The sequence below is a fragment of the Cyprinodon tularosa genome, unplaced genomic scaffold (genome assembly GCF_016077235.1).
Source record: "Cyprinodon tularosa strain WSP-4 unplaced genomic scaffold, ASM1607723v1 ctg724, whole genome shotgun sequence".
NCBI lineage: Eukaryota > Metazoa > Chordata > Actinopteri > Cyprinodontiformes > Cyprinodontidae > Cyprinodon > Cyprinodon tularosa.
Window position 1 is genome coordinate 67,990 of NW_024039479.1, and position 133,704 is coordinate 201,693.

Genomic DNA, 133,704 nt, shown 5'->3' on the forward strand with positions numbered 1-133,704 from the left:
CTGCATGTCTCCTGAAACGCGGTGACATCAGCTCTCTTCACTCTTCCACATGCGAGTGGCTCGCCAGGTCGGTTTGCCTTAACCAACTGGCAGTCTTAGTTTCTAGTCTAGAGTGGAGAAGCAGCATTTCATCCATTTATCAACCAGAAGCCACCGCTGGCTGAAGACGAACGCTGGGGGGCCTTTCCAGCTGTGCCTCTGTGACAAAACTGTCCATTTCCTGCTCATTTTCAAAGAAACCATTTCACCATCGCTGGTCAGGATCCAGGTCAGTCATTCCAAAAAAGTTATATCAATCCACTGGACTTTGTTTCTGAGTCTGAAGACGTTTCTCTTCCATCCAGGAATATTTTTCAATTCCAAATGTCAGAAATAGCATTGAGTTTCAGGTTTTATCCAGCAGCCCAACAAAGCCTTGGTTTGTTTTAGAAAACATGCAAATAGAAACGGATGAACTGGTCCACCCCTTTGGAATGGGGGTGGTTTTGTTAGCCTGTAATAGCTCAGAAAACATGCAGATTGACACTGGAAAACCAGCTCCAGCCCTTAATAATGGGAGTAATGGAGGTCATTATTGGCCTGAAACACCAGATACTGGCCCATTGCTCGTTAAGGGTGATTGCTGGCCTGGCTGACCTGGCCAGATGTTTTGTTCCCCGTGCAATATCTCACCAGATGTTTTGTTCCCCGTGCAATATCTCGCCAGATGTTTTGTTCCCCGTGCAATATCTCACCAGATGTTTTGTTCCCCGTGCAATATCTCACAAAATGTTTTGTTCCCCTTCCAATATCTCGCCAGATGTTTTGTTCCCCGTGCAATATCTCACCAGATGTTTTGTTCCCCGTGCAATATCTCGCCAAATGTTTTGTTCCCTGTGCAATATCTCGCCAGATGTTTTGTTCCCGTGCAATATCTCGCCAGATGTTTTGTTCCCCGTGCAATATCTCACCAGATGTTTTGTTCCCCGTGCAATATCTCTCAAGATGTTTTGTTCCCCTTCCAATATCTCGCCAGATGTTTTGTTCCCCGTGCAATATCTCGCCAGATATTTTGTTCCCCGTGCAATATCTCTCAAGATGTTTTGTTCCCCTTCCAATATCTCGCCAGATGTTTTGTTCCCCATGCAATATCTCACCAGATGTTTTGTTTCCCGTGCAATATCTCGCCAGATGTTTTGTTCCCCGTGCAATATATCACCAGATGTTTTGTTCCCCGTGCAATATCTCTCAAGATGTTTTGTTCCCCTTCCAATATCTCGCCAGATGTTTTGTTCCCCTTCCAATATCTCGCCAGATGTTTTGTTCCCCTTCCAATATCTCGCCAGATGTTTTGTTCCCCGTCCAATATCTCGCCAGATGTTTTGTTCCCCGTGCAATATCTCGCCAGATGTTTTGTTCCCCGTGCAATATCTCACCAGATGTTTGCTTCCCCGTGCAATATCTCGCCAGATGTTTTGTTCCCCGTGCAATAAATCTCTCAAGATGTTTTGTTCCCCTTCCAATATCTCGCCAGATGTTTTGTTCCCCGTGCAATATCTCGCCAGATGTTTTGTTCCCCGTTCAATATCTCGCCAGGTCAGCCAGGGCAACAAGGGCTTTGTTGGACTACTCTATAAAAGCCTGGAACTCCACACTAAAGCAGACATTTAGAATTGAAAAGCTTCCTGGATGGAAGCAAAACACCTTAAAACTTGGAAAACAAAGTCCATTGGATTGTTTTTTAACTTTTTGGAATGTTTAGAAAGAAAGATTTAGGGTTTCTCTTGGCTCTCCTGATCAGACCGAGGGTCTCAGGCTCCTCGGGTTCAGCGGTTGCTTTAATGGCTCTGTGTTTGAATGAGGTTGGTGAAGAAAGCTCTGATAAAAGCTGAGGAGCTGCCAACACGTGTGGAGTGGCTCAATTCAAATCTTCACATTCACAGCTAACCAGAGGAACTTCCATTGATAATCTCCTCTCCTTTATGCTAATTCCTTGCTTTTTATTGGCTTCATTGGGTCAGAAATTCCTGTTTCCTCATCAGAAATCCTCTGGATCCGGTGTTGGATGCAGAGCAGCTCAGCTGAGCCTAAATGTTTAACGTCCACCATCGCTTCTCGCTCTGTCCAGGAAGATAAAGAAACTGATGCGGAAGAGGAAGTCAGCCATGACCTCCAAGCAAGAGGAGGACTTCAACAAAACCCTGAAGCGCTACGAGAAGGATAACATCCTGGGTCCGTTTGTTAGCATCAACCCGGAGTACATGGAGATGAGTGAGTACCGCTGCTCATGATGCTGATGCATGTTCTCACCTCAGGATATGAGAGTATTTTGTCTTGGTCATAACAAACCCTGGGCCAGCTGCAGGGATTGGCATAAACCTGCAGCTCCTCATTGCTGCTGAGTCTTCATGTTGCAGATGGACTCTCACCATGTTAACTCTAGTAAGCTCTAAACTCAGCCTGAGTTAACTCTAGTAAGCTCTAAACTCAGCCTGAGTTAACTCTAGTCAGCTCTAAACTCAGCCTGAGTTAAGTCTAGTCAGCTCTAAACTCAGCCTGAGTTAACTCTAGTCAGCTCTAAACTCAGCCTGAGTAAACTCTAGTCAGGTTTAAACTCAGCCTGAGTTAACTCTAGTCAGGTTTAAACTCAGCCTGAGTCAACTCTAGTCAGCTCTAAACTCAGCCTGAGTCAACTCTAGTCAGCTCTAAACTCAGCCTGAGTTAACTCTAGTCAGGTCTAAACTCATCCTGAGTTAACTCTAGTCAGGTTTAAACTCAGCCTGAGTTAACTCTAGTCAGGTCTAAACTCAGCCCGAGTTAACTCTAGTCAGGTCTAAACTCAGCCCGAGTTAACTCTAGTCAGGTCTAAACTCAGCCTGAGTTAACTCTAGTCAGGTCTAAACTCAGCCTTAGTTAACTCTAGTCAGGTCATAATAACGCTGATCCTAGTTCTTCACTGCAAAAATAATCTAGATACAAGTAAAGATGTCTTAAATTAAGTGCATCATTAGTCTGAGCAGTTAAATAAGATGATCTGCCAATAAATTGAGTGTTTTACTCTTAAAATAAGATAATTAGATAATATAAACTAGAAATAAGACAATGCAATTTTTTTTCTTATTTTAAATGTAAATTGTCATGTTCCATTGGCGAAGTTCTCACTACCTCCTCAATCCAAGAACAAATGCACTAATTTAAGAAAAAATGACGCGTTTATATTTTTGCAGCATTCTTCCTCTGTCGTCCTGTGTTAGGAGTCAGGATCGGTACGATCATTTAAAATCCATCCTCATTTTGACGTTTAAACAGTCTGTGTCGGGAGGAAGGAGGAGGAGCTTCTCGGAGTCACTTGTTCAACAGCCAATCAGCTTCAGACTATTTAAAATGACTCTTCTAGAAGCCTGAAGTCAACTTCTAAGTCTTTGTTGTTTCTTTTCCATTAAATCTCTTAAAGTTGGACCGTCTAAGTCAGTAAGATTATGTTGTCTGTCATGAAGAATAAAGTAGATAAATAAAAATAGATTTTATTCATGTGTCCACTGGAAATGATAACAGTCTGTATCTCCAGACCCTCTCAGGGTTCCTCCAGCATTTTTTGAGTTTTTACAACCAAAAAAAAAAAAAAGTCAGAACTGAACTTTTCCTCAAAGCCACATTTCATCCACAGGAAATCAGTGTTAGGGATTAAAGGAAACCACAGACTGAGGGATTAACAGCAGATAATCCAGACGATCCCAGGTGCTAATCCCTTTTATTAAAAATAATCCTCCTACTTCCTAATATTTCTACATTTGTTTATCTTCTAATAGCGTAAAAAAAAAAGAATTTGGAGACTAAAACCTGCTCAGAAACAATTTATACTTTGCTATTTTAGAACAGATTGAATTTGTCGGATTTTTGTGGAGTTTAAAATTTGACCTACATCTGAACAGCCTGTCTCCTGCAGTATACTTTCACTCTTTTACCTCCTTTTCACTCTCCTCTTTTCAGTATTTTATCTCCTTTTCAGTCTTTCTTTTCACTGTTTTTCACTCTCCTCTTTATTCCTTTTCTTTCTTTTTCCTCTTTTCTCTCCTTTTTGCTTTTTTCACTCGCCTCCTTTTCACTCTGATGCATTTCAGCTGCTGTCTCGTGTCTCCCCAGTTATCCAGTTCGGCATGGTGACTCTCTTCGTGGCGTCCTTCCCTCTGGCGCCGCTCTTCGCTCTTCTAAATAACATCATTGAAATCCGTCTGGATGCTAAGAAGTTCGTGATGGAGCTGCGCAGACCGATTGCAGCCAAAGCCAAGGACATCGGTGTGTGTTTGTTGTTTTTAAAGTCTGGGCTGATAAAGTGGAAGACATGTTTGGATCCAAACAGCTTCCTGCCACAGTTTCTGCTTTGCTGTCTCTGTTTAGGAACAGGTTGAGTCTGAGCTGCTCAGGAGGAAGAAAATTCAGAAATCAAAAATACGCTGTCAGAGGATTACAAAGTAAATTTGGGGATTTTTTAGAGGATAGCAGGTTTCCACCTCATGTATATCCGTTCCCACGGTAACCTCCCCCAGATGAAGACTTTTCAGACCCTGCCTTCTCATTTGAGGACGTGATGAGCTCCATCTGGTGGTACCAGGACATCATAACACTCAGTTCACTGAAAACAGGATGGTGGGGATACAAAAAAGCAACCAAACTTCAGTTTGATATGAGCTGTATCCTTTCTGTCCGTCAGAAAGACAGGAGGACAGGATTTATTTAGGACGAGCACATGCACTGGGACAAAGTCAACTTATTAAAATGATAAGTTCTACTTTTTAAACAAACGCTGGAGGCCAGGAGCTCAGACCTACCTGCAGAGAACAGCAGCAGCTTGTTTTGCTTTTCTCTCCTGTGTTTCTCTGAAATGGCTTTCATATGTGGCTGAGTGGCCTCCATTTCTGCTCAGAATTCTGTTTTAATCTCAACAGCATCTACTGACGCTCAGCCTGTAATGCCATGAGAGCCAAACACTCAGTTTTAGGATGAGCTGGGCTGGATGAAAGGAAATGCACTCTAACCAAATCCCTGCTCTGCTGTGTTTTAATACCAGCAGACCAAAGTACCCATAGTCAATACCCGTTTATCCGTTTATGAAAAACAGACCTGACTGACCTTAAATTGTTTTATTTTTTGTACATGACTAAAGGGATACGCGCCCTTAGAGGTAGTTTAAACACTATTTTTCGGACAAAACTAAAGGGATAAATGTAAATCTGATGCCTTGGGCATGTATATTGACTATAGGTATGCTGGTTATACTGAACTCCAGCTTACTATTAGGGCTGGGCCAGTAAATGTATTTGCAATGTAATCTTTGATAGATTTTTGATGTTACGTCACTGGCTGTGCAGAATGGGATGAAATGCTTAACTGATGCTACAATTTACACTGGCCAGTGGGCCATGGCCGCATTGTGCAATACCCTGGCCAGCCCCTGGTGGCACCACTGAGTCAGAGGGTTAGGTTGTGTCACTACTGTCCACTAACATGTCTGGGAGTCTTCATCGACAGCTCTCTGTTTTCACAGGTATCTGGTATAACCTCCTGAGGGGCCTCAGCAAGGTAGCGGTCATCGTTAACGTAAGTCTTCTTCACCTTTATTTGGGAAGCTTATGCAGGAATAAAGCTGTAAGACAAGGAGCTGTGGGACAGAAAGGAAGCTTGTAAAGCCAGGCGATTTGTTTGGGCCCATTCTCTACACTGGAAAAAATCGAAATCTAGTTAAGAACAGAACAAATGCACTTATTTTAAGAAAAACTACTTTTTTTGCCTTTTTTTCATTATTGCCTTCTTCACTGATACATACAGTCACCTTAGTTCAAGTTAAATAGACAAGCTCAAGTGACCAACATTGTAATTAAACTGAGAAACAATGCAAACCAAGACTTGACCACACATTTAAAGTAATGAAAAATAAAAGAATACAGTAATAACTGAACTCATTTGCTTAGTCTTTTTGCTTATTTCACCAATTATCCACCTTACTACCTCCACAGAATAACCTTTACCTCCCATCAGCTCACAGGCCCTAACATAACCCTGACCCAGACATCGTTACATTTCTCTATGTCCAATCTTATTGATGCAGTTAGTTTCTCCATAACATAGAGGCTTTATATTACATCCATCCTTACTTCAACTGTAGGTGAAAGGGTACTATGCCATCCTATGGGTATTGGTAGAATTAGTTTTTGCAGTTTGTTTGCATCAACCTCTGCCGTTTATAAAGAGCGTTTTTCCCTTCCAGGCTTTTGTCATTGCCTTCACTTCCGACTTCATCCCTCGGCTCGTCTACCAGTACCAGTACAGTCGTGACGGGACGATGCACGGCTTCGTCAACCACACCTTGTCCTATTTCAACGTCAATGACTTTGAGCCGGGTACGGCGCCACAGGAACCAGACCACCTGGGTTACGAGGTGAAAATCTGCAGGTAAGGTTTCATTCAGCTGATTCACTACAGCAAAGTGTTTCCCTTTGGATTTGGAAAGACATTAAAGTCTTAGGGGGAGAGATGAGATGAGTGAGATTCTGCAACAGCTTCTTCCCCACCGCCATCAGACAGCTGAACTGTTAAAAATCTCTTAAAGTCGTAGGGAAGCGGCTGTTTCAAACGTTTCTGATTTCTCCTGAGTGGTGCCCGACTTTTCAAGAGTGAATAAAGTGAATGTGATTGGTCGATTATCAAGGGGGCGGGATTGTTGTGGTGGAAGGTTCACAAGCAACTTTGGTTGTGGCCGGTTTGTCGGAAGTATCTTGCTAACCAGTTAGCATCTTAGTGCTAGTAGGTTCCCAATGGGAAATTCCATTGGGACCAAGTAGCACTAAATTGGTGACTTAGAAACGACACTGTCAAGGAACGCTATGGACAGCGGAAACATGCAAGAGGAGGAGAGTTTAGTGTCGGAGGTCGTGGATGAGTCTCCTCCGTCTCCTTTCAATGGAGCCCTCACAGAGCTCAGAGTATTAAGTCAAAAGTTCTCTTTTCTGTTGCTGTTGTTCTATAAAAATATGTTTTCAGATCATTTGAGGCGAGAACATTATACTTCAAGCTTGACTATATGGCCCATTTACTGATTTAATGCGTAATTTAAAAAAAATGTTCTGAAGTTAAGAGGACCGCGGCAACCAGCGAAGCTCTTAGGCTAACGTTAGCTCGTCTGCAGCAGCCCTTACTCTGCATAGCTGTGTGTAAAGTACCGCTGGCTCTGATGGGGGTATGATCGTTTTATTTGGCAAAATGATCATCCAGATGAGCTTTGAATGTGGTGATGTCATCAGTACGCTTCTGTTCCAATTGATCCAGATTTATTCTATGTGCTCCTGTTCTCCCAGAGTCCAGACTGTCCTGGGTTCTTCTCAGGAACGGACTAGGACACGGACATTCGCTCTACAACCTGTAACAGTCACCACTACTCTGCAATGATTCTGATTTCAACCGTTGCATATATTAGCTGGGACATGTGAATCAAGATGCTGACCGAAAAAACTGCGTATTTTGGTGTTATCAGTGTGATGCTCTGAACTTCCATATCAAAACATTTTTTCCACCATGTTTTTTTCTCCCACATTGTTTACATTTGATCACTACTGCATTGAAATCTCATGAAAGCTTTACCAAAGGAATTTTTTTTTAATACAGTCTGTGTATTCAAAATGAGAATAAAAGTTGTCTAAGTCATGAATGTGAATGTTTTCCTCCATGCAGGTATAAGGACTATAGAGATCCTCCCTGGTCTGACACTGCATATTCCCTCTCCAAGGAGTTCTGGTGCATTCTAGCTATCCGCCTCGCCTTCGTCATCATCTTCCAGGTAAACACCAACAACACATTTATCATTCCATGACCTAATCATCAAAAATTCCTTTATAGACTTTATGCTACGTTCACACCAAAAGCAGCAAAGGCAGCAGGAGCAGCTAGTTTACATACAAAGTCAATGTTTGACGCGCGTCCAGGCGCAGCAAACCGTCCTGCAGGGCGTTTTGAGCAGCAAGTGTAGCGCGTTCCAGCAGCTGAAGCAGCGCGTCGGGAGCACTTGAGCATCTGATGCGCGCAGCGGACCGCAAACGCAGCTGCTGCTCGGGATGGAAAAATTTAACTTAAGCTGCTGGACGCGCCGCATCAACCAATCAGAGAAGCTGGCAGGGAGTCAGACACAGCACTGCTGATGCAGAGCGCTATGATCACTCCTCTGAAACAGTTTATTAACGCCTAAATTAACTTCAAATCTAGAAACCTGCCGGCAGAATATGTTGGCTTTTATTATCCTGCTGCCTGCAATTTGGATTACGTTCATGAAAACCGCTTTCCAGCCGCTGCAGCAAACCACGAGGAGGCGACCCGGCCAGAGGCTGCTGTTGAATGGGATTCCTACTGACAGCGCAGCGCCGGTATGTGGGGGTCTGAGCGGCTCCGACAGCAAAATAATCTTTGAAGGCAGGATGGTAATCTGGATGAACTGACTGCACAGACCATGTTTTCAGGAGGACTTTCTCACCTAAAAACATTAAAACTACTTTATTCCCACTGATCACAGTATATTTAACTGCCAAAGACCTACCCAGTCCTTTGCAGGATTGGGTAGGTCTGCCCAACGCGCATCAGAACCACTTTTTCCACCGCACAGCTGAAGCAGCTTTGCTGCTCTAGCTGCGTGTCAGAACTAAACTTGTACATCATCAAAAATGAAGCAGCACGCGCGTTTTTGCTGCTCTTGCTGCTTTTGGTGTGAACGTAGCATTAGACATTAGACGCTGCAGATACTTCTTTAAAGACTGACTCACCTTTTCTATTCTTTTTCCTAAAAAAGACAAGAAAGTTAATGTCACACTTCCAAAATGGCCGACCACATTATTGTTTATTTAAGAATTTGTGATTACTAAAGAATAATTGGTGCATTTATGATGGTTGGAAAAAAATGATAGATTTATCCGCAGAGAGACTTGACGATGTGGACCTTTCTTTTTTTTTTTTTTATCTAACATATATTAAAACATTGTTCTTCTAAATAAAAGCTGAATGCATTGTATACTGTGGGTAGTTGTTTCAGACTTTATGTTGAATGTGATGGAAACAGAAATCCTTGTTTTTACCACAAACTCACTGACTGAACAGCAACTACTCTGCATCTAACCGCACCGTTCCTCTGGAACCTTCTGCACCATTTCAGCTCGGTTCAGGCAACCATGTTCATTCATGGGATATGAAGTTCCTTCAACTTCATATCCCCCCTCTCCCCCTCTATTTGGAACGAGGCTGGCGCTCGTGGTTTTAGTTCGGGGTAAGGGAAGGCATGACTGCTTAATTTTTGGCGCGCTCTGTTTTCACTGCGATGAGACGGGTATAAGCCAAGCATAAGGGAGAGCCCCGCCTCCCTGGATCCAGGATCTGGTTCTTTGGGTTTTGATCCAGAATAATAACCGTAGGTGAGGGTAGAAACGTAGACCGCGCAGCAGTGATCCGTCTATGAATCATCTGATAAAAAAAAAAAAAAGAGAAGTCAGCTGGGCCCCTTCAGCTGCTCCGTAAAGGCCATGATGATCGTCCATCTTTGACCACCGACCCACGGTGTCCTGGCGCCATCCTCATGCTTCAACACGGGGATCATTACTGACTAGCACAAAGATCCAATCATAGAATGCCACTAAGGTTCAGAGCAGAGCATCCACGCCTCCTAATCGCGCCCCTCCAGTGCGGGGAGTTGAAGTCGCCCAGTTGGATCATGGAAACCTAAAAAGGACATTTCATGGTCCAGCCCTGCTGGCAGAGATGGTAAGAAGGCTGGTCTGTGCTGCTGATCAGCCAGCAGTTTGTTGCGTCATCACCAATGTGGGCGGAGGTGTTCCGCTGTTAAATGTCTATCAGAATCTCTGAGCTCATTTTCTCAACCACATTTTTTTTTGTTCTTAAATTGAGGAGATAAGAGACATTTTTGCGTTGGAACAAGAAAATTTACATTTAAAATAAGAAAAAACACAAATGCATTGTCTTATTTCAATTGCATTTTATCTAATTATCTTATTTTAAGAGTAAAATACTCATTCGATTGGCAGATCATCTCATTTACCTACTGAAATTAAGGATAAATACACTTAATTTAAGACATTTTTTACATCATCTGCCATGTAAGAGCTGTTATGTAGGTTTTGTATTTTTTCTGTTTTGTCTAATACCATTGACACTGTTTGCTGAAACACTACAAATAAACATATTATTTTAAAGTATCAGACTGTAGTCACTTGTCTGCCTTGATTGGCCGCCGATAAACCAACTGATTTCCTCTGTGAGAACTTCTCTACACTGCAAAAAATTGAAATCTGAATAAGTAACTTTTTCTCGCAATAAGTGCATTTTCTCTTGAATTGAGGAGGTAAGTGAGACACGTTGCCAATGGAACAAACAATTTCCTCTTATAATAAGAAAAAACAACTGCATTGTCTTATTTCAAGTGCATATTATCGAATTATCTTACTTTAAGAGTAAAAATCCTCATTCCATTGGCAACTATATCATTTACCTTCTCAAATTAAGGGGAAATACTGTTAATTTAAGACATTTTGACTTATTTTTAGATCATTTTTGCAGTGTAAGGGTTTGCTTCACTTGAAAAATGATGTAGATATAAGTAAAAATGTCTTAAATTAAGTGTATTTAACCTTAATTTGAGGAGGTAAATGAGATATTTTGCCAACTGAATGAGTATTTTGACTTTTAAAATAAGATAATTAGATAATATGTACTTGAAAGAAGACATTTCAATTGTCTTTTCTTATTTTAAGGGTAAATTGTCTTGTTCCATTGGCAAAATGGCTCCTTTGCCTCCTAAATCCAAGAACAAATGCACTTATTTTAAGAAAAAAATACTTATCTAGATTTAGATTTTTTCCTGTGTGTGGCTGGCTCTGCAGCCAGAGACGTTCTCCGCTCTGACCCAGGCTCTCTCTGTCCCTGCAGAACGTGGTGATGCTCATGAGTGATTTCGTAGACTGGCTTATCCCAGACATCCCCAAAGACATCAGCCTTCAGATCCACAAGGAAAAGCTCCTCATGTTGGAGCATTTCATGAAGGAAGAGAAGGGTAAAAGGCTCACGGTGCGAGGCAACGGCAATCACGACAACTGCACCAGTCCCTCGTCGGATAACCCCAGCCCGCCGCAGCCACGCTCCCGACCCGTCTTCCACGCCAGAGCCGGATGGTAGTGTCAGAGAGGAGTCGTTGACGCATGGCTTCCCTTTTCATTCGTTCATCAGTAAAGCTTCTGCTGCTTTTCCATTCATTGGGGTTTTAGAGTATAAATGAGGTGTTCCTGTCAGAGTCTGTCGTAGGTTTCCATCTTAGATGTTGTGCACGCTACGCCGTCCTCTTCCTGCCAGAGATGCATCGGTCTCAAACTTTATTTGAAGTGGATGAAGCCATACGGCTCCCTGAGGGACCCGCTTCAGGTTTACCTTTAAGGAAACGGTGCCAAACTACTAAGAGCCAAAGGAGACGACCATCCCAGCTGCCGGCTCTCTGATCCACCAACGAGCAGAACGTCCGTCCAAATCATTGTCCTGAGAGGAGCCTCTTTTCTTTTCCTCCTGTATTTGGGGTACATGTCTCATTTCATTGCTGTTGGACATATTTATACATTTTTAATATGCAGACCAACTTGAACTGGTTTCACGTTTAGACGCTGGTTAGTAACTGGTGTTTCCGAGCAACAAGCAGCCCTGAAAGCACAAGACTGGCCGAATATTTACTGCACAAACGGAAAGAAAGCCATGAATTCAGATTAGATGTTAGATTACTGGTGCAGAACCAGTTTACAGAAACCTGCAGCCATATGACTCAGCTCAGACCATGAACGTCCTGCGACGCACAAACGTCAGGAAGGCAACATTCACCGTGTAGATTCCAATCCTATCGGTGCTTAGGATGGAGTTTTAGCAAACGAGAGGAAAGATTTTCTAGAAAAAAAAGCAAATCCTCCTCAGATCGTTCATCACTTCTGGCTCAGCGGATGATTTTTTTATACAGTCTTTATTTCTAGTGTCTTACTTTTAAAATGCTCTACTTTTCTAAAAATGTTTTCCATTTGTTCATCTAAGCATAAAGCTGCCACTTAAACAGGAACTAAAAGGCCATAAAATGTCAATTTCCAGCTGAGAAGGATGAGCGGGATCAAAGAGTTGCTGATATTTGGTCGCTGTGGCAACGGGAGGAGAAGTGATGCTTTGGTTGTTTGGTGTGAAACGAACCTGAAGGTTTATTTTTCTGCAGACCTTCTCAGCTTTCCACCTCATAGCAACAAACTCTCTGCCTTAATACCTACAAAAGTCGTTTTGAAGATGTCCTCCCATTCAACGTGCTGCCGGTCTGATCACACGCGTCTTTTTTTCACCTCGGCCTTATTTTAACTTGGTAAAAGATTTTCTTTCTTTTTTTTTTTTTTTTTTTTTTTTTTTTTTTTTACTATTCTCGCATCTTTTTAGCAATTCTCTCTGAAAGACTGAATTTTTTTAGTTGTTTGGTTTTCTGTCTGTTCAAGCGAAATATGGGAGCGACTGGATGTTTCACAGGTGAGAGCGGGTGAACAGGTTACCATGGAAACTCCCAGCTCAGACTGATGGAATGTATTTGTTTTTATATCTTAACTTATGTAAAAGGACTCTGATTAAAATGTCTCTTTTGGATGATAATGATGACATGGCATTTCTCTTTCTAAAGGACTCAATGACTCAGCAACAGCCTGCTACTCCTATACAGCTTGTCTCTTTAATAGTTAGTGCTGAAACCATAACCTGGATGAGAAAAGCAGAATCGTGAGTCAGTAAAGCTGTTTGTTTTTATTGTTTTTGTGTCTGAAGCATTCAAAGCGGGGCTGATGATCACAGCCTCGTTAAGCACACCTGCTTTTACCGAGACCTGCCTCCATCTTTGTCTGATGTGACGCTGTCCTCTACCCTCGTTGTTTCTAACAGCTGCTGGGATATTTTAGTGTGCAGCCGTGAGTGTATCTGCATGTGTAATCATTTGTCTGTGGTATTTTGTTCATGTGTAGAATCTGCTAATAAATTATGGCTGAGTTGCTCTTTGTTAGGAGTCTGTTTTTGCTTTTTTTTGTATATTCGAGGGGCATTCAATAAGTAACGTCTGTGACCCACTGTTTGCTCCAGCTGAAATTTTGCATGTGGAAATATTTATATCTCTATATATTAAGTGGCAACTTAGAGATCTAAAGAAATGTTTCTGATTTATAGGTGTTTGAAATGATGCACGTCTGAAACCTGAGCCTGTTGAGTGTCGAGCAGGGATCTGATTTTCGTATTTTGTATATGATGAGAAAAGCAGAGAGAGCAGAACGTTAGAGATTGAACTAACAGATTCTGCAGAGTGGGAGAATGGAGATAGAATAAAGCAGAATGATGAAATGGGGGTCCCTATGTCCTCCAGCAGTCTAAGCCTATAGCAGCATAACTATAGAGATAGCTCAGGATAACCTGAGCCACTCTAACTAGAAGCTTTATCAAAAAGGAAAGTTTTAAGCCTAGCCTTAAAAGTTGACAGGGTGTCTGCCTCACAGACTAAAACTGGTAGTTGGTTCCACAGGAGAGGAGCCTGATAACTAAAAGATCTGCCTCCTATTCTACTTTTAGAAATTCTAGGAACCACTAGTGAACCTGCAGATTGAGAGCGAAGTGCTCTGTTAGGAACATAAGGAACAATCAGATCTCTGATATCAGATGGAGCTTGGCCATTTAAGGCTTTATATGTGAGAAGGAGGATTTTAAATTCTATTCTGGATTTAACAGGAAGCCAATGAAGAGAAGCCAGGATAGGCGAGATGTGATCTCTCTTTTTCATTTTCATCAGAACTCTGGCTGCAGCATTTTGAGTCAAAGTATAAAAAATTGGTAAGAGTCTAAATGCATTAATGGAACTAAAATATTTAGAAAGATTTTCAGAATTTATGGGATGAAAGTTGAATTTTTTTGAATGAGTTTTTGGGTAATGTAGTTTTAAAACAACTGATTGATGACTTCAATGCCAGCAGTCAACTTATCCATTTGGGCTTGTTAAAGGCTGTCATTGTTCTCAAAAGTTTAAATGATTCTCATTTAGAATTATTGAATCATAAATTAATCTAATTGATGTATAAATAATAATAGATATTTAATGCAATGTTAAATGTGCGACCCATGGACAGTAGGAAGAATCAGAATTACCATAAGTACAATAGAGCAAAAAAAATATAATAAAACAGAATAAAATGAGTAAAATGACACCCTCCCCATATAAACTGTGTAAAATAAGATAAAGGAATAAAATAAGCATCTCAGTATTAACAATCAACAGTATTTACAAATTACAATTATTGCACATAACCGTGTTATTGGGTATAGTGGAGTAAATAAGAAATGAAATGATAATCAGAGAGCAGAATTCTACAGTTTGATGGCGACAGGCAGAAATGACTTCCTGTCTGTGGTGCAGCGTGCTGAAATGAGTCTCTGACTGAAGCTGCTTCTATGGGCGAGCAGAACATCATGAAGAGGATGAGCAGAACTGTCCAGCATTGATTTGATCCCGGCCGACATTCTGCTGTCAGAGTCCAGCTGCTCTCCAGCTGTGATGATCCCAATTCTCCTATTGCAACTGAAAGCCGGCATTTTGTATATATAACAAATGTGGATATTAGGGCAAAGCAAAACAACTGCACCATTAAGCCCCAATGTGGCCGCAGATACTGGAAATCCAGCGTGATGAGAGATTAGTACTTCAGGGCTGCCACCTTTCATCGAACCATGGAGTGAGATTTAGAAATAGTTTGAACAAGCAGCCCCTGACAGGGTCAGATGAGGACAGGTGCAGCGATAGGTTGGAGGTTTTCAGAGGATTTTACTGATTCAAAGTGGTAAAATGTAGATTTTTTTTTTATAGCACAGTAAATTTTACTGAATAACAATAAGTGATCTGCAGTTATATGGAGAATTGTTTACACACTATACACTACTTTCTATATTTTGGTGATTTTCATAGAATTGAACGTAGTCAGAAGTATGGGTCCTACTAAAATACTTTCTCTTAAATATACTGTAAACTAAGAATTTCACAACGTTGTTTATTAATTATTCTTTGCAGTTTAAGTGAAATAAACAATTGGAAACTAAGAACTTATTACTGGTTTACTGGTAGTAATACAGGAACCAGTTCAATGCAAACTACACTGTGTATAAATATTTGGTAATAAGCTAATGATTAAACTAATTTTTTTTTTTTTTTTGTTTATCTGTTCTTTATAATTGACAAAACAGCGAAAGAATGCAGACCTTCAACGAGGCTTTATATTCAATAAAAACTCTCCATGACACAAGACAGCCCTTCCCTAGATGTTTCATTTTGGTAGATATGAAGGAAATTTCTGGCTGCAGCAAGAAGGTTCCAGGTTTGATTCCCAGGGTCTTTCTGCATGGAGTCTCCATGTTCTCCCTGAGCATGCGTGGGTTCTCTCCGGGTACTCCGGCTTCCTCCCACAGTCCCAAAACCAGTGTTGTATAAAGTAGTGAAATGTCGGAGTCAAGTAAAAGTATAAGCACTTCTCCAAAATATGACTTTGGTAAAAGTCCAAGTCACTGACTGAAATGTTACTGGAGTAAAAGTCTTAAAGTATCTGAAATGGCTTGTACTTCAGTATAAGAATTACTGTGAAAAAAGATATACTCAAGTAATGTAGTGAAAAATATAAGTAAAAAGTAGCAGTTTGAATGACATTGTTTTACATTTTGGTAAACTTTGAAGGTTAAATTCACTTAAAATAATATAAACAACCAAGTTTAGGATAAATTTAGACTGGCTTTGTGAAACAGGCGTATCCTATTGGTGTTGATGAACAAGACCCGACTGTGTAGTCAGTAGGCGGGGTCAAAACACTTGCGTTTCTCTCGCTCATTTTTTCCATTTTTTTTTTTACTTAGTAACTAAACCAAACATTGAAAATGTAGTGAAGTAAAAGTGAAAGTTCTCAAAAAAATGTATACTCTTGGAAAGTATAAAGTACTCCAAAATATACTGAAGTACAGTAGTGAATATTTTTTACTTTGTTACTGTACAACACTGCCAAAAACATGACTGTTAAATAATTGGCTTCTCTAAATTGTCCTTAGGTGTGAGTGTGCAGCAGCATATATATATATATATATATATATATATATATATATATATATATATATATATATATATATATATATATATATATATATATATATATATTAGTTTCTTGCCTTTGTCAGAAAAGTTCAGGCTGAGGATTTTTATTTTGTGTCCCCACAAGGTAACAAAAATGAGTCCACACACATAAAAAATGGTGTTTCTTCCATATAAGGACTTTAAATTGACAAACCTTCATTTAATTTGCTGCATTTTGACATTTAAACTCTAAGTTTAACCTCTAAACTGATTCCCGCCACATTAGGACCAGCCTTTGCCTTGTTGGTCCTGAGAAGTGTAGTAAATATACCAAAAACTGTCTATAATAAACATGCAGCCCACACACGTGCGCGCGCGCCACCGTCTCCCTTTCCCGTAGTGACGCAGGCGGAAGTGAAAGGAGTGTTTTGTCGGAGCTGCGGTGACATGAGCGCCTCCAGCTTGAACTCCGTCCTGCTGGACATTTCCAACCAGCTTCATGAGGACAACCTGGAGAAGCTGAAGTTCCTGCTCAGAGATGTGATCAAGAAGCAGAAGATGGAGAAGATCCACAGCGGACACCAGCTGTTCGAGGCTATGGCGGAAAGAGGCCAGCTGGGCAGCGACAGGACGGACTTCCTGTCCAACCTTCTGAAGGAGATTCACCGAGAAGATCTGTCCGAGCAGCTGGACAGGCTGAAGGTCCGGACTGAGGTTCCCAGCGGCGGCCTCACTGACTCAGACAGAGGTAAACTGGCCCTTCATCACTGCTGCTTTAAGGTGGACCAGCAGATGGCGCTGTTAGCCAGGCAGAGCAGCGGCCTGACCTCTGTTATTCCCTGGATTACTGACTGCTGATCTGTTGCTAGTTTTTTTTTTTTATGCTTTATTGGCAATTCCGTGTAACATTACGGAATAAATCAAACATCAAACACAGATATACAACATTTGGTGACATTATAACTTTAAGAAAAACGAGACATAGAAGGTAATAAATAAATAAAAATAAAACAAGGGAAACAAACAAATAAATAAGATAAACATCAAATAATAATAGCTAGGGGTTTACATTGAGTTTATGGTCATTTACAAAAGTGTATAATTTTATACCATTTTTCTTCATATATTTAAGTGATTGAAAATACAAAGTTCTTTAAGAAAAACGTTGAAGTTTGGCTTGGTCCTCATGTATTTGTTTTTGTGAATGTAAAATGTCCCCATCATTAGTAAAGCATTAAAGGCTAGGTCCTGCAGGTTATCTGGCATTTCTATTCCAAACAAAACATTCTCTTTGTCCAGATGAGAAGGAGAATAAAATTTAGATGAACAACAATCTGTTGCTAGTACAGGCTGGAGTGAAGCCACCGGCCGCCATATTGGTACTCCCTAGTCAGAATGTAAACAATCTGTGCGCTACAGCATCGAACAACCATGATGTTGTGATTTTCAGGGAGACTGAAGACTTTTAAAATAAATTCATCACTTTGATCCAGACTGGCTGTTTAACAGCATCAGTAGATTAACTATAAATTAGAATAATAAATAGGCCCATCACATTGCAGAGTCATTATGAAATCAATGAAGTCTATAAATCATGTAATATAACATATTATGCAAATAAATCACAATATTTGCAGGTTGTGCATGATGCCATATACTGCTACGCTGTCTCTGTGCATTAGCCTTTAAAAATGTTTGAGTTCCTTTCTTTCCGTCAGTATAACATATTTCAGCACAAGATTAATTTAAAATGAGAAATACAATATACTTTCTATTTATTTAACTTTCTATTTCCTCTACTTTCTATTTTCTAACGTTAGACCAATGTCAGTGTCTAACTCAGTCAATGTCTTCCAGTCAGTCTGAGATAGCCAGACTAATGTTAGTCTACAGACTATACTATAGGATCCATAGATGGATTTATTGCTTAGTTCATCCACTGACTGGGAAATGACCTGAGGAACTTCTTTACTGCAGCCAGAAAACTGCTGGATTTAGCAGCTAAATGCTGCACAGGGAGGAGTTTTACTGCGCGTCTCTGTGGGAGTGGGGAGTACCAAGATGGCGGCCAATGGCTTCACTTTTTCGGGGCAGTCAGTGATCCAGTGCATCAATAGAGATCGGTGGATTAGACAGCCTGGAAACTCCAGGAGCTCCACAGAGTTTGAAGGTTTTCTCTCTGACAGTCAGCCTGGTCCTTCTGCTTAAAGCTCCACCTTTGGTTTCTATGGCAACAGTTATTATCAACAATGAGCTGGCCTTTCTGATTGGCCATTTAATAGCTGGTTATAATTGGCTGCTTTTCCTGATAATCAAAGTTAAAATAGAAAATGTCAGAATTTGTGATTCGAGAAGAGCAGCAGTGATGTGCGACGCTGGCATTTACGCTAGCCTTTAGCAACCGTGGCGAGAACGGTCCGAGCACAGTAACCAAGGTAACCGTTGAGTGTAAAGAAACTGGACCATGCCAGAATCAACCAAACCGTTCATCAGTAGTGCTCGGCGCCTTCACCTGTGGATCGGTCCTCTGATATCACAGCAGACTGCATCATCTCCTATTTACAGTCAGCTGACTCATTTCGCCGGTTTTCCGGCGTGTTCGGCTTTGTGGTTCACAGATCTCTGCACCTGTTCACAACACGAACCTCATCGCAGCTTATTAACAATAAATGGCATCAGAGGAGCGAGCGAGTGAGGAGGCAGCAGAGGTCAGAGGACTCTAAGAAAACAAATTCAATCATTTTAGGATATTTTCTGAAATACCTTTAAAGCTACCGTCCAATAAAGGACCTTTGATGTTTTGATTGGATTAATAATCTTATTAATTAAGCAGAAATCTGGCCTTCATCTGGTATTTTCAGTAGCTGAAATTATCAGCATTACTTAAATACTTTAATTAATAGACTGTTATTAAGAATTTTTTCACCAAACTAAAGCATTTGAATCCCAAAAATTAGATGTTAATGAAAGGAGTTATATTTATTTCATGATGTCTGGAGGGTCTGATCCACGAGCTTCACTCTCACCATTTATTGCAGGGATGTTAAAAACACTGAGGGCCGGACTGGTTAAAGGTTTATTAAAACATATTGAAATGAACCTATTGAACCAAGACCTAACATATTGTTTTAAAACAAAACATTAATGTCAATATTATTTGTAAACTTTTATTATATTAATCAACTTATTAAGATAAACATATAAATGAAAGTGCATGCTTTATAACCTGAAGCTGCATCACTGCTCTATGGTTCTACCATCACTGCTTTAAATAGAACAAAAATCTAATCAGTTTTATTCTCTCTCGGCTCTTTTTTTATTCAGTCCATTCAACTAGAAAATATGAATAAATAAAATACGAAAATCTATGGCACACAGACAAAACAATACTTCCTTCAAAGAAGAATCACATCTTGTAAAAAGAAATGTAAAAATGTTGATAAATTACAGCAGCGGATCCAGAATTCAGCCACAGGTTCTTTAAAAAAGGAATTTATTAAGCAAAATCCTAAAAGGGCGGAAGAATGAAAAAGACTAAAGACTACAGGTGTCAGCAGAGGCTGATTGAAGCCAAAATAAAAGCAGCCTGGATGGAGGGAGGGGTGATGGAGACGGACAGCTTGCTGAGCGAGGGGCAGCAGGGATCCACAGCCACAGGATACTGGGAGGTGAACAGACGGCAGAGGTCCGCGCCTGGAGGTAGCGCTCCGTCTCCATCAGAGTATCGCTCGGATCCCACCTGCCCCTCGCTCAGCAACGCCTCCATCACCTGCAGGATCAGCTCCGCCCCTCCCTCCCTCCTTCCATCCAGGCTCCTTTTATTTTGGCTTCAATCAGCCTCTGCTGACTCCTGCAGCAGCAGTTAGGGAACGCAGTGAGTCCGTTCCGCTTCCAGCCCAGCTTGGATTGTTAAAGAAGGGACAGCAAAAACCAAAACAATCCAAACATGCAAAGTACAATAAAAAAAATTAAAATAAAAGAAAAACACAACCATGTTTTCCCCTTGGAATGTAGTTTAGGTGCTGCAACACACTAACACTACATTCCCCACAATGCAACAGTAGCCTGCAGAGTCACAGCAGCTCACACAAGCGGCGGTGGCCTGTGGGTGGGTTCTAATGGTCATCCAGGGGGCCGATTGGTGGGCTGGATCCGTCCTGCAGGCCTCCACTGAGATTTATTATATAACCTGTTCTATGACCAGCTGGGAAGCTGCCAGCTAGAAGCTTCCTTCCTTTCTTCCTAACGATTCGTTGATCTGATGTCAATGTTGTCCCACAGCTAAACTGGACGCCGCCACGCAGGTGATCAGCCAGAATCTGGGCAAGAACTGGCGCAAACTTGGACGCAAACTTGGACTGAGTGAGGCGAAGCTGGAGTCCATCGCACTGCGGCATCCCACCGACCTGGAGGAGACGGCCATGGAGCTGCTGAAGGAGTGGAGGAAGAGCGGAGTAGCCGGGGCGCCCACGGACGAGCTGCTGGCGGCTCTGAGGGGCGTTCAGCTCAACCTGACGGCCGACAAGATACAAGATAAACTGAGACAGGAGGGGCTGATGGCAGCCGACTAGAGGCGGAGGACGGGGCCGACCCGGCCGCTTTTTAAAAACATCTTATCAGATGATGAGCAACTTTTGATTTACAGAAAGGATCCTGGAACCATGATGCAGATGATTGGGACTGATTCAGAGGCAGAGAGGTTAGCATGATGGCGGTCCGCCTCCCTCTGAGGTCACATGCTGTCGCTTTCAAATCCAATCAGAAAAAGTTATTTTCATGATTCATGCTGATAATAAAGATTTGCTGGACCTCCTCTGAACCCAACAGGCTACATAAGGAAAATCTTTATGAGAAAATAATTATCTTTATGATCATTTATTAAGTGTATGTAAAACCTGTAAGAACCTGTAAAATCTAGATGAATGAAAAACTAGTGCTCACATTATGAATCAGGGAATTTAATATTTAATGCAGAAGAGATCATTTACTAATAGCCTTTTTATATGGTAGGAAAAGGCTCTGTTCTATACTCAGGTTCAACCAACTGGTTTTCTTTTTCTTTTCTTCTGCTGTTTATGCCCCCAAACCCCCGGATTTAGGAAACTTGGGGCCCAGGGCAAAGGCAGGCAGGAGGGGCCCCTCTGAATTCAGAAGTTAACACATAAAACAGACTTATTCTCCAGATAGAGAAATGTTAATAGAATAGACATCCATTATCTTTTTTTGCATCATTTGTTTTCAAATGGTTTGCTGCTGTCTGTTTGGACCACACAATGGCTGCTATCAATTAGTTCATTTCATTTTAACTAGGTCCACTCAGAGTTGAACGCGTGAGCAACTAGTATAAAGAGCCATTGTCAGTGGAGCAATGATTTGACGAGTCACCATGACAACAAACAACAGGAAGCGCCTTTTTCATGCCAATGGAATTAGAGGTTTTAATGCAAATATAAAAAAAGGAGAATGTGTTTAAAGGACAAAGCAACAGCTGCAAAGATTGCTGCTCCAGTTAATGAGTAGGTTTATATGATGTGGGCTATGGCAGGGCGTTTTTACATTTATTAAAAGCATTCCTCTCTGTTGTTCCATTTGTAGATCACTAAAACAAGATTCTTTCTGATCAGAATCACACTCCTAGACTGAACTGCTATCATTTTCTAAATTACATTTTTGTAGCAGAAACCAAGTTTTAGAAAGTATAAAACAAAAAAAAATTATACTAGTAAGAATTAAGTTTTAAATATTTATTCATTTCATTTATTCATTTTAAGTGGCCATTCTGATATTTATCAGCTTGACTGAAAATTTATTTATATCTGAAATACACGTCTTCATTGTTAGAATAATACAAGTGCTGACTAGTAACAATAGGAATATGGAGATCTGAAATGAATTTCTAGACATCCAGAATGTTTATTCTAGATGTGCAGAATGACATTTTGTTTGAAATGGTCATTTAGAAAAGATATCAGGTAGAGTATTCAGTAAAACCAGTGCACATCAAAACAGCTTGCCATAGTTTTGTTACCGTAAAAATATCAGGGGATTATTTCCTGAATGGTCGTGGATCAATATTTCTATTTAGGTGAAATATTCTGGCAGCAGAGGAGGATGAATAATAAAAAGGTTCTAATCTATAGAACCTGTTCATCATCTCATGGGTTCCTCCTCATGTTGATTCTGTCGTGGGAAAAAAGTATTCAACTATTCATCCTAGTTAAATAAACGGAGATCGATGGATTTCACTCAGTCGGCACATTTATTAATCATCTTTGCAAAGAGAGAACAGTTCATCATACGGCCCTTATGGCACAACATTCTGCTCTGTTCTGATCTGGACAGCGTTCGTTCCTCCTTACTTACAACAATGGTAAGCAGTCAGAGTCAAAACAATTACAGACACTTTGGTTAAACAGTAACATGTGATGAATAAACCTGGAGAAAGAATCTGATTTGTTATGGGAAGAAGCTACAGGTGCTGGTCATAAAATTAGAATATCATGAAAAAGTAGATTGATTTCAGTAATTCCATTTAAAAAGTGAAACTTGTATATTATATTCATACATTACATACAAACTCATATATTTCAGATGTTTATTTTGTTTAATTTTGATGATTACAAATGACAACAAATGAAAATCTCAAATTCATCATATCAGAAAATTAGAATATTGTGAAAAGGTTCAAAATTGATGGCCCCTGGTGCCACACTCTAATCAGCTAATTAACTCAAACCACCTGCAAAAGCCTTTAAATGGTCTTTCAGTCTAGTTCTATAGGCTACACAATCATGGGGAAGACTGCTGACTTGACAGTTGTCCAAAAGACGACCATCGACACCTTGCACAAGGAGGGCAAGACACAAAAGGTCATCGCTAAAGAGGCTGGCTGTTCACAGAGCTCAGTGTCCAAGCACATTAATAGAGAGGCGAAGGGAAGGAAAAGATGTGGTCGAAAAAAGTGTACAAGCAAGAGAGATAACCGCACCCTGGAGAGGATTGTGAAACAAAACCCCTTAAAAAATGTGGGGGAGATTCACAAAGAGTGGACTGCAGCTGGAGTGAGTGCTTCAAGAACCACCACACACAGACGTATGAAAGACATGGGTTTCTGCTGTCGCATTCCTTGTGTCAAGCCACTCTTGAACCACAGACAGCGTCAGAAGCGTCTTGCCTGGGCTAAAGAGAAACAGGACTGGACTGCTGGTGAGTGGTCCAAAGTCATGTTCTCTGATGAAAGTAAATTTTGCATTTCCTTTGGAAATCAAGGTCCCAGAGTCTGGAGGAAAAGAAGAGAGGCACTTCATCCACGTTGCTTGAAGTCCAGTGTAAAGTTTCCACAGTCAGTGATGGTTTGGGGTGCCATGTCATCTGCTGGTGTTGGTCCATTGTGTTTTCTGAGGTCCAGGGTCAACGCAGCCACATACCAGGAAGTTTTAGAGCACTTCATGCTTCCTGCAGCTGACCAACTTTTTGGAGATGCAGATTTCATTTTCCAACAGGACTTGGCACCTGCACACAGTGCCAAAGCTACCAGTACCTGGTTGAAGGACCATGGTATCCCTGTTCTTAATTGGCCAGCAAACTCTCCTGACCTTAACCCCATAGAAAATCTATGGGGTATTGTGAAGAAGAAGATGCAATACACCAGACCCAACAATTCAGAAGAGCTAAAAGCCACTATTAGAGCAACCTGGGCTATCATAACACCTGAGCAGTGCCACAGACTGATCGACTCCATGCCACGCCGCATTGCTGCAGTAATACAGGCCAAAGGAGGCCCAACTAAATACTGAGTGCTGTACATGCTCATACTTTTCATGTTCATACTTTTCAGTTGGCCAACATTTCTATAAATCCTTTGTTTTTATTGGTCTTCAGTAATATTCTAATTTTCTGATATGATGAATTTGAGATTTTCATTTGTTGTCATTTGTAATCATCAAAATTAAACAAAATAAACATCTGAAATATATGAGTTTGTATGTAATGTATGAATATAATATACAAGTTTCACTTTTTAAATGGAATTACTGAAATCAATCTACTTTTTCATGATATTCTAATTTTATGACCAGCACCTGTATGTCTGGTCTACAAACACCAGCCTGGAGAGAAATGTGTGGCCTTGAAGGTAAAGCAGACTAAGTGAAAACTTTTATAGTGAGTAAATATGATAAATTAATATATAATAGAAGAAAGATAAAAATTTTCCGACTACAGTCCACCCTTTCGATTTTAAAAGGATATTATCCTTGTGTAATCGATATTATAAAAAAAAGGAAAATTTATGAATATAAGAAAACTAAGAAACCAAAATTGTGAGTAAATGTAAAGAAAGCTAAAAACTAAAAAACTAAAATAAAAATAAAAATGATAGTTAAAAAAATAATAAATCAAAAATCCACAACTGCATTAAGTCGGTGGACAATGTTGATTATAATAGATGGAAAAAGTATGGACAAGATTATGATAGCTAAAATATGTTGCCAATAAAAAGAGCCCTGGAATCACACCTTAGTTAGCAAAAATATTTACTGTTTTTCCCCATTATGATACTTTTATGGAAAAATATCTATTTGCTGAAAATTAAAATTTTTAGTTCTTATCATTATCAGTTACCCTTTTTGTTTCCCTGGAAAGAGAAAAGTTCAAATCAGTCAAAACAATAAACCCCTTCATGTCTACAAACTGTAAGTCAAATTATTAATCTGAGTTTCATTAAAAGTAAAAATGTTAAAATCATAACACTAAGATGTTTCACGCAGATGACGAGTTCAGCTATTCAGAATCAGGGTCAGTCAAAGCACACATTGAAAAGTTGGAGGATTTAATCTCAGCGCTCCTCTTCCCCAACGGTAGCTGAGATGACCCGATCATCAGAGTTTATCCTCTAATCCAGAAATCTCTGCCAATACTGACCATCAGCCATCAGGTGGTCATCAATACTGACCATCAGCCATCAGGTGGTCATCAATACTGACCATCAGCCATCACGTGGTCATCTAACACTTGAACTTTCTTTTTATTATCAAGAAAACTAAAATCAAACACTTAGATACTAAAATGTTAATCTTTGATTAAAATACAACACATCACAACACATTTCCCTTCTCATTCATGTTGTATGACTAAAAAATCAAAAAGCCAAAGCTGATGTCAGACATCTTCAGGTGGGCGTCTTCAACTTTCTGTTGATGTTGGTCCCTTATACAGGCGACATTTTGAACGAGGTTCAATGGGTGGTCTGCAGAGCAGCTGGTCCTCAACACATCAGGTGGACTACTGATGTGTTAATTAACCAATCAGAGGGGATTATTCTGCCCCTTTATTCTGATTTGTTTTGTTGAAAATTTTCCTGGTTCCTTCCTGATGAGCTCCGATCACTTTCTTTGATGTCTTTGAGCCACACCTCCTCCTGCTGAAGAATGGAAGGATGGCTGAGATGGTCCTCCATCAGGGTCTCCAGGCACCTTGGTCCCTCTGTAAAGCCGTCTCTAAGGGAAAAAAGGTCTTGTAGGTCATTTTAATGTGTCACCTGTCAGTCCCAGTCTGGCCAGAGGTCAGAGGTCAGGTCCGTTCTGTGGTCCAGGAAAGGGTCGACCCGTTATGAGCTCATGTGAGGAACATGAGTAACAATAGTAGATAAAACAAATTAATGTAGCTTAAAGAAGTTTAGATAAAAAATTGAACTTTGTCACAAATCATTGAATTATTCCATAATTTTAAACTTACCCAATAAATGTACTTCCTTATATTCGGTACCCTTATCACTTCTGCACCTGCAGAAATCCAAACAAGCTTCTCCTCAGCAGAGGAGGGAGGGAGGACTGTGTGTGTGTCAGTGGACTGCAGCAATGTGAACAAGGGGAGACGCTGCAGCACAGCCTTCTCTGCTGCTTCCACCAGACATGATGTGTGTGGGAGAAGAAAATGGGCTTCTCCATCTGATTTCAAGAACGATGTTTCCAAGGCGAAGCAAAATCAAACCAGAAACAAGAGTTTCATGAGGTGAAGAAACAGCGAACCAGGGGTCCAAGAAGCTGAACCATCAACAAACATCAACAAAGCTGGTTTTTCCCAAACGCTCATCAGACAGTCAGGCTGAGGTGTTTAAACTTCATCCAGCAGTCTAGCAGCCGTTTCTGTCCTCTGCTGCTAAGAATTGCCTAAATAGATAATTTTCCTTTATAAGGCCATTTTATTCCCTTATTTATTTACTTTACTGGTTTAGTCATAATTTAGTATTTTATTTAGGTTGTTTATTTATTCTGCTCTAAATTATCAACCCAAATTCCACATGAACTGTTCCAGATGGAAAAATAAACAGCATCTATATGGATCCTTATTAGTTTAGCTTTGCTGTTTTTCTCTTGTTTTATCTTCTTTCCACCCTTTTCTTCATCAGAACAAATAACACATGTTCTGTTGAAGAAAAACCATAAATTTTCAGTCTATTTAACCTCCAGATATATCTGAGCTATGGATTCATTGAGAATAGATAATTTTAAAGCCTCAACCATTCATCTTAATGTAGGAATTAAATCTTGTTATTTATTTCCTCTATCATTGTAATCATTATTATTAATGTTATTATTATTAATATTAAATATTATTATTATCATTATTTCCAATTGAGTCATTTGAACACTGTATAATTATTAACCAATACTTATGTTGAATAAATTTGCATATTTATTCCAGATCAGCTTAAGATAGATTTACTTCTTAAAGAATTTTAAATAATTTAAAAGCAATTTCAACAGGCCTAATTTATTTTTATACAAATTATTTGTGCTACACACATATAGATTTATTTACCCTTAAAGTTTAATCTTAATCTTAAAGAATTAGGGTTAACAGGTACTTTAACTCTATTCAATAAACAGCGAACCGGTTACTATTCTGCTGAAAATACATAAAGGCTATGAGTTTATTAATTTCCTGTAAGAGTTTAGAGTTTTGTTTCTATAAAAGCACCAATGAAATTACAATTCATTATTATTACTTAGTATAGTGTCCGTTTAATATGTAATACAATGTATTAACAATTCATTTTTCTTTTACACAGTAAAGTGGCTTTTTGCAGCCACGCTTTGGATATTATGATCCAGATAAATGGTCGTTATTAGAAGCTATCAGTCCCACAGATTGGCTTCAGATTGTGCCAGTAGGCTCAGTAGGTTATCATCGAGTGAATCCTAAAGTCATTCCTTTTTTGCCCCACGGAATTAATGAATCTATTTATGTGTAATCTGAAAATAATTTCAGTAGTTCTTCATGTACGGTAAATATAACTAAATAAAGATAAAGTTATGTGCAAACCAAGAACAAGTAATCTCATATCCTGTCCCTGGGTTGTAGAATCCTCTCTCTATAAATATTTAATTCTCTGTGGAAAAGTGCAGATCATTCGTTAATAAGATCCACATCAAATGGTCATGCAATGTCTTTTTTATTTAAACCTAATGTGTCTAACGGACCTATATATATATCAAAAATTAGACTAAATCAGAAAATAGAACAATCTGATTGGCTGTAAGGAGAGCGGAGACAGAGACACTCTGAGTTTACCGAAGAAAACCGACCACTGACCAGGTTAGCTCTGGGAGGATGTTACTATGGCAACAGAAACAGAGGATGACTCCCTTTGTGAATCAGAAATTTTTCCGTTCCCTGATTTCAAGTTTAGAAAGATTAGAGATTTCGGTAAACCTGCTTCATGAAACAGACCCCTGGATGACTGAGAGTCTTCACTAGCATAGCCAAAGATAGAAAACTATCTTTGTCAGTCTTGAAGGAAAGTACTGCCTTCTAAGACTGAGCTTTGCCATTTAACAAGGTGACAAAAAGTAGCAGTACTACTACTACTTCTTTTTATTAAGATCTGAGGGCAGAGGAGGACAAATAGAACATCTTTAAATGATTTTCGTAGAGATTTTAGACCAAACAGTTATTCTACTTGTAGAAAATGGACACTTTATATGGCTAACTGACCGAGCTAAAAGAGGCTAACCTGTTAGCTACAGCTAGCCACAGCGCTACCCAGCTCTTTATTTCATGGTCTAACAGTTACTTTGTTCACCAGAAACAGATTTTTTTTCAGTTTTGTTATCGATCAGGTAAAACTTCATCAGTCATTAGACTCGCTAATGCTACTGTAGTGGCTAAATGTCTGTTCTTAATATATTGAACATTTTTTTCTTCAGATGAATGCAAATAACCACTCAGTCAGATGGAATGAATGAGTCTACAAGTGTTAAAGTGAACGATGGTAGAAAACAGTGTGTTCGCCCCGTCTTTATTTCCAGAAGCAACAAACACACAAGGTTTTTTTTTTTACATTCCAGAGACATGCAAGCTCCCAAAACATCATCGCTCAGCGTCATTGACTCTCCATTCAAAATAATTCTAAGCATTAAACTGAATGCAGATTAAACTAGAAGGAAATTATTAACACTGTAAACCACTAATGCAGTTATAATGCAATCGTAAATATTCTATAATATGCAAATTAAACATATCCAAAACTAATGACCAAATATGGGCTGCAATTACTGAACAGAAAAATGGTACTAACAGCTACAGATGCTCCCGACTCGGCACACTGATGCTGCGTGATGTTATTATCGTTGTCTGGGCAACCACAATGTTTTACTTTCAGCCACTCATATAGCGTAACGTCGCTGGCATGAAGCAGGACCACAGCAGATCTGGTACCTACACTGGTTTTATGATGAACGGCCATGATGGCTTCCTCCTCTCATCTTTCCTGACTCCTCAGCCAAACTTTTCACTCCAAATGAACAAAGCTCTGATCAGTTTTTGAACTTTTCTTTAATATTATTTTGTATTCTCTTTGGACACCAGTCAACATGCGATGCTACTGGAGTTAGCGACCAAACTCCCATCAGGCCCAGCTCTTTCCTCAGCCTGTTGGATGAAGGTCCGGATCTGCAGCTTCTGCAGGGAAACAGATGATTTTAAGCTTAGACCAACTGGTTTTCTGAGGATAAAAGATTCATTTAATACTGTCAGAGTGTGGAACGAGCTCAGCTTCGCTGACGTTTCTGAACTCATCCAACAAGCGTTTCCTCCCTTCTCCCTCAGACTCACAGCATTGGTAGAGTCTGTTCAGCCTGGTGATGTCATTTTGGCTCATCTGTGTGGCCTGGCCGAAGGACACATTGCTGTTTGGGATGGGCTCCATGGTGGGGAGGTTGTTCTTGGAGAAGGCGTACCTGAGGAGTGGTGGGATCACAGAGAAAGCCGATCAACCAAAATTATCAGAAATCACAGACTGCTAACACATCAGCCGTTAGATAGCATTAGCGTTAGCTTAGCCTAAACACGGCTGCTCGCTGTACTGGGACATGGGAGCATCTGGTATTGAACGAAGCTCATGTCTGACCTCTCATACTGCATAACAGAGTTGTAGTCATAAGGCGTTCCCTGGTTCAGAGTGTCGATCTTATAGAAGTTGTACTCCATGTCTGCAGAGGACAGATGGACAGGTTGAGTTCAGGCTGAAGAGCTGAGACTTAGAGACAGGAGGACATCAGTGGCAGGAAGAGTTCAGCACTGACGAACCGTCGATGATGTTGTCCCAGTGGACCCTGATGTGGTTGTCCCTGTCTGAGCGGGTCTGCTCATGGTTAAAGCCCAGGGCGTGGAGCAGCTCATGTTGGACGGTTCCATGGTACAGGCAGCCCTGTCGGCTCAGAGACACCGTCTGGGCCCCACCCTGACGGCCCACGTATGAGTAGCAGCTGCAAACACAAAGACATGCTAACGTAGTAAGCCGCACCGGGGCGCTTTTCAATAGATGGACACAGCGATCCACCAGAGCTGTGTTTTACCAGCCGTAAAATGACATCAAAGAAGAAATAAGAAAAGAGTCATACCCGTTCCTGGATTCAATGCTCAACCATTCGTGATCACCGTTCTGGTAGGGCCGGAAACGGATGCAGGAAACCGCAGAGAAGGACTCCAGCCCACGGACAATGATCTCTCTCTCACGGTAAGCTGTGGTCAGGTAGGAGTCAGCAACCACAAGGTGAACTAGGAGCATATCTGACTATGAGTCTCTGATAGAGGGAGTTGATGCTTACAGTAGTGGTTGGCGATGTAGTAGGGGATGTAGACTTTTCCATCTGTGTATTTCAACCAGAGGCATCCTCTGGAGGTGCAGGGGTCAGCATTCCTTTCTGCCTCGGGCTTCAAAGCGATATCTCCGCCGATTAGAGGGGGTTCATCAACATCTGGGGCTGTGAGACAAAGACAGAGTGAGGTTAGAGAGCACAGTGGTTCAACCACGGTGTAAACGGGTCACAGCTGTCTGGACCTACTGCGGTCTCTGTTGGCTCGCTCCAGCAGCTTACTGACGGACAGCTCCTGGGAGGCGTCCACCTCAATGGCAGCAACCTCTTCTTTACAGAGCAGAACATTTGCAAAGCTTTAGATCTATGCAACATTTACCTTGGAAGAGACTGTTTCTTCTTCCTTTCTTACCTTCCTGCATTCAGACACCACAGCATGAAAGAGGGGAAGAAGGAGAAGAAGTGATCTTAGACACCCATGGTCAATAAGTCTATGTCCACATAGAACCCATTACACTTGATTGACAAAATACTCTAAAACTATACTCCATGCTTTACACACAACTTTTTACCTTCTCCAAGCAGAACCATGAATGGCAGCTGGAAACTGGATAAGTATGTCTGGCTTTAGATAGAAACAGTTTTCCATAAATGAGCCCTAGATCTGTTAACTGATTGCTGCTCCACTAATATCTAACTATATCCTCGACTCCTAGGAAATATGCCCGACTCTAATGTCAGGGAAATATAACCGGCTCCTGGGAAATATCCCTGAATCCTGGAAAATATCCCAGACTCCAACGTCTGGAAAAATATCCCTGACTCCAAAGTCTGGGAAATATCCCTGACACTAACATCTGGGAAATATCCCCAACTCCTGGGAAATATCCCTGACTCCTGGGAAGTATTCCTGAATCCTGGAAAATATCCCCGACTCCAACGTCTGGGAAATATCCCCAACTCCTGGGAAATATCCCCAACTCCTGGAAATTATCTCCGACACTAACGTCTGGAAAAATATCCCTGACTCCAATGTCAGGGAAATATCCCCGACTCCTGGGAAATATCCCCGACTCCTGGGAAATATCCCGACTCCAACGTCTGGGAAATATCCCTGACATTAACATCTGGGAAATATCCCCGACTCCTGGGAAATATCCCCGACTCCTGGGAAATACCCCTGACTCCTGGGAAATATCCCAACTCCAACGTCTGGGAAATATCCCTGACATTAACATCTGGGAAATATCCCCGACTCCTGGGAAATATCCCCGACTCCTGGGAAATACCCCTGACTCCTGGGAAATATCCCGACTCCAACGTCTGGGAAATATCCCTGACATTAACATCTGGGAAATATCCCCGACTCCAAAGTCTGGGAAATATCTCTGACACTAATGTCAGGGAAATATCCCCAACAATGAGACCAAATGTTTCATCTAATCTCAAAATGTAGCAGTTAGCAAACTGAGCTATGCTCAGAACGGATTTTAAAGCAGCTGTTTAGGACGTCAGAGGATGAAAGAGTAACGGGGGGGCTGGTCCCTACGTGCCCTGTGCATTGATGAGTTCATGAGGAGCGGGCAGGTCTTGGATCAGTGATGGTGGGGAGGAGACGCTGACAGAGGAGACCCAGAGAGCAGGAGCCTGCAGTAATCTGGGCTGCTTTCACTTTTCACTCCATCTCAGCTACAATCTGATAAACTAGCTGAACTCCCTGATCCATCTGATGAAGGTGCTTGGTAAGAACATTGACAATCACTCTGAATTTACAGAAAACCTCCACATTTAACGTAGCCTCTGCCTGTGTTAATTAAATATTTTAATAACCAGGTTCAGGTTGGATAGCCCCCTTCCTGAGGTTTCTATCATGACCTCATGTGGTAAATGACAGCGACTCCTGGCGTAATTGGGAGGACTGTGGTTTGGGACAGACATAAGAAGTGCATAAGAAGGGGTCTAGAGGGTGTGTTCCCTCTACAGGGGATCACTATCCTCAGCCTCCCTTAAGGCCTATGCTAGGGTGCTGGAGAGGAGTGTCCAGCTGATGGAGGCACCTCCGCTTCAGGAGGAGGGGTGGGGTTTGGTCCGTATTACGGATATTAAGTCAGATCTGTTCCCACTGCATTTTGGACACCAGCAGGGCTGCCCTCGGTCACCAGTCCTGATCAGAACCACTATGGACAGGATTTCTAGGCCAAGCTAAAGCAAGAAGGGGGTCTAGTTCTGGGACCAGCAGATTTCATCACTGCTTTTTGCAGATGACGTGGTTCTGCTGGCTTCCTCCTTCCAAGACCTACAGCTGCACCGGGATGCTTCATCTCATCCAGGGCAATGATTCTCAACCTTGGGGATCTCCTCCCAGAGGAAGGGGCCCATGTCTGGGGGCGCCCGGGCTTCCCCCAGCAGAGCTGGAGGAGGTGTCTGTGGAAAGGAAAGTCTGGGAGTCTCTGCTGAGACTGCTGCCCCACGACCCGTACCGGATGAAGCAGAAGATGACCAGAACCACGGTGCAGACTTCATTGATCATAAACATGTTCTTAATATTTCTTTTAGATATTGTCACTTGATATCTCTGTAAATGCAAGTATGATTGATAAATATATTAGCAAGTCCACAAACTGTAGTTAAAATCCTTCAGCTTCTGATTGTCCCTTATGTTCCTAACAGAGCAATTTGCTCTCAATCTGCAGGTTTACTAGTGGTTCCTAGAATTTCTAAAAGTAGAATGGGAGGCAGATCTTTTAGTTATCAGGCTCCTCTCCTGTGGAACCAACTACCAGTTTTAGTCCTTGAGGCAGACACCCTGTCTACTTTTAAGGCTAGGCTTAAAACTTTCCTTTTTGATAAAGCTTCTAGTTAGAGTGGCTCAGGTTATCCTGAGCTATCTCTATAGTTATGCTTTCTTCCTGTTCAAAGGGAGTTTTCTTCTCCACTGTCGCTACAAGCATGCTTAGTGTGAGGGATTGCTGAAGAGTCAATGAGTCGGTGCAATCAGCTGGTTTTCCTTAGATAGAAAACTTTGAATCAATCTGACTGGATGATCTGGTGAACTGGAAAGTGACCTGAGATGACATGATGTGAATTGGAGCTATAGAAATAAACTGAATTGAATATAAAGTTTTAGACCGGTGAGACTCTCATGTGGTCCTAGAGGGCGCTGTGGTGCCTGCAGGCACTATGCTGGTGACCACTGTTTGAAAGAGTTTGACCCAAAATGATACCATTATTTCCTCAACAGACCAATAAAGTTACTATGAGCTGCAGACACAGAGAGAAAAGCCACATATGACTGGTAAAGTTCACTGTAAACCTCCCCATCTCAAATGCTTCAGTCGTCACTCAAACCTCTCTACAGTCCAGAAACACTGAAGGAACTTCCTCCAACAGGTTGAATAAAGGTGAAAATATATAAATTAGATTTTTCTTTGCATTAGAAATATTGTTGTAGTATTAATTCTGTTCTATGTTTTGGAGATAATTCCAAACAAAAGCCTGATAACAGAACAACTGTGCCTCTGCATGCCCAGCGGCACATCGTTACCTCAGCCCAGGAAGCCGACACCAGAATCAGAACAACAAACGACCAGGAGAAAACCTGCATGGTTGCAACAGACCTGTGAGACAGAGAAGAGAGCACAGAGACAGAATGATTGTAATCAAACATGGAGCTTTGGCTTCCATGGAGACCAAGTGAAGGTGGCGCTCTGCAGCGTGTGGCGGATCTTACCAAAGAGCCAATAGCTCTGTGTGGGTCAGGAGGAGCTTTTATACTCATCCACTGATCCCAAAGCAAATAAACAAATGTGTAAAAGTGCAAGCACTGCAGTGCACCTTTCTTTATCAGTGTCAGCTGACAGTGCAGAGTTTTCTTCCCTACTTGAATGTTATTTGCACAGGTGCTTCACCACCGAGCCTCCAGAAGCAGCTCATCTGTGATGGACACCTGCTGAAAATGTATAAAATGTCTTAAATTAAGCTTATTTACCCTTAATTTGATTTGAAAATTAATAATATCCGCCAATAGAATGAGCATTTTTACCCTGAAAAATAAGATAATTACAGGGGGAAATTGAGACACTTTGCCGATGGAACAAGACAATTTACCTTTAAAATAAAACAATTACATTGTCTTATTTCAAGTACATATTATCTAATTGTCTTATTTTAACAGTAAAAATATTCAATCCATTTGCAGATCTGCTTATTTACCTGCTCAGATTAATACACTTAATTTAAGAAATATAGATTTATGTGTAGATTGTTTTTGCAGTGAAGCTTTTCCTGTTTTTCTCAGTCATATTCTTTTCTCTTAGTGACGCCTGTAGCTGGTTGAAGCTGCAGCCACTGAAACAGTTGAATCTCTACTCTGTGGGACAGTAAAATATATTTCTGTCCTTTTCTACAGACAGACTAACTGTATAATATTTGTGGATGAATGAGCAGAAAGTAAAATGAAAATCCTGAAGCAGGAGTTGTTTCCTCCGTTTGATTCTGCAGGGCTCTGGACTAAAATATATATCTTGTCTGCTTTTTAAAACCGGTTCTAAAAGAGGTCAACACACGATATAGAAGCATAAATAATTCTCTGTATTACACGGCAAAAAATGTAAATAAGTCACATTTTCTTTGAATTGAGGAGGGAAGTGAGACACTTTTCCAATGGAACCAGACAATTTACACTTGAAATAAGGAAAAAAACAATTGCATTTTCTTATTTCAAGTGTATATTATCTAATTATCATATATTAACAATAAAAAATACTGATTTCATTGGCAGATCACCTTATTTACCTGCCGATTATTGCTGTGTATTTTGTTGATTGGATCACTGCTCTAGGGGTAAATATTTTTATTTGTATATCCAAAAAGCAAATAGATCGTTTTTATCATGTTTCTTCTTAGTTTATTTTGTCTGACAGGATGCGTTTATTTTGAAAATGTACCAAAAGGAAGTGGATAGAAGACAGAGGATGAAGACATAAAGGTGTCTGGTCAGAACTCCAAGCCCTGTATCATCTCAACACATAAAGGAACTCCATAGTTTGGATCGTTTAAATAGTTTTATTATTTCTAGAGGTGCCTTCCCAAGTTTTTTCAGAATAAAACATTTTTGTTAAAGGTAAATTATTTTCATTCCAATGCGCCTGTCTTGGTTCTGGTCCATCAGCCTTAAAAAGGCCACTAGTGGCAAACATCTTTAAAGCCTTAACTTTTCAGGGTTTTCAATGATTAACAGTATCTGAACCTTTAGATCTCCTTCGAAACTCTAACGGCAGATTTTAGCATTAAAACTTTGTAACTCTGTTTTCTTTGTTGGTGAGTTCTGTTCAGGTGGTTCGGGTTTCACCGGGTTTATAGATCATTGTATGTTCTGTTAACACTGATGTAATTTGGCATTACATTTCCACATGTTTGTTCAGAATGTAATCTGTTCTGATACACAAACAGGCAAGTATTGACAACATATGGCTCAGTCTAGTAGTTTCACACTGAGTGGGTGTGGGTTAGTCCTTCATTCAAAGTAGCAGTGGACTGAATGTCCCAAACTGAAAATGCAGTTTGCATTTATTTTCTAAAAGAAAAAAGAAAAACTGGCATTTAACTTAGAGTCAGTGGTTAAACAGACAAGTTAATATACAGAGAAAAGCTTAAAGTTCAAAGTTAAATCTTTGAAAAAGCTCATTTTGATTAAGAACCTTCAGAAAAAAGTACCTTAACACCATATGTAATATATTCCAGGCAATAGTAAGATTTACACTGCAAAAACCATCTACAAATAATTCAACATTTCTTAAATTGAGTGTATTTAACCTTAATTTGAGCAGGTAAATAAGAGGTTCTGCCAATGGAATGAGTATCTTTACCCATAAAATAAGATAATTAGATAATTATGCACTTAGATAATAAGACAATGCAAAAGTTTTTTTTTATTATTTTAAATGTAAGTTTTCATTAACAAAGACTCTCACCTCCTCAAATCAAGAACAAATATACTTATTTGAAGAAAAAAATAATTGAGTTATTCTTATTTAGATTTAATTTTTTTGCAGCGCAAGAGATATTCACTTGCATCATGTCATTTAATGCAACACACTGAGCATGCATGCAGTGAGAGTAGAGAGGAAAAACTCCCTTTGAACAGGAAGAAACCTCCAGCAGAACCAGGCTCAGTGTGAGCGGCCATCTGCTGAGGCCGACTGGGGTTCAAGGAGACAGAAGCAGACATAGAAAAAGAAGCATAGATACAAAAGGCAACTGTCAACCAGCTCCACAGGCGGCCCCGTCCAGGAAACACACAGCCAGGCAGACGAGCTCCAAGCCAGCTCCCATGTCAGAGGATGAAGAGAGCACATCCAGTTAGTCACAGTCAGAGAAACAGGACTACACTGGAAAACAGGCCAAGCTCCAACATCTAGAAACAAAGGTGTTGATGGCAGCAGCACAGCTGATATTTCTCTCCAGGATGGAGTCACAGCCAAACAGGAACAGACCAGATGAAGCTACTATGAGAAAAAGCAGAGAGAGCAGAACGTTAGAGATTGAACTAATAGATTCTGCAGAGTGGGAGAATAGAGATAGAATGAAGCAGAATGATGAAAAAGGGGTCCCTATGTCCTCCAGCAGTCTAAGCCTATAGCAGCATAACTATAGAGATAGCTCAGGATAACCTGAGCCACTCTAACTAGAAGCTTTATCAAAAAGGAAAGTTTTAAGCCTAGCCTTAAAAGTAGACAGGGTGTCTGCCTCACGGACTAAAACTGGTAGTTGGTTCCACAGGAGAGGAGCCTGATAACTAAAAGATCTGCCTCCCATTCTACTTTTAGAAATTCTAGGAACCACTAGTAAACCTGCAGATTGAGAGCGAAGTGCTCTGTTAGGAACATAAGGAACAATCAGATCTCTGATATCAGATGGAGCTTGGCCATTTAAGGCTTTATATGTGAGAAGGAGGATTTAAAATTCTATTCTGGATTTAACAGGAAGCCAATGAAGAGAAGCCAGGATAGGAGAGATATGATCTCTCTTTTTCATTTTCATCAGAACTCTGGCTGCAGCATTTTGGATCAGCTGAAGGCTTTTAACTACAGTTTGTGGACTTCCTGATAGTAAAGAATTACAATAGTCCAGCCTTGAAGTAACAAATGCATGGACTAGTTTCTCAGCATCACCCCTGGACAGGAGATTGCTCATTCTGCAATATTCCTCAGATGAAAGAAGGAAATTCTAGAAACCTCTTTGATATGGGATTTAAATGACAGGTCCTGATCAAAAACAACACCAAGATTTTTTACTTTATTATCTGAAATCAGTTTAATCCCATCCAAATGAAGAGACTGACTAATCAGCTTCTTTTTCAAAGACTCTGGTCCAAAGACTATAACTTCTGTTTTGTCTGCATTCAGAAGGAGAAAGGAAAGAGTCATCCAGGTTTTTATGTCTTCAGACATGCCTGTAATCTATGTAATGGGTTAGCTTCATCTGGATTATAGACAGATATAGCTGAGTATCATCAGCAGAACAGTGGAAATTAATCCCATGCTGTCTAATAACTCTACCGATTGGGAGCATGTATAAAGTAAAGAGAATTGGTCCTAGCACTGATCCCTGTGGTACTCCACAGGTAACCTTTGAGCATGAGGAAGATTCATTGTTTGAATTGAGAAAGCTTTCTGGATAGGAACAAAAATGTCTTCAAACTTGGAAAACAAGTCCAGTGGTTTGTTTTTTAACCTCTGTGGAGAGATTTATCATTAATGTGAAGGAACTGAAAACGGTCAGATAAATCAGATTTAAACTAGTCTACTGCTGCCCCTTTACTTCCTACAAAATATTCAAAACTTCCTGAAAGAATATTATGATCATCTGTATCAAATGCAGCACTGAGATCTAACAGGACAAATACAGATGCAAGTCCATTATCCCATAAAACCATTACTACTAAGAGCAGGTGGGATGGACGTTTCAACAGAGCTATGGCTCTGGGTGAGTTGGACAACTGTATAATAAAGATATCTAGGATTATTCTCATTCTCCTCTATTAATGAGGAGAAATGTGCTGCTCTTGCTTCACGAAGGGTCATTCTATACAAATGTAAACTATTTTTCCAGACTAGATAGGATTCCCGTGGGCACATAGATTGGCATTTTCTCTCCAGTTTCCTAGCATTTTGCTTGCAAGTACGAAGCTCTGCATTAAACCAAGGTGCAAGCCTTCTATTAAAAAATTCCTTCTTTTCTAAAGGGGCTACATTGACTTAAGCACCCGAGTCACAAAATTTCTCTGTTAAAGTAATCCTGAAGGTTATTAGAAAGTGGTCAGAGAGGACAGGGTTGTGAGGAAATCCTGTTATTTCTTCACATTCTATGCCGTATGTCAGCACAAGATCCAAAGTATGAAGATGAGAATGTGTGGGACTATTCACATTTTGAACAAAGCTTATAGCGTCTAAGATAGCATTAAAGGCTGTATTTCAGCTAGTATTCAGCTAGTCAGTATTGAGCACCAAATCAGAAAGGAACTCTTAAAACACATCTAAAAATTTAGAGTAAGGACCTGGTGGACGATACACAGTTACAAAAAGAAGAGATTTTGTGGCTTTGCAACTTGGATGATGGAAACTAAGGGTTACATTTTTAAAAGAGTTGTAATTATTAACTGCCTTTGGAGTAATCAGTAAGTCAGACTGAAAGATTGTTGCTTCTCCTCCAAAACATCAATGAAAATTTAGATAAGTAGTGACTCATTTATGGAGCCTTGTTATTTAGGGGTGAGACTTTAATATCTGTTTTGGATTTTTAAAGGAATCCAATGAAGGGAGGCCAAAAAAGAGAAATATGATCTTTGTTTTTTCCATTTTTATCAGAATTCTGGCTGCAGCGTCACTCGTGTATGTTCAAAATCAAAATGTTCCACATGTATACATTACACTATTATTATCATTAATGTTACTATTATTATAATATGGGTGCAACATGTTTGGTCAGTCCCACAATAACGTGAGAGCAGAATCATATGTATTCCAGGAAGCATTACATTCACCAAAGTTCTGTAACAAAGCCAATTCCTCCTGTTGCATTAGCTGTTATGTCATAACATGAAAAGTTTCCTGGCATGAGAGGCCTGCTGTTCGTGACATGCGGCATCCATCATGCACTCATTTGTTTAAACATAACTTTGACACCCGTGTTCACCAAACATTCAACCACCTTTAGCAGGAGTGTATTTCGAAAAAGGGATTTATTTTCCTGATCAATTTAGTAAAAATGCTTTAGATTATTGTGGACTTCAAGTGGACAAGAAATATCACAATCAGAGGATCGATGAAAAAATTAAATACTTTAACAAAATTCTTGGATAAAGGTTCATTTCATAAAGTATTTAGATTTTTGTATTTTTGGTTTTGTTTTTATTTTCTTGATGGTATTTTCAAAGCACATTGTTTTATGTCTAAACCTCAGCATTTCTCTAAATAATGGATGAACATGCTCCACACATCTTTGAAAGATATTTGCTCATACAGTCCTACAGATTTTGTTTTACTGCTTTGTTATAGAGCTTTATAAAACAAGTATTTCATCCTCTTGGTAAAGTCGACACCACCATTAGGACACCATCTTCAGGCCGTCTGTCTGTAGGACAAGAAGACTCCAGCACATTGAGGCAACCAGGTTCTGGTTTGCCTGAAATACCAGGACAGGACCCATGGAAATAAATCCATCAATATGACAACAAAAATGTAACAGAACAGAAAATTACTGAAGAAACCTTCAATGTGATCAAATTGTTTCACTGCCCTGAAGAACTGAGAAAAAACGACCACAGAGAAAAGGACCCAGTCTGTCATCTGAGCTAACACCTTTTTCACAGAAAACTTTCAACATGTGTTGGTTTTTTGGCAATGTATGTGCAAACAACACTTAGAGCAACTCTGCCCACATTTTGAGGAAGAACTGCAATGAAAGCCAGGCAGTTACAAACCCTTAACACAACTTCTAACCATCAACAGCTTTTGCAAACTATATATAGAAAGAAGGAGAATGTCGTTCACATAAAGCAACACGATTCGGATAAATAATGTTTTCAGATTAATTTCATAACAGATGTCATTTGAATGAAGTTCATGTTTCTATAGAACTTGGTCTTTATTCCCACATATAAATAAATCATGTCTGGTACACAGACCATGCCTGAAGGACTAAGGTGGGCTAGAAAAGTGGAAGATTAAGGGTGGATTTCCAAGGAAGTATGACAAGCAGTTTGATTAGCTTTATGTTTTTATAGCAGCTATAACTCAGTTACCTTTGGCATATTAAGAGACATTCTACCTTAAGGAGGATCCTTCTAGAATAGAGGGGCATGCTGTTAAAGCTACTGGGTCAACTCACGCCTCTCTGGTGGATTATTCTCACAGCTCAACATGCAGCCTGGTTAAAACAAACTTTTTTACAATATTTGTTCTCTCAGTTGATATTTGGGAGGGGGGTCTTTTCTATCATTTAAAGATTTCGCAGCTGGTCCCAAAACCTCTGAGAAGATTTGGCAAACAAGAGGAAACCAGGCTGAGCAGGACGCTGCAGTTCAGTCCCAAGAACAGACGGATTCATTTATTCATCAATTCATTCATTCATTCAGTCATCCTTTCATTCATTCATTCATTCATTCATTCATTCATTCAGTCATCCTTTCATTCATTCATCATTCATTCATTCAGTCAGTGAGTCAGTCAGTCTTTCGTTCATGAATTCATTCAGTGAGTCAGTCATTCATTAATTAATCAATCAATTCATTCATTCATCCAACCCTTCATTCATTCGGTCATTGATTCATTCATTCAGCCATCCTTTCATTCATTTAGTCAGTCAGTCTTTCGTTCATGAAAAAATTCAGTCATTCATTCATCCCCACCCTTCATTCATTGATTCATCCATTCAGTCAATCAGTCCGTCATCCATTCAGTCAGTCATCTATTCATTCATTCATCCATTAATTCCATCAGTCATTCATTCATCCATTCAGTAAGTTGGTCATTGCTTTATTCCTTTAGTCAGTTATTCATTCATTCATCCAAGCCTTCATTAATTCAGTCATTGATTCATTTATTCAGCCAGTCATTCAGTCAGTCTTTTACTTATCCATTCAGTCACTCAGTCAGTCATTAATTCGTTCATTCATTCAGTCAGTCAGTCATTCATTCAGTCAGTCATTCATTCATCCATCCATTCAGTCAGTCAGTCAGTCAGTCAGTCAGTCAGTCAGTCAGTCAGTCATTAATTCGTTCATTCATTCAGTCAGTCAGTCATTCAGTCAGTCAGTCAGTCATTCATCCATCCATTCAGTAAGTCAGTCATTCAGTCCTGATAGCTGATGTATCTACAGTTACAGAGGATGTTGGCGGCATTGTGGGCGTTGATCAGGCCAGCATCGGTTGACGCCCTCACAAAGGCTGTGAATGAGCAGGACCGTGAGCTGAGCCGCATGCTGGGGGCCACTGAACAAAGGCTGGCTGCGGAGGTTGAACTCAAAAGTGAGATGGGATAATATCTTGGATGTGCATGCTCACTTCAAGCCGGAAAAGCCCAACAAATTCAGAATGCTAGGCTCGCTAATTGTAGCCCAGTGAAAATAGACCTAAGGCTGATGAAAAATTCTATGCAGCTTGCTCTGAAAACAAGTGTTTCAGCCTGCCCCTTATCAGACAATCAGCTGGATGTTATTGCAGAAGGGCCCAGAACTGCCGGCTCCGCTCCCCCATTCCCCTACCTGTGCACACCTGTGGATGCGTTTAGAACTATAGCGCCAGTTGATAAACATCCATCTTATCACATGTGACCCACATATGACTCTCACCCTCCAATGTTACCCTCTGAAAAGTGTTTGTGTTATATGTGCTTTCTGTCAAGGATAAAGTATGAAATATGCTTTTTTTCACTCTCCCTCCACAATGTGGCTCCTATAGTGTATCTTTCCACAGAGATGAAGGCATCTGCCTTAAGGTGGGGCCCCTGGCAGCCAAAAGAAGGCACTGTCAGCAGCATTTTTTGGTACGCTCTGCCTCAGTCAATCTCTCCCCTGTGCTCCTCTAAAGGTGAGTGGCGCCGTCAGCCCAACCCGATGGGGAGGAAGTGGTGGCATCAGGCTGACCTGCTTTAGAAGCCATAGAATATTTTTGGCCGGCTAGGGTTTGTGTGCTTGGAAGCAGAGAATAGTGGGGAATTGGCAGCAGGGGGTTCAGGTAAACAGATGTAGCCTGTCTCAAGAAAGAAGGTTTTCCATTTCTGGATACATCTGTAGTATCTTCATTACTTCTTCAGCAGCACTCACTGCTGATTGTGGGATGGTTATCTAGTATGCCTCTTATGAGTCTCATCGATTGGTGGCTCTGTTGGATCCATGTTGGCTGGTTTCTTCTGTCGAGGTTAAGTGGAGGTTTTTGAGGACCCAAATGCAGATAAGAGGAGGCAGAGGTGAGTTTTGTAGATTTAATAATGGCAACTGAGGCAGAAATAAAAAAAAAAAAATACAAAAAATTCCAAAAGCAACATGGGGAGCAAGGAGATGAGGAAGCAACAAAACAACAAGAAACCAGCAATGATGAACTGCAGAGGTGGTGTATATATGGGGAACAGGACAAAGGGTGGGCGAATGAGCTGATATGGAGCAGGTGTGAGTAGAACGAACTAGAGGGGAGCCAAAGGGAAAGGAAACAACCACAAAGGGGAAAAGAGAGTAACTTAAGAACGAAACACAGCCAGAGAAATACTACGTTAGCCCGTCTACAGCAGCCAGGGCAAACGTTAGCCCATCTGCAGCAGCAAGGGGCTAGAGTTAGCCTGTCTGCAGCAGCCAGGGCTATTGTTAGCCTGTCTACAGCAGTCAGGGCTAACTTTAGCCCGTCTACAGCAGCCAGGGCTAATGTTAGATGTCTGCAGCAGCCAGGGCTAACGTTAGGCGTCTGCAGCAGCCAGGGCTAATGTTAGATGTCTGCAGCAGCCAGGGCTAGCGTTAGGCATCTGCAGCAGCCAGGGCTAATGTTAGATGTCTGCAGCAGCCAGGGCTAGCGTTAGGCATCTGCAGCAGCCAGGGCTAGCGTTAGGCATCTGCAGCAGCAAGGGCTAATGTTAGATGTCTGCAGCAGCCAGGGCTAACATTAGCCTGTCTGCAGCAGCCAGGGCTAACGTTAGGCATCTGCAGCAGCCAGGGCTAACATTAGCCTGTCTGCAGCAGCCAGGGCTAATGTTAGCCCGTCTGCAGCAGCCAGGGCTAACGTTAGCTCGTCTGCAGCAGCCAGGGCTAACTTTAGCCCGTCTGCAGCGGCCAGGGCTAAAGTTAGCCCGTCTGCAGCAGCCAGGGCTAACGTTAGCCAGTCTACAGCAGCCAGGACTAACGTTAGCTCGTCTGCAGAAGCCCTCTCTCTGCATAGCTGTGTGTAAAGTACCGCTGGCTCCGATGGAGGTTTGATTGTTTTATTTGGCAAAATGATCATTTGATTTGTGTTTATCTGACTGTGTTCATTTTTATTCCCCCAATAAATGAAAAAAGTCAGAATTTAAGCTCTAGACTAGCTTTGAATGTTCATCAGTACGTTGCTGTTCGATCCAGATTTATTCTGCCTGCTTCTGTTCTCCCTGAATCCAGACATTCCTTGGTTCTTCTCAAGAACAGACTTGGCGAGAACACGAGTTCGTACTCATGTTCTTGTGAATTGAGAAATTGCCAGGGCTGCTGTATCGCAGTATCGCCCTGCTGGGAGCTGGCTTGGAGCTCGTCTGCCTGGCTGTGTGTTTCCTGGACGGGGCTGCTTGTAGGGGTGTAAATCACATCCATCATGGTGATTCGATTCAGTATCGATTTCCTGACCCAACGATTCCATTATTTTCGATACTCAAGAATACACCACGATACGATTCGATTCGATTAATCGATACATTTTTTTTTTTTTTTTTTTTTACACCTTACAGGCTAAACAAAGTTTCAAGTTTGAAATAAATAATACAAGTATATAACAAAAAGTAGAAAAGTTGCATCAAAAAATACTGCAAAAATACTGCACATAATGATTATAAAGTGCAATGAGTGCAATGCACTACCTGGGCTCCAGACGTCCCCGCCCCCTCCACAGACGCTCCGCTGCTCCTCTCCCAAATTATAGCTGACCGCAGACAGTGCCGCAGACAGGAGGCCGGCTTGTTTTGTTTTCATGACCGAAATTGCGGAAAACAACTCGTGAAGTTTGACCCGCTAGAAGAGCGAGGTGCACAAGAACGCTGGGACCCTTTTTCCACCTGGATCTCTGCTCTTTCTGGCCCTCATGGAGGGCCCCACCTTCTGACGATGTCCCCCACCCCAATTTTATTTTGCATTTTAGACACTTCCATCTACAACATTTTCACAACACACATCTATGAAGGGCATTTTCTGGGGGGTGGGGGTCAAGGGCACCCAGAGGTGGGGGGGGGGTGCTTATTTTATGAGCCTCACCACGGTCGGCTCCCCCCATCCCCTCTCGCATTTAGACATTGAGGGCTTTGGGTTGTCGAATGGGGGGGTGTGCTGGCACCGCCTATCTCCCGGAGGGGGGGTGGACTGTGCCAGACACCCCCTTTTGGTACTCCCAGTTTTAATTACATCTGAGAGCAACACGCAACAACACCACATTTGAGCAAGCGCAGGGAGGATTGGGGTCTTCTCACACCCCTGTTCCCCGGCTGCTGCCCGGAGTCTGGGGCCTGGAGGAAGAGTGAGCCACCTGGTCTGTGGTCTTGGCGGGGGGTGGCTGCGGGGCCTAGGTGGCCTGGTGGTGGCGGGGCTGTCGCTTGTCTAGTTGGGTAGCTGGATGGGTGCGGGGTGGGGGGCCAGGCCCGAAGAAGGAATGAGATGGGCTGGTGTGGCGGTTTCGCCGCTCCCCTCCCCCCCATCCAGATTTCAGGTTCACTTATTGGGTCATCCGATAATACGATAATCCCGAAAACCAACCACTGTTGCCGACGGGTCCTTGGTCCTGGTATTATTGGATGTGAGTGTTATGTGTGACTGTGTGTCTGCATGTTTTTTTTTCCTTCATCTGTGGTGCGAGTGGGGGCACTAGGGTGGGATGGCGTGATTGAGACTGTGAGTTTTTTTTTTTCTCCCAGGTTGGGGTCTGAACTGCCCCCTCTCCCAAACACATCTCAAGTCTCCGCTAGGTGCGGAGCCCATTCCCCCCGTCCTGCTCTCCCTCCGCTGGCTGGCTTCGGGGCTCGCCGGTGAACTGGTGGAGCTCGGGGTCTGGGGGTGGATGCCCGGGTGGCTGCTGGCTCATTCCTGGGCCCGGCCGGCCGGGGCCTTGCTGGGACTCCTGTCTGGGGGTCTCGGATCCCTGGGGCCCAGGGCCGGATTCACTTCAGGGTGGCCGGCTGCTGGTGGAGCCCGCTGACTCGTCCCCGCGGCTCCCTGGGGCGCCGGCATTGCGGTGGTTGGGGGACTTCTTGGGGGCTGTCTCTCCTCCTCCCTTGGTGGGCGCCTGGGGCTTTGGGTCTCCCGGTGCTGGACTCAGTGCTCTGGGGGGGGCGCCTCTTCGGCTCTCCACAACCACTATTGAGCACTTTTTTTTTTATGGATAAACTTTACATGCACAAGTGCACCCTCACAAACAACTACAGGTGCTCGGCTCCAGGTACTCAGAGATTCACTTCCATACAGAAAGCCCACATCCATATCTTCAGGTAACACAGAGTACATGTCAGACTTAATAATATTACTTTAGTGATAGTTTCAAGGTGTTGCTTTATTGTATATCTCGTACCATGTCTTTCGGTTGTGCTGTTCTTTTTTCATCTCGTTACAGGTGATGAAGCAGACTGAAAATGTTTTGTCATTGTCTCCTTTCTATCTCCTCTTTCTTTCATCTTTTTTCTTTTTGTTCCTTTTCTTCTTCAGTTTTCTGCTCTATTTACATTGCAGTGTCCATATAAACTATAAAACTCCCTGCATAATTATAATAAAGCAATTTATATGCATGAAACAAGTGGAGCAATATGGCAATTGCCATATTCCACTTGTGAAAGTAAAATCTGTTGGGCTCTTTTTGGTATCAAGACAATTATTCTTATTGCCACATTGCCAGACAGGACACTAAAAAAAAAAAAAAAAAAAAAGAATTTACTCTAATCTTTGGTTCATGTTTTATGTTTCTCCTTATCGTAAAGGAGCTTGATTATGTCAGCTCTTTTATCAGTAACAGTTTTCTGTAGCGTGCATATGATGAAGATGAAAGCCAAAGGTTTTGAAACGGTTTGGGGAGGGGGTTGTTTGGAGAAGACCACAGGAAATTTCAACAAAACTGCAACATGTGTCGCAGTTTGCTGATACTTCAACTCTTATTAGGTAACAACTGCCACTTCCAGTCTCTGTCGGCCTCCTACATAAAGACCTGAGCTGCAGAGCTTGGTCTGAGTGAGACGCTGCCATCCAACAGACAGCCATGATGCTCCTGACCGCCGCCCTCTGTGCGCTCTTTTGCGCCACATCACAGGTAAGATTTTCCACTTTGAAAAATGATGAAGGTTTTCCTTTCAGGGCTTTAATCAACCCTTTTCTTTCAGACTTTAACTGAAAAGACTGATGGAAGCGCTGGTAAGCTTTCCTTCATTAATAGCTTGTGTTTAATAATGTTTCAGTCCAGTTTGTTCAGAGCGTATCTTTCCCATGTCTCCCTTTGTTTTCCTATAAAATGTCCCAGTATCAGTGAAGACAGCAGCTATTCAGGTTAAAGTAACCCTGAGCTTCAACTTCTGTAAAACAAACTGCAACGTTTCTGTTTTTGTGCAGACAACAACATTGAGGATGAGGACTTCAGTATCTCCACACTGCTGGAAAAGGCTAATGCTAACCTCGGTAGGTTCTTGTCCTCCAGAACAGCTGCTGGACCGAAAATGATCTAAGTATTGATAGCGACAATAGTGGACAAGTGGGATGGAAAAGACCACGTTTCCTCCATTTGATGTTTTGCAGGGAGGAACCTGGATGACCCCCTGGTGATGTTTGGAGACATTGCCATGCCAACAGGTCTGGGGAACGCTGATCCATGCACATCCAGAGGCTGCCTGTGGACTAAGGCCCAGGACGGCAACGTCTACATCCCCTACAGGATCTCCAACCAGTTCTGTGAGTTTCTACAAGGTCCACCTCAAGTCACTTCTTTGTGTTCTTCGTGCAACTTTTCAAAAAATGCTAAATGCTTGCAAAGCATTTGGCAGAATGTGACCGAGGACCTATAGAGTCCAACAAGAAGAAGCCTGAAGACAATTTAGCCCGACAGGAAGGAGCTTGCAGGCGTTTAAGCCCAACAGGAAGTGCCTGAAGGCGTTTTAGCCCGACAGGAAGGAGCTTGCAGGCGTTTAAGCCCAACAGGAAGTGCCTGAAGGCGTTTTAGCCTGACAGGAAGGAGCTTGCAGGCGTTTAAGCCCAACAGGAAGAAGCTTGCAGGCGTTTAAGCCCAACAGGAAGGAGCTTGCAGGCGTTTAAGCCCAACAGGAAAGAGCTTGCAGGCGTTTAAGCCCAACAGGAAAGAGCTTGCAGGCGTTTAAGCCCAACAGGAAAGAGCTTGCAGGCATTTAAGCCCAACAGGAAGTGCCTGACGGCGTTTTAGCCCGACAGGAAGGAGCCTGCAGATGTTTAAGCCCAACAGGAAGGAGCTTGCAGGCGTTTAAGCCCAACAGGAAGTGCCTGAAGGCGTTTAAGCCCGACAGGAAGGAGCTTGCAGGCGTTTAAGCCCAACAGGAAGAAGCTTGCAGGCGTTTAACCCCAACAGGAAGTGCCTGAAGGCGTTTAAGCCCGACAGGAAGTGCCTGAAGGCGTTTTAGCCCGACAGGAAGGAGCCTGCAGATGTTTAAGCCCAACAGGAAGGAGCTTGCAGGCGTTTAAGCCCAACAGGAAGTGCCTGAAGGCGTTTTAGTCCGACAGGAAGGAGCCGGCAGATGTTTAAGCCCAACAGGAAGGAGCTTGCAGGCGTTTTAGCCCGACAGGAAGGAGCCTCCAGACGTTTTAGCCCGACAGGAAGGAGCCTGCAGGCGTTTAAGCCCGACAGGAAGGAGCCTGAAGACGATTTAGCCTGACAGGAAGGAGCTTGCAGACGTTTTAGCACAACAGGAAGAAGCTTGCAGGTGTTTAAGCCCAACAGGAAGGAGCTTGCAGGTGTTTTAGCACAACAGGAAGAAGCTTGCAGGCGTTTAAGCCCAACAGGAAGGAGCGTGCAAGCGTTTAAGCCCAACAGGAAGGAGCCTGAAGACGATTTAGCCCGACAGGAAGGAGCTTGCAGACGTTTTAGCACAACAGGAAGAAGCTTGCAGGCGTTTAAGCCCAATAGGAAAGAGCGTGCAGGTGTTAAAGCCCAACAGGAAGGAGCCTGAAGACGTTTTAGTCCAACAGGAAGGAGCCTGCAGGCGTTTAAGCCCAACAGGAAGGAGCCTGAAGACGATTTAGCCTGACAGGAAGGAGCTTCCAGATGTTTTAGCCCGACAGGAAGGAGCTTGCAGACGTTTTAGCACAACAGGAAAAAGCTTGCAGGCTTTTAAGCCCAACAGGAAGTGCCTGAAGGGCGTTTTAGCCTGACAGGAAGGAGCTTGCAGGCGTTTAAGCCCAAGAGGAAGAAGCTTGCAGGCGTTTAAGCCCAACAGGAAGGAGCTTGCAGGCGTTTAAGCCCAACAGGAAAGAGCTTGCAGGCGTTTAAGCCCAACAGGAAAGAGCTTGCAGGCGTTTAAGCCCAACAGGAAAGAGCTTGCAGGCGTTTAAGCCCAACAGGAAGGAGCCTGAAGACGATTTAGCCCGACAGGAAGGAGCTTGCAGACGTTTTAGCACAACAGGAAGAAGCTTGCAGGCGTTTAAGCCCAATAGGAAAGAGCGTGCAGGTGTTAAAGCCCAACAGGAAGGAGCCTGAAGACGTTTTAGTCCAACAGGAAGGAGCCTGCAGGCGTTTAAGCCCAACAGGAAGGAGCCTGAAGACGATTTAGCCTGACAGGAAGGAGCTTCCAGATGTTTTAGCCCGACAGGAAGGAGCTTGCAGACGTTTTAGCACAACAGGAAAAAGCTTGCAGGCGTTTAAGCCCAACAGGAAGTGCCTGAAGGCGTTTTAGCCCGACAGGAAGGAGCCGGCAGATGTTTAAGCCCAACAGGAAGGAGTTTGCAGGCGTTTTAGCCCGACAGGAAGGAGCCTCCAGACGATTTAGCCTGACAGTAAGGAGCTTCCAGATGTTTTAGCCCGACAGGAAGGAGCTTGCAGACGTTTTAGCACAACAGGAAAAAGCTTGCAGGCGTTTAAGCCCAACAGGAAGTGCCTGAAGGCGTTTTAGCCCGACAGGAAGGAGCTTGCAGGCGTTTAAGCCCAACAGGAAGAAGCTTGCAGGCGTTTAAGCCCAACAGGAAGTGCCTGAAGGCGTTTTAGCCCGACAGGAAGGAGCCTGCAGATGTTTAAGCCCAACAGGAAGGAGCTTGCAGGCGTTTCAGCCCAACAGGAAGTGCCTGAAGGCGTTTTAGCCCGACAGGAAGGAGCCGGCAGATGTTTAAGCCCAACAGGAAGGAGCTTGCAGGCGTTTTAGCCCGACAGGAAGGAGCCTCCAGACGTTTTAGCCCGACAGGAAGGAGCCTGCAGGCGTTTAAGCCCGACAGGAAGGAGCCTGAAGACGATTTAGCCTGACAGGAAGGAGCTTGCAGACGTTTTAGCACAACAGGAAGAAGCTTGCAGGCGTTTAAGCCCAACAGGAAGGAGCGTGCAAGCGTTTAAGCCCAACAGGAAGGAGCCAGAAGACGATTTAGCCCGACAGGAAGGAGCTTGCAGACGTTTTAGCACAACAGGAAGGAGCCTGAAGACGATTTAAGCCCAACAGGAAGGAGCTTGCAAGCGTTTCAGCACAACAGGAAGAAGCTTGCAGGCGTTTAAGCCCAACAGGAAGGAGCGTGCAAGCGTTTAAGCCCAACAGGAAGGAGCCTGAAGACGATTTAGCCCGACAGGAAGGAGCTTGCAGACGTTTTAGCACAACAGGAAGAAGCTTGCAGGCGTTTAAGCCCAATAGGAAAGAGCGTGCAGGTGTTAAAGCCCAACAGGAAGGAGCCTGAAGACGTTTTAGTCCAACAGGAAGGAGCCTGCAGGCGTTTAAGCCCAACAGGAAGGAGCCTGAAGACGATTTAGCCTGACAGGAAGGAGCTTCCAGATGTTTTAGCCCGACAGGAAGGAGCTTGCAGACGTTTTAGCACAACAGGAAAAAGCTTGCAGGCGTTTAAGCCCAACCGGAAGTGCCTGAAGGCGTTTTAGCCTGACAGGAAGGAGCTTGCAGGCGTTTAAGCCCAACAGGAAGAAGCTTGCAGGCGTTTAAGCCCAACAGGAAGGAGCTTGCAGGCGTTTAAGCCCAACAGGAAAGAGCTTGCAGGCGTTTAAGCCCAACAGGAAAGAGCTTGCAGGCGTTTAAGCCCAACAGGAAAGAGCTTGCAGGCGTTTAAGCCCAACAGGAAGTGCCTGACGGCGTTTTAGCCCGACAGGAAGGAGCCTGCAGATGTTTAAGCCCAACAGGAAGGAGCTTGCAGGCGTTTAAGCCCAACAGGAAGTGCCTGAAGGCGTTTAAGCCCGACAGGAAGGAGCTTGCAGGCGTTTAAGCCCAACAGGAAGAAGCTTGCAGGCGTTTAACCCCAACAGGAAGTGCCTGAAGGCGTTTTAGCCCGACAGGAAGGAGCCGGCAGATGTTTAAGCCCAACAGGAAGGAGCTTGCAGGCGTTTTAGCCCGACAGGAAGGAGCCTCCAGACGTTTAAGCCCGACAGGAAGGAGCCTGCAGGCGTTTAAGCCCGACAGGAAGGAGCCTGAAGACGATTTAGCCTGACAGGAAGGAGCTTGCAGACGTTTTAGCACAACAGGAAGAAGCTTGCAGGTGTTTAAGCCCAACAAGAAGGAGCTTGCAGGCGTTTTAGCACAACAGGAAGAAGCTTGCAGGCGTTTAAGCCCAACAGGAAGGAGCGTGCAAGCGTTTAAGCCCAACAGGAAGGAGCCTGAAGACGATTTAGCCCGACAGGAAGGAGCTTGCAGACGTTTTAGCACAACAGGAAGAAGCTTGCAGGCGTTTAAGCCCAATAGGAAAGAGCGTGCAGGTGTTAAAGCCCAACAGGAAGGAGCCTGAAGACGTTTTAGTCCAACAGGAAGGAGCCTGCAGGCGTTTAAGCCCAACAGGAAGGAGCCTGAAGACGATTTAGCCTGACAGGAAGGAGCTTCCAGATGTTTTAGCCCGACAGGAAGGAGTTTGCAGACGTTTTAGCACAACAGGAAAAAGCTTGCAGGCGTTTAAGCCCAACAGGAAGGAGCGTGCAGGCGTTTAAGCCCAACAGGAAGGAGCCTGAAGACGTTTTAGCCCAACAGGAATGAGCCTGAAGGCGTTTAAGCCCAACAGGAAGGAGCCTGAAGACGATTTAGCCCGACAGGAAGGAGCTTCCAGACGTTTTAGCCGGACAGGAAGGAGCCTGCAGGAGTTTTAGCCCAACAGGAAGGGGCCGGAAGACGTTTTAGCCTGACAGGAAGGAGCCTGCAGGCGTTTTAGCCCGACAGGAAGGAGCTTGCAGGCGTTTTAGCCCGACAGGAAGGAGCTTCCAGACGTTTAAGCCCAATAGGAAAGAGCGTGCAGGTGTTGAAGCCCAACAGGAAGGAGCCTGAAGATGTTTTAGTCCAACAGGAAGGAGCCTGCAGGCGTTTAAGCCCAACAGGAAGGAGCCTGAAGACGATTTAGCCTGACAGGAAGGAGCTTCCAGATGTTTTAGCCCGACAGGAAGGAGCTTGCAGACGTTTTAGCACAACAGGAAAAAGCTTGCAGGCGTTTAAGCCCAAAAGGAAGAAGCGTGCAGGCGTTTAAGCCCAACAGGAAGGAGCCTGAAGACGTTTTAGCCCAACAGGAAGGAGCCTGCAGGCGTTTAAGCCCAACAGGAAGGAGCCTGAAGACGATTTAGCCCGACAGGAAGGAGCTTCCAGATGTTTTAGCCGGACAGGAAGGAGCCTGCAGGCGTTTTAGCCCAACAGGAAGGGGCCTGAAGACGTTTTAGCCTGACAGGAAGGAGCCTGCAGGCGTTTTAGCCCGACAGGAAGGAGCTTGCAGGCGTTTTAGCCGACAGGAAGGAGCCTGCAGGCGTTTTAGCCCAACAGGAAGGAGCTTCCAGACGTTTTGGCCCGACAGGAAGGAGCTTGCAGGCGTTTTAACCGACAGGAAGGAGCCTGCAGGCGTTTAAGCCCGACAGGAAGGAGCCTGAAGACGATTTAGCCTGACAGGAAGGAGCCTGCAGGCGTTTTAGCCCAACAGGAAGGGGCCTGAAGACGTTTTAGCCTGACAGGAAGGAGCCTGCAGGCGTTTTAGCCCGACAGGAAGGAGCTTGCAGGCGTTTTAGCCGACAGGAAGGAGCCTGCAGGCGTTTTAGCCCAACAGGAAGGAGCTTCCAGACGTTTTGGCCCGACAGGAAGGAGCTTGCAGGCGTTTTAACCGACAGGAAGGAGCCTGCAGGCGTTTTAGCCGCACAGGAAGGAGCTTCCAGACGTTTTAGCCCGACAGGAAGGAGCCTGACGATGTTTTAGCCGACAGGAAGGAGTCTGACAATGTTTTAGCCCGACAGGAAGGAGTCTGACAATGTTTTAGCCCGACAGGAAGGAGCCTGAAGACGATTTAGCCTGACTTATCTCAGAACCATAGCAAAGGAGTGAGAGCGGTCTTTCCCAAAGGCCTTGTGGTTTTGCTATCGAGATGACTCACATTCCTATTGATTCATTTACTGATACTCTTCCTTCTCTCCAAGCTGCAAGAGAGAGAGACATCATCACCAGAGGTCTGCAGTCATTTCACTCCTCCACCTGCATCCGCTTCAGGCCCCACCAAAGAGAACGAGACTTTGTGGACATCCAGTCCCGCGGCGGGTAAAAACACCCAGAGACATGAGAGTGCTGCTTCCCCTGCATCATCAGGTGTGATGGATCTGTCTCTCCTCCCTCCAGGTGTTGGTCTTTTGTCGGTCGCCGTGGCGGCGCCCAGGTGGTGTCTTTGAGCCGCAGTGGGTGTGTTTACCACCAGATTGTCCAGCATGAGCTGCTGCATGCTCTGGGATTCAACCATGAGCAGACCAGGTCCGACAGGGACAACCACGTTCGTATCCTCCTGCAGAACGTCATCCCCGGTGAGCTCCACACAGAATCCTCTAAAGCAATGATGCAATATCACCAGAGATTATTGCTTCTTCCTAATTGAAATCAGCTCAGACTGAGCATCTTTTTAATTGGCTGTAGCAATAGCTTCTGAGGAATGACTAGTTTGTGTTCCTGGCCTGCAGGGCAGGAGCATAACTTCAGGAAAATCAACACCAACAACCTTGGCACTCCCTACGACTACAGCTCTGTCATGCACTATGGAAGGTAAACGTGAAATGAAAAACTGAGGCAGGAAAAAAAAAATTTATTTCAGGGCTGAAAAATATTTTTCAGTTGCAGGGGCTTCAAGTAACAAAGTAAAAACACCTCATTAGTTTCCTTAAGTAGAAATGCTGGCTTTCTATACTTTACTGCAGTAATTATTATCATTATTATCTTTTAGACAACTTTTTCCTTCTACTCCTCACGTTTTAAAAATAGACTCATTACTTCTGTTTCATATAAGCTCATTTTCATTATGGCCTGTTGGTATTTAAAAAACAACCAAAAAAAAACATCTAAATAATTAGTTTCATCCAGACAATTAATAGTCTGGATGAAACCGGACTCGGTGCTGCCCCAACCTGTTGCTCACCACAAACCAAAATACATTTTTTCAAATTTTTCACTTTTTCCATATAATGCAAAGTTAAATGTGATGCTGTTACCATTAGTTATAAAACTAAGAAACTAAGGAAGTTATCATCCAGAATGTTCCTTTAATAGAGTAGAGCAGTAAAGCTTCTGGCCTTAACAGGTTTTCCTGCTTTATGTTTACTTTTAGACTTTAATTAGTTTTAAAAATGCTACTTTTACATTTTTACTGGAGTAAAAAGCTGAAGTTGATCTTCTAACTTCTAAAGTGTTTTTAACCAGCAGGATTTATACATGAATACTTTGGATGCCTCTGGTCAGATGTGTAAACTAAGCATGATATAAATGGACAGTAAAAGCAGAAAACAGAGGCAGTTCTAATCTTCAACATCACTCAGTTATTAGTTCTTATAGCTTAGCTCTTTATTTGACTTCTGGGTATGCTAATTTTTATCATTGCTGATAAAATGATGAAATGAGGTGATCGATTCTGTTATTTATTTCTCAAAGCCTTTCATGGTGAGGTTACCAGCAGCGACATGCATAGATAGACACTAGGTGGCGGTAGAGCTCCTGTTCTCTTCCACTGTGGACCTGAAAATATCCTACTGAAATCAGTTTTTTTTTTCTTTCTTTACTCTTTGGTGCAAAATACCATTTATGAATTTAAAAGCCAATCAAACCAAGAGTCTAGATATTTGTTAGCTTCCTTCAGGCGTGTAGCTCCGCCTCAATAGAGCGTTCCACTGGTGAAAATAAAATAATAAAAACTCAATCTAGTCAATTGTTTTTCAGGTTTGTTTATACATCAGTGGATTAGAAATTATTTTTTTATCTAATCGGCACCAATATGGACGGGGGAAGATTGTTTCCTGCAGCATCAGACGCCGTTGGCGGCTCAGGTTGGAAAAAGGTGCCCTTTTTCCAACCTGAGCACCTGCCCCCAATAATATCCATGCACGCCACTGGCTAGCAGCAGGGGGTGTATCTGTAGGACAGTTAGACGGCAGAGCATCAGGAGGCTGCTAAGGTTGCTGGTTCAAACCCATTTCTGACGTCTCCACTGACGGGCAGTGAACGCCAGATAAAAATATGATGTTTTTAAGTCAGACTCTTTATTTCCTGATTATTAGTTTCATATAAACACAAACATTTCTGGATTGAAAGTTAAAAAAAAACATAGAAATCAAAGTTTGGGAAACTCAACAGCTTTGATTATTATTAATGATTTTTTTTATAGCACACTGTAATGGTTTAATTCTGTGCTGTGATGTCCGGATTACAGGTACGCCTTCTCCAGAAACAGAGAGCCCACCATCGTCCCCATCCCCGACGCAAACGTGCAGATCGGAAGAGCCACTACCATGAGCCGCACCGACATCCTGCGGGTGAATCGCCTTTATCAATGCAGTGAGTGTTTGATGCAGCCTCTGATTCTCAGTCTGTTAGAAATGTGGACTAACCAGGATGTCTGAAGAGCTGTTATTGATTTCCCTCTTTATTTCCTTTCAGATTCAAATAATCTGCAGAGAAAACAATATGCCTCTGAAAATAAGTTCCTTTAAAGGATTAAAGTAAGCACAGTGATGATTCAACAATCAATCTGAGCCCCAATAAATTAAATATTAAACTCTCCTGCTGATGAATGAAGGATTATTTGTGCTTCTAAATGAAACCTCCTGAAATGTAACGTGGTCTCAGCTGCTTTGCCTGAAGAAACGTAGCTCAGTTTAGTTGTTTCATTGGAAGAGATGCTGCTCATTGTTTAGTGTTAAAGAAAGAAAGCTTTATCTCCCCGGTTCCTTTCCCTGAATAGAGATCACTCGGGACAAACTTTTTAAATAACACTTCATAACTTTTATGTATTAAATAACCAGGAGACATGACAACAGATTTAGATAGAAAATGTAATCTTCCTCAGATCAGAGAAATTGCTTAGAATATTCATAAGGCAGATGCCTTATGAATATTCTCATATCTTAGCTCACCTGTCAGGAAGTGGCACCGATTAACAGTTAAAAAGGCTTTTCTACATCTTCAGTCTGCAACATCATCACATTTTACATCAGACACATCAGCAGATGATTAGGCATCCATGGCTGCAGCTTCCTCAAAATAGGACGCTGCTCTCATTCCCAAATCTTTGCCACATACAGAATGAAGATCATAACTGTATATCCGGACAGAGGAACTGGCCTTATTAGATTAAAACATCATTTCTGAAGCGCAACAGGCAGCCAATAGCAGGGTGTGATAAACTCACACATCTTCAATGATAATTATTCCAACATTAGCAACTAAACTTTTGCTTTAAAAAGATTCAGACTAACTGTGTTTTCTCTAAACCTGCAGGCCGTGGAGCAGAAAGGCGGAGTGATGCTGTGGGCTTCAATGAGCTTCTTTGCTGATCTAATGAGAAACGAAAACTGGCTGGCTACGCTGCACACGATTATACAAACACCACTGCTTACCAGCTTGATGCAATGAAAAATAATAAATTCATTAAATGTATCTACATTTTTTATTTGACTTCTTTCTGCTTCCTTTTTGAACAAAAGAAGTCAGCGTATCTGTGATTGAGTGAGCAGGACTTTGACAAACACAGGTGGTCAAACAGAGAGGATGGCGGCGATAAGCCTCAAGGTGAATTAACCCCAACATGGCCGACATCGGTGAGAATGGCCCATTTGGCAGCGTGGAGGTTAGAAGGACCCTGATCAATCAGTTCAGGTTCCTACAGAGCTGCTGGTTATCTGCAGAGACAGTCACAATGAAACCTGTTCATTCTTTCATGACCTGCATCTAAAGCACGTTTTTCATCATATTCTCAGAAATGAAAGATAAGGAGCTTTGAGGTTTTGACATGAACACCAACGTAGGAGGAGAGAGGATTTATTTAAGAGGCCATTATGGGAATGGAAGGGTGAAATGTGACGCCTGTGGATCACAAATGACATGTTTCAATGTTCGTCATTTCTGAGAAAAATCTAGAAGTAGTGAACAAAGCTTTGCTGATGGGAGCCTCTAAGTGCTCCACTTCATGTATGAGGGATAGAAACGGCCTTTTAACTGTTACCTTAGGCAATAATAGGCAGCTGCCTAGGACCCCAAGTTCCTGGGGGCCCCATAAAACTCTGTTTTCATGTAGGTTAATACAACTATTCCTTATTTGTGCACATTAATTATGTTTTTGATAAAAATCCTTTAGCTAAAATGCCATCAGAACGCTGATAATATTAAGTGTGTCTCAGCCCCCCCCCCCCCCCCCCTTCAGTGTCCACCATATTGGATCAGTCCATTTGCTGCATATGTTCAGAAAGGTCCAAACAGACAGCAGCAAACCATTTGAAAACAAACGATGCAAAGAGCAGTGTTGCCAACTTAGCGCTTTAGTCGCTATATTTAGCCACTTTTCAGACCCCTCTAGCACTTTGATTTCTAAAAAGCTCCTAGCGCCAAATCTAGAGACTTTTTTCTGCTACTGGAGACTTTGGAGACAACATCTAAAAGCAGCGAACTCTGCTCTCCAGAGCAAGTAGATTGGTAACCCCGCCTCCTGCTCTCCTCTATCTTGTCTGCTGTCATGATTCATGCAGCTATTATTTCATCCAAATGAAAAATGGAGAACAGATAAGCAGATCATGGCTTGTCTACAGTGAAAAGAAGGACTGGGTTATTTACTTTGGCCTTTTTGGAAACACAGGAAGGAGCAATCAGCTAAGTGAGCTTAGTGCTTGGAAAAAATCTTTCATTCCTTTAGAGACAGCATGAAAAGTCAGCTGAGTACAAAACATAGAGAGGAAAACAAGAAGAAAAGGGACAAGAAGAGAGGGACACAACATAGAACAGATAATGGATGTCTTTTCTATTAACATTTCTGCCTGTCTTTGCCTAGGGCCCTGAATCCACCCTTCCTTAATGTCACCCCTGCTGCCGGGGGTCATGAGATGAAAAGTATTCACATCAGCGTAGGATCAGTGGAGTTTAAGAACCCGTGATTTCTGTTCTCTCTCATAGCTGAACATCTGTTTATTTATGCAGATAATTAAAACAAGAAAAGCTCCAAATCCTGTGGATGCAGATTAAAAAGTTAGGATGAAATGCAGGATTACGTTTAATGATACACATAAAACTATCAGCTGTATAGTAAAGTGTGTCTGATGATACGATGAGCTGTACAGGCTGAGCGCTCCCAATGCTTCAGGGCAAACTGGTCCAGCGCAGAAACAGCTCTCGCTCCAACACGTCTGCGTCTTAGTGAAGAAAAACAGGTTGGTTGGAAGCAGAGCAATTACTGGGTGTGGACCTTAGAGAGACCCGGTAGGTGTGGGAGGGAGCCGCCTTTAAAGGCTGGCAGTAGAACCTCACAACAACAGTATTTTTACTCTTAAAATAAGATTAGATAATATGCACTTAAAATAAGACAATGCAATTGTGTTTTCTTATTTTAAATGTAAGTAATCAGGTTCCATTGGAAAAGTGTTTGTTTTACCTCCTCAATCCAAGAGCAAATTAATTTATTTCAAGAAAAAATGACTATCTAGATTTCCTTTTTTTATCCAGTGCACAGCCAGAAAACTGCTTGTTTTTGCAGCCAGATGCGGCACAGGGAGGCATTTTTACTGCACGTCTCTGGGGGAGCAGGGAGTACCAAGATGGCATGAGAGATGGGTGATACTGACAGCCTCAGCATCGGACTCTCAAAGTCCAGAGGTATTTTACTGAAGACCAAAACGCAAGAAAAGGGAACGTTGTTGGTTTGTTAGCAGGATCGATTGAAACGTTAAGAAAAGGTTTAAATCTTTTTTACCAGCGCTGCACCTCAAGCCAAGGAACAGTTCATTTCAATAAGGTGACGGGCCAGATCATTGCTGAGTTTTAGCTATAAGTGGAAAACACCATATGGGGCAACATTTGCTGCTTGGAGGAGGTCTGCGCTCTCAGAGAGCTTTTCTAGTTTACACTGAAACCCATTTGATCCAAAACAGGTTTAAATTCAGAGAGGATGGCACTCTACAGGCCAACAGGAACCCTGCCTGCCCTGGAAAAATAGTTTACTGCTGTATAAGAGGACCCTTTGTAAAGCAAGAGCAAGGCAAGGCAAGGCAAATTTATTTGTATAGCACAATTCAGTACAAAGACAATGCAAAGTGCTTTACATGATTAAAATACAGGAGGATAAAACTGAATCAGAGCAAGTAGGAAAAAAATAAAAAATGAATAAAATAAAATAAAAAAATGCAGAAACAAAAAAGAATATTAAAAACAGTTGGGTTAGCATTTGATCAAAAATTTCTCCTTGGGCAGTTGACAATTCCCCCAGAACCTTGCCTTTTGTTCTATTACCATAGAACTGCAAAAGAGCAGGATATTTCTCCTCATTAATAGAGGAGAATAAGAATAATCCTAGATTTATTTTTAATCCAGTTGCTAAACTCACCCAGAGCCATAGCTCTGTTAAACCATCCATTCCACCTGCTCTTAGCAGGAATGATTTATGGGATTCTTTATAAATAAAGGGCCTAATCTTATATAGTGCTTTTGGCAAAGGTGCTATATAGGCAGACAGAAGCAACATCAGAAGCACAGAGTCTGATCATCAAACTGAAAGATGTGGTTTCTTTTCTGCTGCCATCTATAAACATGGAGGTTAGGGCCTATTGCCAGTAGGGTTATGAAGATATTATTATTTGGGGAACATAAGAAAAAGTAATGGAATGTTTTTTTGAGGAGAAGTCTTTCTTGTTTCCAACACAAGGCTATAAATGGCTCAGTTGCTTTGTGCTGCCCTGCGCCATCTAGTGGACAGAACTGGATCAGTTAATTGTTTGTTGGCAGTCTTTTTCATTGGCTTTTGAGTTAGACAACTTTTATTGTCATTTTGAATACACAGAGTGTATATTAAACAAAATGCCGTTTTGTGCAGCTTTCATGGCATTTCCATTTGTTAAAGTACCACAGTGATCAAATATAAACAGTGTGGGAGAAAAAAACATGGTGCAAAAAAAAAACAAAAAAAAAAACAAGGTATTGATATGGAAGTTCAGAGCATGAATCTATATGGAGCAATTATGCTTTGCTTTGGTGTGCAGAGTCTGGGACATGATTAAAGTCGTAGGGAAATATTTAAATGTCAAACGCTGTGCAGCGTCTTCCCAGTGGACAGCAGGGAGAACAGTCCATGGTGGGGGATGAGGGACAGGGGTGGTTTTAGGAAATGTGGGGCCCTAGGCAAAGACAGGCAGGGGGCCCTCTGAATGGAGAAGTCAACACATCAAACAGACCCATTCTAAAGATCCATCCATCCATCCATCCATCCATCCATCCATCATCCATCCATCCATCATCCATCATCTTCCTCTTATCCAGGGTCGGGTCACGGGGGTAGAGGCATCAGGAGGGAGGCCCCTGTCTCTAAAGGAATGAAAGATTTTTTCCAAGCACTAAGCTCACTTAGCTGATTGCTCCTTCCTGTGTTTCCAAAAAGGCCAAAGTAAATAACCCAGTCCTTCTTTTCACTGTAGACAAGCCATGATCTGCTTATCTGTTCTCCATTTTTCATTTGGATGAAATGAAACCTGTTGATGAGCAGTGGAGCGTGGTTAGGGCGGTTCTTCCTGAAGTCCGCCATGATCTCCTTGGTCTTCTCCACCTTCAGGATCAGGCTGTTATCTCTGCACCACCAGCTGCTCCACCTCCTCTCTGTAGTCCAGGTTGTTGTCGTCTCTGATGAGGCCCACCACCGTGGTGTCGTCTGCAAACTTCACCATGTGATTGGTGGTGAACCTGGGGACGCAGTCGTGTGTCATCAGGGTGAACGGCAGGGGGCTCAGAACGCAGCCCTGATGGGAGGGGCTTAGACCGATGACATCAGAGGTGTTCTGTCCGACCCGGACTGACTGAGGTCTGTTGGTGAGCAGATATTCTGTAGTTGTTTCTTTCCCTTCCCTGTCTCTACTTCTTCTCTTTCTCTCTATCCTCACACATGAATGACAGGAACTTTCTATCATTTATGGAGGACACATAATGCCGTATAAAATGCACATTTCTAATAAAAAGGTTCTACTTCCGTTGGATATCAGTGACTTACTGAACGCTGCATCAACTTCTACAATTTCTGATTCATCTTGCAGTTAAATAAACACAACCCATTTTTATTATGTTATTGTAAAGGCAGATGGGCAATGAGTGAGCTGTTTGTTATTTCCTCAGCAGATTTGGGCAAAGGTGAAAAAAAACCTCCAACTTTAAGTCAATTGTTTATAGAAAGTGTTCTTCACAGGTTCTTTTCTCCAGCGTGGTGGGGGGGCCTTTGATGTAGAAATAGATGTATTCAAGTAAAAACAAAACAACGTTTGGATTAAAAAGTTAACTTTATGTTTCAGTTATATGTTGGAAAATATTTCTATTTGCAGTTTTACTTTCATTTGTTTAGGATTTGATTTAAAAACTCATTTAGTTTCCCAAAAAACAAACAACACATGTTAAAGGAATAGTACACCCAAAACATGATTAGCCTTCATTTTCTACTCACCTCCATGCTGAACAACACTCTGGAGTACTTTTTTGATATCTCAAATGCATCTGGAGATCTGGGAGGCTTCTTGCTGTCTGCTGACATTCAAATAATGGAGGTCTATGGCGCCCGAGACAGAAAGGTCCATAAAAGTCCACAAAAACGTGTCAATATTCCTCCATACTGCTCGTCCAATGTAATCCAAGTGTCCTGAGTGGGTAGCATCCAGAATTTACTCGAAACGAAGTCATTTAGAATGTTTTTAGAGCATAAACAGTAGTGTATAGGATTTCCTAATAGCGCCCCCATGCGCGCTCACGATTCTACGGAAGCCGGCAGACCAAACCGGAAGGAAGTGCGCATTCAGCGTCTGGTCTGCCGATAATGCAAGCGTAGAAGAAGAAATGTGCCGTTTACCTGTGCAAAGAAAGAAACAACGAAAGAAAAATGTCTGAGGACTTCAGTGTTGAGGAAGAGCATGAGTTCTTTGCCGAGCTGAATGCGCTGGTTTGGTCTGCCGGCTTCCGTAGAATCGTGAGCGCGCATGGGGGCGCTATTAGGAAATCCTATACACTACTGTTTAGGCTCTAAAACGTTCTAAATGACTTCGTTTCGAGTAAATTCTGGATGCTACCCACTCAGGACACTTGGATTACATTGGACGAGCAGTATGGAGGAATATTGACAAGTTTTTGTGGACTTTTGTGGACCTTTCTGTCTCGGGCGCCATAGACCTCCATTATTTGAATGTCAGCAGACAGCAAGAAGTCTCCCAGATCTCCAGATGCATTTGAGATATCAAAAAAGTACTCCAGAGTGTTGTTCAGCATGGAGGTGAGTAGAAAATGAAGGCTAATCATGTTTTGGGTGTACTATTCCTTTAATAATCCAGAGCAGGGGGGGGATTTACCATTAGGCATTACTAGGCAGTTGTGTAGGGCCCCATGTTCCTGGGGGCCCCATAAAACTCTGTTTGAATGTAGGTTAATATAACCATTCCTTATACCTTGTACTATTAAGTGTGACACACCCCCCCCCCCTTCAGTGAGAAGGTGTGTCCAAACCTTATATATATATATATATATATGTATATATATATATATATATATATATATATATATATATATATATAAGGTTATATATATATATATATATATATATATATATATATATATATATATATATATAAAACATCACATTAATGTGGCTCTTGCTACATGCTCCGGTCCAGTAGGTGGCGGTATGCACCTAAAAGTAAATGTTGCAATCTAAACTAATTGAAGGTTTGCCTCAGTGGAGAAGGAGCTTCCAGCTGAGGAGAGAGTTTCCAGCGTCAGCATGAGAGCTACTGCGGCTTCCGTATGGCTGCTCTGGATGATCTGCAGCTGTTTTATTAAGGAAACGGCGGCTGGGGGCCAGCTGGATGGTTTGGAGATACAAACCTCCATAAGTTAAATAGCCTTCAACATCAGGCTTTAAGAATATGTACAGGCGCTTTTAGAACTTCTTCAACAGCAGCATTACAGGTTGAAATGGGAGAAATGCCACTTAAAGTTAGAAGAGATCAATTATCTTTAACCTACTGGTCAAATTTACAGGGACAAAGGAAGGATCATCCAACATTAGAGGTGCTTAAACCTGGATGGGAAAAGGAAAAGAAACAATTAAAGAGCTTTGGATGGGTAATAAACACTAAAGTTAATGAAATTAATTTAAATCAGTTAGATATATGTCAGACAGTTCCAATAACAGCAATTCCACCTTGGATACTTCCTGATGCTAAAGTTGATCTCTCATTATTAGAAAAGAAGGAAAAAGATACATTTCATGTTATGAATAAATATATAGTACAAGAACACTTAAATAACTATTATAATTATATACAAATATATACAGATGCATCAAAAAATACTGCTAATAGGGTAGGGATAGCATTTATTATACCACAGTTTCATATTAATGTTGGAAAAAGGATTAGTGATGGAGTTTCAGTATATACCGGTGAAATGCTAGCTTTGCTTTTAGCAGTTCAATGGGTGGAAGAGGTAAGACCATTAAAATCTATCATTTGCTCAGATTCCAGTTCGTCATTAGTCAGTTTGCAAAATAATCAGTCAGTCAGTAGACCAGATATATTACTTGAAATACAACAAACACTTTACAGAATAAATATGATGGGGCTAGTGGTAAATTTTGTTTGGGTTCCGGCACATAACGAGATAAAAGGAAATGAAAGGGCAGACAGGATGGCTAAGGAGAGTACCAATAAGTTAAGGGTAGACATTAATGTTAGTTTTGGTATAACAGAAATAAAGGGTATAATTAAACAAAAAGCAAAAGAGAGGTGGCAAAAGTTATGGAATTAAGAAAAGAAAGGAAGGTGGCTTTATAAAATACAAAAGAGAATTGGACCAATGAGAAGATCAGAAAGGAACAGGAGAGAAGAGATTATTATTTCTCGACTTAGAATAGGACACACTGGATTGAATAGATCGTTATTTTTGATAGGGAAACATCAGACAGGGAAATGTGACTGTGGGGAAGATGAGACTGTGGAACATGTCATTTTAAATTGTAGTAAATATTCTATACAGAGAAACAGGTTAATAAGGAAACTTAGTGACATGAAAATGAAACTTGACATTGTCGATTTATTGCAGAAGGAATCAGGAAGCAGAGGATATCGGGTTATATTTGAATTTTTGAAACAGATTAGGTTGTATAATAGGGTATAGTTTTATTTTATTTTTTTATTTTATTTTTTATTTTTTTTCTGCCATGTAGTCCGCACTCCATACCAGTTGGTGGCGGTAATGCTCACCTAGCGTTTTTTGCCAACCGCCAATAAAAATCAATAAGAAGAAGAAGAAACTAATTGAAGAAGAAGAACACCAACGAAGAAGAAGAAGGGGAAAAGAAGCTAAAATAAAATGCTGTAATTGTGGTGGAGAACATACTGCTGCCTATCGCGGCTGTGAAGCAAGCAAAAGGTCTGAGGAAATTAAAAAAATGAAATTTGAGCTCGGAATAACCTACGCTGAAGCTGCAAAAAGGATCCCATCTCAGTCAGAAAAACCCAAACCTACAGTTCAACACACAGCAAATTCCAAACCTCTAGAGAAATCTCTAAAAATTGATGAAGACTCACTTATTGTTAAAAAGACAAATTTTGTTCTTTTCATGGTAGAAGTTATTAATTGTACTGCACAGACAACAAAAAAAACGGAAAAAATCAAAATAATAGTGAAGGCTGCAGAAAAATATCTGGACATTAAAGATTTGAACTGGGAGATGGTTGGAAGTATGATGGGAGGACCGATGGGACCATCAGAAACTGGCAGAGTTAAGATGACCTAGAGTAAATTAAAATTATATGGGCAAATGTGATTTAGTATTATGTTGGTTTAAGTTACACAGGTTTTTTTTTTTTTTTTTTTTTTTTTTTTTTTTTTTTTTTGGGGGGGTGAATCGTTTCCTGTTTTCTTGCTTTACTCCATATCAGTTGGTGGCGGTAATGCACAATTCACAAGTCTGCCAACCGCCATAAAATCCCATAAGAAGAAGAAGAAGAAGAAGAAGAAGGAGGAGGAAAAAGAAGGCGAAGAAGAAGAACAAGAAGAAGAAGCCCTTCTGACAGTCCAAAAAATGGCGGATGCATGCGGACAGATCCTGGTGGGATCAGGACTCACCGTCCTCTCTCACCCACTGATGTACATCAAAGTCCTCATCCAGGTCAGTAGGCCTCATTTCCGGGTCCATGTGTCCCTCAGGTCCGGGTGTCCCTCAGGTCCTTGTGTCCCTCAGGTGTTTCTGACAGGTAAAGCCGTCAGCTCATGTTGGGGTCGGCAGGTAGAGGTAAGCTTTGATGACATCATGTCGGCGTCTGTTTGATCCAACCTGACAGCGGAGCTTTGATGTCTGCGTCACCTTCTGCTGTCCAACTGGGTTTCCTGCCGAACCGCGGCTCCGGGTTCGGAGTTCCCTCTGGTTCCGGAGCTTTCTGCGGGTTCTGAGTGACCCGGCAGGCCGTGTCAATGCTTCGGAACCGAACCGCCTGGTTGTGGGTTAAATGAGCTAAGCTAAGCTAAGCCCGGAGCAGGGCGCTAACAGCGTGTCTGTGTCCCCGTGGACAGGTTGGACACGAGCCGCTGCCTCCCGCGCTGGGCAGGAACCTGTTCGGCAGACCGGTCCAGCAGCTGCCCGGCCTGTTCGCTTACGGTAAGACCAGAACCCCGGTCCGGTTCGGTCCATCTGTGGTCCTGAATGCAGCCTTTAGCATCAGTGCTAAGCTTCGGTGCTTTTATATGAAACCAAACATTTCTGCCTCTTCATGGTAAAAAGTTCCCTAACTGTGGCCCTGCTGTGGGGATGGAGTATCAGAACATTTCCAAGATCCACAAAAATCATTTCAGTTACATTTATCAGTTTAAAATGACAGATTTAGAAGAATAAACACGAAAATTTACCCAATTAAAATGTGCAAATATAAGAAAAGTAGCGAATCTGCCAGATTTAAAGGAACATTCCAGGCAGTAGGGAAAACATTTTATACCTAAAACTAAAATGTTCGCAGTGATTTAATGAATTTAGCCTTAATCAGTAAAAAAAATAAAAACAATAAAGGAACATTTTTCTACAGTTCTGGATGATAACTTCCTTAGACTTCATTTTCTCAGGTTTATAACTAATGGTAACAGAGTCACATTTAACTTTGTATCATCTGGAAAAAAAAATTATTTTAGTTTGTGGCGAGCAACAAGTTGGGGCAGCACCGAGCCCAACCACAAAGAAATGAATTGTCTGAATGAAACTGATAATTTTGATGGTTTTTAGTTTTTAATACCAACAGGCCAGAATGAAAATGAGCTTAAATGAAATGAAACTAACAAGTTTATTTTTAACAATAGAAGGAGTAGAAGGAAAAAGTTGTATAAAAGATAATTACTGCAGTAAAGAATAGATGGCCAACATTTTTACTGAGGTAAAGTAACAAAGTATTTTCTTCACGCCTTTGGTTACAGTCTTGTCCAACATGGGAGCTCATGTGGCTCAGGAAACCCAGGATACATCAAATAAAGCTTTAAAGGGAAAGTCCGCTCAGCGAGGAATAATCAGTGGATCCTTATTTATACCTAAAGCTAATACGTTCACAGTGATTTAAGGAATTTAGTGTTTTCAGGGAGCGGCATTTTTGCCCACATATAGTAACCCCTCCCTCCTGCCATCTTCCAGCAGTGACGTCACGGTGCGGTAAGCCTAGCGCCATTCTCCCTGCTTTACAAGCTAAATCAATGGGAACTACTAGACACATCTGCAATCAACAACAATTATTGAAGATTTCTAGAGGACTTCACCATTGAAATTCACCAGAGCTATAGTGAAACTGACAATGCCCACGTGCAAGGCAGCTGGATGTTGGAATACATCGGGTAAAAGTAGAAAAAAATAGTTATTCCTCCACGGACGGGTTGGCCGTTGGATCGCCAACTTGAAGAGGGAGGATTTGCCATTGAACTTCTGGCCAGAGAAAAAACCCGTAATATGTAGCCAACATTTGGAAGAAGAATGTTTTCAAGATGACTTGGATAATAGCGCGTTGCGACAAACACCAGATACAGCACTGGGACTTGATCAACAGCCGATACCGCACCGTGACGTCACAAACCAGTAGGTGGCAGTAGTGTTCTTTGACAAACATGGATGCCTCCACTAAAGCACATTCACATGAAAATTACTCTGAATTAAAAACACTGATAATTTATTGAACAGGATGAAATCATTTCAGATTTAAAGAACTTTCAGAAGTTTGAATTCTGAATATGAGCGACTTTTCCTTTAAAATGTGCAAATATAAGAGGAAAAAGTAGCAAATATGTTAGAGTTAAACAGTAGAAGAACCACGCCAGATTATGTTAAAGTATTCTGAATGCAAATGCATCATTAATGGGGCTTCAGAGATGGAAGTGGTACAACGGCCTCCTCATGGGAGTTTATAAAGATAAAATGTAATCATACTACAGATTTGCATGTTTATCTCATAAATTTGCTAAATTTGTCTTCTAAACTTGCATTTATTCCTTGTAAATTTTCGTGTTCTTTTAAAAATGCCACTTAAAACTCAAAAATTAAAATTCTATTTTTTTTTCTGTCCCTAATACGTTTCCCTAATACATTGTTACTGTGTAATCAGGAGTTTAATTAGATATTTCGTTCACTGTGTATAGGCTGGTTTGTTAATTAAAGCAAAAAGTAAAGCTTTTATTTTATTTCTGCTCCAAATTAAAGTTGTTCAGTATTATCAGATGATGAACGTGATGCATGGGCTGATGCTCATTGGGTTGGTGCATCTCTGGAACCACATTATTACTGATTTTATTTTTGCATGTTCTGGGTCATAAAATCTGTTCACCTACTTGGCAAATGAGTCCAGCTGTTAAACAGATGTTTTTTTTATAGTATATTTTTGGATGATTTCTACATCAGATGTTTATCCACACCTTTAAAATGCAGACTACATCTAAACAATCAGTAATGCTGAAAAGTTTTATTTCCTTTCTGTATATGATGATGGTTTACAGATGATCACATTAAGTACTTTGAAGATGAGGTATATTACATGATCATCTAATCCAGAAACAGGAGCTTCTGGTTGCTTACAGCTTCAATAGAAACACAAACGATATATTCCTATGAAGGGTTAACAGCTGCCACCTTGAATCTGTGGCTTAAAAATGGGCAGAGAAAAGAGATTTTCCACCTTCATCAAATTAAAACAGCTCAGCTGTCTTTTTGTTTTTCTCCTTATGGTTTCTCAACCTTTCTAAAATCTTTTCTAGTTCCCAATAACACTTTTTTTATGATGCAGCAAAACACATAATCAAAATTGATGGGAAAACTGGTCTCTACAAAGGACTGGTTCCACGGCTCTGTGCTGGAGCCCTCGGCACAGTGGTCCACAGCAAGGCTCTGCAGGTAGGTGTGTTCTAATCGATTATCAGATTAAATGAAAAGTTTATTTTATTTTATGTGCTTTCTTAATTGCCATCTTATCAGCTCCATGTCTGCAGATTGTGCGTCATCCATTCCATCTGTTTGCTGATCAGGCTGTGAAATTCTTTTAATAATGATACTTCCTGTTCTTACAGAAATGCCAGGAAAAGGACTTTCCTCAGGTGAGACTGTTCTGCTGATAAATGGCCCTGCTACTGGCTGCTGGTCACTACTGTGAGGCTATGTTAGCATGGTAGCCTCAGACAGGTCACTAAGAGGCTATGATAGCATGGTAGCCTCAGACAGGTCGCTACCGAGAGGCTACGTTAGCATGGTAGCCTCAGACAGGTCGCTACCGAGAGGCTACGATAGCATGGTAGCCTCAGACAGGTCACTACCGAGAGGCTATGATAGGATGGTAGCCTCAGACAGGTCACTGAGAGGCTATGTTAGCATGGTAGCCTCAGACAGGTCACTACCGAGAGGCTATGATAGGATGGTAGCCTCAGACAGGTCACTACCGAGAGGCTATGATAGGATGGTAGCCTCAGACAGGTCACTGAGAGGCTATGTTAGCATGGTAGCCTCAGACAGGTCACTACCGAGAGGCTATGTTAGCATGGTAGCCTCAGACAGGTCACTACCGAGAGGCTACGTTAGCATGGTAGCCTCAGACAGGTCACTACCGAGAGGCTATGATAGGATGGTAGCCTCAGACAGGTCACTACCGAGAGGCTATGTTAGCATGGTAGCCTCAGACAGGTCACTACCGAGAGGCTATGTTAGCATGGTAGCCTCAGACAGGTCACTACCGAGAGGCTATGATAGGATGGTAGCCTCAGACAGGTCACTGAGAGGCTATGTTAGCATGGTAGCCTCAGACAGGTCACTACCGAGAGGCTATGTTAGCATGGTAGCCTCAGACAGGTCACTACCGAGAGGCTATGTTAGCATGGTAGCCTCAGACAGGTCACTACCGAGAGGCTATGATAGGATGGTAGCCTCAGACAGGTCACTGAGAGGCTATGTTAGCATGGTAGCCTCAGACAGGTCACTACCGAGAGGCTATGTTAGCATGGTAGCCTCAGACAGGTCACTACCGAGAGGCTACGTTAGCATGGTAGCCTCAGACAGGTCACTACCGAGAGGCTATGATAGGATGGTAGCCTCAGACAGGTCACTGAGAGGCTATGTTAGCATGGTAGCCTCAGACAGGTCGCTACCGAGAGGCTACGTTGGCATGGTAGCCTCAGACAGGTCACTACCGAGAGGCTATGATAGCATGGTAGCCTCAGACAGGTCACTGAGAGGCTATGTTAGCATGGTAGCCTCAGACAGGTCGCTACCGAGAGGCTACGTTGGCATGGTAGCCTCAGACAGGTCCCTACCGAGAGGCTATGTTGGCATGGTAACCTCAGACAGGTCGCTACCGAGAGGCTATGTTGGCATGGTAACCTCAGACAGGTCGCTACCGAGAGGCTACATTATCTCTTTTCAAAGGAAAATGATTGGGATGTGATTAAATCAAGAGAGCATAAAGGATTTCTTTGGGTTTATCTTAGTTTTTAACAGTCTTTGCAGGTCAGTATTATTTACCTAGCCTCTGATCTGGATAGATCCCTGTAACATAGATGCTCAGTTGTTGTATCTGTTTTTGTCTCTGATGTGCAGGTAGTCGGGGGGCAGCAGAAAGCAGAGGAGGGTTCTCTTCTTCACGTTGTTAATGAGGTAAGACCCTTACTGCCTCTTCCACTGAATTGTTTCTTCTTCCTATTCCTCCGTTCCCGTCAGTCTGCTCCTTGTTCTCTACCAGCCTTAATGTCAGGTTCACAGCTTCCAGTGTTGATTTGGAAGGCCCCGTCATCTCAGCCACATGAACCAGCTGTGTTAGCTTCCTCATTTATCAGCTGAGTCACGGGACACACCCCCAATTGTCTGCGCTGCATTCTGGACACAGCTGGAGACAAACCAGTCCAGGCAGTTACTTGTTAAAGCTGTTGTTGACTGAGGTCCCGGTCCCTATAGGACGCTCGCTCTCCCTGTAGGACGCTCGCTGTCCCTGTAGGACGGTTTCAGACATAGTTGTTGGATATTTTCCAGCAGTGTGGCTCTGAAAGCCTCAGATCATCAGAAAGCATCTTCTCTGTGAAGCAGGATGTGATCAGATGAATTAAGCTCTAAAACGGTCCCAGATGTCTTTCTATGTGAAGAGGTCACCTCTGAGGACCCTGATTACCTGAGCTGTCCTCCTCTGCTCGCCCACAGACCACCAAAGAGATGATCGCCCGTTCCTGCGCCACTGTCATCACACACCCGTTCCATGGTAAGCTGTCCGCCCGCCCATAGTCCTGAACCTGAAGCGGCTAACCGCTAACCTGCCTGCCCTTCTTTCAGTGATCACTCTCAGATGTATGGTTCAGTTTATTGGCAGAGAAACCAAATACAGGTAGCGTCCAACTCCACCCATTCAGAGACGGTGATGGAGAAATAAAGCCCAGCCTCATGTCGTTTCTGTTCTGTTTTCAGCTACATGTTCGGCTCCATCATCACAGTCTACCGAGAAGAGGGAATCTGGGGCTTCTTTGCGTGAGTCTGTTAACCAGCCTGTGTGTCTGAAACGCATCATGACTGGAGAAACGCTGAACTCCATCTTTAAACAAGGAGCAGAAGCTCGATGATCCGGACTGAGCTCAGATTAGACCTCTATCCCAAACATATTAAATTAGACGGGCAGCTGAGGGATCAAACAAGAGCAGGCTATCCTGGAGACAGATGTCTGGGGGGTTCCTCCCCAGGTGTCAGACTGATAATGACCCTCTGATGTTCTGCCCGGCAGCAGAGCAGCAACATGCTTCCTGTCTGAAAGTGAGCTGAGCTTCGGCTGAAGGGTTAAAACTCGGAGGAAATAGAAAACATCCACAGTAGAGCCTGAGGGACTGTTTAGAGCCGCACCCAACTACCATGAAATGTTTCATATAGACTGCAAAGATTAAAGCCCAGATTGTTTTTCCTAGTTTCATTCAGTTTATTTCTATAGCTCCAATTCACATCATGTCATCTCAGGTCCCTTTCCAGTTCAACCATATCATCCAGTCAGATTGATTCAAAGTTTTCTATCTGATTGCATCGACTCATTGCCTCTCCAGCAATCCCTCACACTAAGCGTGCTTGTAGCGACAGTGGAGAGGAAAAACTCCCTTTGAACAGGAAGAAACCTCCAGCAGAACCAGGCTCAGTGTGAGCGGCCATCTGCTGAGGCCGACTGAGGTTCAAGGAAACAGAAGCAGACATAGAAAAAGAAGCATAGATACAAAAGGCAGCTGTCAACCAGCTCCACAGGCGGCCCCGTCCAGGAAACACACAGCCAGGCAGACGAGCTCCGAGCCAGCTCCCATGTCAGAGGATGAAGAGAGCACATCCAGTTAGTCACAGTCAGAGAAACAGGACTACACTGGAAAACAGGCCGATCTCCAGCATCTAGAAACAAAGGTGTTGATGGCAGCAGCACAGCTGATATTTCTCTCCTTGACTAGAAGCTTTATCAAAAAGGAAAGTTTTAAGTCTAGCCTTAAAAGTAGACAGGGTGTCTGCCTCACGGACTAAAACTGGTAGTTGGTTCCACAGGAGAGGAGCCTGATAACTAAAAGATCTGCCTCCCATTCTACTTTTAGAAATTCTAGGAACCAACCTGCAGATTGAGAGCGAAGTGCTCTGTTAGGAACATAAGGAACAATCAGATCTCTGATATCAGATGCAGCTTGGTCATTTAAGGCTTTATATGTGAGAAGGAGGATTTTAAATTCTATTCTGGATTTAACAGGAAGCCAATGAAGAGAAGCCAGGATAGGAGAGATATGATCTCTCTTTTTCATTTTCATCAGAACTCTGGCTGCAGCATTTTGGATCAGCTGAAGGCTTTTAACTACAGTTTTTACATAAACTCAAAGAATTGTCTTATAAACACCAATTATTAACAATTTCAAAGGAACTTAAATGGGGAAAAATAGAATATATCACTAACTGTAGTTCTGCTTTCCACCAGTAGGTGGTGACATGTTCAGATGAAGGTTCATGAACTGTGGGGGTCGTTAAAGCTATTAGCCAAACGGTTCGATGAGGCTTCATCACACTGTCACTAGCTCTTGCAAAGCATTGTGGGATATATCTGCTGGTTTAGTGAAGGTCAGCTTTGTGCATGCTAACAAGTCAGGACATGTTTGAACCGTTTAAAGCGCAGGGCTTGTTTCATCCAAACAGACGTAGATGTAGAGATGTAGATTGGTTGTTGTGACATTAAATGGTGTTTTGAACCCTCTCCTCAGTGGACTGATCCCCCGCCTGCTGGCTGACATCATTTCCTTGTGGATTTGTAACCTGCTGGCTCATGCCCTCAACAAATACGCCATTGATGACACGGTACGTAGGCTGCGGGTCAGGAAGGCTGCTGCTTCAGTCGGTCACCCATCGGATCTGTTGACCAACCTGTTGGCTCTCAGCAGCCATGTTTAAAGTGGGCCCCCAGGGGCCGCTGTCCTGCAGGTCAGCTGATTCTGATGAGTGGAGTTCAGCCTGTTAGTCAGCTGAAATCAGTTGTGCCTAAGCAGAGAAAGCTCTAGAACCTGCAGGACCTGGGCCCCCAGGGGCCACCTTTGGACATGCCTGGCTTAGAGGGTGTCTGGGAATCAGAGAAGCGGCATGCTGCAGGTTACTCATGAAGAAAACGACTTTGTTTCCTGATCCATAGCAACTAATGATGGTTGGTTGGTTTGTTTTCCAGATGAACCACAAGGGGGAGATAAAGAGCGTCTCCACGGCGCTGACCGGGGTGAGTCTGAGCAGCGTGAGCAGAATATTGTGCTGGATGAACATGGTCTGACGGTGTCCCTCCTCTCTTCCAGTTCTTGGCCAGCATGGTCACCTACCCCCTTGTTCTGGCGTCCAACCTGATGGCCGTCAATGACTGCGGGTGAGTGTGCAGCTTGGCTGTGGAAACGTCTCACACCACGTCCCCCACACTGACCTCTGTCTCTCCGTCAGGCTGGCTGGAGGCATGCCTCCGTACGCCCCCGCCTACCCCAGCTGGCTGGACTGCTTGGCCCACCTGAGGAGGGAGGTAAGAAATAACAGGAGCCTGGAGCTTTGGTCACATGGTACAGAAGAACTAAGCCAGGCTGATTTTGGTCCCTGATGGTCCAACAGCTCAGCTCTGTGATGCCGTCGGCCCCAAAAACCCAAACTGGGCCACAGCTCAGCTTCCTCCTCTACCAGTTATGACCATTGCTTCAATTAATAGTGGCTTATAGTGGCTGGGCTGAAGGAATTCTGGGTAATCCTCTCCTCAGACCCCATACAGTTCACACCTGGATCTATTCTACTACGCCCCACCAGCCCGCCACTCTGCTCCGCCCCACCTGCCCGCCCCTCTGCTCCACCCGTTCTATTCTACTACGCCCCACCCACTGGCCGTACTCCGCCAGCCCTGCTCTGCTCTATTCCAGACCGCCCGCTCAAAGCGGCGCCTACAGCCTCCGCCGTTCCTCTGCTCTGTTCCTGGAAGCTGGAGGAGAAAATGTAGAATATTATTTAAATCATAAAAGCAAAACATGCAGAAATGAACGCTTGATTTACTGACATGATGGAAAAAAAATGAGCATCCATCACATGTTCAGTTTCCAACATTTTATTTTTGCTGCTTTGTAACTAGGATCATATATTGGTTTGTTCTTTACTTCCAAACTCAGCATCTCTTCCTCCAAGCCTGCCATAGGAAGTTTCCAGACTTAAACTTTAAATCCTCTCAGTATAAAATAAATATTTAGATCCAGATGGAAATGTGCTTCCTGGTCTGTTGAAGCACCAATAGTTTGCATCCAATAACTGAATAAAACCTTCTTAGTTTTGGGAAATATGTCAGAATTATTCTCTAATTAGTAGTTACCAATCTATCGTTAACATATTTTAATTTGACAAACCGGATCTTCTCGCCGTTCTTTTTCCTGTTCGGCGCGATTGGAATAGCAGATCTCGGAGCAGAGCTAAAAATAGCTCTGCTCCGTATTTTGACGGTGACGGACAGAGAAGACGTCCATGATTGGTGACGTTGGAGGAGTAACGGAGGATGCGGAACATCTCATTGGTTACCATGACAGACGTATGTCTGCAGGACATATGCGGGCAGAGCGCTGACGGAGGATGTGGAATTCCTACTCAAGCTTTTATCTCTGATGCATTTAGATGATTCTGGCTAAAAACCCAACGATTCAGACTCGGGAAACGCTCAAATTAACCTCAGTGATTCATGAAAAATAGAAACAGTTTAAATAGACTCTGTCAATAATTAAATGTATTAATTTCTCCCTTTTTTTCCACTCATTCCTGCATTAATGCCTCATTTGCAGAACATGAAAGTTTGCGTTTTCAGAGCAGCACATTTCTAAATGGGATTAGAGCTTCCTGATAAAGTTCTGTTTTAAAGTGTCTTCTCTATAAGGATGCAGATCCATGTCTGAAATGCTTCTTCTCTTTCAGGGGAACACAGGAAGAGGCAACAGCTTGTTTTTCCGGAAGCTTCCAGCTGGAAAGAAGTACGCCGTTGACCAGAAGAGATTTTTCTGAAGTCCTGAAGGAAGCTGGAGTTAGCTGTAATAATGAGATGAATCAACCCCCCCTTGGTCCAGACTAACCCTGTTATTTTTGCACTGGTTTACTTTGGATTCTGGCTTTAGGTTCTGTCCTCCTCTGACATAAACAAGGTTAATTAAACCCCTCAGAGGTTCTGCTGAGGGGCCGTTTGGCCCCAGGCTTAAAGAACTTCATAACTCTGTGGTTTAATAATCAAGCCATTCAATTCCTCCATGTTTTCTAAAGATGATCTGATTCTGGGCTTTTCAGTCTGCATAATGTGTAAATGAGAGCTGGTTGGTTCTGACGGGCTCCCTGGGGCCCCACTTTGTAATCTTTCTTTTAAAAGCTGAACATGTCTACCTGTGTACGGATGTGAAGGAGAGCACAGCTGGAGGTGCTTGTATAAAGTTCTGATTGACCCAGATGACTCTTCTGACCTGATCTGTTCTGGTTTGGGAAACAAATAGAAGTAGACAGAGTAGAATGGCACATCCCTCAATCCTCTGGGATTTCGGCAGAATATAAATAATTCCAGGATCAGACTGAGAGGCAATAACCAAGTTAAACATCCTGCACTCTATTAGATCGGTCAGATTAGCACTCAGACATGTTCTAGAGGCCACATTGTGACCTCTGACCTCTTCATCACACCTCCACCCCATGCTTATACCCGATCTGTCCGGAAGCACGATCCGTCCTGTGCCAACCGGATAATGAGATCTAGATCCCTGAAAAACTATGCAACAACGGTACTAAAAATACTTATATACTTAAAACATTACAGAATCCATCATATTGAAAAAATGGAAGACTTTTCTGGAAGGAATGGATACGTTTCCATTCACTCCATTGTATTGCGTAACGTCCTGATGAGAGAGCCGTCACAGGAACCTTCCAAAGGCTGTTTGTCCGGGTTTGGTTCAGGTTTTCAGGAGCCAAATGCAGAGGCCAGTTCTAGTTTTGAATGGAGTTATTGCAGCTAAAAGAGGCAGGAATCCAAAAATCCAACATAAATATGCCAAATAAACCAGAAACACCAGGGAAAACATGCATGAGCATCTGCACAGGGAGAGTATTTATGGCTGAATGAACAAGACAGGACTAATGAGCTGATTGGGAGCAGGTGTGAACAGAGGATTCTAGAAGGAGCTAGAAAAAAGGAGACCAACAACAGAAAACCTAAGAACTCAAATACATCCAGAAAACACAACAAAATAGGAATGAAACCAATAAAACTAGAAAAACTACGATCAACGTGAAACTGAAAACTCAGGTTTGAATTTTTTTTTTTTTTTAAGAATATTAAATATTTACGCAAATACCAACATATTAATGTCTGGTGACTGTAAATAAACCTTTTCTATTGAAGAAGCTGAGAGGAAAACCTTTTCTATAAGCAGCGGCTGCTGCAGGAACTCATCACATCTTAATGAACATCAGTCATATTTTATTAACAGTATGGAGGAGAGTGAAACCAGCAGCGCGTCAGACAAAATAAGATGACAGCAGAAGACTTTCTGCTAATAAAACAATCCAGCCATGTTGGATTTATCTCCTGTCTGATTTTAAACATCATTTAACTGGATGATGGCGGCGCTGCCATGACTGGATCCGTTTCCGTCCCCAGGCTGCCTGGATCCTCCGGTCTATGACTTAGGGGGCGCTCCCCCAGCATCCGGAGCAGACTTGCCGCCGCCGTGCTGACTGCTGATGTGCTGAGTCATGTCCTTGCGGTTGGTTAGCGTGTGACCACACTGAGTGCAGGTGTAGCGCCCCCTGGTGTGCTCCCACAGGACTCGTCTGTGGCTGGACATTGCTGAGGGCAGAGAAGGAGCAGTTAGGTCCAGGTTTCATTCACTGTCTGCTTCCTCATCAGAGGAAATAAAACTGGAGAACATGCTAATTGCCATGGCAACAGTCAACCCCCCATCATAACAGCTGATCAGTGGCTGAGGTTCATCTTTATAGGTTGTTTGCTGAATGTAGGAAGCATTTTTTCACAGGAAGTAAAACGATCAGCTGATGGGAGGCCCTGTTGCTATGGAGACGGCCTGACCTTGATTCTTCCTCCAGACGGCGGCGGACGGAGCGTACGCCGGCGATCCTGCGGCCCTGCCCTGATTCTGGACATCAGGAGGCTCAGCAGCGGCAGGTTTGACGCCGACGGGAAGCGTAGAGTCGTCGTCCGTGACGGGAGAGGCTTCAGAAAGCGGCGGCGGCTCCTGCAGTGTGAGGATAGGAGGGCCGAGGGCGGGGGGGTCAGCGGATTCCTGAGGAGGAGAGGAGGCGGGGGCCGATCCCTCCGGCTGAGCTAGAGGAGCAGCTGACTGAGGCGAAGACTCCCACTCCAGCTGAGGGGGGGGCAGGTAGGTGGTCCTGGGGGCGGGGTTTGTAGCCACGGTGGGCGGGGCTTTGGCCCGCGGCATTTTGGAGCAGGTGTGCAGGTGAGCCAGCAGGCCTCTGTAGGAGCGGAGCTTGGTGCGGCAGCTCTCACACCTTCACAAGAGAGAGAGAGAGAGACAGCTGTGAGCGCCGCTCACAACAGCAAACATCACATGACCTGCTGCTGCTGGTGAAACTCACTGGAAGTAGATGTTGGCTTTGTAGTGATGTCTGCCGTGTTCCAGCAGCTTATGCATGCTGGGGAAGGAGGCGCTGCAGCCGCTGAAGGAGCACAGCAGCTTCTTACCTGCAGAGGGAGGCGCAGCGTGGCTTATTACGCTAACGGCTAATGCTATCAGATCTGCTGGAGATGAAGATGCTCACCAGGCAGGGACTGCATCGGGCTTTCATGGTCCTTCATGTGACTCTCCAGAGCATTTGTCTCTGAGTAAACACGCTTACATCCATGCAGGGGACACGGCAGCCTCCTGCTTCCTGACGCTGCGAGAGAAACATTCCAGCAGCAGGATGAGAGCCGATCCCTGACCTCTGTTACTCCCTGGATTACTGACGTCCTGTTGGTAGCACAGGCCGCCATATTGGTACTCCCTACTTAGACCGGTCAGAATGTAAACAATCTGTGTGCCACAGCATCGAACAATCATGATGTTCTGTTTTTCAGGGAGGCTGAAGACTTTTAAAATAAATTCATTACTTTGATCCACACTGGGTGTTCAACAGCATCAGTAGATTAACTTTAACTTAGAATAAAGAAATAGGTCCATCACATTGCAGAGTCATTATGACGTCAATGAAGTCTATAAATCATGTAATATAACATATTATACAAATAATCACAATAAAGTTAATGTTAATGGAGCAGAATAACACAGATGGATGATGGTCATGTAGTTATACATGGATTGATGACATTGTTACGGTAATTACATTTTACAGGTCTGGTAATGCATGCAAGATATATATATATATAAGTCCAGATCAAAAGTTCAAAGAGTTTTCTTTATTTCAAGACTATGAAAATCATAGATTGACACTAAAGGCATCAAAACTATGAATTAAAACACGTTGAATTATATACTTAACAAAAAAGTGTGAAACAAGTGAAAATATGTCTTATAATCCAGGTTCTTCTAAGCAGCAGATTTTGCTTTGATGATTATCATCCAGAAAATGCCAACAGTGAGCAAAGCTGCAATTAAAGCAGAAGCTGCTGCTTAGAAGAACCTGGAATATAAGACACATTTTCACTTGTTTCACACTTTTTTGTTAAGTATATACTTCCACGTGTGTTGATTTATAGTTTTCTTCATTAATTCATACTACTATATATATATATATATATATATATATATATATATATATATATATATATATATTTATATATACATCTATAGGGGTTAAATGTTTGAGTTGCTATTTTTCCCATCAATATAACCTGCAATATATTTCATGACTTTTTCAAATGAGAAATAAACCAAACCCTACAGGAACAACTGCATCATCCACTGAATAAAGAATTACTATATTAACATTTCACAGTTTTCTAACGTTAGAGCCAATATCAATGGCTGACTCAGTCAATGTCTTCCAGTCAGTCTGAGATAGCCAGACTACAGGTGCTGGTCATAAAATTAGAATATCATGAAAAAGTAGATTGATTTCAGTAATTCCATTTAAAAAGTGAAACTTGTATATTATATTCATACATTACAGACAAACTCATATATTTCAGATGTTTATTTTGTTTAATTTTGATGATTACAAATGACAACAAATGAAAATCTCAAATTCATCATATCAGAAAATTAGAATATTGTGAAAAGGTTCAAAATTGATGGCCCCTGGTGCCACACTCTAATCAGCTAATTAACTCAAACCACCTGCAAAAGCCTTTAAATGGTCTTTCAGTCTAGTTCTATAGGCTACACAATCATGGGGAAGACTGCTGACTTGACAGTTGTCCAAAAGACGACCATCGACACCTTGCACAAGGAGGGCAAGACACAAAAGGTCATCGCTAAAGAGGCTGGCTGTTCACAGAGCTCAGTGTCCAAGCACATTAATAGAGAGGCGAAGGGAAGGAAAAGATGTGGTCGAAAAAAGTGTACAAGCAAGAGAGATAACCGCACCCTGGAGAGGATTGTGAAACAAAACCCCTTCAAAAATGTGGGGGAGATTCACAAAGAGTGGACTGCAGCTGGAGTGAGTGCTTCAAGAACCACCACACACAGACGTATGAAAGACATGGGTTTCTGCTGTCGCATTCCTTGTGTCAAGCCACTCTTGAACCACAGACAGCGTCAGAAGCGTCTTGCCTGGGCTAAAGAGAAACAGGACTGGACTGCTGGTGAGTGGTCCAAAGTCATGTTCTCTGATGAAAGTAAATTTTGCATTTCCTTTGGAAATCAAGGTCCCAGAGTCTGGAGGAAAAGAAGAGAGGCACTTCATCCACGTTGCTTGAAGTCCAGTGTAAAGTTTCCACAGTCAGTGATGGTTTGGGGTGCCATGTCATCTGCTGGTGTTGGTCCATTGTGTTTTCTGAGGTCCAGGGTCAACGCAGCCACATACCAGCACACAGTGCCAAAGCTACCAGTACCTGGTTGAAGGACCATGGTATCCCTGTTCTTAATTGGCCAGCAAACTCTCCTGACCTTAACCCCATAGAAAATCTATGGGGTATTGTGAAGAAGAAGATGCAATACACCAGACCCAACAATTCAGAAGAGCTAAAAGCCACTATTAGAGCAACCTGGGCTATCATAACACCTGAGCAGTGCCACAGACTGATCGACTCCATGCCACGCCGCATTGCTGCAGTAATACAGGCCAAAGGAGGCCCAACTAAATACTGAGTGCTGTACATGCTCATACTTTTCATGTTCATACTTTTCAGTTGGCCAACATTTCTATAAATCCTTTGTTTTTATTGGTCTTCAGTAATATTCTAATTTTCTGATATGATGAATTTGAGATTTTCATTTGTTGTCATTTGTAATCATCAAAATTAAACAAAATAAACATCTGAAATATATGAGTTTGTATGTAATGTATGAATATAATATACAAGTTTCACTTTTTAAATGGAATTACTGAAATCAATCTACTTTTTCATGATATTCTAATTTTATGACCAGCACCTGTAATGTTAGTCTGCAGACTAAACTATAGGATCCATCGGCTATAGATGGATTTATTGCTTAATTCATCCACTGACTGGGAAATTACCAGTGGAACGTCTTCCCTCACTGGAAAAATGATCTAGAAATAAGTTAATACTTCTTAAATTAAGTGTATTTACCCTTTATTTAAGCAGGTAAATGAGATAGTTTGCCAATAGAATTAATATTTTTACTCTTAAAATAAGATAATTAAATAAAATGCTCTTAAAATGAGACAATGCAACTGTGTTTACTTGTTTACAGTGTAAATTGTTTTGTTCCATTGGCAAAATGTTCCTTGTTGCACTTATTTTAGGAAAATAAATGACTTATCTAGATTTTGATTGTTCCAGTGCAGAGCCAGAAAACTGCTGGTTTCTGCAGCCAGATGCTGCACAGGGAGGCATTTTACTGGGGGGAGTACCAAGATGGCGGACGCTGGCTTCACTTTATTGGGCAATCAGGAATCCAGTGAATAGAGATCAGTGGGCCCACGCTGGAGGTTATTAATAAATATGAGAATAAAATAGCAATTATAAAGTTGTAACATTAGGGGAATGAAGTCGTCATAGAGCAGATAAATAATTTCCCTCTGGGATTATTAAAGTATTTCTGATTCTGAACCTGTTTCAGACAGAAAGCTTTCAGCTCGTAGGCGTTTCCACTTTTTCTAATACTGATAATTTAATGCTGGTGTCCTAAAAGACTACACATTTCCTGTAATAGATGCTCAACATTCAGCGTTTAACGGAAGACAGAGCTTTCATAGAATACAACTTTATTCTCATTATGTTATGACTTTATTCTCCTATAAATAAAATCTCTAGCCTGTCATAAGAGACCGTTCCCAACGTTACTTTTTTATACCAATATGTGTTAAAAACCAATAAAAAACATTTGACAGTAATGATATAACAGAGTGCATGAAGAGCTGCATTTCATTACTGAGAATATTAAATCAGAATCTTTTAAACCACAGAAAATAAAACCTAAATAAATAAAATCCATAAAAAGGTCTCAGTAGCTTCATAGTTCATGTTTTTAGAGGAAAATAAAGATGTTCATATTTTTCAATGGTTCAGAGATTTCAGATATAAATGGTACCTGATCAAAATAATCAGTGATGATTTGAATCCTGTCTGTTTATGAATGAAGAGCTTTATCACTTAGATCAGATCAGATCTGTTATCATATCTCTGGAAATAGATTCAGAAAAAGTTCATTTGGTTTTGATTCCATTTAGAAAATATGATCTATTTCTATAAACAGATTCCTTTACATTTTAAAGTGTTTCTATAGCTTTTGGTTCTATAGAAAGATTCACATAGAAGCTTCTTCATTGTTCCATTTTTTTAGGGAATACAGTTTTTCCGGTTATTTAACGGAGGATTTATGGGATGATAATCTATCAGTTGTTGAGTTTTATCAATGAATTGTGTTGCTAATCCTTTAATCTAATAAATTCAGTTTGAGGATAAAAATTCTTCAAAATTGTTGATTTTTTTATCACGTGACCCTATGATCCATCAGGTGAACAACAGACCATCAGTTATTTTATTCTTTCATCTTTATCTGTCATTAATAGTAAAATATTCTACAAACATGTCCTTTATTCTTCCAAATGGGTTTTAAAGTTCATAAAAGATTTTTTTATAATCTGCAGCGGAAGTGTTTTTTTTCTCTCAGGTCATTAGCTGCTAGGCTAGCTAGCTCCCAGCTAGCAGGTTAGCTTAAACCAGAGTCAAACCGGGCTAACATGCACTACTATTATAATATCTTTAATAAAAGCTGAGGAGGAGAGAAAACAAACCTCCGTTTCCAGGCGACTCCATGACAGCAGCCATAATGTCGGAGAGAACAAAGAGGTTAGAAGACTATAATCCCAGAAGGCAATGCGGCAGCAGCTAACAACACAGCGCAGGTTAAGCTAATTCAAAGCTCCAAACTTCACCGCAAAAACAGGATTAATTTAGTTCCATCATTAATTAACCGAGACTAGCTGAGAAAGAACAACATTCAGCAGCAGCTGCTTCTTCCTCTGCTGCTGCTCAGCGACCGCTACTGCCCCCTAGCGGAGGGCCCGTTAACAGCGATGCGTGGGTGCGTGGAGCCCATATCTGTGCGCGTGTCGTTTCCAGAAAGTCATGTGACCGATCCAGGAGTTGTTGTTAACATACTAAACTGGGTTTAAAATCGTAATCTTAGTCCACAAGCATCCTCATTCATATTTTCCCCTAAATTGTAACGTTATGATAAATGTTTACATTATTTATTGGCTGCATCTAAAACTATCAAAGATATTTTCAATTTAAACATAGATATGAAATAATACAAAATAACTTCAATGATATAATTGTTCCAGGTCATCAACCATCTCAATAAAATGAATGTTAATGGAGCAGAATAATTCTGAAGAGGCAAAAGTGCTAAATTGATGATGGTCATGTAATATACATGGATGGATGACATTGTTATGGTAATTACATCTGATCATTTGAAAAAAACTATACATACATGCATATATGCACACAGCGATTTAATAACTTTATTTTTTTATATATATATATATATATGTATATATATATGTATATGTATATATATATATATATGTATATATATATGTATATGTATATATATATATGTATATGTATATATATATATATATATATATATATATATATATATATATATATATATATATATATATATATATATATATATATATATATATATATATATATATGTATGTATATATATATATATATGTATATACACTCACCGGCCACTTTATTAGGTACACCTGTCCAACTGCTCGTTAACACTTAATTTCTAAGCAGCCAATCACATGGCGGCAACTCAGTGCATTTAGGCATGTAGACATGGTCAAGACAATCTCCTGCAGTTCAAACCGAGCATCAGTATGGGGAAGAAAGGTGATTTGAGTGACTTTGAACGTGGCATGATTGTTGGTGCCAGAAGGGCTGGTCTGAGTATTTCAGAAACTGCTGATCTACTGGGATTTTCACGCACAACCATCTCTAGGGTTTACAGAGAATGGTCCGAAAAAGAAAAAACATCCAGTGAGCGGCAGTTCTGTGGGCGGAAATGCCTTGTTGATGCCAGAGGTCAGAGGAGAATGGCCAGACTGGTTCGAGCTGATAGATGGGCAACAGTGACTCAAATAACCACCCGGTACAACCAAGGTGGGCAGAAGAGCATCTCTGAACGCACAGTACGTCGACCTTTGAGGCAGATGGGCTACAGCAGCAGAAGACCACACCGGGTGCCACTCCTTTCAGCTAAGAACAGGAAACTGAGTCTACAATTTGCACAAACTCATCGAAATTGGACAATAGAAGATTGGAAAAACGTTGCCTGACCCAACTTCTGATGGCTACTTTCAGCAGGATAATGCGCCATGTCATAAAGCTGGAATCATCTCAGACTGGTTTCTTGAACATGACAATGAGTTCACTGTACTCAAATGGCCTCCACAGTCACCAGATCTCAATCCAATAGAGCATCTTTGGGATGTGGTGGAACGGGAGATTCACATCATGGATGTGCAGCCGACAAATCTGCAGCAACTGTGTGATGCCATCATGTCAATATGGACCAAACTCCCTGAGGAATGCTTCCAGCACCTTGTTGAATCTATGGCACAAAGAATTGAGGCAGTTCTGAAGGCAAAAGGGGGTCCAACCCGTTACTAGCATGGGGTACCTAATAAAGTGGCCGGTGAGTGTATATGTATATATGGGTGGTCAAATGTTTAACCGGCTTTTTTCCATCAATATAACCTGCAGGAACAGGAACGACAGCATCATCCACTTAATAAAGTATTACTACAATGACATTTCACAGTGAATTATTTTTTATTATGATTTTATGGGATTCTTTATAAATAAGATTGATCTTATTAAAAATAAGATCGTTAGCACTCCTCTATCCGCGATTGGTTTATCTCTGGAGGGTGGGGCAGCATCTGAGGTAGTCATGGAATCTGAACCGGGTTTAGACTGCTTTGATCCAGTTGAACTTTCAGAGTTAGTAAATCTATTGTCTTCATCTAAGCCTTCAATTTGGATGTTAGATCCAGTTCCAACCAGGTTATTTAAGGAGGTATTCCCTTTGATCTCCTCCTCCATTTTAGATGTGATTAATCTATCTCTGTGTGGCAATGTGGCCTTTTTTTGTCGAGTTGATTGCATGTCATTTTCTAATTTTCAGTTTTCTTTATTTTTGAACTTATTTACTTGTTAGTGTCATTTTTGTGTGTTGCATGTGTTAACTGATTTTGTTTGGAGGTCACATTACCACTCACACCTGGACACGCCCACAGCACAGGTGTTCTCCATCAGCTGAGCAGCATACAGACAGTGGTGTTGGTGATAAAAAGGCAGCTGTTTGGTTGGTGGGGAGAGACACCGGACACCGGACATGGGAAGCCGAAGCACCGATCATGGAGGGAGCCGGACAGAGCGGATGAGCAGGAAGCAGCGCAGCTTTTAAAGACTGGTTGCCGCAGCGCGTGCTGGAGCGAGGTGCGTGTTGGAGGTGACCTCACTAAGGCCAGCTACGCTGGAGAGGCCCACACTCGCTGCATGCAGGAAGGAGGATCCAGCGCTGGGGTGGACCGTGCCCTCCATCGTGCCCTCCAAGGGCGCATCCTTTAATGGACCGCGCCATTGACCCATTGACTCTGCTTCCTTTATCACCTGCATTTTTATCTATCTTTTTCCTTTTACTTATTTTTTTAGTGCACTCTGTTTTTTTAAATTTATTGAACTTTTAAACTATTAAAATTCTTAAGGCTTTGCTCACAATCGCCGCAGTCTGTTTTGTTTTATGGGTTTTTTGTTGGACGATCGCACCTCTCGAGTGCCACATCTGTTACAGGGATATGTACCTAAAGCTTTTAAGGTTGCTGGAATTAAACCTCTGCTTAAGAAACCGTCTCTTGACCCAGATGACTTGGTCAACTATAGACCTACACTATATTGCCAAAAGTATTTGCTCACCCATCCAAATTATTGGAATCAGGTGTTCCAATCACTTCCATGGCCACAGGTGTATAAATTCAAGCACCTAGGCATGCAGACTGTTTTTACAAACATTTGTGAAAGAATGGGTCGCTCTCAGGAGCTCAGTGAATTCCAGCGTGGAACTGTGATAGGATGCCACCTGTGCAACAAATCCAGTCGTGAAATTTCCTCGCTCCTAAATATTCCACAGTCAACTGTCAGCTGTATTATAAGAAAATGGAAGTGTTTGGGAACGACAGCAACTCAGCCACGAAGTGGTAGGCCACGTAAACTGACGGAGCGGGGTCAGCGGATGCTGACGCGCATAGTGCGAAGAGGTCGCCAACTTTCTGCAGAGTCAATCACTACAGACCTCCAAACTTCATGTGGCCTTCAGATTAGCTCAAGAACAGTGCGCAGAGAGCTTCATGGAATGGGTTTCCATGGTCGAGCAGCTGCATCCAAGCCATACATCACCAAGTGCAATGCAAAGCGTCGGATGCGGTGGTGTAAAGCACGCCGCCACTGGACTCTAGAGCAGTGGAGACGCGTTCTCTGGAGTGACGAATCGCGCTTCTCCATCTGGCAATCTGATGGACGGGTCTGGGTTTGGCGGTTGCCAGGAGAACGGTACTTGTCTGACTGCATTGTGCCAAGTGTAAAGTTTGGTGGAGGGGGGATTATGGTGTGGGGTTGTTTTTCAGGAGCTGGGCTTGGCCCCTTAGTTCCAGTGAAAGGAACTCTGAATGCTTCAGCATACCAAGACATTTTGGACAATTCCATGCTCCCAACTTTGTGGGAACAGTTTGGAGCTGGCCCCTTCCTCTTCCAACATGACTGTGCACCAGTGCACAAAGCAAGGTCCATAAAGACATGGATGACAGAGTCTGGTGTGGATGAACTTGACTGGCCTGCACAGAGTCCTGACCTCAACCCGATAGAACACCTTTGGGATGAATTAGAGCGGAGACTGAGAGCCAGGCCTTCTCGTCCAACATCAGTGTGCGACCTCACAAATGCGCTTCTGGAAGAATGGTCAAAAATTCCCATAAACACACTCCTAAACCTTGTGGACAGCCTTCCCAGAAGAGTTGAAGCTGTTCTAGCTGCAAAGGGTGGACCGACGTCATATTGAACCCTATGGATTAGGAACGGGATGTCACTTAAGCTCATATGTGAGTCAAGGCAGGTGAGCAAATACTTTTGGCAATATAGTGTATATCCAATCTTCCTTTCTTATCTAACTTGAGAAAGTAGTTGCCAAACAAGTGTGCGATCACTTCCACCATAATGAACTTTTTTGGAGCGTTTCAGTCTGGCTTTAGAGCTCATCATAGCACCAAGAGACCTCTGCTCATACTGGCTGGTAAAAGTTGAAGTATCAACTTGACCTCTTTACTCAAGTAAAAGTGAAAAAGTATGTGCTCCAAAAACTACTTCAAGTATAAAAGTATAAATTAACCTTTAAAAAACAGCCAGATGCCACTATATGTATTGAAAGCTCAATTTCTAAAACTTCTCTGAGATAAGGCCAAGGATGAGGGAGGTCTTGTTGGTCTCCGTCTCCCGATACGCTCTCGCCTGTGTCCGACCTTTCAGACATTTCAACATCTTTTTCTGAATCCCACATTGTAGCATGGCATAGACGATTCACGTTAGCAGTTTGAAGAACACCTGCTTGCTTCTGATGATTTCCTTTAGCTAACCAATGAGTGTTTGCGTTCTATGACTCATCCAATCACACTAGTTTTCACTAGATGTGGATGAAGCCAATGATCTGCATTGGATGGAGCACATGACGGGAAATAAATATTTAGAAACATTAAACCGAAGCCAAGAGTAAAAAGTTGTTTTGGTTAAAAAATGTTAGGAATAGAAAGTACAGATACTTGTGTGAAAATGTAATGAGTAGAAGTCAGAAGTAGGAAGAAAAATAAGTAATGGTAACAGTAACAAAGTATTTGTAACAAAGTATTTGTACTTCTTTACGTGACACCTCTGGGTAGCGGGCATTTATCTAGTGGGTCCTAATTTCAGCTTGAGGGCCAGCCCTCCTTAAGGGGAAACACTGCTCTCTGCAGGTGAGAATGAGGAGAGCTCTCTAGATGCTTCCCACCAAATGCTGAACCATCCCCAGCCGGCTCCTCCCGGCCCCCTCTGGCTTCAACCACATCAGCCTCTTCAACCCAGGGAGCTACCACCCTCACAGCATCATCATCATCCTCTTCCTCCCCTGAGCCAGGAGAAGCGAGTGCTGCAGGAGCTGGAGGCAGTAGTAGCAGCTCAACAACAACTGATGCTGACCTGATCAAGGCTGCACTTTAAGAAATGAAATTGTTTAGAGAGCTGTTCTAAATGAAATTTATTTTTGTTCACACTTGTGTTTACAAAATGACAAAATAAATCTTACCGGTAGTCTCAATCATAGCGGCCCCAACACTTCCTCTCCGGCTGAAGCTCCTACCTGTGACAGTAAATAACTGAAGGAGCTCCAGAAATAATGCAATGTTAACTACCTAAATGATGCATGCAGCATATAAAGCCCTTCCTTGTCATTCACGTCCTTGTGACAGTTGGCATATGATTTTATTTTCTATTTCTTCAAACTGTAAAATCCTTGCAACAAACTGAATTATAATCAAACTAAAATGCTTTCTTTAAACCAAACTACGATGATTCTCTTATATTTGGCAAATTTGTGTTTAAATATTTTGCAAAAATATGTTGCGGTGCATGATGGGGTTTAGCATCTAAAGGCTAACATTTCCCGTCTATCGTCCATTGTTGCCAGGTTGGGATGTTTCCCGCTCTGGCAGTTTAGGATGGCCGTCTGTGGGTAAAAAATGGTTTTCTGCAGATTAATGGCCTTAGAGATCAATAGACTTTGGTTTAAATTGGGCGAGCTTTGGTATATACAGGCGATTTATTTTTTGAGCTGGAAAACTTGAGTCAGTGACATCTGGAATAAGTGGGCCGATGGAGATGGAAAAATGCCAGGGCCGAAACTCGTTCCCAGTCCCAGCCTGGCTGAGACACACCTAATATTATAAACGTTCTGATGGCGTTTCAGTGAAAGGATTTTTGTCAAAAACATAATTAATGAGCAAAAATAAGGTAATAGTTGTATTAACCATACATGGAAACAGAGTTTTATGGGGCTTCCAGGAACTTGGGGCCCTAGGCACCTGCCTAGCATTTGCTAATGGTAAATCCCCCTGCTGACTGCCCAAAGTAGCTCTGAACCTCTAGGGGATGAGGATCCTTAAGCCAAAGTTGAAGAGCATCAGCAGTCGCTATTCAAAACTAGGCTGGAAGTAAGGAAGCAGGTAGGAAGAGGAAGCAGGTAGGAAGAGGAAGCAGGTAGTTTTTTTTAACATTCAGCAGGAATCTTTGGATGCTGTTATCTGGAGCTCTAATGTTTCTCACAGTCCTTTGTGGGCTTGCTAACACCGCCTGCCTTAAAGAGTTTAACAGAATGACATTACAGACCAGTGTTCACACAGCTAGTGTTTATAACAGACAGCTTCAGCTGTTCTCTACAATTGTGTAAACTTTATTTTCACTGCCTGAAGAATGCGTTCAGTATAATGTGGTTTCTGTCATGATGACATCATCAGACCGTCTGCATTCAGTCCTTTCCTACCCTGCGTAGAGTTAAACTACTGACTCAATTAAAGGGGAAGAAACAGGATCTAGAATCAGCCAGCTAAAGGAGAACACTGCTCCTGGAGAGGACTAATTGTTTACAGGGAAGGTTACGTCCGTCCTGGGTGACACATGAGAAGGTTTTCAGTTAATTTTACAGGAGTTTACTTCCTCTTTCTGCCTTTAGTTCCTGAACAATGAGGTTTATTGTTTTGACTGTATGTGATCTCTGATCTACAGAATGGATCTAGAAAAAAGTCAACAGGAAGTGTATTTACACTTCATTTAAGCAGGTAGATAAGATGGTTTACCAATGCAATAAGTACTTTTACTCTTAAAAAGAGATAATCAGATAATATCCACTTGAAATAAGATAATGTAATTATTCTTTCATGTTTTAAAGGTAAATTGACAGGTTCCATTGGCAAAGTGTCTCACTTAACTCTAGTTTTTCCAGTTTTGTTAATATTGACGTTTTTTTTTGTTAACCTGCAATGCCCCATACCTGTCTATGTCTCTGAAAGGGGGGTCCCCTGTACAGGGGAACAGAAGACCCAGCAAGGAATCTTCTGGCAAACATTAGCCAGGCCAACAATTCCCTCTAACGACCCCCGTTTCAGAGACATAGACAGGTATGGGGCATTGCAGGTTAACAAAGAAGCCAAACGACCCCCATTCCAAAGGGGGGGACCCGTTCATCCGTTTCTATTTGCATGTTTTCTAAACTAAAACCAGGCTTTGTTGGGCTGCTGGATAAAACCTGGAACTCAACGCTATTTCTGACATTTGAATTGAAGTTTCCTGGATGGAAGAGAAACGTCTTCAAACTTGGAAACAAAGTCCAGTGGATTGATTTTAACTTTTTTGGAATGACTCTGACCTGGATGACTGAGAATCATCACCAGCTCCTGCACATGTTGGTAATGAAAGACATTAAGAGAATGAATAGATTAAAGAAATCAAAAACATGTTTTTGTAGTTTTTTAGTTCACATCAGTCAGTGTATGCTGTGTAAGGTGCTACCCAAACAAAGTGAAGCATAAAATCAAAGCCGCTCTCAGCACGGCTCGCTGTACTGAAGAACATGACAGAAGCACAAATGCTTTCATGAGTTTATTTCAGCGTTATCAAAAGTCTTATTCATCAGTGCACAAACCTGAATCCATTGTTAGAAAATATCTGTACATACAAACTTTTTTCTGATTAAAAAAGGAAATTGTTAGGCACATCTTTAAAAATACAAAAGAAATGTGGAAATCTTAACTGCAAAATCGGTTAGTGAGCTTTGCTCTGTGCAAAGTACAAAACGATACCAATACAAAAATATATATTAATGTTAGAAACTGGTCCCTTCATGTGAAAAAGGCATTTCAATCATGCAGTCAGTCTAAAAACTCCTGAGCTATAAAAGGAATATCAATAATACTCATGCTGCAGTATCATTTTAAATTTATATACATTGCCTCAAATAAACAGTGTGTAAATATCTGAAAAAATGCTAAAAAATCACAGATTAAAGCAATGAAATGTGTTTAAAGGCACACAGCGGACTTTGTGACATAAATAGATGATGAATATGAGTTATTTTAAATGATTCCTTAGGCCGATATACACCTTCACGCTTCACCCTATCGATGATACAGGAAGCAGCCATTCAAAATGGCTCTTCCCAGTCAAACGGCAGCCGAATAGCAGCGCACTTCCTGCCACTGCAGTGACCCCCTCTTACATTCTTTTACTCTGACTCCACCCTTTCACTGAATTACAGGGTCTGACCAGGAGATGGTGCTTCCCTTAAGATCTTAATGCCCAAAAATCATGGCAGAATATTTTAGTACAAATATTGATGCTTAATAAGGAATTGTATGGGACCAGTCAAGAACCAGCCAAGGACCAGCCAAGGGCCAGCAAAGGACCTCCCAAGAACCAACCAAGGGCCAAAAAAGGACCTCCCAAGAGCTAGCCAAGGACCAGCCGAGAACGAGTCAAGGACCAGCAAAGGACCAGCCAAGGGCCAGCCAAGGACCAGCCAAGGACCAGCCAAGAACCAGCCAAGGACCAGCCAAGAACCAGCCAAGGACCAGCCAAGGACCAGCCAAGGACCAGCCAAGAACCAGCCGAGGACCAGCCAAGAACCAGCCAAGGACCAGCCGAGAACCAGCCGAGAACCAGCCAAGAACCAGCCGAGGATCAGCCAAGAACCAGCCGAGGACCAGCCAAGAACCAGCCAAGGACCAGCCGAGAACCAGCCAAGAACCAGCCAAGGACCAGCCAAGAACCAGCAAAGGACCAGCCAAGGACCAGCCAAGGACCAGCCAAGGACCAGCCAAGAACCAGCCGAGGACCAGCCAAGAACCAGCCAAGGACCAGCCGAGAACCAGCCGAGAACCAGCCAAGAACCAGCCGAGGATCAGCCAAGAACCAGCCGAGGACCAGCCAAGAACCAGCCAAGGACCAGCCGAGAACCAGCCAAGAACCAGCCAAGGACCAGCCAAGAACCAGCCAAGGTTTCTGGACTCCAGAAACCTGTGGCGGGGCATCAAGACCATCACGGACTACAAGCCCCCACCGCAGACCTGTGACAACTCCCCCTCCCTGCTGAACCAGCTGAACGACTTCTTCGCTCGCTTTGAGGTAGACAACAGCACCCCAGCACGAAGGATCCCTCCGCACCCCGGCGACCAGGTGCTGTCACTTTCTTCGGACTGCGTGAGGAGAACCCTCAGGAGGATCAATGCCAGGAAAGCCCCCGGTCCCGACGGGATTCCTGGTCGCGTCCTCAGAGACTGTGCTGCAGAGCTCACGGATGTCTTCACTGACATCTTTAACATCTCGCTGAGACAAGCTGTCGTCCCGACGTGCCTCAAAGCCACCACCATCATCCCGGTACCGAAAAAGTCGCCCCCCACCTGCCACAACGACTATCGCCCTGTCGCACTCACCCCCATCATCATGAAGTGCTTCGAGCGGCTAGTCATGCAACACATCAAGTCTGCCCTCCCCCCCAATCTGGACCCCTACCAGTTTGCATATCGGTCTAACCGCTCGACCGATGACGCCATCTCCACCGCCCTCCACTCAGCCCTCACCCACCTGGAGACCAGGGACTCACATGTCAGAATGCTGTTTATCGATTTCAGCTCCGCATTCAATACCATCGTCCCCCAGCAGCTCATCGGCAAACTGGTCCAGCTGGGACTCAACACCTCCCTCTGCAACTGGCTGCTGGACTTCCTGACGGGGAGACCACAGGCTGTCCGGGTCGGCAGCAACACCTCCAGCACCATCACACTGAACACGGGGGCCCCCCACGGATGTGTGCTGAGCCCCCTCCTCTTCACTCTGCTGACCCACGACTGCACTCCAACATTCAGCTCCAACATCTTCATCAAATTCGCAGACGACACAACTGTGGTGGGTCTCATCAACAACAACAATGAGACAAACTACAGGAGTGAGGTGAGCCGCCTGGCCACGTGGTGCCAGGAAAACCATCTCCATCTGAACGTAGAGAAGACAAAGGAGATTGTGGTGGACTTCAGGAGAAGGCCTGCCCAGCACGCTCCCCTGATCATCAACGGTGCTGAGGTGGAGCAGGTGAGCAGCACCAAGTTCCTGGGTGTCCACATCTCTCAAGACCTGTCCTGGGACACCAACACCGCGTCCCTGGGAAAGAAAGCCCAACAGAGACTCTACTTCCTGCGGAAACTGAGGAGAGCAAGAGCCCCGTCCCCCATCCTGCACTCCTTCTACAAGGGCACCATCGAGAGCATCTTGACCAGCAGCATCACCGTGTGGTACGGAGCCTGCACTGCAGCCTGCCGCAAGACACTGCAGCGCACCATGAAAGCAGCTGGGAAGATCCTCGGTGTCCCCCTCCCCTCTCTATTGGACATTTATCACTCCCGCCTCACCGGCAGAGCCACCAGGATCGCAGGTGACCCCACCCACCCCGCCCACAATGTCTTCACCTTGCTGCCGTCCGGGAGGAGGCTGCAGAGTCTCCGGGCCAGAACCAGTAGGCTCAGAGACAGCTTCTTCCATCAGGCAGTGAGGATGCTCAATTCCCTCCCTGCCCTGCCCCCCTTTGCCCCCCCCTGACCCCCCAATATCCCCATCCTCTACTATTTTCCACTACTCTCCCCAGGACTGCTACTCTATGCACTATTTGCACCATTCACACTACTGTTTACATATTTAATATTTTAATATTTATTTTATATCTTAGGTTTTTATTTTCGTGCTATGGCTCATTTAACATATATATATTTTTATATTTTATTATGCACCGTGGGGTTGAGGGGATGGAAATTTCATCTGTGTTGTATGTTACATGTAGCACATTTGACAATAAAGTTGAGTTGAGTTGAGTTATTTACCTACTCAAATTAAGGGTAAATATACTTAATTTAGGAAATCTTAACTTATTTCTTGATCGTTTTTCCAGCACCTGAAAGTTACAGGTCTAGCGCACTTGTGTCCAAAAGTTACACAGTGTGCCTTTAAATCTGGGTTAATACTAAAGCTTTAACAAAAAAATGAAGCCTTATAAGTGCAAGAAGATCATATTCTGCTGATTTTATGTTGATCTGCTATAAAAGAAAATTGCTCAGGAAGCTTTATCTGTTAAACAATAAGATGGTTCTTCTCCTAGAGGTCCTACTCCATCGACCCTGATCCATTACCTGCACTACTTTTCTAAATTTTACTCAATAAAATACCAACTTCTGCTTGAAAAAAATTTAAACTTGTTTTCTAAAATACTGTGTTTTTATTTCAGATCAAATTAGACTAAACGAGTTTACCGTCTCTAGCAGACTGTCGGCCATTGTTTCAAAGCAAAATAAGCAGACGACCTCAGTTCTATTAAAAATACAGTTTTAGTCTCTAAAACACAATTACCCCATTTACACCAGCCTTTAGAAAGGTGCAAAGATCGGTCCGAGCTTGGTAACCGAGATAACTGTTACGTGTGAATGGAACGCAACTGAACTGGACTGAACTGAAGCGCGCTAACATGGTACTAAGTTCTGAGCAGGGCTCGCCGCGGTTCATCTGTGGCTCGGTTCTCTGATAACAAAGAGCGCATGAGCCATTTTTTTGGCCGGTTTTCTGCCGTGTTCAACTTTGTGATTCACAGATCTCTGCACCTGTTCACAACACCAACTTCTTCTCATCCTGTTAATGGCATCAGAAGACCACGGTGTGACCTGGGACCACCCAGAAGGATGCCTTCTTCGCCTGAAATTCCGCAAATGAGGAAATATCACTAATATAACATAACTTCCTGAATATTACGTGAGCCAACATGTTTGTTAGCATAATTCTTTGAGATCTGTAGTATCGTGGACCGCCGATAGGAGGCGAGGAACCGTGCTAGCGGGATGCATAAATGGTCGTAAGAACCAAGCTAAGCATGTTAACTGATTCGAGCTCGGTCCGAACTTGGCATGGATCGGTTTCAGAGGGCTGGTGGAAACGGGGCAAACGTCACCATCTGAAAGGTAGGTCTGTTCTGTACCTGGGTGGGTTTATATCAAATGACTGAAGAATGACTGTCCAAGCAGGCGATTCCCAGTTGACTAGGTCAGACTGGTTTTACCAGCTCATCCTTTTCTCCTTGGCCACTTTCAGTTTCTTGACCTCTCTGAGGACGCGGTCAGCGTTCTGGAGCTTCTCCAAGGCTTTAGCCAGCAGGTCCTCAGGCATGACCTCCACGTGGCTCTCCTGAGCCTGATTCAGGAGCTCATTGGTCTTCTTCATCTGCAGCGCCACCTCGGTCTCAAGCTCTGTGACATAATCTTTTGAGGCTGCTAAACGCCCGTCTTCAGCTTTGCTGCTGTTTTTCTGCTGATTGCAGTCCAGGGATTCGGACAGCAGATCTCCAATCGATGCAGACTTGGCCTTGTTAGAAGGTTTGAGGGGTTTCTGTAAAGGCTCTGAGCGCCGGCTGGGATGAAAGTTTGCTCTAAGCTGAAGCTTGGCCGGCTGTCTTAAGTTAACAGAGGTTTGACCTTTATCTTCGGCTGCGGTGAGCTCATCTAGGCCACCGTGGCTCTCCAGGGTTGCAGATATGGAAGCTTCCGGCGTATCCTCACCAGCAGAGCCCTCACTCCCATCATCTGAGTGCTGACCGCTGTCTACAGATTTCTCTTCTGTCTTCTTCTCCTTTCCTCCAAGCGAGTGGCAGAGCAGAGGACTCAGGCTGAGGGTCTCAGTGAAGGGCTCATTTAGGTCGACATTCATTTGGGGAGAACTCTGCAGTAATTGAGGGGAAGTTGCTGAATCATCAGAAGCTGTAGAGTCTGAGCCATCATAAGGCTGAGCACACAGCTCCTCTCTCTCTGCCTCTTCTGGTTTTTCTGCCTCATTATCACTAGTCTTTCTAATGTCACACTCATAATCCTCTCCCTTGATTGTGCGCTCGGGTTCACCTTCGCCGGCACTGTCTCCCAGCTGGTCTACCTCTTTGTTGTCCACGGCTGGTCTTGGCTGTTCAACCTCACCGTCTCCTTCCATCTTCCTTTCACCATCTGCACCCTGTGTCGGCTGGCAGGGCTTCTTGTCCTTGGATGGAGGTGTAGGGGGGTGGGGAGTTGGGGAGGTTTCTGTAATGTTAACCAATGAGCCCGCTGAGCTGGGTTTGATGGGAGGCGTTGGTGGTGTGCCTTTCTTAGCGTAAGTGTCTTCATCATTTGAAATTTCTTCCTCTGGTGTGACGCAGGGTTTGGACTGTTTCGATGGCGGCATCGGGGGTTTCGGGGCCTTTTAAAAAGGAAACATGTTTTTATAGACCATCTAATTCAAGCAGAGGCATTCTGATAGATGGCATTTCTTTGGGGAAAAGATATACAAACCTCTGTTTCTTCTTGTTTATCAGGCTCATTCTTGGGTAAAAGACTGGATTTAGCCTCCTTGCTAGGAGGCATGGGAGGCTTGATGACCTTCTTCTCCTCTGCAACCGACACTGATTGTTTCTCGCCATCACTGGCAGCTGGATATGCCGTCGTTTCAGAGGTACCATCGGTCTGAGCATTATTTGTCCCATTCGGCATCACTGCATCCTCAAGATCAAGATCCAAACGCAGGATACCATCAGAGGACACATCAGCTACCTAAGAAAGGGAAAGCAAATAATGGGAAAAGATACACACAACAAATTATATGATGAATAGAATTAATGAAACAGCTCTGGTGAAAGTCACTAATGATATTCTCATGGCCTCAGATAATGGACTTGTATCTGTGCTCGTCCTGTTGGATCTCAGTGCTGCATTTGATCCAGTTGATCATAATATTCTTTTAGAAAGACTTGAAGATTTTGTTGGAATTAAAGGAACAGCACTAGACTGGTTTAAATCTGATCAATCTGATCAATTTCAGTTTGTTCATGTTAATGATAGATCTTCAACATGCTCAAAGGTTACCTGTGGAGTACCACAGGGATCAGTGCTAGGACCAATTCTCTTTACTATATACATCCTCCCAATCGGTAGAATTATTAGACAGCATGGGATTAATTTCCACTGTTATGCTGATGATACCCAGCTATATCTGTCTATAATCCAGATGAAGCTAACCCATTACATAGATTACAGGCATGTCTGAAGACATATAAACCTGGATGACTCTTAACTTTCTGCTTCTGAATGCAGACAAAACAGAAGTTATAGTCTTTGGACCAGTCTTTGAAAAAGAAGCTGATTAGTCAGTCACTTCATTTGGATGGGATTAAACTGATTTCAGATAATAAAGTAAAAAATCTTGGTGTTGTTTTTGATCAGGACCTGTCATTTAAATCCCAATATACATCAATGGGAAATGTGACGTCATTTGTACTAGTAAGAATTCCTTTTCAGATATCTGAAATGTTTATTTTGACTAGGAAGAAATGTATTTGGGACATCTGGATTACTTATTCCGTCAAGCTAATAAATGTTAAAATGGCCTGCCATAGATGGTAGTGTAATGTTCTTTGGTCAAGTCTCCTGACTTTAAAAAGTGCTATATAAGTACAGGCCATTTACCATTTAAAACTTATGGAGATGAAGTGTTGTGAAATTGAGCCATGGACATAAAATGAATTAGATAATATTTACAGAGTGAAATTTTGGGAAGGAAAGATCATATTTAGGAGACTGAGGGACACGTCAATCATTTCAGGAGCACAAAGTTTCTCGGGACCTTTTATTCTTCTAAGTTTCCAAACATGTAAGAGAAGAGCAGCTATATAACTGATCATTTCTTAGTATGTTTTATGACACAAACTGCTCTTATGTTCTCAACCCTTTCTGTTTGTCATGGTTCTACATAATCCTGGAGAACAAACACCAATATTGTCAGAAGAACTGTCCGTCTTTGCAGTGGGACCAGCGATCCTTACCTCTCTCATGTGGATTCTGGTTGGCGGGCGTCGGTTACGATTTCCCTGAGGTCTCGTTCGGGTAATATGTTCTAAATTACTGCTGTCGTCAACCTTCACCTATGGGAAATGTGTCAGAATTAAAGCTTTTACAGACAAGAAAAAGAAATAAAAGAGACAACATATTTTTTGGGAATGAACTGGTTTAAGTAGCCGGGCATTCAATGGGATGAGCAGGGCACGGCGGAGCCATAAAGGCGTGATGCTAAGGGTCGGTTTGGGCATAGGAGCAGATGCAGAGACAGACATGTTAGCAGAGAGCGTTACCTCATCAAAGACTTTGTTTTTTGCCCGACTGATGCAATCGCTGAGGGCTTTGATCCAGGCCTCCTTCTCCTCCGCAGTCTGAGCCTGGAGCTTCACATCATGGATCTGGAAAACAGACCTCAGCTGTTTCTCAGTTAGCACACATTAGCCCACCGCCGTGTAAGGATCACAGTGTTGCTGCTTTCAGCCTCACAGCTGAGCGCCGTTACCCTGGAGAGAGCTGCTGGCACCCAGACCCTTCAGGACCAGCCTGGCCTTCAGGGTTCACTCATCTTTGGAGGTGCATCGGGGGTGCAGCTCCTTACAGACATCAGTATATCACTGATAAGCCTTGAATTAGCACAAGCTAATCCCAGTTTATAGAACAGCAACACTGTGAGTCTCCACGGGGTCATTTTTTCACTTTTAAGCCGCGATCACACCGACTGCGTCCGACTTTTTAATCTCTTATCCGATTTTTTTCCATGTCACACTGACTGCGTATAGAGAGAATCTGACTAGACAGGATGAGCAGATCTGTGCAGAATTATTTCACTCTGTCTCTGTGCTATAAATAAAAAAAAATAATGTCCATGTTTGACTTGGACACATTATGGAAAGTTCTTAAAAATAAAAATCACTGGCTCATTCTATAAAGCAAAGCTCTACCTATCTGTCTGTGCAGCATTTACACAGGATAACTTTGCAGTGTTAAAGTAACACTTTAAGAGTGCATTTGGTCTCACTCGGAATTAGTGTTAAATTAGAAATTTACACAGTGTATATTTTACTCCAGTTGTTGTTGCAGTAACTCTAAAAGAGTCAATGTACTTTGACACTGCATATTTAACACTGTTATTAACTGTGTAGAACCAGAACAGATAGATAATGTTCATCTATTAAAAACATAATGAGATCTACGTCTAAAGAAAGATAAACGCAGCACTAAACAGCGTGGGGCGGTTTCTATGGTGACTGAGGCAAAGAGGTGTTTCCCAGAGAGATCTGGGAAGTTTATCAGAGTTTTTCTTTCTTTGTTCCATAAAGAGGTGAGAGAGATACGCTGCGCTGACCTGCTCTGTCTGCTCCTCTTTATTCTGGTTTCTGTGAGGCTCAAAGAGGATCACTGCTTTATCCGTTTGCTGTCCTCCTGAACTCCTATCATGGGGAAAGTTTTCTATTTTATTCTTTAATGTCTTTCCCCTTCAGATTATCACATTTTATTTTGGATTTTCCTCCAAAGCGGATGTGTTTTACTTTGTAACCGCGTCTCTCTTCCTGCCAGACCCATGAAATCAATCTGAGCTACGCTGCTCCCTGCTGGAAATCATCCCCATTGACTTTCAATCAGCGCTAAACGTCACGACGTCTGAGGCACGATTTTCTGTCGGATCGGACGCAAAATTGCGTGTTTAAATGACACCTGAGGAGATGTAGTAGTTATAACAGAAATGTTTAAAATGGTCTAAATCCTCCAGATGTCCAGCATGCAGGTGTTTAGCAGTAAATGTCTGTAAACTTTAAGATCATCAGACTTTCTCTTTTCTTAGAGAGGAAACCTTTATGACAAAAGATTAGACAACTGCAACCCAAAAAAAACAACAACAACCAACCTGCAGTTAAACCAACATTTTCTTTTTCACCTTAAATAAATGTTTAATGTCTAGAGTCATAAATGTTTAGGGGTCATTTATTTATTCAGTGTGATTAATAAATAAATGAAGGTATTTCTCTGCTCCAACCTTATTTCCAGACTTTGGGGATCGGATCAGAACCAGCCTATGCTTTTTATTGAAGGGACTCTTTAATTCATGGCACTTGTCATAGCTTTCCAGGTCCAGTCTCTCCAGGCAGTTCTGCAGGTCCTGGAAGACAGAGAACCTTCTCAGCATGAGGAAGGCAGCAGACGGGATTCCAAGAAGAGGCTGAGGCGTACCTCGTTCTCATACACCACCATCTCCGTCTTCTCCACCTGGACGTAGCGGTCCTTGTAGCTCGCCAGCAGTCGGCCGTGAGATTTCTTCACCCAGCCAGCCTTGCTCAGGAACTTTGGCTTTTTTGGCTGGGCAGGCTCCTCTTTCGTTGCCTGTAGTCAAACAGAGGAAGGAAGTCACACTTCAACACATCTGACATTAAGCAAAATGCAAATGCAATAAACGTAGAGATGGAGCTGCACACTATTCCTGTCCGGGGCGGTTGCTTTATGTTTAGCAAACCTTTCAAAATGCTCTGAGTGTTTCTCTGGGGGAGTTTTATGATCACAGGGTGCGGGTCTCTGACATCCCTTAGCGGCTCATCAGGGCCTCCTCAGACCAACACACAGAAACTGTTCTTCAGATGGTTGGAAAGTGGCCAACAGAGAAATCATTGAGAGGAAACACCTAACGCCTGATGGAAGAGTCACAGCTGGATGATAGTTGACTCTTCAGCAATCCCTCACACTAAGCATGCTTGTAGCGAAAGTGGAGAGGAAAAACTCCCTTTGAACAGGAAGAAACCTCCAGCAGTACCAGGCTCAGTGTGAGCAGCCATCTGCTGAGGCCGACTGGGGTTCAAGGAGACAGAAGCAGACATAGAAAAAGAAGCATAGATACAAAAGGCAACTGTCAACCAGCTCCACAGGCGGCCCCGTCCAGGAAACACACAGCCAGGCAGACGAGCTCCGAGCCAGCTCCCATGTCAGAGGACGAAGCAGCTCCGTCATTCTGCAGGAAGACGCCTGTTTGTTTTGAACAATACTCTATATGTTCCAAAAAAGTTAAAAATCAATCCACTGGACTTTGTTTCCAAGTTTGAAGATGTTTCTCTTCCCATCCAGAAAGCTTTTTCAATTTAAAATGTCAGAAATAGCGTTGAAATTGAGGCTTTATAGAGTGGTCCAAAAAAAAAAAAAGCCTTGTTTTTGTTTAGAAAACACGCAAATAGAAACGGATGAACGGGTCCCCCCCTTTGGAATGGGGGTGGTTTGGCTTCTTTGTTAGCCTGCAATGCCCCATAGCTTGTTGGACTGCTGTATAAAACCTGGAACTAATTGCTATTTCTAACATTTTGAATTGAAAAAGCTTCCTGGATGGAAGAGAAAAGTCTTCAAACTTAGAAACAAAGTCCAGTGGATTGATTTTTGTAACTTTTTTGGAATGACTCTGACCTGGATGACTGAGAATCTTCACCAGCAACACTCTATATGAAATGGTCAAAACCCAATAAAAAAGTACTAAGGCTCTGAAATGTGTTTGTAAAGCAAATATGTCTGGCTAACGAAGTTCTAGTGACAATAATACACAGGGCTGAGAAAAGAGGCTGCATGGTGGGTTGCATTTTGTATTTATATTATTAGCTACGCTTCTTCTAAAAGCATCCATCAGGGTTCATTCAAACCAAACAGACAGATTAATAATGGAGCAAACACAGCTGGCAGGTGAACAGAAACCAACCCCATGTGTTGGATGTCCTCTAATGCAGCGTTCAGACCGCTAGCAGCAGAGGCAGCAGAAGCAGCTGCTTTCCATGCCAAGTCCTGTTCTCTGAGGTGTCCTGTTCTCTGAGACGACCTGTTATCTGAGGCGACCTGTTCTCTGAGGTGTCCTGTTCTCTGAGACGACCTGTTATCGGAGGCGACCTGTTCTCTGAGGTGACCTGTTCTCTGAGGCGACCTGTTCTCTGAGGCGACCTGTTCTCTGAGGTGATCTTTTCTCTGAGGCTAGCTGTTCTCTGAGGTGATCTTTTCTCTGAGGCGATGTGTTCTCTGAGGCGACCTGTTCTCTGAGGCGACCTGTTCTCTGAGGCGACCTATTCTCTGAGGTGACCTGTTCTCTGAGGCGACCTGTTCTCTGAGGCGACCTGTTCTCTGAGGTGATCTGTTCTCTGAGGTGACCTGTTCTCTGAGGTGACCTGTTCTCTGAGGAGACCTGTTCTCTATGGTAACCTGTTCTCTGAGGTGACCTGTTCTCTGTGGTGACCTGTTCTCTGAGGCGACCTGTTCTCTGAGGTGATCTGTTCTCTGTGGTGACCTGTTCTCTGAGGCGACCTGTTCTCTGAGGTGATCTGTTCTCTGAGGTGACCTGTTCTCTGAGGCGACCTATTCTCTGAGGTGACCTGTTCTCTGTGGTGACCTGTTCTCTGAGGCGACCTGTTCTCTGAGGTGATCTGTTCTCTGAGGTGATCTTTTCTCTGAGGCTAGCTGTTCTCTGAGGTGATCTTTTCTCTGAGGCGATCTGTTCTCTGAGGCGACCTGTTCTCTGAGGCGACCTGTTCTCTGAGGCGACCTGTTCTCTGAGGTGATCTGTTCTCTGAGGTGACCTGTTCTCTGAGGTGAACTGTTCTCTGAGGTGACCTGTTCTTTGAGGCGACCTATTCTCTGAGGCGACCTGTGCTCTGAGGTAACCTGTTCTCTGCGGTGACCTGTTCTCTGAGGTGATCTGTTCTCTGAGGTGACCTGTTCTCTGAGGTAAGCTGTTCTCTGAGGTGACCTGTTCTCTGAGGTGATCTGTTCTCTGAGGTGACCTGTTCTCTGAGGTGACCTGTTCTCTGAGGCGACCTATTCTCTGAGGAGACCTGTTCTCTATGGTAACCTGTTCTCTGAGGTGACCTGTTCTCTGTGGTGACCTGTTCTCTGAGGCGACCTATTCTCTGAGGTGACCTATTCTCTGAGGTGACCTGTTCTCTGTGGTGACCTGTTCTCTGAGGTGACCTGTTCTCTGAGGTGACCTGTTCTCTTAGGCTGTTCTCTGAGGCGACCTGTTCTCTGAGGTGACCTGTTCTCTGAGGTGACCTGTTCTCTATGGTGACCTGTTCACTGAGGTGACCTGTTCTCTTAGGCTGTTCTCTGAGGTGACCTGTTCTCTTAGGCTGTTCTCTGAGGTGACCTCTTCTCTGCAGTGACCTTCCTTCCCTCCTTGCTTTACCTTTTTAGCTAAACTTAACTCACCGAGTCTTAAAAAGGATAAAAGTCTCATTCAGTTTCTGGGTCGTTAAGGTGAAATAAAAACAGTTCAGCTAGCTTGGCCGCATTGCATGCTGGGTAATGATGGCGGATGGCCAACTGAAAGTACAGGTCTGATGGCCAGCCACATGTCTGACTCAATAACCAAAGGACTATTTACATTCATTGAATTTTTTTCAATAGATAATATTCAAGAAATATACCCAGCGAGCCGTCTGCTGAAGGGTTACAAGACTCTAGAGAAGTTACATTTCCTCATTCAAGAGAACCTTGATTTGGTATTTCCAAATTTGACAGAAGCCTTTAAAGTATTTTTAACCCTGCCTCTGACAGTTGCACCTGCAGAGAGATCATTTAGCTGAAGCTCATCAAAACACACCTTCGTTCAAATATGAGCAACGATAGCTTGTTCCAGTTGCATTGACCTCTATTGAAAACAGTGCGGCACGGTCTACTTTATTTGATGCTATGATTGACAAATGGGCAAGTGCAAATTCATGGAATGCAACAGAAATGTCAAAAATGTTCAAACTCTGAAAATGGAGTTCAGGCCATTAAGATTTTATATTTCCGCCACAGAAAATGTTGAGCCACTACTATAAACTTCTTATTTGGTTATGATCAGGGGCGCCGTGTTGGCATCCGCCTCAGAAATACGTGGTTGCGGCCCTGTTGGAGCCAAACAGGAAGAAAGAACAGAGCAGGGGCACCGTAGACGCCGGCTGGTCTCCGTCAGGCACAGACCGGTTCAGTTAGACCCAATCAGAGGCTGCAGCGCTTTGCAGACTTTCTGGCTTTGGTTCTCCTGAAGGAACTTTTTTATTTTGCTTCGGCATCAGGTGGAAGGTCCCGTTCAAATGTTTCCCCTCTCTGACCTCAGGAAAAAGCAGCACAGCTGCTTGACAACAGGAACGTCCCAGAGATAACGTTCAGATCATCAAGGAAAGAAATGACACTGCAGGAAAAACAGCTGTGAAAATGCTTAGTAAGCCTCCCACAGAAACGCTGGTGATTCACAGCCGAAAGGCAGCAAGCGCTCCCAAAGAGACAGCAGGCCGGCGCAGGCTGGCTGCCGTTCTTCTTCACAGGGAGATCAGACATCACTTTCTGGGGCTCTATTTCTGGACAAACAGGAAGTCCACCCTGCTGTTGAACGTTAACCAAAACCAGACCTACAGCCACCCACAGATGTTCCTCTGTGGTAAAATAACTGACTACAGAACCAGCGGTGAATAGAAAGCAAACTCATCGCGGCCTTTACAGAGAAGAACGAGTCGAGTTTAACAGACTAACTCGGCAGACACGAGTTTCTGATGAGAGTCCAGGTCAGCGATGCTATACTGATGACACTGCTCTGCTCACAGAAGCCTGTCCACATCTGGCTTCAGGTGGAGAATAAAACCATCCACATCTCATTTCACGTTATGAGTAAAAAACATCAAATTTTTGCTTCAGTCAGAGTAAACACTATAGAGGTGGTTGGTGGAATTGTTTTCTCCATTGTTTCATCCACCTGAGCAGCAGAACTACTTCCAGCAGTTCCTGGGAAGACTGACTAGAGCTGCACCACCATGCAGAGCAGAGGTCTGCTTTCTGTCTAACTGAACAGAGACATTCTAAACCTTATTATCAGCATCAACTTCCCTTTTCATAGAGATGCTAAACTTCCTGATCAGATTCCCTTCCCTGGTTACTGGTTTACTCAGAGCCGAAGGTTCAGCAGAAAGCTCCCATTCCTGGATCTGAGACCGACAAGTGGATCTGACTCAGAACTCAGTCCAGGAAGTAACTAGCTCCTTGATTTCTGCTCAGTTCTGTTTGATATAGAAATCACCATAGCAACGCTTCCTTTAATTAGCAGCGGGGGTGTTTGATGAAGAGATATAGCTGTAAACTCAAAGCAAACACCCTAACCGCATCAGGTGGTTGATGCTGAGAAAGCGGGGTTAGGGTTTGTCATAGATCAGTGGCTCAGAGAGGAAATCTATTTCTGTAACTCTGTGACACCCATGAAGAGCAGCAGTCCATCTGGGTTACGCTCTGGGCTCTCCTGCTCCTTCCCAGGCAGGTTCTGGTTCTGCTCCATTCATCTCTTCAAAATGTGTAAAGATGTGAGGATAGTTTTACATGTTAACAGCTAGAGTGACTGTTTTTTTTTTTTTTTAACCAGCATTTCAGATCAAATAAAAATGGTTTCAACCTGCTGAAAGGATTCAGGACTTTGCTAACACAATGTCTATAATAGCCGTTTCCCACTGGCCCAAAAACCCATTTATACCCAGGAAAAATCGGGTACAGCTCATTGACGCGTGTCTACCTGGGTCAGATGACTCGGCAAGCGACCCGTGTTGATACCATTGTTAACTTTCCTGAGTTCTGTGACACTGGTGACATCATCACCATAGTTAGAGTGGCTCAGGTTATCCTGAGCTATCTCTATAGTTATGCTGCTATAGGCTTAGACTGCTGGAGGACATAGGGACCCCTTTTTCCTCATTCTGCTTCATTCTATCTCTATTCTCCTATTCTGCAGAATCTGTTAGTTCAATCTCTAACGTTCTGCTCTCTCTGCTTTTTCTCATAGTAGCTTCATCTGGTCTGCTCCTGTTTGGCTGTGACTCCATCCTGGAGAGAAATATCAGATGTTGGAGCTTGGCCTGTTTTCCAGTGTAGTCCTGTTTCTCTGACTGTGACTAACTGGATGTGCTCTCTTCATCCTCTGACATGGGAGCTGGCTCGGAGCTCCTCTGCCTGGCTGTGTGTTTCCTGGATGGGGCCATATTCCCCCACCATGGACCAAAGAGAAGAGAAAAACTTCTCTGATGCTTGATATTGGCAAAAGTCAGTAAAGATTAGCTAGCTAAAGCCAGGCATGCACTGTACGATTTTTTGCCCTTTTCGGGCCGATTTCAGCCTGACAGTGCGTGGTGTAGTGAACAGGGGGTAACGAGGGGCAATCAGCCTCTAAAGACAACCTCCCCATCAGGAATCGTAACGTTAGGAGAAAAATCGAAGTTGTTTCAAAAGATGGGGCTGCTGTATAAAACCTGGAACGCTATTTCTGACATTTTGAATTGAAAAAGCTTCCTGGATGGAAGAGAAACGTCTTCAAACTTGGAAACAAAGTCCAGTGGATTGATTTTTATTTTCTTTTTTTGGAATGACTACGACCTGGATGAATGAGAATCTCCACCAGCTTAAACATGTCGGAAATTCAGTCGGCCATCTTAAGGTGGTCGTGGGCAAATCGCTCAGTGGGCAAACAAGGATTCTTCTTCTTCTTCCTCTCTGCTGTATACCCAGCAGCATGGCGGGGGGGCAATAGTGAAATGGAGTTCTTACTGTAAAACTGACAGACCGTGGTAGCCATGTTAGCTCAGCCAGTGTGAGCAGGTAGATCGCATCAGAGCGTCGGGTCGCACAGTGTGAGGACAGACATCGTAAGCTGCGAACTTTTAAACACTGCGGTTTGGTCATACAGTGTGAGCTTTAGCTGCGTACAACGATTGTAAATATGGTACAATGTATGCCTGGCTTAAGCAGCACATAGGACCCTGTTTGTAATTTCCCACAGTGCTGCTGGATATGGGGAGAAATAAAGCGTTTGCAGATGTGTCTTTCTGTAGGCAGGCCGCGGGGTAAACATCGCAGGAAACGTAGCTTTGATAGCAGGAGAAAATAAACTATTCAGACCTCTGTTCAATGGTCCTGATGTCAAAGCAGCTAGCAGCCATACAGCCAATGGAGGCGCGGTGGAGGAAGGACTCGTTCACAGAGCTGGATGCGTCGAAGGCGTGGGCGGGGCCAAAGTAGGACAAACTAGAGTCCTGCAACGGGTCGGGTCCCCGCGGGTCCCCAACGGGTCACCCGCTAAAATGCTCTTTTGCGGGTAAAAAAAAATAAATAAATAAAAATAAAGGGGTACGCAGGGTCAAGCGGATATTTTTTTAGTGCGGGCGGGTAGTTGGTGAATTTTTTTTTCATGCGCGTGTGTTGTTATGGACATCAGAAATGTTATATTAATCAGGCACTGGGGTCACCCTTGTAGCTTAAAGCCCTGCCGGCAGTGTAGGCTTCCCTCCAAAAAGGCCAAAGTCAGTGCATACACGTCTGCCGCAGTGTCAATGGCGCTGTTCTGCAGCGCAGCGTACTATAGCCTATTACTTGATGTGTTAATGGGTCGGGTTGCGGGTTAAATATCAACGGGTCGGGTTCGGATTTGAATTGAAGATATCCGCGGATGACGGGTCGGGTTCGGTAGTCATCCTAACGGGTTCGGGCGGATACGGGTTGGTAAAACACGACCCGTGCAAACTGACCGACTCTGGATGCTGTTCATATGAGCTGAAGACCCTCCTGGAAGCTCAGTTTGATGAGAGCTTGGGGGGGCGGGGGTTGCTGCTTCTGTTGCTCCTTCCGTTTAACTCTGGCCTCTTTCACATCATTCCCTCATTTGATCAGAATCTTAATTCCCAGAAACTGGAAGCAGGGTCCCACACACGCTCTCATTGTCTCACGGAGGCTGATCCTCAGAAAGGGTAATTGTTTTCTGCTCTGTTGGCAAGCGGGGCCGACACGTCAGCGCCTGCACTGTGGGTCACATGAAGGCAGAGGAGCATTCATCCAGGGTCCCGCTGGGGGTCTGGGGTCAAAGGTCGATGAGAGCAGAGGATTCATCATGTTCCGTTTCAAAGTGAAACACAGGAAGCAGAAAACACCTCCAACCTGTGTTCCTCTTCTCGGTACTGAAAAACTGTCACTACTTCCTTTCTGTGATGGTTTCAGTTCAGGCTCAGTGTGAGGTGTCCCGGCCTTTAAAGCAGCAGTTATTCAAAATGGCCCATCGCCAGCCGAATGGCAGTCCTCTACCCTCCAATAATTTAGTACAAACATTTATGTTTAAAAAGTAATTGTAGGGGATCAGGGACCATTCAGGGACCATCCAGGGAACAGCAAGGGACCAGCCAAGGACCAGCCAAGGACAAGCCAGGGACCAGCCAGGGACCAGCCAGGGACCAGCCAGGGACCAGCCAAGGACCAGCCAGGGACCAGCCAGGGACCAGCCAAGGACCAGCCAGGGACCAGCCAAGGACCAGCCAGGGACCAGCCAGGGACCAGCCAAGGACCAGCCAGGGACCAGCCAGGGACCAGCCAAGGACCAGCCAAGGACCAGCCAGGGACCAGCCAGGGAACAGCCAGGGACCAGCCAAGTACCATCCAAGGACCATCCAAGGACCAGCCAGGGACAAGCCAGGGACCAGCCAGGAACCAGCCAGGGACCAGCCAGGGAACAGCCAGGGACCAGCCAAGGACCATCCAAGGACCAGCCAGGGACTAGCCAGGGACTAGCCAAGGACCAGCCAAGGACCATCCAAGGACCATCCAAGGACCAGCCAGGGACAAGCCAGGGACCAGCCAGGGACAAGCCAGGGACCAGCCAAGGACCAGCCAAGGACTAGCCAGGGACTAGCCAAGGATCAGCCAGGGACCAGCCAGGGACTAGCCAAGGACCAGCCACAGACCAGCCAGGGACCAGCCAGGGACTAGCCAAGGATCAGCCAGGGACCAGCCAGGGACCAGCCAGGGACCAGCCGAGGACCAGCCAAGGACTAGCCAGGGACTAGCCAAGGATCAGCCAGGGACCAGCCAGGGACCAGCCGAGGACCAGCCAAGGACTAGCCAGGGACTAGCCAAGGATCAGCCAAGGACCAGCCAGGGACCAGCCAGGGACCAGCCAAGGACCAGCCAAGGACTAGCCAGGGACTAGCCAAGGATCAGCCAAGGACCAGCCAGGGACCAGCCAGGGACTAGCCAGGGACTAGCCAAGGACCAGCCAAGGACTAGCCAGGGACTAGCCAAGGATCAGCCAAGGACTAGCCAAGGATCAGCCAGGGACCAGCCAGGGACTAGCCAAGGACCAGCCAGGGACCAGCCAGGGAGTAGCCTGGGACTAGCCAAGGATCAGCCAGGGACCAGCCAGGGACTAGCCAAGGATCAGCCAAGGACCAGCCAAGGACTAGCCAGGGACTAGCCAAGGATCAGCCAAGGACCAGCCAGGGACCAGCCAAGGACCAGCCAGGGACCAGCCAGGGAACAGCCAGGGACCAGCCAAGTACCATCCAAGGACCATCCAAGGACCAGCCAGGGACAAGCCAGGGACCAGCCAGGAACCAGCCAGGGACCAGCCAGGGAACAGCCAGGGACCAGCCAAGGACCATCCAAGGACCAGCTAGGGACCAGCCAGGGACTAGCCAGGGACTAGCCAAGGACCAGCCAAGGACCATCCAAGGACCATCCAAGGACCAGCCAAGGACCAGCCAGGGACAAGCCAGGGACCAGCCAAGGACCAGCCAGGGACTAGCCAAGGACCAGCCACAGACCAGCCAGGGACCAGCCAGGGACTAGCCAAGGATCAGCCAGGGACCAGCCAGGGACCAGCCAAGGACCAGCCAAGGACTAGCCAGGGACTAGCCAAGGATCAGCCAAGGACCAGCCAGGGACCAGCCAGGGACCAGCCAAGGACTAGCCAGGGACTAGCCAAGGATCAGCCAAGGACCAGCCAGGGACTAGCCAGGGACTAGCCAAGGATCAGCCAAGGACCAGCCAAGGACTAGCCAGGGACTAGCCAAGGATCAGCCAAGGACCAGCCTGGGACCAGCCAAGGACTAGCCAGGGACTAGCCAAGGATCAGCCAGGGACCAGCCAGGGACTAGCCAAGGACCAGCCAGGGACCAGCCAGGGACTAGCCAGGGACTAGCCAAGGATCAGCCAGGGACCAGCCAGGGACTAGCCAAGGATCAGCCAAGGACCAGCCAAGGACTAGCCAGGGACTAGCCAAGGATCAGCCAAGGACCAGCCGAGGACTAGCCAGGGACTAGCCAAGGATCAGCCAAGGAGCAGCCTGGGACCAGCCAAGGACTAGCCAGGGACTAGCCAACGATCAGCCAGGGACCAGCCAGGGACTAGCCAAGGACCAGCCAGGGACCAGCCAGGGACTAGCCAGGGACTAGCCAAGGATCAGCCAGTGACCAGCCAGGGACTAGCCAAGGATCAGCCAAGGACCAGCCAAGGACTAGCCAGGGACTAGCCAAGGATCAGCCAAGGACCAGCCAGGGACTAGCCAGGGACTAGCCAAGGATCAGCCAAGGACCAGCCAAGGACTAGCCAGGGACTAGCCAAGGATCAGCCAAGGACCAGCCTGGGACCAGCCAAGGACTAGCCAGGGACTAGCCAAGAATCAGCCAGGGACCAGCCAGGGACTAGCCAAGGACCAGCCAGGGACCAGCCAGGGACTAGCCAGGGACTAGCCAAGGATCAGCCAGGGACCAGCCAGGGACTAGCCAAGGATCAGCCAAGGACCAGCCAAGGACTAGCCAGGGACTAGCCAAGGATCAGCCAAGGACCAGCCAGGGACTAGCCAAGGACCAGCCAGGGACCAGCCAAGGACTAGCCAGTGACTAGCCAAGGATCAGCCAGGGACCAGCCAGGGACTAGCCAAGGATCAGCCAAGGACCAGCCAAGGACCAGCCAGGGACTAGCCAAGGATCAGCCAAGGACCAGCCAGGGACCAGCCAAGGACTAGCCAGGGACTAGCCAAGGATCAGCCAGGGACCAGCCAGGGACTAGCCAAGGACCAGCCAGGGACCAGCCAGGGACTAGCCAGGGACTAGCCAAGGACCAGCCAAGGACTAGCCAGGGACTAGCCAAGGATCAGCCAAGGACCAGCCAGGGACCAGCCAAGGACTAGCCAGGGACTAGCCAAGGATCAGCCAGGGACCAGCCAGGGACTAGCCAGGGACTAGCCAAGGATCAGCCAGGGACCAGCCAGGGACCAGCCAGGGACTAGCCAGGGACTAGCCAAGGACCATCCAGGGACCATCCAGGAAAGTGGGGAAATTTTGAATGGCTCCTACTGTAACTAGGCCTTTGGTTCCGATGGTTCAAAGCGGGCCCACATCCTCAGCAGAACCTTGGATCATCTTTTCTGCTTTCATGCCATCGGTCCAACAATTCTTGGAATTTCTTCAAATGGTTCTGGTTCTGCTGGCAGTGATGCCTCGCAGGTTCAGATGGATTCTGCTCCGCTCTTCACCCCCGCCATCAACAAAGACACTGAGGCTGAGTTCAGCGTTCCCTCCGTTCCTCATCTCTCCCACAGCTGCTATAACCTCCAGCTGCTGAACATTCAAATTACACCCTCAGGTAAAAAGGTTTTCAGTGTCAGCGAGATCCGACCAAATGGGATGGAAAAGAATCGGTTCCGAAACCAGAAAACTGGAATCAAATTGGTACTTAAAACCTGAACCAGAACCGGTGCTGGTTCCTTTTTCTGAGGAGGAACCCAGAGCTCCTCGCTGATCCGTGGGAGACCTTTCTAGAACCGCCATCTGGGAGGTTTCCCATTTCTCTAAGCAACTGATCAAAGTTTTTAAGCAAACTTCAACAATGTAGACCAGGGGTTCCCAAAGTGGGGGTGGAGGCCCCAGATAGAGGTTAGCTTTAATTATGACTGCAGTATTAAATAGAAATATATATCACTGATTTCTATATCTCCAATTTAATCATTAAGCATCCCGTTAACTTATAAAAATAAATGATATACTGTATGAAATGTCATTTTAAGAACAGGCTGTTGCATATTTAGGGGGAAACAGTTTGTTGTTCCAGGTGGAGCTCAAACTGCTGAAAGAGCTGATGAAATATTTATTGATTCAAATATTTAAAAGGATATTAAAGCCTCCAAATATGAGCATATAAAGGAATAAGAAGAGCAGAGATGCTCAGTGGAAGAGCAGCATCATTTCCTTTCAGCTGCAGGTTCTGGAGGTTCTGGTTCTGTTCGCCTCACGCTGTTTATCAACCCGCTGCTTTCTGCTGAACTTCCCGTTTTGAACATTTTGCTTCCTCATAATTTCAGCTTGTTGCTGTTTTCCAGTAGCTCATCCGAACCGGACCAGGAACCCGAACAACTGGTTCTACTGGTACCGGAACCCCGAACTTTATGAACAAACCGATCAAACTCTGCGCGGATTATCTCAGATTAGCTGTAATCTAGGAAGTCTAATCGGAGGACATCGGTTCTGGACCCGCTTCTAACTGTAGAATGGGCTGAGGTTCTGCTGTGGTTCTGGGAGTTCTGCAGGTGGAACCTCTGCGGGTCGGATGGTTCCGATCGCGTCTCTGGGCCCAAACTTTACGCCCCTCCGTCTGCAGGAGTTCATGCTTTCTGCCTAACTTCCCTCAAAAGCTCGACATGTCTGCCTGCGGTACCAGGAATGGACCGGACCGGGCCGGGTCGGGCTCAGCTACTCACCTCATCCATGGTCCGTTAGACGGCGGCGGAGCGGCCCGCTGGCTCCTCGGGGGAAACGCGTGTGCAGCCTGCGGAAAACCGCCTGCACATTCCACGCAGCAGATCAGGAACAGAGCCGCGGACCTGACACCAAAGGTCGCGTCGTTTTCCTCTTTCGCCTCACAGAAAAACGAAAAGTTAGAAGAGAGAAGTTTGGTTTCCGGCTCAGGTCCCTTTTTACACCCATCGAGCAGTGAGGAGGAGCATGAGGGCGCGCGAGCTGCCTGCTGGCTGTCACAGCATCCCACCTCATATAGGTGTGGTTTAACTTTGAAACCCGGACTTTAAGGTCCTGCTGGAACTTCAGCTTCAGCAGCTTTTCCTCCTCAATTTGTCTCCATCTATCTTCCCTGCCCACCCCTGGAGCATGATGCTGCCACCACCATGTTTGGCAGAGGGGGGGGGGGGGGGGGGGGGGGGTGTTGAGAGTGATGTTCTGCATAATATTAATACATAGAACCAACAACACAGACATTAAAAGGGTTCATTTTGAGAGAATCTCAGGAAAAACAATAATCTTTCAGGTCAGTTTATTTCTATATCCAGAACACATTGTCATGACTCTCTACTTTTTTGGTTCTGTAAGTTTTCTTTTTCTTTTTTCAGTTTTCAGTTATACTTTAATTCATGTCAGGACTCCTGTCTTTGTGTTTGTGTTTCTGTGTTTGTCTCCCTTCCTCCACCAGGAGGCGCCTGGTTCTGGTCCACCTCCTCACACACCTGCTGATGGTTTCCTCGTTAACAGAGCGCTCTTAAGCTGCTGACTGCCACTACCTCAACACCAGAGTGTTTGCCAGTTTTGGGTACTCTAGCCAAGCTGAGTTTTGCTTAGTCAAACTGAGTTCTTGTCAACCTGAGTTTTAACATTGTTTTAGTCTTTGCCTCTCGGCAGGAAGTCATCCTACAAACTGGATTTTTCTGACCTTCTCTCCCTGGAAGGATCAACAGAGCTTCAAGCTGAGCTGGGGTTACAAACAGGAGGTTTGGATCCACTTTCCCCAAGAGATCGTTTGAGCTTCACACTGAGAAACGGATTCATCTCCACTACGACCCATTCAAGTACCGCAGGAAATCTGAGTGGCAGTCAGCTTCTCCGTTCACCTACAAACAACCGCATTCTGGGTAAACCCTGTTCCGCCCCTCAACCGAATCAGACAAACACGGGAACAACAGCATACAGTCTGGAGTCAAAGATTCAACAACTTCTCTGGAAACGTGAGTCAGCAACCAGATCCTCTTCTCCACGAATCAAATTTCCCACTGAGCCCGAACTAATCGCTGTGTCTTCCCCTCACTTTTCAGTTCCAGTTGAGCAGTGTTCAGAGCAATACTTCTCTCTGCATTATCTCTTCAATAAAACCTGTTAAATCTTTTCTCCTGGTCTCCCTGTTTGGTCTTCTGCATTTGGGTCTGAACTTTAGTAAAATCATGACAATTCATCTCTTTCTATGTTTTCTAGTTTATTGGTTTCATTTTCATTTTGTGTTATTCTAGTTATTTTTTTATTGTATTTAAGTTATTTGGTATTGTTTGCCCTCTGCTGCCCCCTTGTGTTCTCCTAGCTCCCTTCTAGACTCCTCTGTCCACACCTGCTCCCAGTTTGCTGATTGGACCGCTCTTTGTTCAGTCTCCCATTTATACACCTCCAGTTCAGTCACTGTTTGCTGGTTCCTTTACTTGGTTTTTGTTTTTTAGTGTTTTATGTTTTTGGACTTTGCTTCAGTTGCTCTGAATTTGGGTCCTCAAAAACCTCCACACAACCTTGACAGAAGGAACCAGCCAACATGGTGTAAGGATCTCAGAATATTGGACCCAGAATTCAAGGCGAGACAGGCAGTGGGAAAGTTCAAAGTGTTTATTAACAAACAGGTGCGCGGGGCTGCTCGTCTGCTGCGGGGCGGATCTCTGTAGGGATGGGAGAATACAGGTCAGTGACTGGATGAGGAGCTGAATACGACTTGGAGCTAGATTGATTCAAAGTTCTGTCCGTTCGCGACGCCCCCAGACTTCCTAGAGAGCGAGCAGCAACAGAGTCCAGAAGGGAAATCCAAGGCAGAAGACAGTTCCAGGTTCAGAAGCCGGTAGAATCCAGGACCAGATGCGACAAACAGAGCAGGGGCAAGGCAAAATTCGAGATCCACAGGGCAGAAAACTGGTCATAATCAGGAAAACAGACAGACTAAAGAAATCTAGGAAGCATCTAACCAAAACACACGAATAACCTGGTGCTGATGGGAGGCAAACACACAACTTAAATAGTAGAGAAACCAGGTGGAAATGATCGCCGATGATCAGCCGCAGAACCAATTAGACAGGGGAGCACGGAGCAAAGGAAAAAAACCAAACCATCAGCGCCAAGATCATGACACATGGATCCAGCAGAGCCAATGGATAAGGCAAGAGACTTTTTAAGACTCTTAAGGGGCACACTCGATAACCTATCATTAATCACTCCACCTTGGAAGTGGGTGAGTGCTGCTGGAGACATACAGAAAGTCCTGCAAAAGTATCCAGAACTCCAGACCTTCTTTCTTCAGGCTGGTTACATTGCATTAGCTGAGTGGAACATACAGGATGCCTTCTCTCAGCTCCTGAACAAATCTCCATCACCCAAACCTTTTCTCATCTGTTTACCTTTTCCCCATTCTGCTGATCCCCCATCGTATCCTGATTTCAAGTGCAAGCACCGCCGCCATCTCAAAAATACCACTAACTCTCCAGCAGGTTGGTCTGACGCCACCACTTCCTCCCTGACAGGTCAGTCTGATGCTGCAACTCCCTCTACTATCGGTTCGCCTGCTGCTAGCCTTACGCCACCACCAAGCCAGGTCAGTTTAGTCTGTAGTGTCAGTCATCACCTCCATGACCAACGAGTCAGAATTCTTAAGCCAGTTAGGACGGTGGTGATAATCGCTCTGAGTCAGAGCTCCTTGTCTCAAAGAGTCCCACTTATGGGGAAAATTAGGATTAGTTTTATTTCCTGTCACCTCTATCATATACCTTCCAGCCAGCCTTTCCGGAGTCAGAGCCTCTTAGCAGATCAGTTCCCGAGCCAGAACCCTTTAGCGGGCCAGTCCCCAAGCAGGGGGGCCCATTACCCAGCCATTTGCGGCCCCCAAGGCTCCTGCTGCCAAGACGCCGTCCTCCACGGTTCTCGCTGCCGAGACGCCGTCCTCCACAGTTCCTGCTGCAGAGACGCCGTCCTCCACGGTTCCTGCTGCAAAGACACCGTCCTCCACGGTTCCTGCTGCAAAGACACCGTCCTCCACGGTTCCTGCTGCAAAGACACCGTCCTCCACGGTTCCTGCTGCAGAGACGCAGTCCTCCACGGTTCCTGCTGCAAAGACACCGTCCTCCACGGTTCCTGCTGCAAAGACACCGTCCTCCACGGTTCCTGCTGCAGAGACGCAGTCCTCCACGGTTCCTGCTGCAAAGACACCGTCCTCCACGGTTCCTGCTGCAAAGACACCGTCCTCCACAGTTCCTGCTGCAGAGACGAAGTCATCCACGGTTCCTGCTGCAGAGACGCCGTCCTCCACGGTTCCTGCTGCAAAGACACCGTCCTCCACAGTTCCTGCTGCAGAGACGCCGTCCTCCACGGTTCCTGCTGCAGAGAGACCGTCCCCCACGGTTCCTGCTGCAGAGACGCCGTCCTCCAGGGACTGTGCTTTGTTTTCGCCCACCTGCGGTGGGTCGTTGTTTTTGGTTTATTTACTTTAGCCAACAGTAACTGGGTCAGATCTGTTGCTTTGAGACATAATATTATTGAGGTCGTTATTCACTGCATTCAGAGTAGCTACGTGGTCGGAGGAGAGAGACACACAGCAGCACTCAGTGAATTTAACCAGCAGCTACTTCCATAGATGTTTAAGCTAAAATTAGGAGATGGTCAACATCCATTGTTATACATATGGAGCTGTTTCAGCTAAAAGTGGCAACAGCTTGTAAGTTTATACAAGTTAGTATTATAATGCAAGAAGCTAGAGAAAACAGTTTTAATGCTGAGTTCTTCTTCAGGGCGACAGTGGCGTTGGATGGAGGAGTTTGCCCTGTAATCGAAGGGTTGACGGTTCAAGCCCCGACTCCGACTTTCATTGTCGTTGTGTCCTTGGGCAAGACACTTCACCTGCATTGTCTACTGATGGTGGTCAGAGGGCCCGGTGGCGCCAGTGTACGGCAGCCTCGCTTCTGTCAGTGAGCCCCAGGGCAGCTGTGGCTACAATGTAGCTTGCCACCATCAGTGTGTGAGTGTGTGTGTGAATGGGTGAATGAATGTAGTGTAAAGCGCTTTGGTCAAGTCTCCTAACTTGAATAAAGGTGCTATATAAGTACATGCCATTTACCATTTACCATTGGTTAAAAATCTGGGCTTCTCAGAGGACCATAAATCTGAGGTAGAAATGAACACATTGTCATGATCTGGCCTGTTTGCTCCTAAATTAGTAATTCCTTTCACCTGCCGTTTTCCCTCCCTGCCTCAATTACAATTTATTCCCTTCACCTGTTTCCTCTGGTTTAAATTCCCTTCAGCCTGAGCATTCAGTGCCAGATCATTACTTGTCTTTCTGTTAGCCTGTCAGTTAGTTTTATTTCCTTGGTTCATGTCCTGGATCCTGGCAGCCAGTGGAAAGAGGGTTTTTGTGTTTGTCTCGTCTCCTGATCGTCCACTGTTCCTCCCCCGCGGAGTCCTCTGGGTTTTTGGCTCAATATGTGAGGAGGTTCAGCTTTTATCCAGTAAGCCTAGCTCCAGGGTGGAGACCAGTTTAAAGTCCTGCTTCAAGTTCTGGTTCTACGTCCTGTCTCGGCTACCTTCTTCCACTGAGCCTGCTCATCTGCACCTGATCCTGTCTGCTCCTGTGCGTGACCACCTGGTCATGCTTCTGGTCCCAGTCAGACTCTGAACCCTCCTGGGAGCCTGTGGATGCCTGGAAGTCTGGATCCTGCCAACTGTTTCTGTTCCTGTCTGTTCTGGATTCCTGACCAGGATCGGCTTCCAGCATCACCTCTGGGACTGCAGCACGGGGGACATTCTTGGTCTGGACTGTTAAACCAGAGCGTCTGAGATTGGGCGGTGCCCCGCCCCCCCGCCTGCAGTGTCCGCGAGCCACAGCTCTACTTCAGTTTTTGTTTTATTTTAATTAAACCTTTTGAACTTTCCTACTGACTATCTCTCCTTGAATATTGGGTCCATCTGTCCCCATTTTATGACACACATATCTGTTGTTTTCTTATCAAACAGATAGAATCAGACTGCAGAGCTTCTAGATATCTTGAAAATTAGTTTCTCTGTCATCATTATAATGGTAGACAGGTTTGTTGTGCCATATGCCATGATAATACTTTTTGGACAGTGGGAACCAGTGTCCATATTTCATCCTGATAGGATGACCAGAGAAGAAAACGCAGCTTTGGTGAATAACAGCTTGGGGACTTCAGCAGCCCCCCCTTTTTCAGCCAAAGCAGCCACATGGAAGTCACAGTGGTGTGACCAACTACCACCCCCCCTCTGTGAGGGCAGAACAAAACCACAGAGCACACAGGATTCTGCTTCTCTCTTCACTCTTTCTCCCTCTTCTGATCCAGCCTGTTTCTGCTCCTGCGCTCAAAGCTAGGGCCCACTGTGGCCCACAGTGGAGATGCGGGGCCCAGGGGAACCAGATCCCCAGAACCATCAAGGATGAGTCAGAACTCTTCAGAACCAAACTGCTGCAAACAGAACTTTTGCAACACATTTCTCTTGAGTTTCAGAACTTACAGAGCCAAACTGAATGAGGACCATATCCTTGGGGGTGAGACTGAGAGGACCCCTGCTGTGAGACCGAGACAATGAGTCCCTGACTGCAGAGCTGCAAAACTGGATGTAACTCAAGCTTTCCAAATGGACATGGAAAAAGGTTTGCAGGTCTGGCATGATTAGGGACAGAACAAGCAATGTGTCTTTTGATGATGCTAATCATATCGTGTGTTTACTGCTGAGTAAAGACAACGCTAATTGATGCTAAAGAATGGACTGCATGCTACGCTATGCTACAGGAATATGTGTTGAGCTGTTGCTAAAGCTTAGACAAGCTTTATTCACTAAGGATTTAAACACTGATATAACATTAGTGTTCATATGTTCCTCAGATGCTCATTACATTTCCATTACCAAGTATGACCAAGAGTCATTTAGTGGAAGTCTGATGTCTATTCACTGCTAGCTATTTCAAAGAGGGTAAAGAATCATTAACTAAAGGTTATTGGTTCTTGATTAAGCAAATCATTCAATAAAACATTATTTGGCCAAATAATGTTTTATTCACCTCATGGATTTGCATTGTGAATTGGTCTGAAAACATTCCAATTTCTTTAAAATTAGTGAAAAGCTAATTTGATCACATCCCAAATTCTTCCAGATGAACTTTGGTTTCAAACACAGAATCCATCTTAAACTGTAATATGTTTTCCAACCGTTTTCCCCTTCCTCTTTGTACATAGTAGTTAGTTTAGTTTAGTTGAGTTTTACTAGTCTTAGTTGAGAGTGTTAAACTGAAATACGTTTGACGTGGAGCTGAATGATTTTTATTAATAAAATCTTATATTTTGAACAGAAGTTTTGGTGAATTTATTCCATGTATGTGCAGAAATAACAGTTTGACCATGATTAGTGCTCGAATCACTCTTTCATTTATTGTTCTAACACACAGTTAGTAGGACTGTGTGTCATAAACAGTATATAACAGCTGAAATAATATCTGATTAAATAAGATATTTTACCACCCCTACAGGGGAGGGCAATAAACATCTTAAAGTATCAGAAACATAAATTCCCAGCAGGAATTTAAATTCTATTCCCAGCGGGCTGGGAATAGAATTTAACTATAGAATCACAACATAAATATGGCGTCCCTGGGTGGGCCCATTAATTGTAACATTTATTTAGCATCCCGTGCGACTGGGCTCATTGAATGTAACATTTAATTGGTGTCTCAGTTTGGTGGTCATCGAATATAACGGTCATTCTGCACATATATGAGAATAAACCATTATTGAAAACCGTGTGAAAGCATTAACATCAGCTCTCACCACTCAATATTGAAATCTTAAACTCACAACTTAGGAATCCAATACTAAATGTCTTAGCTTATATGAGAAGAAAATATAACCTTTGACATTCTTGGAGCATCAAAATATAGAAAATTTAACAACATCTAATAACTCTAAAATATCTCTTCAGCTAGTGATAACCAACTTTACTTCAAAGCAAAACTCAGATGATTCAAATCAATCTGATCACTTTGGTCCAACTAAAACTAAAAGATTTAACTCCCAAGTTAGTCTTATCGTTCGACCAAAATTTATGCACATCTATAACTAGATGCTGCCATTTGTGGTTTCTATAACCACATCCCAAAAATGAAAACTCCCAAGTTATGCTATTTCAAAGTCACTTCCAGTCCAAAATAGGTTAGATGCCTCAAAATTTAACCTAAATCCCTTTGTCTATTAGTCTGATAAGACTCCTAAACACTTATTTTATATTGTGTAGAACAAGATTTGTTGCCAGATTTAACGTAAGTTAATCTGTGATCCTACCCAACCGAAAGGGGGTGGATTCAAATTAAATTGCTTAAAATCCCTTAAAGAAAGGTGAATCATGAGCTAATTTGCTAGTAAATCCTTAAAAAGGTAAGCTTTGTGCCAAACTGCTTATAAATCCTTCAAGACAGGTAAAGCATGAGCTAAAATAGCTAATAAATCCTAAAACAAGGTGTAGCATTTTTAACACTGAAAGAAAAGTGTTTCTTTGATATCACAGAAAAGGGTGAAGCATAAGCAAAATTGCTTGTAAGTCCTTAAAAGGTAAGCTTTGCGCCAAACTGCTTATAAATCCTCAGAGACAGGTAAAGCATGCGCTAAAATAGCTGGTAAATCCTAAACAAGGTGCAGCATTTTTAACACTGAAAGAAAAGTGTTTCTTTGATATCACAGGTTTAAAGAAAACCAGTGACCCGTTTCTACACACATAAAAATAAGTCCTTACAATATGTATATGTAAATATACAAATATAGTGGGTATTGACTGGATTGTGTTCTTTTGGAATTTCTTCATAACTTGTGTTTTTGTGCCATCAGCTGAAAATGGATCCAAGCATCCTCAATTCTGGGCACACCATTGACTCCATAGGCATAGAGAAACAGAAACAAATTGTTGCAAAGCTTATCCACTTATCCCCAGAAAAGCAGGATAACCTAAACAATTTTAACCTCAGCCTATGTGAAGAAAAGATTCAAGAATTAATTAACTTAATTCAAAACCCAAATGGAAACTTTCTGATAACAGATGTACTCTGTGAGCTCACGTTACTTTATCAGCTTAAATACCAAATAAAAGCTAAACAGTACTCTGAGGCCCCGTCCACACGAAGACGAACCCTGGCCTAAACGCACAAATTTTTCACCAAACCAGCCTCTCATCCACACGAAGCCGGCGTTTCGGGGGTCTGTAAATGATCTTTTTTTTATTCACCCTTCAGAGTGGGAAGATTCTGAAACGCCGTTTTCACGTTTCCATCTTTACACCCTAACCGCATTTTTTTTTTACACGCATGCGTCATAGCGTCGCCTCTAAACACGCATGCGCGACATAGTATCACAACAACAATGGCGCCTTACTGTGTTGAATGGTTGCTGCTCACGCTACTCACCCTGCTGTCGGGCTTACAGCAGAATCTTCTTCATCTGGGATATCTCCAGGAAGAACAGAGCAATATAGACGACATAGTTCATCACCTCAATATGACTGAACCACGGAAATGGACCCGCAGGGCAACCAGGCGAAGGTTTTGGGTGAGGCCTGGCAGAACCAGTAGCTGGTGGGACAACTTTGTTAATGGTGTTGTTCTGGACGATGAATGGAAGGCAAACTTTCGCATGTCACGACAATCTGTTGACACGCTCACCGATGAAATACGCCCATACATTGAATGCCAAGAAACGAACATGAGAGCACCTATGGAGCCGCTGAAAAAAGTAGCAATGACCCTTTATTATTTAAGTGACGAGGGCAGGCTCCGAAAGACTGCTAACGCCTTTGGTGTATCGCGGCAGGCTGTTTCCATCACAGTCAGGCAGACCTGCAGGGCCATCTCCATTCACCTTGGTCCCCGGTACATCAGACTACCCTTTTCAGAGGATGCCGCCACGGAACTGGTCGACGGTTTTCAGCGTGCTCATGGCATGCCCCAATGCCTAGGAGCAGTTGATGGCACACATATTGAAATAAAACAGCCATCGGTCAACTCCACGGACTATATAAATAGAAAAGGTAAACACACCCTAAATGTCCAGGCGGTGTGCGATTATAAGTACCGATTTATGGACGTTGTTATAAAGTGGCCTGGAAGTGTGCATGACGCACGCGTGTTTGCTAACTCGGAGGTAAATCAGTTCATGAAAACCGGCAAGATTCCTACTCTCAAACGGCAGATTGTGGATGATGAAGATCCCATACCAATCTTCCTCCTTGGAGATCCAGCATATCCGCTTCTGCCTTATCTGATGAAGGAGTTTTCCAATGGTGGATCATCGCCACAAGAGCAGTACTTTGGGCTCTGTTTATGTAGGGCACGTATGGTTATTGAGTGTGCTTTTGGCCGCCTGAAAGCTAGGTTCGCTGCACTCAGAAGGCCGATGGACATAAATATGACTGACCTGCCTTACATCATATATTCTTGCTTTGTCCTTCATAATTTCTGTGAGGCCGCCAAGGAGACCATGGACGAAGTATCCGTGTTAGGAACAATGCAAGGAGAGATGGACTCTCAGCCTCCCACACAGAGCAACAACTACGTCACTGACTGCAAAGAGGGGGAAGGAAAGAGAGTGAGAAGAGTTGTCATGAAGTACCTTGATCCTTAAAAACTAGGATAGTGGAAATGCAAAAACACTATATTGCATTGTGACATTTACTACAGATCTGCATTTGGGAAAAGATTTGCAAGCTTTTGAACAGCTACTATAGTTACTTTGTATATAACAATTTGTATTACTACCAGTCCTGCCTTCATATTACCTGTGTGCAGTTATTTTTAGCCAGAGTAACAAAAAAAAAAGAAAAAAAGAAAAGGGTTGATAACTACAAATTGTAGATTCCACTTCCAAGTTCAAGATATTTACTTTGTATATAACTATTTGTATGACTAGCAGTCCTGCCTTCATATTACCTGTGTGCAGTTATTTTTAGCTAGAGTAACAAAAAAAAAAGGTTGATAACTACAACTTGTTGATTCCACTTCCAAGTTCAAGATATTTACTTTGTATATAACTATTTGTATGACTACCTGTCCTGCCTTCATATTACCTGTGTGCAGTTATTTTTAGCTAGAGTTACAAAAAAAAAGGTTGATAACTACAAATTGTAGATTCCACTTCCAAGTTCAAGATATTTGTGAGTGATCTTAAATTTCCACTTGACTTGTATATTGACAAATATAGATATATTAAATGTTATGCTTAAATGCAATAAATGAAACAAATGCACACTCCAGTATGGCTTTTATTAAAGTGAAACAGTTGTTAAAGCTGGGTCACATAACCCAGGCTGTGCAACATCAAAAAAACAAAATGACTTGGTTCTTTTCAAAGAACAGAACATTTCACCCGAGTGATGTTGTGCTACATTATAACTGTATTAAAGTGAAACAGTTGTTAAAGCTGGGTCACATAACCCAGGCTGTGCAAAATCAAAACAACAAAAAAACTTGGTTCTTTTCAAAGAACTGAACAATTCACCCGAGTGATGTTGTGCTACATTATAACTGTATTAAAGTGAAACAGTTGTTAAAGCTGGGTCACATAACCCAGGCTGTGCAAAATCAAAACAACTAAAATAACTTGGTTCTTTTCAACGAACTGAACAATTCACCTGAGTGATGATGTGCTACATTGTAACTGTACAACAGATGAACTTATTCATCTTGAAAAAGTGATCGGGTGTAAGAAAATGAGGGTGTGTTATGTTGTGACGGTTCCTGTGATTGTGGGGGTGTTTGTGTATATCTTCCTGAGTGGAGGGCTTGACTTGGTGTGTGGCAGTGGGCTGTTGTATTGGATGGTGGATTTGGGTACAAGTGTGACTGTTGGTGTCCTTGGAAGTGTCCATAAGCAGTGTTGCTATTGTAGTGACGTGCAGGTGGAGGCTGGAGTAACAGCTCCCTCAGTAATGAAAATCCATCTTGTATGGTGTTGGTGATGTTGGCTATGTTTGTGTTAATTTGTTGTATGTTCTCCTGATTGCGCCTTGATGTCTGCTCCATCAGCTCAAGCATTCTTCTTTTAATTTGAATATCTTCCTCTGCGGTCTCTGTAGGAGTCCTCCTCTTCAGCCTGTCCCCTCTGTGGCTATTCAGCTTGGCCTGAAATGAAATAAGAACATTATATAGCGGGCAACAGTTTGGCATATGTTTGTTGATTTAAAAAGGAACATTACATGGTATTTGAAGTCAGTTACATCTATTATGTCGGTACAAATAAGGAGCAGACTGTAAAAACACAACCAATTACAATCAGAGATACACATCTGGAGCGTAACCACCACTGTGTTTGGTGTCTTTTAGCACCACTGCGTGTAGTGCATTACTGGTCTTTCACTTGACCATGATTAGTGCTTGAATCACTCTTTCATTTATTGTTCTAACACACAGTTAGTAGGACTGTGTGTCATAAACAGTATATAACAGCTGAAATAATATCTGATTAAATAAGATATTTTACCACCCCTACAGGGGAGGGCAATAAACATCTTAAAGTATCCGAAACATAAATTCCCAGCGGGAATTTAAATTCTATTCCCAGCGGCCTGGGAATAGAATTTAACTATAGAATCACAACAGGTTCATACATCTGTTTTAAGCAGAGCACAGAGACACAAGTAAGGACAGCTGCAGATTTAAAGGTGAAACACATTTAAAGGAATATGCAACATGTAATAAAATATATCTCCAAGTTTACCAGAAGGTTTACAAGAATAAAATATGCATAAATATGCTGCCCATTTAAGGCCAATTTCAGATGTGCATATAAGCAGGTCCCCATCTGCCATGAGTCTGATTGCTTCCATCTGCTAAGCGTGGCTGTTTCACTGTTTGTTCAGTTTTAATAGTAGTCATTAATGCAAACTGGTCTTATCTGTTAAGCCTCCATTTGTACCAATCTATCCTGTTTGTTTGCTGTTGGGAAGGTAAGGGCTAATGTGGCTAGATAATGTTCACCTCGTGGAAATAAATCCTTTACATAGCATTTTGTTACAGCTGCACTGCATGGGTGGAGTTGTAGATCCGTTTATCTGGCAGTGTAGTAACTTACCAGGTCACAGGTACGCAACTACTGTAAGCAGGAGGGATTTACCATTGGGCAATACTAGGCAGTCGCCCAGGGACCAAAGTTCTGTTGGGCCCCATAAAACTCTGTTTCCATGTATGGTTAATATAACTATTCCTTATTTGTGCTCATTAATTATGTTTTTGATCAAAATCCTTTAACTAAAATTCCATCAGAACACTGATAATATTAAGTGTGTCTCAGCCCCCCCCTTCAGTGTCCACCATATTGGATCAGTCCATTTGCTGCACATGTTCAGAAAGGTCCAAACAGACAGCAGCAAACCATTTGAAAACAAACGATGCAAAGAGCAGTGTTGCCAACTTAGCGCTTTAGTCGCTATATTTAGCCACTTTTCAGACCCCTCTAGCACTTTGATTTCTAAAAAGCTCCTAGCGCCAAATCTAGAGACTTTTTCCTGCTACTGGAGACTTTGGAGACAACATCTAAAAGCAGCGAACTCTGCTCTCCAGAGCAAGTAGATTGGTAACCCCGCCTCCTGCTCTCCTCTATCTTGTCTGCTGTCATGATTCATGCAGCTATTATTTCATCCAAATGAAAAATGGAGAACAGATAAGCAGATCATGGCTTGTCTACAGTGAAAAGAAGGACTGGGTTATTTACTTTGGCCTTTTTGGAAACACAGGAAGGAGCAATCAGCTAAGTGAGCTTAGTGCTTGGAAAAAATCTTTCATTCCTTTAGAGACAGCATGAAAAGTCAGCTGAGTACAAAACATAGAGAGGAAAACAAGAAGAAAAGGGACAAGAAGAGAGGGACAAAACCTAGAACAGATAATGGATGTCTATTCTATTAACATTTCTCTATCTGGAGAATCGATTTGTTCTATGTTTTCTCCATTCAGGGGGCCCCCTGCCTGTCTTTGCCTAGGGCCCCACATTTCCTAAATCCGCCCCTGCCTCTAAGTCATAGTTTTCTTCAGCAAGTGTATTTTTTTAGTTTCCTACTTTGATCAGCATTCCAGCTGGACTGACGCCCGCTGCTGGTTTGCCTATAAAGAAATGTTATAAAAAGACTTTCCTGAGCTTTCCCCTGCTGCTGGGAGCATTGATGATGCTACTAATAGGATACAGTGCAATGTTACAACCAGGGGTGTAAAGTAACGAAGTACAAATACTTTGTTACTGTACTTAAGTACACTTTTTAGGTATCTATACTTTACTCCAATGCTTATTTTTCTTCCTACTTCTGACTTCTCCTCATTACATTTTCACACGAGTATCTGTACTTTCTATTCCTTAAATTTTTAAACCAAACGTTACTCGTTACTCTTGGCTTCGGTTTAATGTTTCTAAATCTTTATTTCCCGTCATGTGCTCCATCCAATGCAGATCATTGGCTCCACCCACATCTAGTGAAAACGCGTGTGATTGGATGAGTCATAGAACGCAAACACTCATTGGTGAGCTAAAGGAAATCATCAGAATCAAGCAGGTGTTCTTCAAATTGCTAATGAGAATTGTCTATGCAATGTGGGATTCAGAAAAAGATGTTGAAATGTCTGAAAGGTTGGACACAGGCGAGAGCGTATCGGGAGACGGAGACCAACAAGACCTCCCTCATCCTTGGCCCTATCTCAGAGAATTTTTAGAAATAGTCGAAAAATTGAGCTTTCAGTTCATCTAGTGGCATCTGGCTGTTTTTTAAAGGTTACTTTATACTTTTATACTTTAAGTAGTTTTTGGAGCACATACTTTTTCACTTTTACTTGAGTAAAGAGGTCAAGTTGATACTTAAACTTTTACCAGAGTGTTTTTAAACTGCAGGATCTATACTTCTACTGAAGTAACAAATGTGTGAACTTTAGACACCACTGGATACAACACTGCTATTGAGTTTCTGTTTTACTTATATTGTTTTAGTTCTGTTTTTCTTCTAGGGGCTGAGGCTTCTATGGTGGCCCCTGGCGGCCCCTGGTCTTGTGTGCTGTGTTGGAGCCCCCCTGTTTCTCTGTGTTTGCTGTGTTTTTGTAGTGTCCGAGGTGATCCTTTTTTTTTCACTGGATGTTGACCCTTTTCTCACCCCTTTTCTCTTGGTTAGCTTCAGTTTCCTTAGAAATGTAAACAATTTTTATACTCAATGTGGATTAAAAATTCATCCACTATTTTAACCATTTAATTTCAGGTTATTGTTAATTTAAACCTATTAAATTTAATATATTATTGTAGAGCTTTTCTAAATCTTGTCTCATTTCCAGCAGAACTTACCTGTTCCTTATTACCATTACTTTTCCAGGAGTTATTCCAGGTGGCATTGTTGGTTTCCCATAATGAAGAAAAGTATTCCACCCCAGGTTGCCAAATTAAATTAAATTAAATTCAACATATCTTTTAGTGTTTTGTAATTCAGCAATACTCATAAATTGCTGCACCAGCCAATCCAGAGACAGCCGGACTCACAGGACACAGACTTCAAATTAAAATTGGGGAAACATACAAGAATTAAAGCACAAATAATCGAGTAAAAATCACTGCATAAAGGATCTCTGAAATACAACTTTAATACAAAGACTTTTGTGGGACAAATTTCTATATTTGCTTGTGCTAATCTGCTTGTGAAATATGATAATCACTGATCTAGCTGAAAGGAAAGCCATTCATCCAGAAAAATAGACTTTCTTTTTCTCATTACTAACTTTATCTCTTTAATACTATTTTCCTAATCTGTGACTATACCAGATCTAAAAAGGTTCACATGTGACATGGATTTATGAAATAAAGAAGACCAATGTTTAGATATAACCAATCGATTTTCATGTTTATAACACATACACACACACACACACACACACACACACATATATATATATATATATATATATATATATATATATATATATATATATATATATATATATATATATATATATATATATATATATATATATATATATATATATATACATAGTGCAGTCCTAGGAACAGCTAATATACTATGCAGAACCCTCAAACTCCCAGGCCTCTGGTAGAGGACCCGAGCTTGAGGATGACACATACCCCCCCACCAGGGATGAGAAAATAGTTTTTTTATCTACAGACAGACAGAGACACATCTATAATTTTGACATATAGTTTTACCTAATCACACACCTGCCTATTTATAATACTTCCAAATCTATGTATGCACACTATATCTAAAAACAACAATCTGTGCTTTATGCAGGCTAAACACCTTTTTTTAAACTTCAGTGTCAGCATAGATGTTAAAACATTTTTTAGACAATGTTTTTGAGCCCTTTATAAATACTTCATTAAAAGGCATCTGTCTATCTATATCTATAGATTGATCAGTGTATTGTGGTATTCTTGTGTTCTGAACAATAGGAAAGCATTTAATAAATATAGTATCTATTGAAAGCTGCAGCCAGGCAGGATTGACCGACAGACAATCGGATTGACGCATTGAACGTCAGATGGACGGATTGATTGACCAACAGATGGACAGACGGATCATCAGAAAGCTCAGACCTGTCCTGTGGTGTCCCCTCATCTCAGAGCAGGAAGGGATCCTTTCGTCTGGAGGAAGAGACTGAAGGCCTGTATCAAAGGTAGCATCACTGTTGCTCAGTGGGAAGAATAGCTGCAATCTGAAAGTTGTTGGTTTGATTCCATCTTTCTTCCCCACATTGATGGCCCCCTGAACAACGTGTTCAACCCCAAATTATCCATTTAACCTTCCTGGAAAGTTGGCCGTGTAATATTGTCACAGACTCATTGTGGCAACATTGAGATCCAGCACTACAGATGAACTGGTGCAACTGGTGATTAACTGGTTGGAATCTATGTGGAACCAATGTGTCTGAAAGGCTGGTGGCTGCATCAGTGCCTGTTTAAAAACAATGTCAGCGTAAAGAAACAACTTTGAAAATGTTTTCAATGAGAAAGAATTCACTTTATTCTATAGCTCCATTTTCATAACAGGTCACTTTATTCAATTCAGTTCAGTTTATTTATATAGCGCCAATTCACGACACAAGTCATCTCAAGGCACCTTACAGTTCAACCAGTTATAGACCCAGATCAACCAGATCATCCAGTCAGATTAAATGTTCAACGTTTCTATCAGAGGAAAACCAGCTGATGGCTTCCAGTCATTGACTTTACAGGATGAGCTGGAGGAGACAGTAGATATTGATGCTACAGCAATTCCTCATATTGAGCATGCAGCGACAGTGGAGAGGAAACCTCCAGCAGAACCAGAACCAGGCTCAGGTCTCAGTCACTGTACTGTGACTGATGTCAGACTTAGATGGCATCAGGATTGCATCAGAGCGCTAGAGTAGAGTACTTCTAAGCTTTAAATAAAAAATAACCCTTTTTGGTGCGATTGCAAAAGCTGATCTTGACCTGACGGAGCGGAGCCTGAACATTTAGAGGATGTTTCACTCAACCTGCTGCTATGAAGGAGGATTCTCCACCATGAACAGAATAAAAAATATCTGTCTTTTACATCTACAGGCTCTCCTCAAGGTTGCGTTTTATCTCCACTTCTTTACATCCTCTACACTGATGACTGTCGTTCTAAAATTGACAATCCCCACATTGTCAAGTTTGCGGATGATACTGTCATTGTGAGCTTGCTGGAGGACAGTGAAACAGCACATGGCCCCATCATGGACTATTTCACAAACTGGTGTCAGGAAGCAATGCTGGAACTGAATGTCAGTAAAACAAAGGACATGTGTATCGATTTTAGGCACAAGACCTGCAACCCCTCTACAACCATTATAAACGGGCAAGACATTGAAATTGTTCATCAGTATAAATATCTTGGGTCTATCATAGATGACAAATTAACTTTTAACAGCAACACAGACATGCTATGTAAGAAAGGGCAGCAGAGCTTATACTGCCTGAGAAAGTTAGCCAGGTTTCAGGTTGACAAAACTCTAATGACCATGTTCTACAGATCTTTTATCCATACTTACCTTCTCTGCCATCTGCTGGTACGCTCTTCTTAATGTAAAGAACAAAAATGCCATATCTAAGATTATTAAGGTGTGCAGTAAGATCACAGGTGTTCAACAGAAAAACATGACTGAAATATATGAAGATCAGGTAATCAGGAAGGCTGAGTCCATTTTGGATAATTATACTCATCCCCTACATAACAAATTTCAGTTTCTACCCTCTGGTTCCCGTTTTAAATACCCACCAGTTCGGACCAACAGATAAACACTCCTTTATCCCCTCTGCTCTTCAGCTGCTAAACTCTACTAGGAAAAGCAGATAGCCATATGTTGCATGCATTCATGTATATGCTCTCATTTGCACATATTTATTTACTTTTTATTATTTTTTACATTTCTGTCTCTTTTATCCACCTTACTTTTATCTTTTTAAATATTTATGTGTCTCTTGTGCTTCTTTTATTTTTTATCTGTGATTTGTGAAATGTGAACATGTGTGTGAAAGGTGTACTACTACTGCACAAAAATTGCCCATACTGAGACAAATAAAAGCTACTGAACTGACCTTATAAATCTGGATCCAGGCTCAAAATGAGCACCTTGATATGTGCTTGAGAATGGCTTAGTCTCCATTCAAACCCAGGTTTAAAGCCTTGGAGTATTTTACTTGTAAACTCCACTTTAACCTTTGACCTCATGCATGAACGATCCATTCTTCTCCAGACTGACCAGGAGCCGGTGAGCCAGGCATCAAACAGAACACCATATATTTCAGATAAGGGCAGACGCAGCTGGTTGACCATAGCTGCAGTGATCAGCTGCACCCGTCCAGCAGAGCCGCACTGCAGCACATATGCAGTATTTCCCTAATTATTGATGAAATCCATAATCCCTAATCTGGCAGCAACATCCTCGGGGAGAATTATGTAACCTCTGTTTAACCAAGTAAAACGTTTCAGATTATTTATTTCCAGGTTTGGAAATCAAGGAAATTAATTTTTCTTTAATACTAAAACTCAACTCCTTTCCCAGATTATGAATAGCCCTAAATCATGGATTGTTTACATGCTTTCAAATAAAATACATTAAACGTAGATGTAGACGTGGCCGTGTGAAGTGGGGGTGCTGGGGGGACCGCAACACCCTCTCCACTAAAAAAGATAAAATACATTTCTTATGAATATTTTGGGAAATGATTTAGATTTTTTTTTTTCGTTTTACTATTTCATGTATTAAGATTTTAATTTAATTACTTTGAGGCCCTAATCAAAGCATGTTAATCTCCATGACCTCAGAGCGCACCTGAACATTTGGACACCTGGGACCAGGCAGCGCCCCCTGCTTGTAGCTCAGAGTTACAGCATGGTGCTGCCGCGCACATTCAGAGCCATTTGTGCAGTTTAAGGTAAGCATAGTATTTTAGAGCGATATTTTGATCATGTGTTCTTTGTCTAATGAAGAACTGTTCAATAATGTTTAAATAGTGTAATAATATAACTATGTCCTTGTGGTTTGAGTAAAAGGATTTTGGAGCTAATAGACATAAAGTCAGTGACTCAGGTTCCTGTCAGCTGACCAAATCTATGTGTTATTGTTTACTTAATAGTGCAGATATTCACCTGAGAACTGATGATATCTGTGTGTTACAGACTCCAGTTTGTGCACTGAAGTGTATGTGACAATAAAGCAGTAAATCTCTATGTATTGTATTTTATTTTATTTTAAAAAGGCCTATAGGTTGTTTTTAGGTCTTTTGTCCAAAAAAACAAAACAATTTCACAGCACCTCCTGTTCAAAAGTACTTCCAGAGTATCCATCAATAAAGACTGTTAGGAATCCAGTTTGTGTGGGTTGTGTTTTTGGTGTTTTTCTCTCCCTCCACCACCAGGTGGTACCCTGTCCTCGTTGGTCCTCCTGCACACCTGCGGCTGGTTGGCTCATCACTGAGGAGTATTTGAGCGGCGGACTGTCACTACCTCGACGCCAGAGTGTTTTCCAGTTTGGGGTACTCTAGCCAAGCTGAGTTTAGCTGAGTCTAACTGAGTCTTTGTTTCTCTGAGTTCTAACCTTGTTTTTGTCTTTTGCCTTTCGGCAGGAAGTCCTCCAGCATACTGGATTTTTTGGAGGGATTTGTTTGAGCTTTCTTTCTCCGCATAAAGTGAGTCTCGTTTATCTCTGTTTTGCAAGACGTTGTTCAAAGTTCCCACGGACCCTGAACTAACCTGTGTGAACTTCCCTTCTTACTTCCAGTTCCGGTTCACCAGCTCTCTGAGTTCACCTGAATCCAACCCATTTTTGGACTTCTAATAAAGCTGTTAACATTACTCTGGTTTCTCTGAGTGGTTTCCTGCATGTGGGTCAGATCCCTAAAAATCAGGAGGATCAGGATCAGATGTCCTGGATCAGGAGCACATATCCCAGATCAGGAGCAAATGTCCTAGATCAGGAGCAGATGTCCTGGATCAGAAAGCACATGTCCTGGATAAGGATCAGATGTCCTGGATCAGGATCAGATGTCCTGGATCAGGAGCAGATGTCCTGGATCAGGATCAGATGTCCTGGATCAGGAACACATGTCCTGGATCAGGAGCAGATGTCCTGGATCAGGATCAGATGTCCTGGATCAGGAGCAGATGTCCTGGATCAGGATCAGATGTCCTGGATCAGGAACACATGTCCTGGATCAGGAGCAAATGTCCTAGATCAGGAGCAGATGTCCTGGATCAGAAAGCACATGTCCTGGATAAGGATCAGATGTCCTGGATCAGGATCAGATGTCCTGGATCAGGAGCAGATGTCCTGGATCAGGATCAGATGCCCTGGATCAGGAACACATGTCCTGGATCAGGAGCAGATTTCCTGGATGAGGAATAGATGTCCTGGATCAGGAGCACATGTCCTGGATCAGGAGCAGCGAGGAAATAGTAAGCGATTCTTGTGGGATGAAAGAAGGAAATAGTGAAAAAGAAGAAAGTTGGAAGAGAGTCAAATGAGAAAAAATCATAAAAGCAGAGATCAATTGAAGGGGAGTTCAGTTCAGAACAGTTAAGTGATGAACCATCTATACTTTCCACAGAAAAACAAAAATGATTATAAAGTTATATTCAAACTAGTTAATCAGGCAGACTCTTTTACAGAATCGAATCCGGTTCAGTTTACATAATCCATAAATAAACTTTAAGGAGAAGTCCTCAGTGGCAGAATCCTCTATAGTTACCTGTTAATAAACTGCAGAGAGCCTCAGCAAGGCAAAGCCAGACAGGATCAACAAGATGGAGGGAAAAGACTTCCGTGCAGCTTGGTGGAGAACGAAAGGATGAGCAGGGGAGTGATTGGAGGAATTCCTCTAAAAGTATTTGAAAAAGAGATTCTAGAAAATATAAGTGGTGCAAAAGTAAAAGAAGTGAAACGGTTCAAAACAACAAGAAACGGGGAAAAGTGTGACAACTTATCTGTGTTGATCAAATTTGAGGAAGAACAATTACCCAGCAAAGTTCCCATAGGTTATATGAGCTAGGATGTAAAATGTTTTCATAGGTTATATTAGATGCTTCAAATGCCAAAAATCTAGACATATATACAGGTGAATGTAAAGGAAAACGGCGGGTGGAAGGTCTGCTGGAGAGCAGGAATATGGAAAATGTGGGGGAAAAAGTAAAGATTCAATGCCGTAACTGTGGTGGAGAACATTCTGCTGCATATTTAGGGTGTGAAGTGAGTAAAAGATCTGAAGAAATTAGAAAACTGAAATTAGAGCTCAGACTAACTTCTGCTGAAGCTGCAAAAAGGATCTAATCCCTGTCAGAAAAACCCAAACCAACAGTTCAGCACATGACAAGTTTAAAATCTGCGGAGCAGCATCCCAACACTGCAGAAGACTCATGGTTGAAGGAAAACCGAGAAAAACAAAATGATGAAATGATGAGGACGAATTTGATTAAGCATTGATTATGTTGGGTTAAATTAAACAGTTTGAAAAAATGTGTTTTATTTTATTTTTTTCTGAGGGTAGAGTCTTGTTTCCTCGTTTAACTTCTTATCGGTTGGTGGCGGTA

At 43.3% G+C, this 133,704-nt stretch overlaps 8 protein-coding genes across 9 annotated transcripts in view; 5 read left to right on the forward strand and 3 right to left on the reverse strand.

Annotated features, from left to right (window-relative positions):
* Positions 1 to 13,084, forward strand: part of ano1a (anoctamin 1, calcium activated chloride channel a) — a 72,583-nt gene extending 59,499 nt beyond the window's left edge. For both annotated transcript variants that reach the window (XM_038269213.1, XM_038269214.1), the window contains 6 exons: positions 2,108 to 2,250; positions 4,123 to 4,275; positions 5,525 to 5,577; positions 6,245 to 6,429; positions 7,705 to 7,810; positions 10,954 to 13,084. In XM_038269213.1, the coding sequence (XP_038125141.1) occupies positions 2,108 to 2,250; positions 4,123 to 4,275; positions 5,525 to 5,577; positions 6,245 to 6,429; positions 7,705 to 7,810; positions 10,954 to 11,199 (886 nt within the window). In that variant the 3' untranslated portion in view covers positions 11,200 to 13,084. The remainder of the gene's footprint in view (positions 1 to 2,107; positions 2,251 to 4,122; positions 4,276 to 5,524; positions 5,578 to 6,244; positions 6,430 to 7,704; positions 7,811 to 10,953) is intronic.
* A 3,472-nt stretch (positions 13,085 to 16,556) lies between these two features.
* Positions 16,557 to 20,999, forward strand: fadd (Fas (tnfrsf6)-associated via death domain). The gene is made up of 2 exons (XM_038269211.1): positions 16,557 to 16,916; positions 20,450 to 20,999. The coding sequence occupies exons 1-2, from the start codon at positions 16,616 to 16,618 to the stop codon at positions 20,737 to 20,739; spliced, it is 591 nt and encodes a 196-aa protein (XP_038125139.1). The 5' UTR covers positions 16,557 to 16,615; the 3' UTR covers positions 20,740 to 20,999.
* A 7,456-nt stretch (positions 21,000 to 28,455) lies between these two features.
* LOC119772688 (low choriolytic enzyme-like) lies at positions 28,456 to 33,957 on the reverse strand. The gene is made up of 8 exons (XM_038269226.1): positions 33,812 to 33,957; positions 30,517 to 30,598; positions 30,280 to 30,435; positions 30,073 to 30,193; positions 29,759 to 29,937; positions 29,580 to 29,661; positions 29,285 to 29,409; positions 28,456 to 29,131 (listed from the first exon to the last, which is right to left on the reverse strand). Coding segments are annotated over exons 1-8 (870 nt in total). The 5' UTR covers positions 33,935 to 33,957; the 3' UTR covers positions 28,456 to 29,129.
* Positions 33,958 to 46,633: 12,676 nt separating this feature from the next.
* Positions 46,634 to 56,554, forward strand: LOC119772689 (high choriolytic enzyme 1-like). The gene is made up of 10 exons (XM_038269228.1): positions 46,634 to 46,781; positions 46,852 to 46,882; positions 47,078 to 47,143; positions 47,261 to 47,413; positions 53,061 to 53,178; positions 53,257 to 53,435; positions 53,589 to 53,670; positions 55,325 to 55,449; positions 55,552 to 55,613; positions 56,392 to 56,554. Exons 1-9 carry the CDS (start codon positions 46,731 to 46,733, stop codon positions 55,602 to 55,604), a joined length of 858 nt encoding a protein of 285 aa, XP_038125156.1. The 5' UTR covers positions 46,634 to 46,730; the 3' UTR covers positions 55,605 to 55,613; positions 56,392 to 56,554.
* An 8,573-nt stretch (positions 56,555 to 65,127) lies between these two features.
* Positions 65,128 to 75,591, forward strand: mtch2 (mitochondrial carrier homolog 2). The gene is made up of 13 exons (XM_038269223.1): positions 65,128 to 65,287; positions 65,689 to 65,773; positions 68,421 to 68,527; positions 68,701 to 68,727; positions 70,217 to 70,273; positions 70,811 to 70,868; positions 70,940 to 70,991; positions 71,072 to 71,131; positions 72,868 to 72,961; positions 73,323 to 73,370; positions 73,444 to 73,511; positions 73,583 to 73,658; positions 75,074 to 75,591. The coding sequence occupies exons 1-13, from the start codon at positions 65,201 to 65,203 to the stop codon at positions 75,158 to 75,160; spliced, it is 906 nt and encodes a 301-aa protein (XP_038125151.1). The 5' UTR covers positions 65,128 to 65,200; the 3' UTR covers positions 75,161 to 75,591.
* Positions 75,592 to 76,595: 1,004 nt separating this feature from the next.
* znf414 (zinc finger protein 414) lies at positions 76,596 to 82,799 on the reverse strand. Its single transcript, XM_038269210.1, has 5 exons — positions 82,541 to 82,799; positions 77,936 to 78,052; positions 77,753 to 77,858; positions 77,226 to 77,665; positions 76,596 to 76,985 (listed from the first exon to the last, which is right to left on the reverse strand). The coding sequence occupies exons 1-5, from the start codon at positions 82,572 to 82,574 to the stop codon at positions 76,816 to 76,818; spliced, it is 867 nt and encodes a 288-aa protein (XP_038125138.1). The 5' UTR covers positions 82,575 to 82,799; the 3' UTR covers positions 76,596 to 76,815.
* An 11,824-nt stretch (positions 82,800 to 94,623) lies between these two features.
* plekho2 (pleckstrin homology domain containing, family O member 2) lies at positions 94,624 to 112,646 on the reverse strand. Its single transcript, XM_038269225.1, has 7 exons — positions 112,323 to 112,646; positions 100,004 to 100,153; positions 99,810 to 99,932; positions 98,089 to 98,193; positions 97,783 to 97,881; positions 96,257 to 96,514; positions 94,624 to 96,164 (listed from the first exon to the last, which is right to left on the reverse strand). The coding sequence occupies exons 1-7, from the start codon at positions 112,329 to 112,331 to the stop codon at positions 94,998 to 95,000; spliced, it is 1,911 nt and encodes a 636-aa protein (XP_038125153.1). The 5' UTR covers positions 112,332 to 112,646; the 3' UTR covers positions 94,624 to 94,997.
* Positions 112,647 to 121,139: 8,493 nt separating this feature from the next.
* Positions 121,140 to 122,261, forward strand: LOC119772678 (putative nuclease HARBI1). Its single transcript, XM_038269212.1, has one exon. The coding sequence runs from the start codon at positions 121,140 to 121,142 to the stop codon at positions 122,259 to 122,261; it is 1,122 nt and encodes a 373-aa protein (XP_038125140.1).
* Positions 122,262 to 133,704: the final 11,443 nt, after the last annotated feature.

What these genes read in the sequence shown, in the direction of transcription:
- fadd (XM_038269211.1), top strand. Translation starts at nt 16,616, where the DNA reads ATGAGCGCCTCCAGCTTGAACTCCGTCCTGCTGGACATTTCCAACCAG. An exon ending in CCTCACTGACTCAGACAGAG is followed by an intron (nt 16,917 to 20,449) that starts GTAAACTGGCCC and finishes GTTGTCCCACAG; the next exon opens with CTAAACTGGACGCCGCCACG.
- LOC119772688 (XM_038269226.1), bottom strand. Translation starts at nt 33,934, where the DNA reads ATGTTTGATTACAATCATTCTGTCTCTGTGCTCTCTTCTCTGTCTCAC. An exon ending in GCGAGCCAACAGAGACCGCA is followed by an intron (nt 30,436 to 30,516) that starts GTAGGTCCAGAC and finishes TTTGTCTCACAG; the next exon opens with CCCCAGATGTTGATGAACCC. An exon ending in TCTGTTATGCAGTATGAGAG is followed by an intron (nt 29,410 to 29,579) that starts GTCAGACATGAG and finishes ACCACTCCTCAG; the next exon opens with GTACGCCTTCTCCAAGAACA.
- LOC119772689 (XM_038269228.1), top strand. Translation starts at nt 46,731, where the DNA reads ATGATGCTCCTGACCGCCGCCCTCTGTGCGCTCTTTTGCGCCACATCA. An exon ending in GACATCCAGTCCCGCGGCGG is followed by an intron (nt 53,179 to 53,256) that starts GTAAAAACACCC and finishes TCCTCCCTCCAG; the next exon opens with GTGTTGGTCTTTTGTCGGTC. An exon ending in TCTGTCATGCACTATGGAAG is followed by an intron (nt 53,671 to 55,324) that starts GTAAACGTGAAA and finishes TCCGGATTACAG; the next exon opens with GTACGCCTTCTCCAGAAACA.
- mtch2 (XM_038269223.1), top strand. Translation starts at nt 65,201, where the DNA reads ATGGCGGATGCATGCGGACAGATCCTGGTGGGATCAGGACTCACCGTC. An exon ending in GCCCGGCCTGTTCGCTTACG is followed by an intron (nt 65,774 to 68,420) that starts GTAAGACCAGAA and finishes TTTATGATGCAG; the next exon opens with CAAAACACATAATCAAAATT. An exon ending in TTCTTCACGTTGTTAATGAG is followed by an intron (nt 70,274 to 70,810) that starts GTAAGACCCTTA and finishes GCTCGCCCACAG; the next exon opens with ACCACCAAAGAGATGATCGC.
- znf414 (XM_038269210.1), bottom strand. Translation starts at nt 82,574, where the DNA reads ATGGCTGCTGTCATGGAGTCGCCTGGAAACGGAG. An exon ending in CCCGATGCAGTCCCTGCCTG is followed by an intron (nt 77,859 to 77,935) that starts GTGAGCATCTTC and finishes CTCCCTCTGCAG; the next exon opens with GTAAGAAGCTGCTGTGCTCC. An exon ending in CGTCTGGAGGAAGAATCAAG is followed by an intron (nt 76,986 to 77,225) that starts GTCAGGCCGTCT and finishes CTCTGCCCTCAG; the next exon opens with CAATGTCCAGCCACAGACGA.
- plekho2 (XM_038269225.1), bottom strand. An exon ending in CCCCAAAGTCTGGAAATAAG is followed by an intron (nt 98,194 to 99,809) that starts GTTGGAGCAGAG and finishes TCTGTTTTCCAG; the next exon opens with ATCCATGATGTGAAGCTCCA. An exon ending in AAAACAAAGTCTTTGATGAG is followed by an intron (nt 97,882 to 98,088) that starts GTAACGCTCTCT and finishes CATTTCCCATAG; the next exon opens with GTGAAGGTTGACGACAGCAG.
- LOC119772678 (XM_038269212.1), top strand. Translation starts at nt 121,140, where the DNA reads ATGACTGAACCACGGAAATGGACCCGCAGGGCAACCAGGCGAAGGTTT.